General features: G+C 47.2%; 2 protein-coding genes across 2 annotated transcripts; both read right to left on the bottom strand.

Moving 5' to 3' along the window:
- Nucleotides 1-25,627: 25,627 nt before the first annotated feature.
- Nucleotides 25,628-78,045, bottom strand: LOC135825987 (uncharacterized). The gene is made up of 18 exons (XM_065338621.1): nucleotides 77,251-78,045; nucleotides 64,677-64,742; nucleotides 61,602-61,979; nucleotides 56,969-57,310; nucleotides 55,939-56,298; nucleotides 55,260-55,655; nucleotides 54,775-55,095; nucleotides 54,251-54,568; nucleotides 37,687-37,736; nucleotides 35,507-35,698; nucleotides 34,645-34,739; nucleotides 33,624-34,086; nucleotides 32,450-32,501; nucleotides 31,863-31,963; nucleotides 29,559-29,689; nucleotides 28,840-29,117; nucleotides 27,496-27,565; nucleotides 25,628-27,212 (listed from the first exon to the last, which is right to left on the bottom strand). The coding sequence occupies exons 1-18, from the start codon at nucleotides 77,354-77,356 to the stop codon at nucleotides 26,693-26,695; spliced, it is 4,239 nt and encodes a 1,412-aa protein (XP_065194693.1). The 5' UTR covers nucleotides 77,357-78,045; the 3' UTR covers nucleotides 25,628-26,692.
- A 4,289-nt stretch (nucleotides 78,046-82,334) lies between these two features.
- LOC135825863 (uncharacterized) lies at nucleotides 82,335-142,558 on the bottom strand. Its single transcript, XM_065338497.1, has 24 exons — nucleotides 142,465-142,558; nucleotides 139,257-139,454; nucleotides 134,638-134,835; nucleotides 127,800-128,084; nucleotides 116,701-116,889; nucleotides 114,295-114,567; nucleotides 111,176-111,397; nucleotides 110,679-110,867; nucleotides 103,988-104,107; nucleotides 102,989-103,219; nucleotides 101,862-102,320; nucleotides 100,856-101,053; nucleotides 99,977-100,174; nucleotides 95,846-96,091; nucleotides 93,887-93,936; nucleotides 92,916-93,107; nucleotides 92,036-92,130; nucleotides 91,017-91,479; nucleotides 89,851-89,902; nucleotides 88,218-88,318; nucleotides 87,215-87,345; nucleotides 86,532-86,809; nucleotides 83,932-84,001; nucleotides 82,335-83,650 (listed from the first exon to the last, which is right to left on the bottom strand). Exons 4-24 carry the CDS (start codon nucleotides 127,867-127,869, stop codon nucleotides 83,137-83,139), a joined length of 4,341 nt encoding a protein of 1,446 aa, XP_065194569.1. The 5' UTR covers nucleotides 127,870-128,084; nucleotides 134,638-134,835; nucleotides 139,257-139,454; nucleotides 142,465-142,558; the 3' UTR covers nucleotides 82,335-83,136.
- Nucleotides 142,559-144,179: the final 1,621 nt, after the last annotated feature.

The raw sequence follows: 144,179 nt of genomic DNA, 5'->3' as shown, positions 1-144,179 counted from the left end.
TCTCTTTGTGGTCCTTGAGTGTGAGAAATGCGCCTGACTTTGCGAGGACATCCATCTTGTCTGCGACGTCTCGGTCTGTGGCGATTTCTCTGGCCTCCGTGTTTATTTCATTGTAGGCTCCCTCTGGTGCTGATTGGTAGTGCCTAGTCACGTTTTCGGTGAGCAGCTTCTGGTACTTGTCCTTCGGCATTTTGTATAAGTTTCTGGTTTTGTCCGCTGGGATGATCAGCTGCTCACTACCCTTCATGTCCTCGATGTCCTTCCTAAGCGTGTCTTGGAACTCGTTTGTAACCCTCCTGAAGTTGATGTCTCCGACCATTCGCAGCAAATCACCCTCGAACGGTTTTAGTTCATCCAGCTGAGGTGGGCACGTTCTGGTTTTGAATCCAAACTTCTCCGCTGGTTGGGTGCTGTTGTCGTCGCCATGGAGGAAGAAGTGCGCCTTCCAGCGCATCCTCTTGATCAGACTCTCCGTTTTCTCAATCAGCCTAGCCGTATACTAGTCAGGATTATATATTTATATTATATTTATTAAAACATCTCAAGACTCGGTGGAAACACAGGCCAATGTTAAGAGAGTGGGTCATTGCCAACCACGGCGATAAATAAAATTAAGGGGAGGGAAAAATAAAGAGTAGCAAAATGAACAGGAACAACAACTCCGTAAAGAAAGATAATGTCAAATAAAAACAGTGAAAACACAGAGACGCAAAAAGATTTGCGCCTTTGATGTCTTCTCAGTAAGAGTTACAGACGTAGGCGGAAAGATGTGGCCCGTTAGCATCCTGGTATCGCAAGACAGCCAGCTTTTCTTCTTAAAAAAAAAACTTTTTGTTAAGCCTCTTATACGGGCAATCACAGAACATGATTTCGTTGGCCTGACGCAACAACTAAAGAAAATACGGAACTAAGGATACAACCAAAGAAACTGAAGTTAAGTACTGTAAATAGAAAAGTGTTAGAAATAACAACAAGATACAAGTGCAATAAAACCACTAGAGGAAACGCAAAAAGGTAACAAGATTATGTAACCAAAGGCGAGAAGGCGCTAAACGAGGTGTCAACCTACGAATACAACTTCAGTGCAACAACGTGCTCCTTCTGCTTACACAAAGGACTTTCAACTGTTGGACATAACGCGCACGACACAGTGGAGAAAAATGAGAGTCATCATACACACTAAGACAGTCAGGACGAGATAACAAGTGTAGATACACAGCTGACTTCTTACGATCAACACATTCATCCGCCTCATCTCGCTCCTTCCCACCCGACTCCTCCTCGTCCATCTCATCATCCTCTTCCTCGTTCCGCTCGTCATCCTCACGATCATCATCACTACCATCATCTGCCTCTGCCTTTTCTGTACTGTGTCGTGCGCGTTATGTCCAACAGTTGAAAGTCCCTGAGGCAGTTTTTATACGCATTCATAAGCCTGTTTTGTGTAAGCAGAAGGAGCACGTTGTTGCACTGAAGTTGTATTCGTAGGTTGACACTTCGTTTAGCGCCTTCTCGCCTTTGGTTACGTAATCTTGTTACCTTTTTGCGTTTCCTCTAGTGGTTTTATTGCACTTGTATCTTGTTGTTATTTCTAACACTCTTCTATTTACAGTACTTAACTAAAGAAAAGCTAATTATTGCGACAGAGCTTTCGGCCATATTTCCGATTAATCGCATTCCCAACTCGCCACAACCACACGCTCTCAGCCGAACCATACAGACAAGTACAATGTCATGTACTTTCCAGTGGCATCGTTATTCCGCGTAAAATTTGCGTCGTCTGTGTGTTGTGTTCCTTCTCCAATGAGCGCGTACAATAGTCCTTCTCGCTGTTCTCAAATTCACGATTTTAGCAACTTGCATATGCCATTGTTCTATGTGGAAAATGCGCACTTGCGCCATTTCTGCTCTATAAGAATGATCATTCCTTTACACTCCATTATCATCATTATCATCCCCTACTAATGAGCTCCAGCGGGGAGCGAAACAGCTGTCTAGAGGCGTGGAAAAATATTATCTCTCAACGGAAGTGTCCTTGCTGGTGTCTGTATGGTTCGGATGAGAGCGCGTGGTTGTGACGAGTTGGGAATGCAATAAAACTAAAGAAAACCAAAGCAAAACAAACAATTTTTGAAGGAAATGAAACTTTACAATCTGCACACAATGACAACTGCATTTAAGATAGTCTCTGTTGATCAGTCTATATCCGTTTCCCGTGTAAGCTAGTTGCCAACAAGGCGGGCTTGGGCAACAGGAACGTCTGGAGAGGCGTCATCCATCCCCCTATGCTAGGGAAATGGTGAGCACCCCCTCCCCCCCCCGCAGACACATGATATTAGCACGCAGTATCAGTCGGCTTTTCTTGGGGTGCTGTGAGTGGGCTGGCGTGTTAGCATCCACAAATCCATGTTTGCATTTTCCACGCACCGTTATGTTAGTTCTTTGGTTCTATGATCATATCCTTTTTTGGTATGGTATGGTATTGATGTATTTGAACTCGGTATTTGAACTCGGTATCTCAACAGTACAATGTACAACTTGGGAAGATCCCCTTCCTTCTCTCCGCGTGGTCGCGGCTTCTTTTTCAAGTAGGGGTGGAATGTTAGGTTCACGTTCCATGTATGCACGCATTCACACACCAATGACCTCTCCCCCCCCCCCCACACACACGTATGTACACAGGCACTCATACACACATTACTGCATGCACCCTTTCCCATTCCCGCTTCACGACTCGTTCCCCTGGGATGTCCCCAGGTACGCAGACTCTGGCCTGGGCCGCTTTCAGACAAAAGGAGCTGGCGCTTTTCTGCCGCCGATGCGTGCTGGTCGTGGCTTCCGTCCGTCATCGCCATCACCGCACTCGCTGTCTGCGTGATCGAGGACATCTCAGTGGAACGATTCGTGGTGCTCATTTTGGTGAAAAAGTTGGAATCAGGTCCTAAGGTATAATATTTCATCAGTCGATGGCTCAAATAGCACTTACTTGAACAAGATGGCACCGATGGTGCCCAGTGATCGCCACTTACACACCTGATAAAGTCCCGCGTGGTAGATTGTGATTGACCGGTAATGTAGTAACCAGGAACACATTGTACATTCACTGTTTTTAGGTGGCGAGCAATAGATCCACGGTATGTCACTCTTAATCCATCGGTCTGCCTTGGAATAGTGCAATATATTTCTGAAAGGAAACGTACCAAACGCTCTATTCTTACTCACTCACTGTTGTCTCGACTTACAGAGCGACTAACGCTGGAAGATCCACCACAGGAGATTTCGTGGCTGGGTTATGAGGACTTGAGGCAGTATGTGGTGCATTCCCCCATTTTTTTTAATTTCTTTTGACAATGCAACACAATTATTGTGGAAAGGTCACAACAATAAGAGACAAGATCAAAAGGAAAGCTTTACAATAATAATAATAATAAAACGTAGCCTGTAAAAGGTAAAAAGTCACTGAGTACAGTTTAATTCAATATCCATGTCCAGTATTTATAATAAAAATAATCTGCTGCAATTTATAGATTCTCACATGCGAGCAACCTGGGCCTCAGCAACAACCTGGGCCTCAGCAACAACCTGTTCACCAGACTCCGGATGCCGAACCGATAGCTCACGGAAAAGACCCCGTGAACCCCGCAAACACACGATGCATGATCGCAACAGGGCAAATGAGAGACGGCATCTGATGTAAGATATTACGTGGGAGTACTGCTCCTTCCTCCTTTCCACTCTCAATAACGCGATTCGGCGATAGAGTGATGTCGCCGCTCTTCCCATGCCACCACTTGCCGACAGCACAACAGGCATGAACGTCGCATGCTCCACCTCTCTCACTATCTCTTCATAACATCGTCGCTTTTCTTTTTCATGGCGCCGATAGACAGTGGAGTGTGGTGCAGATTGATTTGAGCGTGCATGAGGATTAAAAACCCGTATACCAAGTAAAGTACTCTCAAAACGACTGCCCCACAAACCACTGACCGCTACATCAAGCCGCGCATGCTCCTCCACAATAGCAGTCCTGTATCTCTTTCTCTCTCCAGTATGATAGGTGCATTCTCTCATGAATGCTCTTTGTCAAGAGTTCACACAACTAATGAGGATTTGCGCCTTTTATGTCTTCTCAGTCAGAGTTACAGACGTAGTCGGAAAGACGGGACCAATTACCATGCTGGCATCGCAAGCCAGTCAGCTTTTCCTGGGATACGGTGAGTGGTCTAATCTAGATGGGCCAGTTGCGGGTAATGTAACGCCAGGTATATCAGATATGATAAGGTTCAACATTACTAGCAAAACTGCTAAAACAACTAAACGGATCAGTGGAATCCTTGCCACATTTTAGGCCTGTCAATCAACGCACAACCTAGCGATTTAATTACTATGGGAGGGGTCCATGCTGGTCTCAAACGTGGCACTGATACATTGCAAGCCAAACAGAATGCAAATCACACATCAGTGTACAAAAACATTTCTTCTCAATTTTCAAAGAAGGAAGGGGTACTGGTTCTAGGCCTAGCTGTGGTCCAGAAACTCAATTTTTCAAAACTATTTCAATTAAGTGGGTATAAATGTACGTCGTATTGGTGGCTCTATAAATAGAACTTACGTGAACAAGATGGCACCGGTCGTGTCCATTGACCGCCATTTCCACAAATTATATTCTTCTCCCAGGTAGATTGCGATTGACCGGTAATGTAGTAACCCAGAACACATTTTACATTCACTACTATTCCGTGGAGAACAGTAGATCCAGGGTTGGTCACTCTTAACCCATGAGTCTGCCTTGGAACAGTGCAATGTATGTCTGAAAGGAAACGTACCGAAGGCTATATTCATACTCACTCACTGTTGTCTCGACGTTTAGAGCGACTAACCCTGAAAGATCCACCACAGGGGATTGCGTGGCCAGGTTTTGAGGACTTAAGACAGTATGTTTTGCGTTCTCTCGTGAATGCGCTTTGTCACGAGTTCAAACAACTAATCAGGATTTGCGCCTTTTATGTCTTCTCAGTCAGAGTTACAGACGTAGGCGGAAAGACTACTTGGCATACTGGCATCGCAAGCCAGTCTGCTGCTTTTGAGAAACTGTGAGTGGTCTGATCTAGACGGGCTTGTTGCGGCTGATGTAACGCCAGGCATATCAGATTATGATAAGGTTTAGCATCATTAGGAAAAACAACTAAACGGATCAGTGGAATCCCTGCCGCATCTTAGGCCTGTCAATTAACGCACAAACTAACTATTTTTAAATTACTATGGGAGAAGTCCATGATGGTGTCACATGTGGGACTGATAGATTGCAAGCCATACAGAATGCACGGAGGTGGTACTGGTTCTGGATCTAAATCTAGCTTTGATCAGAATCTCCAGTTTTCAACACCATTTCAATTTAGTGGGTATGCTTCATTTTGGTGTGTCCATAAAATAGAGCACTTACGTGAACAAGATGGCACAGGTGGTGTCCATTGACCGCCATTTCCACAAGTGATCCGCTTCCGCGTGGTATATTGTGATTGACCGGTAATGTAGTAACCAGCATCACATTGTACATTCACTACTATTCCGTAGACAACAGTAGATCCAGAGTCATCACCATCATCATCATCGTCAGTGTAGCTCACTCCAGATACACCAGTCAGTCTTGGAACAGTGCAATTTATTTCTGAAAGGAAACGTACCAAACTCTCATCCTCACTCACTTTTGTCTCGACATATAGATCGACTAAAGTTGAAAGATCCACCACAGGGGATTTATACTCAATCACTCATTATTTTATGTTTTGCAAAAAGTCCAACCCTGCCCTGCTAGTTACGTGGACTTACGGGGGTCGCCATGGCAGATAATAATGGTAAGAAAACGAAAAGTAAGAGAAAAGTCGCGTGATGACTTTCTCGTACGCTAAATACTAGTAGTTGAGCTCAGATCTACTTTTCGCGACGCGACGCGTTTACCGGCTGCATAGAGATGAAGTAGCAGAGAAGACACGCATACGCCTGTACAACGCTATTGTACTGCCGACATTGCTCTACAATTGCGAGACTTGGGCATTATCGTCAACAGCAATGGCCAAGGCAGACGCATTCCACCGGCGTTAAATGAGATCATTACTTGGAATACGACATCCTGACACAATCTCAAACGACGACCTATATCGCAGAACTAAGAGCAACCCTGTATCAGATACAGTTGCATGTAGGCGATTACGAATGACCGGTCATGTGCTACGGATGCTCACGGACACGCCACCGCCATTAGCCATGAGCGGCTACTTTGACAAGGGCAACAAAGCACCTCATGGGTGGCGAAGGTTGACACTGGCCACAAGTCTAGTCGCTCAGCTGAATAAACTGGTTGTACCCATGAAGACCATGGAAGACCTTGCCATTTGCCGACAACAAGCAGCGGGCAAGACAGACCGGAGAAACTTGTGCAGCTCGACACCCAAAGAGACAACAATGTTGTCACTATCAGCAACTACTACACCTTGCTGATGATGCTCAAAAGACAGAAGCGGAAAAACACTGAATTTCTGTTTTGTTTAGTGTTCTCCTACCCGAAATTTGCTACTATTATGTCTCCTTTATTCACTCCTTTCGAAGGCAATACGTCAGTCCCACTGGGAATATAATTCCATGGGTAGGATAGCTAAAGAAAGTGAAAAATATACAAACCTAAAAACCAAATGGGAGAAGAAATAGGGGAAGGAAGAGGAAGAAAGGAAAGAACCTCAATCTGAACTCCAATATCAAAACAATAATAAAGAATGTTCTGCAATAGGCATTCTACAAGTGATAGGGACGTTGAGATCAGTCAAACCTCGAAACTTGGTGAGCCGAATGATGGGGTGAGGGGGTTTATTATGACATTGGGATTCGGAATAGGTAACAGCGTATTACTCTAGAGCCCGCTCTGAAGTAGCAGAAGGGACAAAAGCCGACACCATGACTCAAGTATGTCCTACGCAAATTGTAGCCAAGTGTAAAAGCCTAAACTAGCTAGCGTCAGAGTGCCAAACCAAAGTACATCAACCAGTAAAGGGAGTAACAAAGGAAATATTTTTTATCAGTCTCAAACCGGGTTTTAATATCAATATTCAAGTCCCTTGGCTGTTGAAGATGACAACGCAGCAGATATCCATCGACATGTTCAAAGGAAGGTTCTTAGGATTTTAACCGAACCTTGTATAGCCTCCTGTTGCACAATAGCCAGATTTTCTTCCTGCACAGTCCGAAGGCATTGAGGAGTCTCTCTAACCAAGCCTCCCAGGGCACCAACAATCACAGGTACCACGTCAACCTTGGTGAGGGGCCAAATTCTGGAAATCTCCCGCTTCAAGTCATAATATAAAATTAATTCGAGCGCTTTTCAGCAATTTTCTTGTTAATGTTGTTCTCAAAAGGAACGCTCACGTCTATGATGTGTGCGATGTGGTCTTTGTCATCAACAAGGAGCAGATCGGGCCTGTTTGCTGATAGTTTCAAGTCAGTTGGGACAGAATACTCCCAATAGAGCCGATATCCGACCACTTTTGACCAGTGCATTGAGCTGGATGTCGACTCGTGAAGCACCAGTAGGTACATCCCGTGCTCTACACATTTCGAATTGCACATACTTGACTATCCGGCCGTGCATATCCTCACAAGCGACCAAGCCCCGGCCTCCATCTCACCTCTTCATTCAGAGACTGTTGACTGAGGCTTTGGGGTAGTGAAAACCAGACGCCTTCAAGGTTGATCCTGTCGCTCGATCTGTGTTCTATATTTCAGCCTCGTTCCAATTTACGATTCCATAGCTATTATGTCATGACGGGCAGAGCTTATGTGTTGATGGCCTTGATCATGTTTCTCGCATTCAAACCACTATTCAGAAGCAAATTTAGTCTCTTTTTGTATTCTGCGGTGAGTTGCGTCTTGAGCTGCGGGTGAGGGATCATGGCTGCTTGCACTACTCCAAGGTACTTGTATGTTTTATTGAGTCGTAACGACTCTGCAATAGTCTCATCAACAACCTGGATAGAGCATCCTTCATCTGGTTTTCCGCGCCTGCCGTGCAGCACGGCACTCTTAGTTGGGTTCAGGGTCATGCTGATGTCACCACCAACGTCACACACGGTAGACACAAGGGTTTTCACATCCTTCGTGGATTTCCCGTTGAGTTTAATGTCATACATGTACCATGAGTGATTGATAGTGAACTCTGTATCTCTGCAGCTGACTCTGTAGTCCAAAGGCAATCGATTGAGCTCAAAACTGATGGGGTTTAGCGCCAGGCAAAACAGTAAGGGTCGCATTCGTAATCCAAATCTTTGTAAACGAAAAGAAAATGTCACAGCACTTACACTATTCCAGTAAATTCGCACTCACTCACACCCACTTACACATGCTTGTGCATTATCACACTGCACTTGCTGAATTTCATTTCATTTCTCACCTGTATAGTATTTATTACCTGTGCAAAATTTTAATAAGTTTGTGCTATTTTTTCTTACTATTCTTACTATTCTTGTATCCTTGTTGTTTCACTCCAAGTGTATAAATCCTATTGTAGTTCTAGCACTATCTTTAGTTACGAATTTCATTGATAATTGTGACAAGAAAACGTTCTGGAATACATGTACTTTATTCGTCCCCATGGTTGTGATATGAGTCCGCATTTAGTTATATTCATTGCATTATTAAGAATATTTTCTCCATGTCGCATTATTATTATTATTATTATTATAATTATTGATTTTGTGCCTAGTTATTGCACTTTCTGACTGTATAAGGTATCATGTTACATTGATGGAGAGTTACTCTTAACTCGTATCCATAGTGTCGTTTTCCTTTCTGCATTTATGTTTGGCTCAACATCCGAGTTTTATAATTATTGAGTTTTGAATTAGTTTTGATCTGCCAGTAATCTTCTGATGAGATGGCCACGAAAACGTTAAAGGAACAAGCTTTTATACGTGGAAACTAGTTTTGCTAATGGTTTTTGTACTGAGTGCGCAGCCTACTCTATTCGTTGCGTTAATTATCCATCAGCACTCGGCCGATGGCCGTAGATACTAGTAGGCATCCACCGGGCTAGCATCCAGCAGCCAAAGGTGGGGCCATGCATTATATGAATATTAAATATGATTGTAGGTAAACAACAGAGAGAAACACACAACACTTTTTTTAAATATCGATCATAGGAAACACGAGAGTGTTTGGAGGAAAATAGGACCGAAAGAACTCCACCACCCACAACAGAGCATTACAAATCAAGGACCTTTTCGCAGGATAGCGGCCGAGCCAAGGAGAGCATTCTTTTGCAATTCAGAAACAGAGCAGTAGCTGGTGATACCGATGGTGTCAAGGTATCCTGGCAACTGTTTGGAAACAGTGACCAAAGTCCCAACTACCACAGGAACAACCTGGGTCTCAACTGACCATAGCCGATGGACTTCGCAAGCAAGAAGTTGATACTTGGCACGTTTCTCAACTTCCTTTTCAGCAACGCGTGGGTCACCAGGTACAGCAATGTCAATGGTCAGGGCCTTCTTGGCATGTCCATTAACCAGAACAATATCAGGCCGTCGGTGCGCAATGTAGCGATCGCACCGGATGGTGAAATCACACAGAATCTTGATCTTCGGGTCCTGCGGAGAGATGGTGGCATCTGAAGTATCTCTAGCTTCAAGGCACCCTGTAAGAAAGGCGACAGGCCTGTTGGGTATACCCAAGTAAAATAATAAATACTACTACTACTACTACCAGCACGTTATCCTCGGGCGCAGGATGCTCTTGTACCGTTGCATTGTTCTTGGTATGCTGAAGCACCGGATTACAGTGGTGCTTGTAGTATGTGTCTGCACATGGTATCCAATGTACACGCCAGAGCGACCAGAGAGGCCAACCGATTATGGCGCTCCAAGTAATCCCGTCCAGCGAACTTTGAACACTCGCATAGGATATGGGCAACCGACTCGCCTGCCTTCCCACACATTCGACACAGGGGGCTTCCGCCCTGATGGAAGATGTGGGCCTTCAGCAGGTTTGTAGCCAAGGCCTGGCCTTGTGCCGTGATGATCAGGCTCTCCTTGGTCTTCTTGAGACCAGCCTTTGTCAGCCAACTCGAGATGATTTCGTTGGACAGTTGTTCAGTTTGCCGGACAAACTGTCCATGCAAGGGTTTCTGGGTCCACGCCAGGAGGTGTTCTTTTTGAAGCCGACTCTTCACCACCTGTGAGGAGTCCGCTGGGGCATCCATGTGTGGCCACAGAATGGGCGCAGCCACCTTCAGGAGTTTCTCGTTTGACTGAAGCACATAACGCTGCAGATTGCGTTTCTCCATGGCGACAACATTATGAATACTATACAAACCACGTCCACCCTCCTTGCAACTGACGTACATACGGGTTACATCAGCGCGTGGAGAGGCTCCATGCACAGTCATAGGATTGCGCGTTCTTCAGTCAGCAGATTTCAACTCGTCTTGCGTCCATGCCAAGATACCAGCACTGTTCAAAGTCACAGCCCAGGTGTTGATGGCTGTGATGATGTTGTGGCCGTTTAGAGCTGGACGGAGTACTCGTCGCACACGCCACTTGTACTCATGCAGGATCTTCGTATTCATACTTGAATGGTCCATACCCCCCCCCCCCCCCCACCATCAAGGAATTCGAGGTATATGTACGTTTTTTCTGGTTCTAACGACCTGATAGATGAGCGGTCAGGCACTAGAGTCTACTCAGTGGCTGCATGCTTTTCTGCCTTTAGTACAACGGTTTCGCATTTTGCCACACCGAACTGCATGCCAATGTCTTAACTACAGCCATGAACAGTATGTACAAGAGATCGCAATCCCTTTTCATTCTTTGCATTCAGCTTGACGTCATCCATGTACCATAGATGGTTGAGCTTGGTACGGTTTTGGACCTTGAAGCAGTAGGCTGCGTCAGCCTTTCTCTAAAACCATGATGATCGGTATGAGGCAGGTGACAAACAGCAGCGGGGATAAGGAGTTACCCTGGAAATTCCCACGCTGAATGGCCACCGATCCCAAGTTGTTTGCGCCGTTCCAAAGGTCAACCTTCCACTGAGCCATGCTAACAGTCATCAGTCCTTATTTATTATTATTATTATTATTATTAACTGGTTTGAGGGAAAGAGACATTATTATTATTATTATTGTGTGGATTCCCAGGAAGTGTGAGTTACGAAGTTGAACGGTCTCTGCTGAGATGACGACTACTTCGAAGTACACCATAGCTCAGTGGTTTTTGCAACGGTTGCTTTAAGCGAGGGTCCCTGGTTCGAGTCCTGGTGGTGACAGTCAATTGTTTCTTCAGAATTTTCCGTCTGTGTCTTTCCCTCAAACCAGTGAATATGTTATGACTTGGGGCTCCCCGCGTGCTAGTTTGTACGTGAAGTGTGTGGGTTACAGTAAGGGCTGCGTCCCACCCGCCTGTGTGGACTCAGGAAGTGTGAGTTACGATGTCTGAAGAAAATGTTGAACGCCGAGTCCTGGTAGTGACATTCAATTTTTTATTCAGACTTTTCCCGTTTGTGTCTTTCCCTCAAACCAGTGACTATTTTTTGGCTCGGGGCTCCCGAGGGGCTATTTTCGTTTTGCTCCGCGTGCCATGTGAATAGGCATTTCCTAAATCGGCCCAATTTTTTCCCCTAATCAACTTTTCGATCAGCTAAGAGATTTTCCGAATTCGGCCATATTATTAGCCCCAAGTCAGAATTCGCCTCACAGCAGTACTTCAAGTTACCTGTCCCAGTACAGATGTGCATTTACTTTCACGCTGTAGAGGCACTAAAACATCCATTTTCGGCGTATTCAGCGCGAAAGTTGTCAATCGGCGCAATTATCGGCGATTTCTTGACAGTAATAGGTTTTTTCATTTGACCCGACGAGACCACACGACGCTTGCAGATCACAGCACGAACTTTTCACCAGCCACACTCCACGAAAGCAAGTAGTAGTAGTACTCCTGTGTTGATATGTCACATATACGAGTTAGTTGAGTGTTTACACCTTGCGCCGGTGTTTTCTCTATAAAATAGCATTATTCAGCTAAACCCGTTCATTCAACAACTGCTTCTCCTCTGATGAGTTATATCTCTATGGAACGAAACAAGACTTGTCAGGAATACTACTACTACTTGCTTTCGTGGAATGTGGCTGGTGAACTGTTCGTGCTGTAGTAGTAGTAGTAGTAGTATTTATTATTTGACTAGGGGAGTCCCAACAGGCATGGCCTTGTTACAGGGAACCCTAGGTGAATCTTTGTGAGGTGAGCAAAAGTACCAGCAGATTGTGCCTGACGACAGTTTGGAGGAAGAGTGTTCCACCGACCTGCCGCCAGAAAAGAAACTGAGTACTTGTTGAAGATGGCAACAAAGAATTTTGATTTCGTGACAGCCATTGATTTCGGCGTCCTTTCCTGCTGACCGTTTTCGGAAATGCCTAAAGTCACAGCAGTCACCTTTCGCAGATAATGGCTACAGAAATTGTATTTGCATTCTCGTCGCGTTGTTCTACTATCCTACATGTCACCCTATCTGACCCTACTCTCATTGCCCGCCTCTTCAAAGGATACGTCCTTCCCTCCATCGAGTATGCTTTACCTCTGTAGAACAACAAACTGACCGCAGGGAATATTGACACTTTAGAACGATTGCAAGCACGCGTGGTCAGGCAGCATTTACATAGTCGAAAAGTGCCCATTGCTCATGGCATGGAGAACGTGTTTGAAGCTGCTCAATGGAAAAGTCTTGCGTGGCGGCGGCGGAACATACATTTACATTTCCTCCAACTGTTTTACCATTTCAACCGCCAATACCCGGAAACCCTCAACAATTTCAACATAGTTCTATCCAAGAGTGCACGACGTCCTCACTTTTACCTCCTGCCCACTCACACTGGTCCCTGTTTCCACTCCACTCTACTACGTTCCATGATCACCACGTGGAACTCCCTGCCTACCGAGATTAGGATATCTGAAACCCGTGGTGTATTTAGCCGGCACGTAAAGTCCCATTTCCACAGGGATAGATTCCATCCTCGAGGTTTTCTCATTCCCTGATTACCCCCCTTCTTTATCAGTACCCCTTTCACTTGCTTCTACTCAGACGTCTTAATTAACCTCTTAATATTGTTGCACCCTATTGTACACGTATTGTACACGTATATTTATTCTCGAAGACCCCCTTGATTTAGGCTTCGGAATTTCGGGAATCCCTCAAATAATAATAATAATAATTTAATCAACAACGAAGCATTTTGATTAGGTTGATAGCGTCAACTTCGGATTGCTCAAACTGAGAACAACATAGTGAGCGTTGTACGCGTAGTGTTGGACACAAACTACGCATAACATGTAGCATTGTGGTCCTTTCTCTTTAAATGCAATCCTTGGCTCTCCATCCGAGTCTTGGATAAATTATGATTTAATTATAATACTATTCCAATTGAGCACTTACGGCTTAAGCTCTGTGTTGACACTCCATTGGCTGTCAGCAGCGCAAGAAATGCGGCGATGAAAATAACCCATTTGGCAGATATCACCGGCCAATTGTGGCAAGGTCTCATTTTCGGGAATCACCAAAACGTGGATTTATGGTTAGCTGTCGCTGCCTCTTGTTGGCACGAGAATGGAAATCGCTTTTCTTGAAGAGGCCGGTCGATAGCCAACAGCAATACGAAGATACCTGGTGGCGGTTGTCTCTTGACTCCGTTATAACGGAAAGCAAACGATGACTTGCCTACCTACGTGTACCCAAGACCACATTTGACGTGAGGTAGTTTCAATTCGCAACCCAAAGGAGAGAACTGTCCAGTGAATAGGGAACGGATGACGAGCATCAGATCACTATGTAGTAAAAGAGCTAAGAACCAAATGATACAGAATCAAAGGAGGATTTGATATGTTGTAGAGGACTGGTACAAAGCGTGGAGAAACGAGACCCCTTTCTGCACATACATGTAGATGGCAATTATTATGGGTTGGGAGTTTACAAATGAGCGTGCAATGCTTATAGATGACCCTTTTCACGCAAGGCCAGACCATCTGTGAAAGAATGGGAGCCACATCCGCGCATGAAGTTGCCAACAGCGGTCCCAGGGACCTTCGTTCCAAACGAGGAGTATGCAGAATTTCCAGAATGTGCGCGTCGTTCAGCATATAGTTCACCTACTTCTAGTGTAAGATCGCAAGACGGAGGAAGTTCAGTGATAGATGTCGATTGCTAGACTGGAACGAAAAAGCCCCACGAGAGCAGTGTTGGTGTGAACTTGCTGTTACCACAATGCACTTCTGATCTGAAACGGTAGTCAGGTGACAATCACTGTTTGAGGCCCAGGTAGCGACTAGTGGGAAAATGCGTTCTGCTACAATTCATATTGGCAGATGAAGTGCACTGCTAGCGAAACGATCCGGCAAACATCTAAGTAAGCAGATGGTTTGAACCTTAACTCTACGTGCTTTTCTGTTGAATGCAATGCCCCCCCCCCCTCAAGCCGGTAAAGGCATTTCAACCGCTCACAGTGCACTAACCCTGTGCTCATAGAATGTTCCTGGCACTCTCTATGTGTCGCGTTCTTGATCACCGAATTTTGAATTTTGCAAGGTTTTTTTTTTTTTGCCCTGTACTAGTATTCAATTCATGTCGGGTTCTCCTCTATTTTCTGGTTGGTCATCGGTGGTCAATTACTGAATGAGTAGGAATAGTAATGCGTGTACCTCTAATAGGCTTCGCGACCGATTCGCATTCTCGCTGCTTTCCGAATCTAACAGCTTTTGACGGCACGAGGTTCTCCAACTACCTCAGCATACAAATCCCGAATGCTAGTCATGGCGTTAATAATACCACCTCAAATTATTATGGGTTGCGACAGAGCTCTCGGCCATTGAAGAAAATGTTGAGTCACCTCCACCATTACACTGCGCTCTTCGCCGACTAGACCCTCGTTCCCACAACCATCACCACTGCGAGGACACATTCACCTCAAATTGCTTATACATGCTTTGAGAGGGGTAGGTTGGTGGCGGCTTAAGCCGCCCCCCCCCCATCTGTCCATGGTGGTTTTCGTAAAGAAATGCGGCGAGCAAGCGACTGGTTCCAAATGTCACTATAGGTTGGAGGTGTCCATTGAAATTTCATTTTTCAGGATGCTTATCGTTTCCGAGAGCGGACGCGACGGTCACGAAGGCCAAGCAGCGTGATCTGGCGACGGATGTATTTGTCTCGGAAGGTAACTCATTTCAAAGAGGTTGAGTGCAGAATGGGTGGACTAATTAAGGGATCCTGGCTGAACAAATACGACGAGCAGGTTGCCCTACTTCCGCATTCCCACGTACTACTAAATGGAGATACTAGTGCTGCGAAGTGCAAATGACACTCATCATGACCTCCTCACCCATCAGCACGCACCAGCGCCATGAGAAGGAAAAACGTCGAAACTATGGCCAACGCGTCAGGGATATTGAGCATGCCACCTTCCTGCCATTGGTTTTCTCAGCCAGTGGTGGGAAGGGGAAATCCGTTACCACCTTTTACAAGCGTGTCGCGTCTCTAGTCTCAGAGAAGACGAAGGAGCCGTGCAGCCAGGTCATGTCGTGGATCCGGTACCGGCTGTCTTTCGCCCTGCTGAGATTCAGCATTGCTTTTTTGCGGGGCGCACGGCGGATTCATCCCCTGCCAGCCATGGACACCTCTGTCGTGAGGGTGGTGGCTGAAGCGGCAATCCGTTCCTGAGGCAGTTGTGTTCGGTGTCCAAGGCCGGTTTTGACATGACTGTACTAAGTACATCGTAGTTGTACATTTGGAAGTAAAATTGTTATTATTTACATTAGACTGTGTTTACAGCCATTTATGACATTAGTACTACTAGACTGTCTTCACAGCCATTTTTGCTATTTCGAATTTTTTCACAGCCATTTTGCTCGTTTTTCTTCCGGTGCTGTTGAGGTTGCACTCGTAATAATTATTGTGTTTATTTTGCCCGTACAAGGGGCTTGGTTGCGTTGGAAAATAAATGACCCTCATCGTCAGCGCCCTCAGCGTCACTTATACCTACTCCATGTGCAAAACTGACTCGCGCTGCTGCCTGGTGCTCTGGATCTCGTCCAGACGAAGAGAACTCCGGTTACTATTTTTTTTGTAATACGTACAGGCTCAGTCCCAGTTTCCTTGGAATTCGAAAAGAGTTACAGAACATTAGGACTCGGATGGTGAGCCAATATAGTTATGATGAAGAAAGGAAAACTCTGGTTACGTTGGTGGACAGTTTGTCATAACTGGTAACATTTTGTCCTTTTCCTTTCTTCATGAGAACAGGAACAGGAGGAAGCTGACATTGATCCATTTGCCATCAAGAAATAGAACCAAAGCCTCCAGATACCGGGCGGCAGCAGATATTAGCTCCAATCGGATATCGCCAAACCTTTTTTGGGGCACTAGCTGTGCTAGTACTCTTTAGCAACAATCCGAACTAGCGCACACGCTGCACTGCATAGCTTTCTACTGCATTCAAGACTGACGTCATTCGCTTTGTTTTGCTGCGTAATCACAAAAGGCCACCAGCCTCGTTTCGCTGACAAGAAAAACAAAACTTGCTTGCCCTGTTGTGCTCTACTAGACAACGGATCATGCTCCAGCAGTGTTTCTTTTCCACCACTCCTCCCTACTCGTTCGCCCATATAATATATTTTTAATAGATTCCACCACAAGGTTATAATGATTATGCTTCATGACATTCCTATAATACTTGAAGAATTCTTGATTGAGTTGCATTCTTTTTCAATTGCCTGTACAAGTGCCTGTGCTTGGATTTGCTATGGTAGATTTTCCTTGCTTATTTTCCAGGAGGGCTGGTAGAATTTCTGATTCAGTTGCATTCTTTCGACTTATTGGACTCTCAACACAACACATAATCTGACAACGTGACTATATCCTGTCAGGAATGTTGAGTGAGACTTTTAGATGAGTCCTAGAAATGTGATTGGATTAAGACTTCTAATCTAAGTATTTGCATTTCCTCCATCTTCCAACATACTATTATTGTTTCCATGCGTCCATCGCTCGCACAGATCTTTTGCACGCTCTAAATGACGACAAATTGACTATATCCTTATATCCCCTCCTTTTTGAAAATGTATTTCACCAATAAAATAAGGCTTGGAATTTTTTAAACATGAATGTCGACGGACTTGCCCCTTCTGTTCATGCATTGCCCTGCTCTAGTAATGGTTCATGAATCCGCCCAGTCCACATTCCTTCTCCATTACTCTCCGTTTTTCTCTCCTTTCAGTTGAATCTTCCTCTGGGCTCTGTTTTATTTTCTCTTTTCGTTCGTCCCTCTTTATATTTGTACTTTGTACTGTTGAGGCAACGAACAGGAATAATAAAAATCAAACCAAACCAATCTCTGATTTGAGTCTCTTCAGCCTTTTGTCCTTTTGACACATCGGCCATGATCATTTTCTCCCTGATTCTTAGATAATTATATTTTTCTCCTTCAGTTCTGTTTCTCTCACCAGAGCGTGCTTTCTCATGTTCGTGGATGGTCCGCTCGGTGTTGGAACCACCATGTTTTTATGCCTCTAGTGAAATCTGAGCAATATGTTTTTCAATTCTTACCAACGTCACAATTCTCTGTGCGTTATGTCAATGGTGTTAGATGCAGTGTACGCTGCTCTTCTTCAGTGTGCCTGTCTGTAAGTGACATGTTGGCTACCTGACTGCTTGTGCTGGTACATGGTGGTATGTGTTGTTGTGCATGCGTGCATGCGTGCATGTGTGTGTGTGTGTGTGCATGTGTGTGTGCATGTGTGTGTGTGCATGTGTGTGTGTGTGTGTGTGTGTGTGTGTGTGTGTGTGTGTGTGTGTGTGTGTGTGTGTGTGTGTGTGTGTGTGTTGTACTCCTGGGCGATTTCAACGCCAGAGTAGGGTCACGCGGAACTGGTGATTTTCGGGACAGGTATGACGATAGGCCCCCCTGGGATCAGATCATTGGTGACTTTGGTCTTGGTCAATGTAATCAGGCTGGTGAGGATTTATTGTTGTTCTGCGCGAGGAACTCACTATGCGTTTTGAATACCTGGTTTCGGAAGAAGCTACGCAAGCGTGGAACCTGGACTCATCCTGCCACACGTCAACCACACCTGATTGATTATGTCATTATGCGACAGGATCAGCACGTATACTGTCAGAATGTCTCTGTCATGCGTGGCGCGTCATTTTGGTCTGATCACTACATGGTCCGTGCACGTTTGGCTCTGAGTCGTGGTGCTCCACCGCGCAATGGGCGTACAAGTGGCAGCGGCAACCGGAAGCGTTTTGACGTGAGGAGTCTGCGGAACACTGATGTTTGTACAGCTTTCCAGGATAGTGTTCAGGAGCGTCTGGCCAGGGATTCTGCAGTGCCCAGCGAGTCGGTGGAGTCTATAGATCTAGAGTGGTCTGGCATCCGTGACGCTGTTACGTCTGCTGCCTCTGACATCATTGGTTTTGGTAAACGTGTTCAACCAGACTGGTTCTTGGAGAGCAGCTCGACTCTTGAGCCGCTCATTGATGCCAAGAATACCTGCCATCAAGCGTTGCTGTCAAACGATACAGTTGATACTCGGAAAGCCTTTCGACAGGCACAACGTACAGTGGCAAAGGCTGTGCGGATGGCGAAGGAGAACTGGATATCAGAGGTAGTGCGTGATGCTGAGGAGGCTAAGAAAGATGGGCGCACTCGCTGGAAGTGCATCCGGAAGCTGCAGGAAATTGAGAAGGGCAGAACTTCAAAGCATACATCTGCTGTGCTGGATGAGAACGGCAACTTGATCCAAGATGCGGATGCTGTTCGTGCTCGTTTCGGACGGCACTTTGAGATGGTGTTAAATACGCAGAGCCAATTTGACCAACACACTGTTGACAGCATGCCTGCATTGGATGTTCGTGAACATCTGGACGACGTCCCTAGCATCGAGGAGCTCCAACGTGCACTTCGCCGTATGAAGAATGGCACAGCCAGTGGTCAATCAGGCATTCTGCCAGAGCTGATACGTTGTGGTGGTGAACTGTTGTTTGGTCGCCTCCATGAGTTCATCGTTAGGGTTTGGGAAACTGGATCGGTCCCTGCTGACTGGCGTGATGCAGAGATAGTCCCCATTCCCAAGAAGGGTAACCGGCATAGCTGCGATAACTGGCGTGGCATCAGCTTGCTCGATGTTGTGGGCAAACTGTTTGCTCGCATGCTCCAGGACCGGCTTGAGCCACTCGCTGAAGACTGGCTACCAGAGTCTCAGTGCGGTTTTCGGAAGGGTAGGGGCTGCATCGACATGATCTTTGCTGGCCGCCAAGTACTCGAGAAAGCCATTGAACATCAATCTGATCTGTACGTCTTGTTTGTGGATCTACGCAAGGCGTACGACTCGGTCCCCCGAACAGCGCTTTGGCTGGTCCTGCAGAAACTCGGTGTGCCTCCGCGCATGCTTCAGGTGATCCGGTCTCTTCACGAGGGTATGATGGCGTCTGTTCGCGTGGGTAGTGGTCAGTCTGACAGCTTTGGGGTGGAAAATGGTCTACGCCAGGGTTGCACCCTGGCTCCGATGTTGTTCAACCTCTACTTCTCTGCCGTCCTTGCACACTGGCGCTCAACATCCACAGTGCCTAGTTTCCCGATGAAACATCGTATCGGCCGCAAGTTGGTTGGCGACCGTACTGCCAAGCACAGACTCACAGACTTATCCGTGTCGGAGTCGCTATTTGCAGATGATGCTGCCCTGTATACCACTTCGTACGAGCACATGGAGACGATGGTGAAGGAATTTACGCAGTGTGCGTCAGGCTGGGGCCTGACTGTTAGTGTGCAGAAGACGAAGTTCTTGGCGGTCGGTCCGAGTGTCATCCGTGCTGATATTGTGGTGCCTGGGAGTGCTGGTGACGTGATCGGCGTGGTCAGCGATTTTACCTACCTCGGCAGTACGATCAGCGACGATGGAGAGCTGGATGCCGAAGTCACAACTCGTCTCGCCAAGGCATCAAGGGCGTTTGGTAGCCTCCTCCAACCAATTTTCCGGAACTCGGGTCTGTCGCTTGGAATCCGACGTCAGGTCTACCAGGCCGTGGTCCTTACAGTGCTGCTGTATGGTTCTGAGACATGGACGCTGAAGGCACCCCTCCTGCGCAGGTTGGACACGTTCCATCGACAGTGTGTTCGCACGATCCTGAGTGTTACCCGAGACCAGCAGTGGCAGGAACACCTGTCAAGTGAAGACTTGGCGAAGCGCAGCGGCATGCCAGCCTCGCTGGAGGAGGCCATTCGTGCGAATCGCCTGCGATGGCTTGGTCACCTCGCAAGGATGGACGACACCAGGTTGCCAAAGCAGATCCTGTTTGCGGAGGGCACTAACACGCGGCCCCGCCATGGACCCAAGCGTCGTTGGAGAGATGTGGCAGCTTCAGACCTGCGTGCGACCGGTATCCCGGAGACGCAATGGTACCACCTTGCTCAGGACCGGAGGGACTGGCGCGAACGTAGCCGTCGGAAGCCACCAAGCCAGCCCCAACCAAGAGTGTTCGTCTGTGTCTGCGGCCGCGACTTTCGCCGTCCGAATGATTTATCCCGACACAAGAACTACTGCCTCGCCTAATAGCTATCATCGCCTTCGGCGATGGGCTTTCCAAAGGTCCAAAGGTGTGTGTGTGTGTTTTTGTCCTTGCTTTGGGTGGGGACAGTTTGAGTTTTTTTTTGCTCTCTGTAAGTCTTCCTCTCCTGACTGTTTCTGGACATAGTGAGACAGGCCTGGGCGGCCTGGGGCCTCCCCAGCCGTCCAGGATAACATACTGAGGCGGGAATATCGGCGGCGGACTTGGTCGACGATTTTTGATGTCGACACTCTTGTCGTCGTCCCGTTCTCAGATGCCTTCGCGAGGCGTTGCGAGCCCGCGAGTGGTGACATCTACAGCACAAAGAAAACGACAGCATGGAGTATTCAGCATGGGCTCTTGGAACGTACGCTCTCTGGTTGAGAGTGAGGGCCACATTCAGACGGCTGCCGCGAGTGGAATTGTTGCCGACGATAAAAAAAATTATCAAATTGTACAACATCTGGAACGCTTGGAGATGGACGCCGCTGCTCTTCAAGAGACCCACTGGTTTGGTCAGGAAAACTATCAAGTCCACGGAGCAATGGTCATTGCTTCGGGTCGGCCTGTGCCTGGGGAAGGAGCGCCCAGACGGCGAGGTGAGGGCGTTGCGTTTGTGCTGAGGGGAAATGCGCTTCGGGCCTGGCGCGAAGGAGGTTGTCAACTCGTCGCAGTATCCGCTCGGTTGTTGTCCATACGCTTGAAGTTTGATCTGGCGAGTGGAGAGGTTGAATGGATGTCGCTGGTTACAGCTTATGCGCCAACATTCAACAGTAAGCGCTGTGAAAAGGATGCGTTTTATGACTCTCTGCAAGGAGTACTCAACTCAATACCGTGCACAGATAAATTTGTTCTACTTGGAGATTTCAATGCCAGAGTGGGATCTGGAGAGCCAGGTGATGATTGGAGCGCTGTGCGTGGCTCACATGGCTTGGGCTGCCTGAATTCGTCTGGAGAGGAGCTACTTCAGTTTCTGGCAATGCATCAATGCTGGATCGCGAACACCTGGTTCAGGAAAAAGCAGGAATTGAAAGGCACTTGGCAGCATCCCAGAACTAAACATGTCCATTGTATTGACTTCATCATCACAGCGCAAGGGAGCCGGCACTGGTGCACTGATGCTCAGGTTATTCGCTCGGCAGAATGTGGGAGCGACCATAGTCTTGTTGCCGCCAGGTTTAGGCTCGGCAGGGTCTTGTGGAAACCGCGGAAATCTACAAAGAGAGTACGATTTGCAGTGCATAACCTGCCCGCCGTGGTTTCGACAGATGCTGAGGGAAACCACCGGAGCAAGGTTGACGACTACCAGGAAAACATCAATGCCAAGATTGATGCAGTGGCGGACGCGGAAACGGTAGACGAGAAATGGAATGCGATGCGGGACGTGGTGACGGCGGCGGCTGCGGACACTCTCGGTCATCAGAGGAGACGGCAGCCTGATTGGTTTACGGAAAGCCAGGACGGGCTGCGGCCACTGCTGGACGCACGCAATGCATGCTACCGAACATGGATCACTAGTGACCGGAATCAGGAAGAGTATTCGCGCTACCGTGTTGCGCGCAGGAGGGCTCGCGCTGCCACCCGAGCTGCGAAGAATGATTGGTTTGCTGCCATGGCACAACGTACTGAGAAGGGGCGCTTTGACTCGGCGCGCATTTGGGTCGGTATCAAGACCATGCAGACGGCTCGGCTCGGGCTTGTGGGTGTAACTGCAGTCGCTGTGCGGGACGAGAACGGAAATGTCTGTAATTCACCGGCGGATCAGGGCCGCACATGGCACCGCCACTTCTCCAAGGTTTACAATGTTCCAACCTCGTATGAACCTGCAACTGTTGCCACCATTGAGCAACAGGAAGTGTGTGAAGACCTCGCCGATCCACCTACTCTGGAAGAGCTTAGGCAAGCTGTGCGCCGACTACGGAATGGAAAAGCAGCAGGAGGCTCTGGAATCTTACCGGAACTACTGAAGGCTGGTGGGGATGGCCTCATGATGGCACTACTAGACCTTGTCCAGACAGTGTGGAATGCAGAGCGGGTGCCCCAGGAGTGGGTGGACTGCCAGCTTGTCCCGATACCAAAAAAAGGAAATCTATCCAGCTGTGACAATTGGAGGGGCATCGCTCTTCTGGAGGTGGTAGGAAAGGCTGTTGCTGGCCTCGTCCAGACAAGATTGCAGCGGCTCGCGGAAGACATCCTGCCAGACACGCAGTGTGGATTCCGCAAAGGCAGATCTTGTGCGGACATGATCTTCGCGGTGAGACAAATATCTGAGAAACTATATGAACATCGCTGCTCTGGTTTCATGGTTTTTGTTGATCTACGGAAGGCCTATGATTCCGTCACCCGTAAGTGCATGTGGGAAATTCTCCGGAAGGCGGGCGTACCTGACAAGCTGGTTACCATTATCAGCTCATTTCATACCTCTATGTCTGCAAACCTGTCGATCCCGGGCATCGAGGCCGAGCCTATTGAGGTGCAAAATGGCCTTCGACAAGGTTGTTGTATGGCCCCAGTATTGTTCAATATATTCATGTGGGCAGTATTCCGGCTGTGGCAGCGTGAGGTTGCGGACATACCTGAGATTGGACTTCCCGTCTCCTCTAACTCTGAACCATCTCTCCTTTTCAAACGCCAGAAGACCGACACAATCAACATCCATCGTGACTGTCAATTCGCAGACGATTCGGCACTTATTGCTACAACTCACCATGGTGCCACACTTGCGCTCAGCCGGTTCATGGACGTCGCAACTCGCTTCGGCCTCACCATTAACCTATCAAAAACCAAAGTAATGGCGGTCGGCTTCGGCATTTCTCCGGAGGATCATCGTCCATTGGTGGTTGGCGGGGAAATTGTCGAGAATGTGCATGACTTTCGCTACCTGGGCTCCATCATCCATACTGGTGGCCGCACCGCAGTGGACACTCGGTCCCGAATAGCGTCAGCATCTAGGGCATTCGGAGCATTGCGTCGATCTGTCTTTGGTGATGGCGATCTTTCACTGGCAACGAAGCGAATGGTGTATGATGCATGCGTGGCTTCTCTTCTCCTTTACGGAGCGGAGTGTTGGGTACCACTGAAAAGCGAGCTTGCGGCGCTGTCCGCCTTCCATCTTCGCTGCATTTCCGCAATCTTAGCCCTCGTTAGAAGAGACACCTGGGACTTCCACATCAACAGGAAGACCATTCTGGAGGCCTGGAATCGTCGAGATCCAGTGGATATTACCACACGTGTTCTTCGCCGCCGTCTGGAGTGGCTAGGCCATCTAGCTAGGATGGACGGCGATAGAACTCCGCGCCAGCTCCTGTTTGGTGCGCTCCTTCCGCCGAGGCCGGCTTGCGGTCCTCGGAAACGGTGGCGAGACTCTGTCAGAGCTGACCTCTCCGCAGTGAACATCGACCACACGGAATGGTACGACCTCGCCCAGGAGCGTGGGAAATGGCGCAGTGCGTATTCCGCTCAACCAGTACTGCGATCGGCTCAGCGTGACACTTCTGTGCTCTGCGATGTTTGCCAGCATACTTTCACCCACCAGAAATACAAGAATCGCCACAAGTGCCTGGCCGAGAGGAGGAAGCCCATATCTGAGCAGTCCGGCAGCCGACTATGTAATTCGTGCAGGAGATGGTTCTTGAGTGCTGGCGGGCTAGCTTCGCATAAGTGTCTCTCCAACTCGGCTGCTGAAGTGGCGTCGGTCTCGGCTGTGGCATCGGCAGACTCGGTCCGGAAACAGCGGGTTGCCCTGCCCTGCTGCAGAGCGCATTGTCTCGGCTGCAGTCGCTGCTGCAAGTCATCCCGTGGTTTCGACCTGCATAGCTGTGCTAATTTCCTGTCCAGGAAGTAGAGCGGCGTTTCTGGATCCAATGCTGAACTCAGTGCTGTCGACCCCTGAACAGGGGACACGTGACCATTTGATGGCAGTGTTACCAAGGACCAAGGTGTGTGTGTGTGTGTGTGTGTGTGTTTGTGTGTGTGTGTGTGTCTGTGTGTGTGTGTGTGTGTGTGTGTGTGTGTGTGTGTGTGTGTGTGTGTGTGTGTGTGTGTGTGTGCAGGGATTCACTGGCCAGAAAAAGTCACTTCAAACAGCTGTGTGGTGGATACCAGGCTAAAAATAGTGGCGGTCAATTCATTAGCCTTGCAAGCTGTTGAATGGTGTAATCCCAGCACAAGTTGCTATGTCTAACATAGCTGTTCGTTATCATCGCTTCCGCGATGGGCATGTCTGAGGTCTGAGGTGTGTGCATGTGTGTGTGTGCTGTCTGTGTCATATGCGACCGTGGTGGTCACCGGCCTTGTGAGGTACGGAACGGTGCTGTGTGATTCCACAGCCAGTTGCTATGCCTGGCACAGCTCAACAATGGTTATTCTGCTACTACATGACTGCATGGACTTGACTATGCCTATGGCTTGTCCATGATGATAGCTGCGTCAGTATCAAGGCATTATGTATCCATATCTGCCCATAACTGTCTGCTTTCCGAATGGGGGGGGGGGGATCATTGTATGGGATGGGTAGAGTAAGGGTGTGCACGGGTAGTCGGGTCCCCTGCTACCCGTGAAGACCTCGGGTAGACGGGTACAGAATAGTACCCGAAAGCCCAAAGTCGCAGATGACATCATGTACAGTTCACGTGTACTAATTTATAATACTCCGCATGTCTACCCAGTGTGTAAGGGAAGCGTTGCATTGTGATGTTACCATGGAAACATTACCCGACCGGGTACCCGTGCTGCCCGTGGAAAACTACCCGAACCCGATACCCGACTCAGCACTAGAGTAGAGCATAGGTACCAAGTCTCTCAATGTGTGCTGTGAACGCATCTCCAGTTGGAATTTTAAGAGAGGGCAACCAACGTATCTCTGAGTCACCGATTATGGGGGGGGGGGGAGGGAGGGGGTGGGGGAGCTATCCATGCAATACAAGTACGTTGAAACTACTATTTGCATTATTATTAATGTTTAGCAGCGGAAATGCACCAGACAGGAACAGTTATCAAGTAATGAAATGTAAAACTTTTGATTGGAAACACTCTGATCAGACCCATACAAATACTGTGCTGAAAATACACGAAACGAGACCGAAATGGAACTTGCAGATTAAGCCAAAGCATCATTCAAAAAGAAGTGAAGAAAAGAAATGATTTTTTTGCAGAAATGTATTGAAGCAAAGAAGATCATCATGGATGTTTGGTATTCTTGCGCATGTATGAGAAGTTCAGCTACAACTCTGACACAAAAGGTAACATCGAAATTTTTTTAAATCATTATTATTATTTTTTTACTGAATACCACAGAACCATCAGATGCTGCACAGCGGGGGCGGTGGCATATTAGATGGAAGTGGGGGGGGGGGGCAAAATCATGTCCAAGATAAACAAAAACCCGCTTGGGGAAGGAGGCAAATTAGTTTAGACAATTTAGTTGTGGGAACACGAGGCCGTGTACCTGACATGATAAGGGAATAACATAGATCATACATAGCCAGCCACGAGCTTGTGGCAATTGGCTTTCCCCTGCCGTGAATTGGGCAATTTCGGCTGGAATGAAATATTTTGTTCATTCCAACTTTAGCCGTAAGCGCATAAGATGAAGCACTGGATTGAAAACCCCAGCGGACACATAATGTCATCGTGAGACTTGTCAGGGGAAATTGCTGGAAAACGCAGCTTACTGTGATGCTTTTAAAAGCATAAAGTACCTCCATACACAAAAAATGATTTGTAATTTATTATTACCACTGTACATGTAATGTTTATCCAAGATCAGCTGATTTGTATGACAACATGCAGATTAGCGTCAGGGAGAATTGATGGAGTATTCAGCATACTGTGCTTTAAAGTATAATGGACATCCAAGCACAAAAAAGATATGAAACTTATTGCCGGAGTGCATGTACTGTATATCCAAGATCAGCGGACTGGTATGCCAACATGCAGTCGGAGGCCAAGCAGACGCAGTAACAGTTGTGTAAGTACTTACTGATGTCCCATGACCTGTAAGACCCAGCACTCGATATACTGGACTGGGCTCCGAGCAGTACCAGTGCACACTGCACTGACTGTACTCTCAAACATTGCTACTGGTTGGCTGGGAAAGTGTCGCAGAGCTGCGTCGGCTGAACAGGTACAAACTGCGGATGTGATCCAGGACAAAGGATGTAGGCGTGCTACTGGACCCTTTCCCCTTGGACCCGCGGCGACGCTTTGTGGACAAGGCGGAAGACGCGGTGGACGAGTGAACCGACTTGAGCAGTTCCTGACGAACGTCGGGGGATCGTGCCGTGTGGACGGCGAACATGAGGCAGCCTTGTGTGCTCACGAGCAGAGTAAAGATGTACTGCGTCGCAACAGTGTTATGGATCACAAGCAACACGCCGCTGATCCAAGCCAGGCCAATCACCACCGACATGGATATCACCACGGTAACTAAGTTGATCTCGCGCCCCTGCTTCTGAGAGCTGAGGTTCTTGCGTACGTGGTACAGGTGCTTGGAAATACTGGTCAGCATGATGCAGTTAAACACCAGCATGCCACAGAGCGGTGTTACAACGGTGGTGTAAAATGTACTGTTATCCTTTAGCCAACATCTGCACAGGCATAGAGAGGTAGAAATCATGACTTACACCTTGCCTTCTCCACGTACAGAGTAGTACATACATGTTCATTTAAGGACGCTATAATTCTCAATACAGCATATGTAGCTATTTCGCATGTACATAATGCACACACTCACACATTCACACATACACACACACACACACACACACACGCGTGCACATGCACGCACGCGCACGCACGCACACACACAGTGACACACACACAGTGACACACACACGCAAACAAACACAGAATACTAAGTCCACCACTCACAGCTTTTCCGAGCCGTAGGCGTCAAGTCTTCTTATGCCAGCTGGAAAAGCAACGATGATGAATGGGGTACCTGTGGGGTAAATAATGTATTGGAAAAGAACAGAGTTAGGAATTTCTTAGTTCAATAGTCTAGCCCTTTCTAGTCGTGCTTGGACCAATAGCGACACAATGGCCTAGCATATTCACTAGTCTGTGGCGATGTAGTGTGGGCAGACCGCTGTGCCATTTTCCCTGTGCAAAGTTATATACTTGGGGGGTATTGGCTCTTGATAAACAAATGTACGATCAGGGAGTGAATCTCTCACGCCATCTGCCACCTAGTATCAGGCCAGAGCGCTTCAAACATAATCATTAGTATCATTATTCACAGGGCTGTCGGACACGGTACGGTCACTATGGTACTGAGTGTACCATGTTTGCTCCAGGTACCACTGATCTAGGCTCTATATTTCAAAAACATTCAAGGGGAAGTTAAGGCTAAAATCAAAATTTCACCAGTTGTAGTCTTCGAGGTGCTGAGTCGAATAGTCTTGGTCCGAGAAAGCTGAGACGCTCCCATCCTACTTTAATCCCAATCGAACTCGCGCATTTCCACCGAAACTGGGTGACTGCGCCCTACTAGATGGGGATTTGTATGCAAAATGTCAATGAAAGCGCCATGCCGTTCTTATAAAAGCACGGATGACCGCGATTGGCTCATATGTTGTAGTGTTTTGACCGCTTAGTCAACTGGTTTTGGGCAAAAAAGGCTGCGATGCAGCGTTCCTCCTTTATTCCCAATCGAACATGATTGAACAAGCGGTCACGTGCGCCTGGGTGCCCAAATCACCTGGTCACCACGCCAGCAGGCGACAACTTTCACACCAAGATTCAACTCGAGTGACATGACTGCACTCAAAACGGTCAAACAGGCTAGTAAGTTGTACCCTGCAGGCACGGTGACCAGGTGACTGGTGTACGCAGGAGCACGTGACCGCTTGTTCAACCATGTTCGATTGGGAATAAAGGAGGAACGCTGCATCGCAGCCTTTTCGGACCAAAACCAGTCGACTCAGCGTCCAAAAGACTACAACATATGGGCCAATCGCGGTCACATCGAGAATGGAATCTTTACCTGTGGAAATGGGACTTAACGTGCCGGCTAAATACACCACGGGCTTCAGATATCCTAATCTCGGTAGGCAGGGAGTTCCACGTGGTGATCATGGAATGTAGTAGAGTGGAGAGGAAACAGGGAGCAGTGTGAGTGGGCAGGAGATAAAAGTGAGGACGTCGTGCACTCTTGGATAGAACTATGTTGAAATTATTGAGGGTTTCCAGGTATTGGAGGGTGAACAGACTTACCATAGGCAAGGGCATAGACTAGGCGTACAGTGCGCTGGTCGTGTTTAGTCTTCACGATGATCAGGTACAGATGTACCGCCGCCGCTGCCATCAAGCCGAACACCACGAGCAAGCTGAGGTGCATTACCACGGCCAGAGCGGTGCACAGGCTGTCGTTCTCGGCGCTGAGCACGTTCTCGTCTCGTCCCTGCATCACCAGCAGAACCAGCACGGTATTCAGGATGAGTGCCAGAGATAGCTGCAGTGCTGTCTGCTGGAACGGCTTGGTGCGAAGCTTCCTGCAAGGTGGCAACAGAAACAGTCAGTGCAAGATTCACAAATACCACTTGTGACACAAGTGTATTCTACTGGTGTTACAGAAATCTATGTTCAGAAACCATGACCATCTTTCATTGGAGACCAAGCAGTTTTAGAGATTCATTAATACTGATTCATTCTCGTGAAACTAAAGCTGCACCGGAGTACAAGCTGCACCGGAGAAGATAAGAAGCTGTACCCTGGTTTTTTTGTCCTGACATACAGACATCTTCCCTCTTTTTTCACTGTTAATTTGACCATCGTAGTGTAAATCGGACTTTTTTTGGGGTGAATTACTGGTGTTACAAGTGCGACTTATACTCCCATAAATGCGGTATGTGTAACATACATTTTATAAGGCCCCTGGAGATACGAATTTGACCAAACATGTCATGCAGCATGTCTCTGATTAACTGTCTTACTTGAAGTAGAGGATAATGAAAACGGTGGCCAGAAGGCAGATGATGCTCAGCGCGCTGCCTACGAATGTAATGATCGTCAGGGCTCTGCCTGCGTTGCCATGCCCATCGGATGTGATGACATCATCACGAACCTGCGTGTATATAGTGCATAGTGCATAGTACATAGTGCATAGTACATAGTGCATAGTGCATAGTGAATAGTACATAGTGCATAGTGTATAGTACATAGTGCATAGTGCATAGTACATAGTACATAGTGCATAGTACATAGTGCATAGTGCATAGTACATAGTGCATAGTGCATAGTACATAGTACATAGTACATAGTGCATAGTGCATAGTGCATAGTACATAGTGCATAGTGCATAGTGCATAGTACATAGTGCATAATACATAGTGCATAGTGCATAGTACATAGTGCATAGTGCATAGTGCATAGTGCATAGTGTATAGTACATAGTGCATAGTACATAGTGCATAGTACATAGTGCATAGTGCATAGTGCATAGTACATAGTCATAGTGCATAGTACATAGTGCATAGTGCATAGTGCATAGTACATAGTACATAGTGCATAGTACATAGTGCATAGTGCATAGTGCATAGTGCATAGTGCATAGTGCATAGTGCATAGTGCATAGTGCATAGTGCATAGTACATAGTACATAGTGCATAGTACATAGTGCATAGTGCATAGTGCATAGTACATAGTACATAGTGCATAGTGCATAGTGCATAGTGCATAGTACATAGTGCATAGTGCATAGTGCATAGTGCATAGTGCATAGTGCATAGTGCATAGTGCATAGTACATAGTGCATAGTACATAGTGCATAGTGCATAGTACATAGTGCATAGTACAGTTGTTGCAAGTGAAATCCGACACTTGGCATAAGGGACTGCACCATGTAGTCTGCAGCCCCTGCAGCCCTGCATACGTACAGTACATGTGTTACATACAACTTTATCTGTCTGATGACAAAACTCGTACTCATCACAGTCAAGGTTCAAAAGGTGCTGGCAAAAATGAATGGGGATTGGATACCAATACTCCTTATGTGTATCATGTTTGTGAACTGTGTGTATCTTCTCTGTGACCTTTCGATCTGTTTGTGATGCATACGGCTCTGTAGTACAAACTAGGTGCGGTGCATTACATCATTGGTGTCCATTTGTGGCGCTGTCCCCTATGACAAGTGTCGGATTTCACTTGCCACAACTGTACATAGTACATAGTGCATAGTGCATAGTGCATAGTGCATAGTACATAGTACATAGTGCATAGTGCATAGTGCATAGTGCATAGTGCATAGTGCATAGTACATAGTGCATAGTGCATAGTGCATAGTGCACAGTGCATAGTGCATAGTGCATAGTGCATAGTGCATAGTGCATAGTGCATAGTGCATAGTGCATAGTGCATAATACATAGTGCATAGTGCATAGTGTATAGAGGCAAGAGTATACAAAACCCAGAGTGTGCAGCTCGGATGGGTTGCTGTCGCGGCGAAATTCCTCGATTACATCATCTTAGTGATGTGGTGCATGCAAGCAGGATCCAAGCAGGTCTCTTTCTGCAGAAATGCAGCTCAGTTCTACGCACTACGCCACTTCCCGCCTCAGATCTGCACCAAAACATGATGACTTTTGTGATCGCGGAATTTGGCCATAGAGAAAAAGTTGAACACTGCACACTCTTGGTTTCATGTACACTTGATAGAGGAAAGGTCGACTGGCACACATAATTATACTAGAACAGATCATTTCTACACTGAGCGAACAGGGACACTGCCGAACACCTTGAATGCAGCATTGCCAAACATTCAACATAAAACACAATATAGGAACAGCTGGGGAGTAATTGTTGCAATATACATGTACACTAAAGCGTGCCATAACCGGACACCTTTGGCCTTGGAATGGTGCAGCGGAAACTGTTCTGATATGACATGATTCCATTTTATGCAGGTTCAAAGAACAGCACGTCGGTGTATTAACATGTGTCTGGTCAATACAGGATTCCGCTTGGCACAAGGTCCGGCAAACGGTATTATTATACACGTCTTGACCAGGTGCTGGTTATACAGCTAGTGAGGAGTTAAATTTAGCCTTTTGCAACTGTTTTTAGCTCCCTCTCTTGTCTTTCGCTGTTGCGAACAAGAGAGATACCGAAACGATCTGGACCATTTGTGAGTTGTCTATCCAGTCCTAGCACTGCAGAAGACACAATTGTGCCGCGTTCAGTCTGAACTAACCCAACGGACTATTTCGAGACCAGAAACACAATCAATAGCCACCACTTACGAACAGCAGGGCGAAGTTGGTCAAGTGATCGCATTCGCAGCTTGTCATTCCTGGATTCTTGCCGGACGAGATGGCCCGACAGCCATCCTGCCTCCATGATTCTAAACACAAAGCCAAAGATAACAAGAGAAAATCATCAGTGCAAGGATTTCGACCGACTTACCTTTCCGCAATCCGCATCCTTTCAAGAACTCCGCCAACCGTTTTAAAAGGATCAAGGTGCGGATAGTAGCAAGTAGCAATTACATTTCGCCCCAAATTTGGTGTTAGATGCTCTAATCCGACTGTTGGCTTGTGTGAGTGGTCAAGATTGGGACAGGAACAGTCCCCTACCAAGTTGAAATACTAAGCTTCCATTGCACCAATAATGGAATAAAATACTCTTTCTGCACAGGCAAGGCATTAGCTTTCTTGCACAATACAGTAATCCACTTTTAATGAAATGAGGCCGTACAGTATGCTCACTCTAGGGGTCCTGAAATGGATTGTAACATGCTTCAGCATGTATGGTCATGATCCAATGCAAAGTATGAGGACTGAACTAAACTTTGCAACTTTTCAATTCATATTACTAGCACCTGCCTTACCGGTGTTTTCATGCCAATAGGAACACATAGCGCGGTGCGTGCCGCCTATGTCCTTCATATTGTACGAGTGCACGTACACACACACGCACACACACACACACACACACGCACACACGCACACATGCATAAAAACGTAAGCAAAACACGCAGAGACATCGTAGCCTAGTTATTTTTTCTTGGTTTCATGTGAACCTGTACTAGCTGTAGGCATGTACATTATGGCTAAAAGAAAGTGCCACAAATACACAGGCACACAAACACAAAACTGCTTGTAAGAGAGAGAAATATGCCGAGTCTCCTTCTTCACCAACACGGTCTTACACGGCAATCATTGTGGTCGCCTAGGTGGTGAAGAAGTAGATTGAGGCATGAATAATTGGTGGCAGTGGAGCCTCCGCAATTGAAGAAGAGAAATATGCACAATATCTGCACCTAACCAATACCTGCATTCAACACTAGCTCATTTTTTCCTATGTGGGTTCAAGTAGGAGCAACCATTTTAGATAGATCTACCTGTTGCGAAATTCCGTTCGACTATCATTTACGCATGTTGCTGTATTTGGTTCTTGTCTCGTAGAGTCCAGTGTCTGATGTCATAATATGGTCTAAGTGTACGTGTGAGCATGGTGTGATGTGAGATGTTTATGGTATGTGGTGCATGCAAGAGTACTCGTTGTCAGAGTTTGAGGATCTGCTTCCGTCTGTGCGAGAGTGACTGTCAAGTGATTGCTGTGCATGCGCAGTGCTAGTTTGGTCTGGAAATGAGAGTCATGTGTGATTCGTCCGTGGTCTGGTAATGTGTTCTGTACGTGTTGGTCCCTGATTGGTCGTCACGATCTGTCGTCTCTTTATTACTGCTTGTTCTTTGTTGTTTCGTCGTGTCTTTTCTCGTCGTCGTTTTGGCTCAGTCTGGTATTTTCGTCTTTCTCCTCCTGCGCCCTCGACGTTTGTTGGTAATATAAGAATTGAGACACACAATGAAGAGTTTGCGTTGCTGTGTGGCGGGGGCCAGGGGGAGAAGGCAATAACCCAAACCTATTTTGGTTTCATACCTGCGCATTGTAAATGCCAGACTACAGTTATGCATAGTTTTCTCAGCTGGAGATACGGCACAGTTACTTAAGCGAAATCCTCAAAACAAGTCCAAACCAAACAGATTGAACGACATACTCACTTTATGTGTGAAGTTCAACTGGACCGGGTTGCCAGGTAGGTCCACGTGGTCATGCCCACGAAACTTGACGCTCAGCACAACACTTTGGATAGCCTCTGGTGCTGGAGATCCCGGCTTAAGGTCTTCACCACTGGGACGGAATAGCATAGGAGTCCGATAGGCAATGATCTCCACAGGCGAAGCTTGCCCACAGTCACTTTGGCTTTCCGGATCACTCGTAGGGGATGATCGCATCAGCGGTGGAACACGCACACCTGCCAAGATGCTTGGCTCGCCATTGCTCTCCGATAAAATCGTAAGTGATGAATGATTGTCGTTGCTGGTTTCATCAGAAACGGAGAGCTGAGAGTAAGACTGGCTCGGGCAATGGCAACTCAGAGCTAGGTTTGGAGAAGATACTTGGAATGGCGTGTGGAAAGAGACGGCTGTAGCCTCCATTAACGTTTCCAACGCTATGCGGATTCTGGAAGCAAAGCATTCACAATCACACGTCTACTTGTAACGAGAGAGTTTAGAAGCTCAGAGCCCTACGCTATGATTTTTTGCCTAGCTCATCATGCATGTTATTAGAACTGATGGAACTTTCTCTTTTGCCCCAACTTAGTTGCGGTCTTATAGTGTTTTACGTCGACCATGACGGCTGCAATGCCCAACCACACCACAACGAACTGATCGGCTATATCACTGTATTGCAAAAAAGTTTCCATTCCAACAAACAAGGGGGGGGGGGTGCCAGGTGGTAGCACTGAGCTCCGGAGACGAGGATCATTATGACACGTACTTCGAAGTAGTTGTAATACTCGATTTTCATTCGGAATAAATTCCTCTCTAGCGTGTGCACTGAAGGTAGAAAATGGAGAAAATCAGTGTGATCTCTATCGTACACATTATGATACGCAGGTGTCATACTCCGTTTACGATCGGTATTAATTTCTCTCATGCTTGCGCCCTGAAGGTTGTTACTATCCTAGGAAATGGACACGTACAGTGTGAAATACATGCTTCCCTTAGGTTTGCTTACATGACTGTTGCTTTGGACAGCGGGGCATTGCCTGGAGCGTCTTGAGGAACGTTCTCCATCAGGTTGCTAACGGTTGTGGCGACATTGCGTGTGACCTTGCAGAAGATGTTGTTGTAGAACGGACAGTAAACAGAAACAAGCTGCAATGTAGCTATGGTGTACATAATTGTATTATTACTTTGTCAGCATACGCACTGGCTGTGGTACTGGCACCATGGCATTGACCAGTTGTACGCACGTCACCACTGAGCAGCTAGCTGGCCAGGGGCGTCAACAGTCAAGCCACTGTATGTTATTTTTTTAATTATGGAATGAAGCAAGCTTGTCAGGAGGAACTTCTTGCTGTTGTGGAGTGTTGCTGGTGAACTATTTGTGCTGGTGTCTGCAAGTCGTCAGGACGGGTAAAAGAACCTAACTACTACTGTTGGATGGAGTAAATGAAGACGCCATCAACGAACTTATGCTTTGAGTTGATTGAGAAAGCGTTGGTCTTTGCCTTACTCTATCACAACTACGGTCAACTTCGCTAATAACGACTGCGCGTATTACGACAATTCGCGAATAACGACAAAATTTCCATGCCCAGAGCAAAGTCCAATCTGACTGTATACATGTAATGGGACACTTCGCGAATAAGGACACTTTTCTGATGCCCCGCCCTAGTGTGGTTATACGCAAAGTTGACTGTAGTTCTGGAAGTAACTCCCAGCTCAACTGACTGGAGAGCTAGCAAATTCGACCCATTGTGCTGTGCAGAGATAGAACAGCATTTGTACATAAATGTCCACAGTTGCTGTTATCCGCCGTGGAATAAGATACAGACACTCATCCGTTCTTCAAAAGGAAGTGTTCGCCCACTCACCGTGTTTACAAACTCCGATCCTGATCCATTGCCGACGGACTCAACCTGAGCCTGGATGGATTTATTCACCAGAGACGCGAGGAGTGAGGCGCCGTTAGCAGTCACCAGATCACCTGGCGATGTGGCAGATAACTGCTGCAGCTTTGAAGCAAAACCTCGGACTTCATCTGGACTCACTGCACTGTCAATCGCCTACAAGAAAATGTCGAGGAAAAGCAACATTCGAATATTAGAGTAGAGGCGCACACTGACAGAGTTGGCCATGTATAAAATGAACGCCACAGACATCACCACGCAACTGGTTCGAAATTTTGGTAAATCAACAATACAATCCAGAATCGATTTTCTGAACACGAAACTCACTGCTACAGAAAGATGTTTGGCTTATGTGGTATGCTCGGCCCTAGCCTGGGAAAGAAGCACTACTTGCAGCAAAAAACCTCGACATACTGAAGTTCCACAGTTTGTAAAGGTTTTAGATCAGCTTGTAGGATGCCTGAAGTGGGATTGTAACATCGCGTGTAAGGTGTTTGTCAATACGTTGTATCGCGCCAAACATTGTCTACGTGCTTTTTCAGGAGAGAGAGATAGAGAGAGATAGGGAGAGAGGGAGAGAGAGAGAAATAGACAGAAAAAGAGAGTGAGAGAGAGAAAGAGAGAGAGAAAGAAAGAGAGAGGGAGGGAGAGAGAGAAATAGAGAGAGAGAAATAGAGAGAGAGAGAGACAGAGACAGAGAGAGAGAGAATGAGAGAGACAGAGAGAGAGGCAGAGAGAGAGAGAGAAAGAGATAGATAGAGAGAGAGAGGGAGGGAAAGAGAGCTGAGACAAAGAGAGAAGACAGATAATAATATTATATAATATAATTGTACAAATAATCTACGTGGAGATAGTAATTTTAATATAGCTCGATTTTCTTGTTCCTATCATCAGTGGGAAAAAATACGGAACTAAGGATACAACCAAAGAAACTGAAGTTAAGTACTGTAAATAGATAGGTGTTAGAAATAACGGGGGCTGCGGTGGACCCACCTACACTCGCGCTGGCATCACCAACTCTCACACGAATTGCCACGGCACCCACATTAATCCAGAGACCTCGGAGGGCAACAGCAAACTACTCCACAGATATTTATCCCAGAAACGGCCAAGGACCGCGCGTTGTGGATAATACCAACAGAAGGAAGGTCGAGCAGGATCAGGAGTCAGTGAGTGAAGCGGATCTGGGGGAACAACTCCGCTCACGGGACGAGCAGCTAGCAAATGGGAGACAAGTGGTCTGTACATAAACGGAGGATGAGACGGATGATCAGAGGATGGAAGAGCAATTGGATGATGAAACGGTTGGTGAGGAGACAGAGGACGAGGCAGATGATGGTAGTGATGATTATCGTGTGGATGACGAGCGGAACGAGGAAGAGGATGATGAGATGGACGAGGAGAAGTCGGGTGGGAAGGAGCGAGATGAGGCGGATGAATGTGTGGATCGTAAGAAGTCAGCTGTGTATCAACACTTGTTATCTCGTCCTGACTGTCTTAGTGTGTATGATGACTCTCATTTTTCTGTACTGTGTCGTGCGCGTTATGTCCAAGAGTTGAAAGTCCTTGAGGCAGTTTGTATACGTATTCATAAGCCTGTTTTGTGTAAGCAGAAGGATCACTTTGTTGCACTGAAGTTGTATTCGTAGGTTGACACTTCGTTCAATGCCTTCTCGCCTTTGGTTACGTAATCTTGTTACCTTTTTGCGTTCCATCTAGTGGTTTTATTGCACTTGTATCTTGCTGTTATTTCTAACACCTATCTATTTACAGTACTAAACTTCAGTTTCTTTGGTTTTATCCTTAGTTCCGTATTTTTTCCCACTGATGATAGGAACAAGAAAATGGATTCTGGGTTTTCAATAATATTTTTGTTATAAAAATACACAGTAAATACATGTCAAACAGGTAACTTAGTTGCGTGATGTCTGCGACCTTCATCCTATTCATAGCTTTATTAATATAATTGTGCGATTTGTATAATATATTTACAGGATTCCCTAGAGGCCGTTTTGGCCTATCGAGGGGATCTTCATTCTGTACATATATATAGAGAGAGACAGAGAGGGAGAAGAGGGAAAGAAGAGAGAGAGAAGAGAGGGATAGTTGGTGCCCTTTTACTTGCAATTTGCTGGAACTCTTACCATTTTTAGGGTAGTTACGTTCGAGTCTCGTTGCTTGCCCACTTCCTTCTCTACGAGCAAAGATACGACAAAGATTGAATGTCAGGCTCCTCTGAGTTGTCAATGTTCGCTTGTCCAATTTTGTCTACCTCCACTTTTATGTTGCTGGCCAGTGCTTTGTAGTAAAACTAAAAAACTAAAATAAAAAATAGGACCAGTCAAGGATCACAAGAATTAGTGGAGGTCGATATAGAAGAGTGATAACTCTCCAAATTCACCACTTTAACTCGGGATATATACTTTGCTATACTACCAACTTTAAGTTGGCAGCCTACCCACACATTTCATATGGCATTCAATTGACCGTAACTTTGGTGTTTCTCAATGGATTTGAGTGAAATTTTGACCACACACTCCTGCCACTATGCTGGCCCTCAGGCGACGATTTACAAGTTCTTGTGCCTCACTGACAGGCTTTCCAGGCCGGAAAAACTCCAATTTCCGGCATAGTGCCACGGTGTGCGAGCCACCCAGGAGCCAAACAAATGCATTTACAATTTTTTCCACATTTTCGTGCCCATTTTGTCCTTGCGCGAGACCCAAACCTAAAACAAGTCCAGAAGCAGCCACGGTTGGTGGGTTAGCCCCCCCCCCCCCCCAACGTGGCCCTGGAATCTTTCACAACGGAACGAGTGGGCGTTCTCTCACAGACTCCCACAGACCCAAGTCAATTTTTGAATCTTTTGGTTTAGCACGTGCTACGAGGTCGTACCTTTGATACAACATCCAGTGCTGGGACCTCCACAGCAAGCCGTTTCCACAGCGCTGCACACCAAATCCAGGATACCCTCAGAAACCGGCAAAGACTGCCACTCACGTTCCACTACTGCCTAGTACTGAATCCTACCTGACTTCTTGACACGACTCAAACTTGCCAAAGTCACTAAATCAACGTCAACTACAATAATCAAGCCACATATCTGCAAAGTCACGAGGGTGCTGGCAAAAGTCCTGCAGCCCAATACGTATTTTTTAACGTGATGTTTTGGACTTTTTTGGACTTGGAGCAAAATTCTGCACACTTTCGCGTGTTTCCATGATACGACAAGTTGCGCACGGTCTGCTCAGAATCAAATACAGTGCTGCCAACAAATGACAGCGTGCAACAAAAAATCTTTCCTTGCATGGGCACATTTTCGGCCATAACTCTTGAACGGCTGGTCAGATCGGGACACAATTTTCACGAGAATTTGCAGCTATTCATGCTCTTTCAACTGACGTAGCACTCAATATGAATTTTCAAATTCAATTTTTCAACGAATTTTTGGGTAGTCTGCCACCTTAATAGAGGTTCTTTTCAACTTTCAAGGGACTTAGAAGTTTTCTCCCCAATTGAAAAAGAGAAAAAAATTGAAGAGAAGAAAGAAGTTTGAGGCGGAATCGTACCTGCAACTACTGCAAAACCGGAAAGTCTAACGACCAAAAAGTTTAACGTTTTTGTAATTTTGGCATAATTACGTGCAGAAAGTTTAACGATGGCTATCTGGCCACCCATCTGTATGCCGATCTTTATACAGATATCCAGCGATAACGTTTTTTCAAATAACGAAAAATAATTGGACGTTAAAACGTTAGACTTTGTGACTCGTGAGACTTTCCGGTTTTACATTATAACATTCCCAAGCACCTACATGTACATGCATCTTGACTACCCAGCCACCAGGGTGCTGATGCTGAAGTTGGTTGAAAGATTGATCTTAGGTCTGTAACACGCAATTCTGCCTACACATAATAGTATACTATAGTATACTGGGATACTAAAACAGCTATTTCGGACCAGTAGTTCAGGCCAAGAACGAAGCTAGGTCTAAATAGAATAAACACCTCTGTCTTGTGTTTATGGGAATATAAACACTGTCCATAAAAACCTCGGCTACGACTCGGTTTTTATAGCAGTGTTTATATTCCCATAAACACTGCAACATCGGTGTTTATTCTATACAATATTCCCCGGAAATAACGGCTGCGGATTGGCTGAATCCATGGTTTCCTACCGTACTATGGTATAAGAATAATGTATATTCCCCGGAATTCCGGTGAATATCGTGCTATATGCCCCGGAAATAACGGCTTCTGATTGGCTGAATCCATTCTCTTCTTTTTCTCCTAGAAGTCCAGCGAGTAAGAGTAGGTCAACAGCTAGGTGGGGCCCGCCCTTGCACAAGAGGCGTCCCACAAGGCTCCGTGCTCGGCCCATTGCTATTCTGCATTTACACCCGTGATGCACCACAGTGCTTCCACATGCATTGAATCAACTTTATGCCGATGATATCACACTCTATATCAGGCACAAGTCCATCCAGATCATCAAAACCCAGCTGAGTGATGACCTTGCTGCTCTGGATCGCTACCTAGATCGGAAGGGACAGGTGTTAAACCCGTCCAAGACTCAGTTTGTCCTGCTCCGGCGACCGGGCACGGAGTTGCCACCTGGCACCGCAGTCAACTGCCGGGGCACTTCCATAGTCCCATCTGCTTACGCTCAGTACTTAGGAATGCTGGTTGACGAACATCTGTCTTCTCTCAACCCAAGTGGATGCAGTATGTGCAAATGTCAATAGGAAAGTCGGAGCATTTGTCCATGCAAAGCAGAATATCAGCATTTTTGGCAAACGACTTTTCTATTTATCGATCATTCAGTCCACATTTGAGTTTGGCAGCACTGCATATAATAGTGTGTGAACTATTACTCTCCAAAGGAGAAAATATTTATATAACCGACGAGGAGACAACAGTCGTAAAATTGTAATGAAAAATATCAATTGTGCACTCATAACCATGTATTACTGTTATTCATCACACATATCCGCCGGATGAGTACGTGTGGCCCATGTACCATAGGGACCCACGAATACAAACCAGCATATGTTCCCTCAGCAATACAAGCAAGCAAGCAAGCAAAGATAAATGAGAGCCCAGGCAGCGAAAACAAAACGAAGAGAGATGAGGACATAGGCAACGAAAACAATTCCAAAGCGTAGCCAGGGTTTGAATGTGTGCGTCTGGGTACGACAGTTAATACGGCTCGTGCAGCCGTACAGAGCGCAGCAGCACGAAAGTACAAAAGTGCCACAGCAGCAGCCAAGAGTGTGCAAACACTAAAAAAGAAGATCAGAATAAAGAAAGAAAAGACTAAAGTATTGTCACCACAGGTAGACATTTCCGGCAAGAATGCATGCGTGCACACGAGTAGGCAGGCAAGCATGTCAGGGGTAGGCGTATTATTATGGCCAGGCTAATTAACAGTAATGTTTCGCAATGAATTCCATCGGCATTTATCAAGCGCCACCTTCCGAAGCTGGGCTAGGCCAGGTCGCGACAGAAGCACAAGCCCCAGCTTCTCCCGACAATCCAGTGAGAGTGTAACCGTTTGAAGGTATTCTTGGAAAAGACAATGCTTGCTCAAGGCAACACAACTGATATAGGGCACTTCGTGCCCTAAGGTGATAACGCGAGTGCTGACAGGATAGGGAAAGGTGCAAGATACAGAGCTAGAAGGCAGATAAGGTTAGCGCTAACAGGGAACTGTTGCACCATCCCTCCCTCCTAAGCAAGGCACAGGTGCCTCCAGGGAGTCGAGGAATATGTGGAAAGGGAATAATCAAATGAAATCGTGTCAACCCAACAACGCTCATCTAATTGAAGCACCGTGCAAGGTAACCAAGGACAGTCAGGCGAGTGAAGATAGCGGAAATGGGGAAAATCTAAAACAGGAGGGGAATGGATTGCTTAACACAACAAGGATCAAGTGGGAATTCTCAAGGTACACGTGCAATTGAATTTGAGCGAGTAACATTTCGCGGTAACCATAGTGTCACTTACATGCCCTGGACGCCCTGTAACGCCTCAGAGGAACTATCGGCCTACCGGCCTCGTCCAGCAAGTTCCCCTCTGGCTCCCAGGTGGCTTCGTCGTCTGGGTACCCTTGCCACTTGACAAGGTACTGAGTCTGATGCCTTCGCTGGCGATCGTCAAGAATCTTCTCCACCATGTATCTGGTCTGACCGTGCAAGTCAGTGAACGGTGGCGGGGGTGGCTGCCGCCTGCTGGGAATAGTATTCTGCTCATACCGGCGCAGAGCAGTGACATTGAAGACAGGGTGGCACCGAATAGCGCTGGGTAGATCCAGCAGATAGGCGTTGGGTCCGATCTTCTTGATGATTGGGTAGGGCCCGAACCACTTAGGGCGTAGCTTCTGTGAAGGCTGATCCCGGGCTTCTGCGGTTGTTAGGAAATCCTTGTACACCAGCACCATGTCGCCAACCTTCAGGTTGCTGGGCACCCTTCCCCTGTCTGCATACTGAGCTCGTCTAGCCTGAGCGGCAATCATGGCGTCCTTTGCCAACTTGACGGCATCCGCCCGATCCTGGATCCAGTCTGGGGCACTCCCTCCTCCCCTCCGTGCCAGGAAATCTGGTGGGGACTTGGGATTAAGTCCATAATTTAGATAAAACGGCGTAGAAGTGGAAGACTAATATGAACTATTAATTGCAAATTCGCAAAGAGGCAGAAGCTTGTCCCAATTATCTTGTTTGTGGTTAACAAACGCTCTAAGCACATCCTCAATTACTCTATTCATTCTCTCAGTCTTTCCCATCGGTCTGTGGGTGATTGGCAGTACTAAACGACAAGGTGGTACCTAATTATTGATGAAACAATTCCCGGAAAAATTCAGAAGTAAATCTTGGGTCCCGATCACAAACAATAGTGGAACTCAAACCGTGTAATCTAAACACATTCTGGAGATACAAATCAGCAGAACCCTTAGCGTCAATTTTGGAAGTCGTGGGGACTAAATGGACACATTTTGTAAGCCGGTCAACAAAATTAATGTATAAATTGCATCAAAGCCCTGAGGGGTCTGGGGTAAGCCAACGATAAAGTCCATGGAAATATCTTTCCAGGGGGTGTCTGGTACTGGGAGCGATTGCAGCAAACCGGATCTAGGCAACCCACCCTTAGTGCGCTGACATATGCCGCAAGATTTAACAAATTTCTTCACGTCAAGGCCCATCTTGGGCCAATAGAAGAATTGACGAAGCCGGAAATATGTACGATCCCGTCCCTGATGGCCTGCCGTAACACAGTCGTGGTACTCCTGCAGGAGCTGAAGCCTTACTGCACACTTGGGTACACACAAGCGATTGTTTGGTGCTGCACGGAGGTATGTACCTGGACTCTTCATCCCAATAGTCATGCTATCGGCCCTGGGGCACACCTTCCCAGCCTGGCCATCCGCCGCACTGTTGCCTCGCTTGCCTGCCTGTACAAGCTGCACTACTTGCCTGGTCCTCTGCAGCTGCTCTCTGTGTTGCCACCGCGCCACATCATCTCTACCAACCCCAGAACTCGCAGCGAGCACGGTGCTGTCAGTGGCCATGACCACCAGCTCCAACACCAGCTGCCTGCATCTGCCCCGCTGGCACTGAAGCGCTCGTTCCCACACTGCAGCATCAGCGATTGGAACTCCCTCCCTGCCGCTCTCCTAGCCCAGCCTCCCACAGCAAGAGAATGCAATCATTCAAAACGAATGTTTACCGCCATCTTCGCAGCACAAACTGGCTCTGGGCAGTCGATTCCCTATGAATAGTATGACGCTAAGACAGTTTCTCCCCCACAATCGCTCGTGTTAAGCCTTGGGTTTTTGCATCTTTCTCACCTGTACAGCTCTATCTTTTACTTTTTTCATTGTTTTTGGTGCGTGTTTTTGGCCGTGACGCCGAGACCTCAGGTCGGCAGAGTCATCAATGCCCCACCATCACTGCTGCGTCTCGGTGCAGCGCCTGCTCATTAGTTGTCACGTTTGTCCTAGTCTCCGTACCATTGTCTTTCCTTATTCTTTTCGAGCTGGTTATGTGAACGTAGTAAAAAAAAAAAAAAAAATAGTACCGCTCGTGTAGATTATCAGAGGAATCGCCGCGCAGCCGCTGAATTATTGGGGAAAGCTGCTCGTCATTCTGATATGCTTCCGAAATCATCTCAGCAACACTATCTGGTGTTTCGCTAGGCTTCTGCCGCACGCAGTCCCGTAATGGGCCGTATACCAAGCTCACACTCGACGGAGTCACTCACAACACGAAAGACTTTATGGTTGATTAGAAGTAGAACGCCATGTCACGAACCGACTATTTCGTTCTAAGAAAAACTACAAGCCAAGAAAAACTCTCTGGAAACCAAAAGGCAGCGCAGCCAAACAAAGGTACAGCTAAAAACCTCATGCCGCACGCACAAGAACACAACAACCAAAAAGGCTACACGGTGCCAAGGCTGGCTCAGCGAAACCGACCGCAGCGGAACCTAAATGGTAGCCCGCTGTACAAATTCGATATTACATCAGGCATCAAGGTGCCCCCAAGGGGAGCACATGAAGACAGTAAGATGCCAGGAGATAAAGGTCAAATCACAGAGAACAGACAGCATGACCGCAATGGCAATCAGGAAGAGAAAGCAGATCGCAACTGAACATGACATGAACGTGTAGACTGAACTCCGTGGCATTCTCGCCACGCCATTCTCCCCTTCCTGATGTGTCTACGGAGAGATACATCACCAACACTCGAAGCGGAAAAATGAAAGAAAAAACAGAAAAGATTGCCTGAGTTGCTAGTGCTCAAGCAAACAGAAACAACAAAACAAAAAATAAATAAAAAGATGATAGGCAACGGAACAAGAAATGAAAACAACATGAAAGAACATGTGCGAAGCAAGAGAGAAGCAAGAGAGTGAAAAGACATGACCATACTTCAATGGCGATGGTCCAATGCTGTTGCTACTCAGTAACTCACTGATATGCTTCCAGCGGGCAGATCTTGCTTATTGGGCGACGTAGCGAGGTGTTCTTCACCTTTACGTCCACGACTCGTACCAGCCCGTCACGTCCTGGGTGAACATCGACAACTCGGCCCAGCTGCCACTGACCACGTGGTGTGTCTTTGGCGAGTAGGATAACGACATCACCGACTTGCACGTTGTTGTAGGGTTTCTTCCATTTGGCACGACCACTCAGCATGGGCAGCCATTCTTGCATCCATCTCGCCCAGAAATGTCTGACCAGCTCCTGGACTCGTCTCCAGCGTCTCCTCAGGCTAGCTGCTGGGTCATCACCGGGTACATCAATACTGTGGCTCGTGTCGCCTAGCAGCAAGTCACTTGGAGAGATAGGAGTACAGTCTCTGGCATCTGAAGATACCGTTGTCAAGGGCCGACTGTTGAGTCTGTATTCCACAGGAATCTCAGATATGGCCGATCTGATTTTCTGACTTCAACCTGTAGATACATCTCCGTAACATCACAGCCAATGCAGATCGGATGCCGCCGAAACCTGAGCAGAACAGCCGATAGATCACGTTGTAACTTCGGACCGGTGTGCAGCAGGTCGTTGAGGGCGGTGCCATCATGCTTAGCTGACCCGTCGAACACAATGCGAACTTTCGTCGTACTTTTGTCCAGTCGGACAACCGGGAAGTGTGGAAGGAGCCACGATCCTGCTTCACGTGGGTTTGCATTCACCTTCACCACGTACCCTTTTCTCACGTAACTCTCAATGGTCTCTGCATAGCGCTCTGCAATTTCTGGGACCCGTTTCAGCCTCTTCTGTGTTTGCGCAAGTCTCTTCGCTGCCATGTCGTAATTGTTGGTGGGCCGTGATGCATCTGCCCGCCATGGCATCCCGACACAGTAGCGACCATTGGTGAACGTCATTCGTTTCTTTATCGCTGTCAGGACGTCCAGGTTTTCCGGTGACATGGGGTGTTCTGGGCTGGTCACTTGCTCAATTTCCCAGAACTGTCGCAAAGTCTTATCCACACTCAGGAGGGTCTCGCTGCTGGCGATGATAGCGCTGCAGCAGTGGTTTGTGCCCCCGCCACGGCTAACCCCTGCTCCGACGCAGGTCCATCCGAGAGGTGTGAGACGCGCAATGGGCTCTCCGGCTGGTCCAGACACTTCATACAACGCACGATGAAGCTCGGCATTGTCGACGCCAATGAGCAGCTCGATCCTTTCAGGGGTGGCCGGTTCCGGAAACGGTATATCAGCCAAGTGCTCATAGCCAATCTTCTTGCTACTCCAGTCCGTTAGCTGCAGACGTCCTGTTACCTGGTTGGGAGTTGTGAGTCCGACTACGGTTGTCCGTGATTGACCGTTAATATTGGCGATATCGAACTCCACTTCCATGGATTTGAAAGTGCTCCGCTTTCCATTCAGCATATTGATAGTCATGTCATGCTGCTCACCACTCATTCCTAGCGCTGTGGCAACGTCTTCGTGGATGAAGGTGTTGGTACTTCCGTCGTCCAGAAGCGCATTGACGACGAGCCGCTTACTACCGGACCTGAGAACGACAGGCACAGTGCGTAAACTGGTGTAGCTCGTCTCGGCTGTTGCATTGCTGCATTGCTGGGGGGACTCCCCTTCCGTTGGAGTCTCATGCGCTGTTGCGACGCCACAGTGTCCTTGTTCAGCCTTGGTGTTTGCTTTGTCATAACTCCTTTCCTTGCCATCGGCTCTCGGCTTCTTCCTGATCTCAAAATCTGATCGTGCCAAGCCGTGTAGTAGACGATCATGATTCCGTTGGCAACCATCGACACCACAAGTGCGAGTTCGAGGACACTTGTCGCCTCTGTGCCCTGTTCCCAGGCAGCGATAGCACAGGCTTAATTCCTTTGCTCTTGTCCACCGTTGGCCTGTGTCGTGTCCTTTGAAGGTGGAGCATTCCCAAATGCCATGGCTCCCGCTGCATTCTGGACAAGTGGCGCGAGAGGATATGAAAGAAGTCTCCTCGTCTCGTGCCGTCTGTCCGTCTGCCAAGTGTGTATGAGCGTTGCGCTGCTGCAACGAGCGATGGCTACTTGGCCGGGATGATGCCGACTTCTGGATACCGTCTACTATCTCCGTTGCCGTAGTCTGGAATTCAGCCTCCAGTGTCACCCATTTCAACAATGATAACACATCCTCGGTTTGCTGGTGCTCGTACAACCAACGTTGGTACTGAGCCACCATCTGCTTCGTCAGCTTGCTCAGGAGACGGGAGAAGAATGTGCCGTTCTGTAGCTCCATGTGGCGACCTGCATCTTTGAGGTTCACTACGGCAATCTCGAGCAAATCTGCAAACTTCTCCAGTGCTTGCGGGTTGTAGCGCTGTATCGGCTGGAATGCTTCCAATGTTTCCAGCTGTATAGCCACCTGACGTCGTTGTCCGCCGAATTTTCTTTCAAGCCGCTCCAGGGATATCCTGTATGCCTCTGCGGTGTAGCCAAGCTGCTCTATTGCTCTGAGTGCCTCACCAGTAACATACTGCCGAAGCTGTAGAAGCTTAAGTTGTGGAGAGACAGGTGCAGCGTCAATGCATGCCATAAAGGCGGCCTTCCAGGTCTCGTACATCCGCACATCTCCGCTGAAGGTCGGAACAGCTACTTTCTTCAGCCTTCCAAAGACATCACTGCTGGGCAACCCAGTGCCGTACACAGGTGCTCTGCTGCTTACTGGTTGAGCTGCAGGCCGGAACGCAGGGGCCTGAAAGTTGAGGCTAGCTCCAGGATGTCCTGGAAAAGATCCAACACTCAACACAGACTTGCCTACATGACCACTAGATTTGACCAGAGAAACATGGTCCTTCACAGGTACAGCTTGTCCAGAACTAGGTATGGGTCTAGTCACACTTGAGCTTGTGACAGGTACATGCTGTGCAGTGGTACTAGTAAAAGACGTGATACTAGACTGTACACTGTGACTTGAACTGGGGAGGCTGGTGACAGAATCAGCGGTGTGTGCAGGGGGAAGGCTATTCTCCGTTTGATCAGCTCCTTGCTCACCCGGTTTTGGACTGGTGTTGGTCTCTTCAGCTGCTGTGTCCTTGCTGTCATCAGTACTAAAGCCTCTCGGCGTCCTCCGTGACGGTGATCTTTCCAGTAGCAGTCCAGTCCTGCGATCTGTTTCCATTGTCAGCGCACTCAGTTCACTCTGCATTTGTCGTAAACCGACTCGACTAGTTGATCTACTGCCTTGGCGTAGTCCGAATTCATCCACACCCAGTAAAGGAAACGACTCCCCTCCTTCAAACTGGCTCTGTGCTGCTTGAGCCTGTCCATACTGCTTCGCTCTTGCAGTCCACAACTCTACAAACTCGTCGTATCTGTCAATTGCCGTCTGCACATCGCGATCGACTTCCTCCATTTCCTCCAAAGTCCGTATCACGTTCCTTTTATCGTTTACGAATTCATATTTTCTTTTCAGCTCGGAAAGCACTGCTGTTACTGCTTTCTCACAGCAGCACAGCTCATCGTAAAGGTGTCCTGCACCCACAGCGTCGACCTCATTGTCGCGCATTCCTATCGTCAACCCACGTCGGGTATTCGTTAGATTGCGTTTTAGTTGTATCTTATCACTTTTCAGCTTCATGATCAGGCTCTCCATGCCTTCCGTAGGTTCACCAGAACCAGCGCCATCCTCTCCGGTCGGCTCTGACATCGATGCCGCCGTCACTGTCTCAGTCTCAGCACTATATTCTCCGCATGCACTACTTTTCTCTCGTTCTTCCTCCATGGTTGGAACTATTTTTGAAATCCAACCTCGTAAGTAAATTTCTTCGATCGAAACGTGTATCAACTATCTAACCATCCTCTGCTACCAAATGGTGTTTCGCTAGGCTTCTGCCGCACGCAGTCCCGTAATGGGCCGTATACCAAGCTCACACTCGACGGAGTCACTCACAACACGAAAGACTTTATGGTTGATTAGAAGTAGAACGCCATGTCACGAACCGACTATTTCGTTCTAAGAAAAACTACAAGCCAAGAAAAACTCTCTGGAAACCAAAAGGCAGCGCAGCCAAACAAAGGTACAGCTAAAAACCTCATGCCGCACGCACAAGAACACAACAACCAAAAAGGCTACACGGTGCCAAGGCTGGCTCAGCGAAACCGACCGCAGCGGAACCTAAATGGTAGCCCGCTGTACAAATTCGATATTACATCAGGCATCAAGGTGCCCCCAAGGGGAGCACATGAAGACAGTAAGATGCCAGGAGATAAAGGTCAAATCACAGAGAACAGACAGCATGACCGCAATGGCAATCAGGAAGAGAAAGCAGATCGCAACTGAACATGACATGAACGTGTAGACTGAACTCCGTGGCATTCTCGCCACGCCACTATCACTCAGTTCCAAAGCAAACTCAATCGTATTCAAATGGGGTGCTGGTAGGATGGGTGGGCAATCCTTTTCCTCAACTACATTGCCAATTGCTGACCCGCGCAGATCAGGGCGGCGGGATAACGCATCAGCCATATTTTCCTTGCCGGGTTTGTGATTAACTGTGAAGTCATAGTCTGCAAGAAATTCAACCCATCTAGCTTCGCGCTTAGTGAGATTGGCTTTTGTGCTCAAGTAGACTACGGCCATGCTGTCACTGAACACTTCAAAATGCTGGAATAGATAAATTCTCCAGGATCGCAGTGCAAACACCACCGCCAGGGTTTCGCGTTCTGCAGCAGTGTAAATTCGCTCCGCTTGTGACAGTTTACGACTGGCATATGCTACAGGATGCCAAGCACTATCGCTTTCCCCCTGTTGGAGAAGGACGCCTGCTATTGCAAAATCACTTGTAACCTGGCATGTTTGCCAGTGATCTCCTCTAACGGCCGCGATATAGTAGAGTAGTGCTCAATAAATCTTCTAAAGTAGTTCGCAAAACCAAGGAACTGTCTCACCTCCGTAACTGTCGTCGGTGGCTGCCATTCCCTCACTGCTTTAAGCTTCTTTGGATCTGGAGCGATACATTCACCGTCGATGCGGTGCCCTAGCAACAGAACATCCTTGACACCAAACTCACATTTCGACTGCTTACAGAATAGCTTATTTTTCCGGAGCGTCTCAAGAACTGTCTGGATATGTTCAAGATGATCTTGCCAGGATTTGCTGAGGATCAGAGTATCATCCAGAAACACTACCACAAACCGCGGTAAGTGCGGTTGGAGAATACTGTTCATCAGTGACTGAAACGTGGCAGGGGCGTTAGTTAATCCAAAGCCCATGACCCGGAACTGGAAATGACCGAAGGGAGTATTGATAGCCGTCTTAGGTACATCTTCCTGACGGATTCTAAGCTGATTGTATCCCGAGCGTAAATCCAGCTTACTTAAGTATGAGCTACCTTGAATGGTATCAAACAGGTCATCAATGTTTGGGAGGCAAGCTTTGTTTTTGATGGTGATCCTGTTCAAATTCCGCCAATCACAAACCATGCGCAATGAGCCATCAGACTTTTTAACGAAAAAGACTGGGGCACCGTATGGTGACTTGCTGGGTTCGATGAAGCCCTTGCGGAGGAGTTCCGTGAGCTGGGCTTGCAATTCGTCCATCTCGGGTCTGGGGAGACGGTAGGCAGCCCGTGATGGAGGAACAGCACCCTCCTCAGTCACAATCTCATGGTCGACATCCCTCTCTGGCGGAAGCTCAGTCGGCAGGTCGTCTGGAAAGATGTCCGAGTACCGCCGCAGAAGGTTAGCCAGCTGCTCTTGATGATCTGGGTGTTGTCTGGCGGCTGATGGCTTGCTGTCCTCCTCCTCGTCGTCAGTAGCGTTGACCCGCGCCAGGATTCCCTGCGCGCCTTTCCTCAACTCGCGGCGAGCCTGGGAACCAGATATGAGCATGCTCTCAATTGGCGGCGACTCCTGATGCTCCGTATCACTATTTTGGCCGGAAGGGGGTTTAGCAACGAGCGGCTCTCCGTTCAGTTTGACTTCGTTGGTCTGAAAGTTGATATCCGGATTGTGTCTGGTCAGCCATGGCTTGCCCAGGATAGCATCATAGCGGCTCAACGGAAAAACTGTGAAAGATTGGGTGTCACTGAAGTCTTTCACGATAACCTTTACTGGACCGGTCCTCTGCAGTCCCGATGATGTCGATGAGCCATCAGCCAGGGTTACCTTCAGTGTTTCGTCCTTGCTCTCCGTAACAAGGCCGTTTCTTTGCACGAAAGCTTCCGATTTGAAGTCGTGCGTCGATCCCGAGTCAATAAGCATAATTGCCCGGCGGCCGTTGATCCTGCCCTCAACACGGAGAAGGTCATGCTCCAAAGGAAGCTCCGTGTCCTGTACTGCGAGATCAACATTGCTGACATGGGATTCCTGTTCGGCAACATCTTCCGAATCAGCTTGCAGCGTCGGTTCTTCCAGCTCTAGTACGCTGTAACGGTTGCGTATGTCAACCGGGTAACCGTTGGGTGCTTTCCGCTTGGTCGCCAGCGAGCGCACGCCATTCTTCACTGGCGACCAGCGTTTGGGTGTTAATTGCTGGGACAATCCCGAGCTAGGTGACCTGGCTTCCGACAAGCAAAGCATCCACCCTGCCGACTCAGGTGACGCCTCTCCTCCGGTGTTAGCCTTTAGGGTCGTACGGGCAGACTTCGGTGCTGAATCGGGTTCGGCTGTTGGTCCGCCGTTTGCGCTGACCTGATCGCTTGGCTCAGATCAGTGGGGTGCTCTCGCAGCACCCGGGTCTTGACAGATGGGTGCAGTCCATTTACAAACAGCAGTCGATCTCAGGCACTTGTAGGCTTAGGCGTGAGAACTCGGTGACATAGCTCTCTAAGCTTGAGTGCTGCCTGACAGCGAAGAGATCCAGGCGCACCCGCTCTTGATGATGCAACGGACCGTACACCTTGGCGAGGGCTTCACGCAGCGCTGGCCACGTCGAGAACTCCACACCCGTATCCAACGATGCGATAAGCCATAGCTTGGCGTTGCCGCTCAGGAAGCCCGCTGCGTAATCCACCATCACCGATGAGTCGGTGATTCCCAGTGACCAAATCGCCAGCTCAATGAAGAAAGCCCACTCCTTGAACTGCGAGAGCTTGCCATCGAAGATCGGCGGCTCCTTAGCGTGCCGAGGCTTCCCGGACGAATGAGCGGGCGGCACAGGGAGCGGTTGTTGTCGGTTGCTCAGACGGGCGCTGACTTGGCGACTGGCTTCACGGACCTCGCTGGCCAACCTGAATAGCAACACAGAAAGAACAAGGATCGCCACGACAATGGCGAGCTCCAAGAACACCATGTTAACCATCCTTTGCTACCAGTGTAACCGTTTGAAGGTATTCTTGGAAAAGACAATGCTTGCTCAAAGCAACACAACTGATAAAGGGCACTTCGTGCCCTAAGGTGATAACGCGAGTGCTGAAAGGATAGGGAAAGGTGCAAGATACAGAGCTAGAGGGCAGATAAGGTTAGCGCTAACAGGGAACTGTTTCAGAGAGAATGGTTAGCAGTGTTGTTCTTGGTCTGCATCTCCTTCCCCGCAAGGCACCAGAAGCAGCAAAATCGAGAGCGACCTGTGGCGGTGCCCCTGATGGCATCCGGAGCACATGCCCCAGGAAGCTCCATCGCCTCGCCGCGATCTCCTTGGAGATGGGTTGGGTGCGACAGCCGTTGTAGAGTTATGTGTTTTTGATTATATTTGTACGGAGTAGGGAGTGGAGGTGACGGCGGTGGCAAACGTCCAGAGACGTTCTTAGTGACTCAGTGAGGCCCCAGGTAGCGCAGTTGTAAAGCAAAATGCTTAGAATGTAGCAATTGTACAGCCTCAGCTTCAACGTTAGGGAGATCCCTGATGACTGTAGAAGGCTTTGCATCCGGCCAAATGTCTGCGATGCCAGAACCATTCGGTGTTTGATGTCCTCGGCAGTACCAGCTCTCGATCCAATCTACTTTGCCATCCGCCATTCTTCTTTCCCTCTTTTTTCCAGGTCTGCATCGAGGTAGAAGTGGGTCCGTTCAGTTTTCGCGCCGTTCACCATCAATTGGTGTTCTGGCATTTTCAGCACGCATACGTCATGGGTTTGTTCAAGATTTTGGTCATTTTCATCTAGGAAGTAAAGATCATCTGCGTACTGAAGTTCAGGGATAGACGGTGCTAGGCCTGTACTTTCCCTTCAGAACTGATGTCTCAGCTACTGCAGAACATGTTCAAAGTAGCACGTAAACAGGACAGGGCTCAGGCAATCTCCCTGTGGTGTGCCAATGCCAGATTGAAAGGCGTCTGCAGTCTGTCCGCATTTTCGAACACTGAGCGTTGTGCCCACAAGCAGCGTTGAGACCATGGCTCGAGCATCAGGTACGCCAGGCGCTGCAGTGAGGATTGATTCAAGCAGGCTGGGTAAAGGTATAGTTTAGGGTCTCCAATTATTTTAGTGGGTCAGCATGCTCTACAGAGTCCCAGGCATGCACACTACACATAGCCATAGGCCTTGGCCACAACTGACATCGAATACGATGTGGATGGACAACCACTGGTGTATGCAAAATCACCTTACGATGCGAACGAAGACGGCGCAAAGGACCATGAAAATCGCCTGAGTTTGAAGCTCGGTGATGCCGTGCGTGTCTTGAACACCTCCATGGGCAAGGGATGGTGGTGGGTAGAAGTCGATGGCTAGTCTGGCTACGTTCCATCATCATTCCTTGGCACTGAGGAGGACCTGCGCGGCGCGGAGGAAGCCTCCTGGCAGAACGACGAATATTTTGACTTCTACCCACCACCATCCCTTGCCCATGGAGGTCTTCAAGACACGCACGGCATCACCGAGCTTCAAACTCAGGCGATTTTCATGGTCCTTTGCGCCGTCTTCGTTCGCATCGTAAGGTGATTTTGCATACACCAGTGGTTGTCCATCCACATCGTATTCGATGTCAGTTGTGGCCAAGGCCTATGGCTATGTGTAATGACTATGTGCATGCCTGGGACTCTGTAGAGCATGCCGATCCACTAAAATAATTTGGGACCCTAAACTATACCTTTACCGCGGGCTGTTTCTATGCTGAGTGTCAAAGTCCTTGGAGAGGTCGATGTATAAACAATTAAAATGAAACAATTCCAGAACGTTTTCGTCAACAAATAACACTGAACCAGGAATCGTCAAACAACTTACGACAATCCGGACTGGACACCAAATGCTTGTAGATGGCAGACTTGCTCTTGTCGATGTCGAACTCCTCCTCGTCAGTATCACTCTCATCCTCCACTTCCTGTTTGTTGACAAAAACGTTCTGGAATTGTTTCATTTTAATTGTTTATACATGGTTATGAGTGCACAATTGATATTTTTCATTGCTACTCCAAAGGAGAATTCGAAATAAAAAAAATTTCCCGGCATTTCCAGGCGGTCACTATGGATACATTGACGCGTGCAACGTTTTCCCAGCACCGTGTGAACTGGATCACGGTTTGCAAGTGATTATCTTGGTCACGCACGTGCATGTGCTTGCACGTCGTGTAAATAGCCTATAAATCAACATAATAATGCTTTGTGACATGGAAAATTGTGGGCACAAGCTATGTGATCGAGTCCTCCAACTAAACCAGATTTTGATTTTCATGCCGTGGAATTAAATTTCTGGTTACTACTTTTCAGTTTTGTGCTAGAATGTGCACGTCTGACTACTCAAAATCTTGTCCAGTTGGTAGACTCGATGGCATGACTTGTGCCCACATTTTTTATTTGGCTCATCATCTGAATATGGCTTTGCCTTACCTTTACCTTCTTCTATGGGGTGATAGGCAATCTTTGTTTGCCAGTGTTGGAATCCATCAGGGTCCAGCCAGGACACCGAGCATGTGACATTCCGCGATAGCGCCCGGAGCACGTTGAGCTGTGTGGTGGGCACGAACAGAGTGCTGGACCAGCGCATGCCTGCACTCACCACCTCACTGGCCGTGCTCTTCCAGCACCACTGCACGTCACCACTATCTGCTGCTGGTAGTCGTGCCTCCAAGTAGCAGTGCATGTCCAGACCATCGTCGGTGTGGTTCAGCCGCACGCCTAGAGTGATGTTTGGATCCAAGGAAGGCTCTGCAAGAATGTGCGTAATACCAGCAAGGCATGTGCACGGTCACTCAGTTACTATGAGAGGGTGGCAGGGGATGACTGTAGTTCCCCCATTGCAAGTCGCACCCCGATTATTGTTTTGATACATTTAATTCAGTAGTTATCATGCTCGATTGTAAGTAACACCCCCTTTGTTGGCCCTGAACATAAGGGTAAAAAGGTGCACTAACCCTCCTCTGAAGGTACAAAAGCCACGGCCTCAGTGTCTCCCATTATGCCATTCCAGTCTCTCCACTGAGATCGGCACAGCACGCTGCCCTGGGCCTCGCGAAGGTCGTGTACTTGTTTGTGCGAGAGCTGGAGCAGTGACGATAACCCATAGCTGGTCAGGAGGGGTTGCTCGCTAGCCGATTCTTCAAGTGCACTGCTTCCATTCGTGAACCATTTCCAGGTGACTGGCCAGTAGACTTCATGACTCAACTCACATCGAATCGCTCTGCTCGATAGCCGCTCAACATCAATCGAAACGTTTTCGTGAACTATGAAGGTTTCTGCACAGCAAAAAACAAACAAACAAACAGAGAGGTTGATCACAGCTGATAATATGCCAATCGACTTGGATCATTTTCCAAACAATTTCAAGAATTCATTTTCCCAACTCGACCGTATTGTACGGAAAAAATCATATTGTAAGTGGATGTCACTGTCTTCTCACCTGATTCAAGTGTGATCACCACCTGACTAGGCCCATTGCCGAGAACACGATTGAGAATGCTAAATGTGTAGTTGCCAGCAAGGTGATCACCATCCGACGGTGTTCCCAGCGGTGAGACGAGCTTCCCCGTCACCGTTGCCGTGTACAGGACGCTCTTGCTCACGGTGTACTCCAGAAGGATCGTTGAGTAGTTATCTAGGCGAACGCTGACATTGGATTGTGAGTCTGGGTGGAGACGGTATGTGAAGTCGATTCCATCGCCGATTGGCAGTGTATCTGGCAGCGTCACTTGAATCTCGGGCAGGGGAAAGCCTGTTATGGCCACATCAGCTAGGATCACTGTGGTGTTGATTTCCACTAGAAGCAGTTCCTTGTTGCTGGTAATTGTCTGCGGGTCTGTGAATAGAAGGGAATGGCATGCAAACCAGGAGTAAGACATGCAGAAGAGAACGTTTCATTTACAACACTGCACTTGCCCAGCCTAGTACCAACATCTTAGCAAGCGGGTCACTTGACAGCCATTGTTCTGAAGGGGTGCTCTTTATCAGTTAGCTGGAATTACATGCCTTCTCAGAGTAGCCGTCTGATTTGCCATGTCACGATGCCTTTCTCTACACCTTATTATCGAGGCTCAATAATGAACTTCTACTCATTGTAATGTACTGGTGGCTGTACTTACATAATTGAATCAGCTTCACTGACGCTTGAAATAGGGTGCCGTGCTGTCGCACACGGCAGGCGTACGTGGAGCCGCTGATGCCATCCTCAGGGCCTTGCACGGACACGACAGCGGACTGTGCCAGGCAGTCGGTACATGTTGTGTTACGTACTGCTGCCAGTTCCCGCTGGGTCAGAGACGGCTTGATGGCAGTATTGTCCCGCCATAGTTCAATGTCTGTAGCATTGCCAGCTCGCATGTTGCAAAGCAGCACGGCTGAACTGCCAACGTTGGGTGGAACGAAATATGTTCGCACACCGCCAACCTCTCGTTGGAGCACCTTTGCTGCCGGCAAGAACACTTTCATGTCTGGTCTCGAAACTGAACAGGTGCGTACGCATGCAAATAACACAGAAACACACGAACACACACATGCACACACACACACACACACACACACACACACACACACACACTTACACTCACTCACTTATACACACTCACTTACACACACACACACACACACACACACACACACACACACACAGATGTACACACACACACAAACAAAAGCATGCGTGAATGTCAACACGGAGATCAACGTACATACATTCAGTGATTAGACAGGGGCGGTGGCAAGACAGTCCGAGGTATAACTCATTGGAGGTTGGGCAGTGCTCCAACGAGAGTATTTTTTTGAAGCTCTCATGACCTACTAGCAAGCGCAGTTTAGAGTTTGCATCAGTACTCCGGAACGAATCAAGCAAAACCGGACGTGATGACACGGGAGATGGTGGCTTCTGGTGCATGAGTACGAGTACAGGGCGTGATAGTCAGGCCACAGAATGAAGGCAACTCGCCACACACTGCCCCTTAGACAAAGCTGCACACTAGCAGCACGCCACGCACTGCCACATAGACACAGCTGCATACTCTTCTTTATAAGCTCCTCGGTTCGGACCGCAGCTGGAGAATACGGTAAGTGAGATCGTGAAACCGGCACGTGGAAACAAACAGTCTCTAACGTATATGTATAGCTAGCTCTACTTACCAACGCGAACTTCAACAACTGTATCATGTCTATCCCAAAAGCTTCTTGTTAGGCTGATGAAAATTCTGTAGCGTCCAGAGTCTGCGTCTGTTGTCGACTTAGTTATTGTATGTGCAACTAACAGAACATTTGTTGCTGAGCTTTTCTCATAGTAGATTCCACGGTTTGGATCGTAGTCATTGCCATCGCCGATGAACTTGTCGATTTCAATGCCGTACATGCGTCCTGGTTGGACGTAGAACTTGGCTCTGAGTACCAGTGGAGCGTTCTTCACGGCAAAAACCTGTGCAGTGTCCATAGCATCCATGGTATCCCTCTGCGTCCGTGACATTCTCCAAACTCCTAGACCAGAGCAAACCAGGACACACACTGTACGTGCTTTTAAAGAAATGGACTTTTGTCTATATTGACGCTTTGACAATGATATGACCACTCAGTTGAATAATGGTAATGGTTTGCAAATACATGTACTCAGACACATTCCAATCACCAGATCGCTCCCTGTGATGACCGCTAATTTTTGTTGTTGGCGCAGCAGTGCCTCCGTGACAACATGTTCACATGCACGCACACACATGCGTGTGTATGTGCACGTATGTGCATGTTTGTGCGTGCAAGAACTAGTTGGTTTGTTTAACACCTATCTCGGTGTCTCTCACCAACTAGCAGTATTCAGTATCCGGTGTATCTTTTCATTTTTGTTTTGTTTGTCATTCTCCGCCTGACCGCCACAAGTGAATACTGTGGCCTGTGGGTCGCGTCTCAACACAGCTGACCTGGACTTGAAAGTGCAACTATTATTAAAGGGGCACTCCGGCTTCATTTTCGACGCCGAGTTTTCGATGCCAAGACGAAGGTAAGTCAAAGAGAAGACCCCTCAAACAAGAACGAGTCTCCAAAAGCGATCGAGTCGAGCAGGAAGACGACTTTTGAATTTCGCCGAGCGAGCGCTGATGACGTAATGAGGGATTAGCTTGCCAGTGGAAAAGCATCTGCGCACATACATTTCACATACTTTTTGGCCAATTTTAAATGGAAGAGGAGGTTGTTTTCTATGTTCTCTCAACGTCGTGAGCGATCTCGTCTTCTATACCCTTCCAGGTACCGTGATGGTCCTCGAGAGGAGAATTTATCTCCAGCAAAGCGTTGTTGATCCGCTAAATTCGTCTCGAGACATATTCAACCAGTGCAGTGCTGATAAATGTAGAATATTGTATCTGTGATAATTGTCGACGATGGGGAGAGAGGTTGATAGCCGCTGTCGCAGGGAAAGTAAAGCTGCTGGAAGTAACGACGGGGAGCTTGTTAGCATCACGTGAGCATCCAGACTTCAAATTAGCTAGACGGAATCGGGGAGTACTGACTATTTGTCTCGTCCTCAGTTTAGTGAATTTTATGACCAGAAATTATTCGATCAGGATCCCTTCAACAAGATGTGTAGTGTAGTACAGGTGATTTCTGAACTTGACGATATGGAGACGGACCAGTAGACCTATCAACAACGTGTACCTGCAGGAAATTCACCCAAGGCTATTGCTATCCTCTTCAGTGGCTGTTGTTTTTTAGTAAAAATATGTTCACTTCTCTCAACATACTCCTGCATGGCAGCAAGAAGGTGCGCTATGGAATCCAACGCCACAATCTTCGCCCAGCTGTGGATGAAGCATGGTCAAGTCATGGCAGTACATATACTTGAAACAGATGAGAAATTGAAGTTCATTTGTGATGGGAAGTTTGACAGCTTCAGTGACCGGGTCAAGCGTTGTCTTTTGCAGTGGCATAAATTGCTGAAGAATCCGAGATAGTCTTGGAATTATGCTCATGGATACTACCAGAAATAATGGTGGCATGAACCATTGTGGAATAGGACAGCTCATGGAGAATACTGGAATAGCTCAAGTATCTCTAGGTGATTGTAAATCCTGTTCTGGCTGATAGCTTCGGCCTGCTGCTCCCGTCAATGTACAAGGCTGGTAACATGCATTTCTGTTTTAAGTTGTAAGCGATGGCAATCGTTAGAAATAGGTCGGGAGTTGTCAGAGTGCTCCAGTATTATGAGTTGTTTGAACTTGTTTCAGTCGACTTGATTCTAGACAGTAGTCGAAGGAGTACTATGAAGTATACACCAGACGTAGTCCGTAAGGTATCTCGTGAGAATTCTGTCGGTACACATCAGGTATCAGCTTGCAAAGATGGCTCCTCTCTGTTTCTTGAAAGCCTGTCTAGGTGGACTGTGGCTCCAGCGATTCCCTTCTCAGAGCAGATACCATACCCAATACGGTCAATGCATATTGGACAGACCTGTGTGCACAACAGAAATAGTGGAGAGAAATCTCTCAGGTCATAAACACATCAGTGAAATTTGAACTGCCGCTGTTTGTGGCCATCAGTATAAACCTATCGACTATAAGAGTAATGTGCAAAAAAACTCTGTAACTACAGCTATGGCCATGGAGTTATAAAGCATCTAACTTAGGGAACTGCCAATTCTAGTCTGAGTTGCGTTCGAGGCCTGCAATTCATGATGGCTATCGTATGTTGCATTGACCAGAGATCATATAAAACTTCCAAATGCCACATTGAAACACGCACCACTTTCGAGTACTTTGGTATCCCCACCAAATGGGCATTCGTTCCCGGGGTGACAGGCGTCACCATTCGTTATGCCTGGATCAGATTTCATTGACCCCAACTGTCATGAAGGATCATTTTTACATTGACTGGATTTCAGTGCAAGTTGTAGAACTGCAGAATCAATTTTGTTGTATTTGGACAACCATTTCTCTACAAACGCTCTATTTGGAAAATAGAATTTTTTTATAAAATGCATATCCAAATTCCACATCTACCCAAATCGGAATACTTGATCATGTATTCAGTACTACACGGAACGTTTAGAAAACGCCAGGGAAAAGGAATTTGCTAACGAGAACTCCAGGCCAGGGTACTAGCATACGAACAAAACAAGATGAAAACTCACCAGTATTCTTGTAGTTGTAGTAATTCATGTCGGTGTAATATTCACGATAAGCAACGAGGCACCCTCCGATTTGGTCAAGCTGCTTTGAAGTCTGGTTGTTCAGGTGATACAACCGGGCTCCCCGTTGTTACTTCCAGCAGCTTCACTCTCCCTGCGACAGCGGCTATCAGCCTCTCTCTCCATTGTCGACAATTATCACAGATTCAACATTCTTCATTTATTAGCACTGCACTGGGTGAATATGTCTCGAGACGAATTTAGCGGATCAACAACGCTTTGCTGGAGATAAATTCTCCTCTCGAGGACCTTCAGGGTACCTGGAAGGGTAAAGAAGACGGGATCGCTAACGACGTTGAAAGAACATAGAAAACAACCTCCTCTTCGATTGAAAATTGGCCAAAAAGTGTGTGAAATGTATGTGCGCAGGTGCATTTCCACTTTCCGTCTTCTGGAGACTCGTTCTTGTTCGAGGAGTCTTCTCTTTCACCAACCTTCGTTTTGGCATCGAAAACTCGGCGTCGAAAATGAAGCCGGAGTGCCCCTTTAACATTCACAACACCATACTCAATAGCAGCGAAACGGCTAAAGAGGGAGTACGAGTGGAGCGGAGTGTTAGAGCACGCGGACGGCCAGTGTCATTGTGGAGTCGCGACTTGCAGCTGTTCGGCTTGTTAGTCACCCGGAGCTCCGTCAACGCGGGCATGGAGCTAATGCGAGCGCGTGGCCGAGGTTGCGCTGACTGGTTGGCGGCGGCTAGCCGAGCTCGACGACTTGTATACGGCCTCAGTAACGGAGCTGCCACCCAACACCTGAAACGCAACGGCTGCAGAATCTTGGAATGTTCGAGTCTGCCTTGTTCGTTCTGCCAATGTGTCATGCAAGTAATGTCTTCTCCCTGAATGTTCGGAACGTTTTTGCAAATTGTCTGTACATGTGAAAATGGGTTGGCCATCTTTTGTAGCTTTCCACTACGTGGTTCGCGGCTGTAGTTTTTATGGTGGGAGATCTGCGCCAAGCCAATGCTGGATTGTTCAATAGTAGACGCTCTGCAGAGCCTGGGAGCCATTGCCCATGACAGACCAGCATGGCGAGATCTATGCATGAGGGTCTGTGCATTGTGATATTCCGACAGATCCTGAAACAGTCAAACTCAGGAAATAGCACTATCATTATCACTCAGGCTGCAATATTCATATTATGGACATATTCATAAATGACATATCTTCAATACCCATGAGCTACATTGTATATAATATATATGATATAAGTATCATAATTATTATTATCATCGTTCTAGCTCATTTTTTCCCCTGTCATAGTCCTGTTTATCATGTTCAGCATAAGCGAAGTTGTGGATCATGCTTGCATGGTTGACTCCAACGCGTACATGCAGGTGATGATGATACTCAATAGCGAGGACGTTTGTTCTTGGATAGATGTTCCATACCCTCCAGACAGCCGTTTCGCTCATTAAGAGCTCCTCAGTGGAGTTAGATAACGAATGAATAGTAGATAAAGGAATGAGTATATAATTTTATAGGGCCGAGTTTGTCGCTGCTTCTGAGTTATATATTATTATTAGGACATTAGAGGCCACAGAGTCGAAATTTGAACTTGCAATTTATTGTATTATAGTATGTATTCCACACATACCTTCTGGAACACTGTACGGCAACATGCTGATGACAGTAACACTAGCCGTGGCCTTGCCATAGTCCACGGAGCACTGCAACGTGCCTATGCGGACCGGTACCGAACACAGGACCCTTCTGGTTGGCAGCGTGTCATTCGCTGGATCGCTGCAGCCTCCCAGGGTGCAATTGCAGCTCTCGAGTATCTCGGCCGGTGCTGAATGGCTGCAGTTCTGTGGTGTCCCGTCCAGGGTGGCGATCAAGCTGTAGCCGTGCCCAGACACAACGCTACAGAACACTGACGCGCGAGTGGCCGGGCGCACTAGCAGCACTCCATGACTGGGTAGCCATGCGGTGTGTTGGTGTGGGGAAACGATGATACTCATCCTCGGCCGGTGAACTGTACGGGGGGGGGGGGAGTGCAATCACAGGAAAAAAACTCTGATAGGTTCAACAATTAGTTAAGATATGATTATAGTCTGTTTCAAAAAGATTAGCAATCAGGTTTGGTCTTAAAAAGTATGAAGATAAGGGAAAATTGGACAACGAAGTACATAAAAGGGCTGGTTAGGGCACGGCAAATTGTTCTGTGAAGGTTTCGGAACAATTGGACCGGCCGTTAAGGAGTTAGAATTTCGGCCAGGTTTCCGGCCTTTTCCCATGGTTTACAATTTGCCCTGGAAGCCAGTATCGATTTTTCTATCAAAACCCACGATTTATCTTTTCCTTTATGGCCTTGTGGTTATGGATGCTGTCTGCTGACCATGAAGTTGCGATTTCAAATCCCAACCTATCTTCAACTCACACTTTTTTTCATTGTTTTTTTGGTGATCAAGCAGACTTGTTGTTCACGGTTGTTGTTGTTGGAGCTCCCGCTTCCTCTCGAACTGACTGACACTTGACTGGCTCACGCCATGTGAACACACCCTCAACACTGAAACGGTGTGAGTGAATACGGAAGTCATTGCGCTGTAGCTACGTGTTGAATACACCGGCACATCGATCGATCGATTTCTTTTTGAGAATTATTTTAGTATTTCAAGATCGCCAATTTATTTGAATTTAGAAGTCAACGCCATCTTCTATCAGCTTCCACAGGCGTCTGCTTTTCTCAAAATGTTGTCGAAGTCATACGGATAGCTTCGCCAAGTCTTGGGAATGAGTCTGTGTCGATGTCGTTTTCGTCACATGGTGAGAGTAAATTGCATCGCAGCTCAAAGAAACTATTTGGTCACAAAACATATTGGGACCCATGCCGCTCGTCAGCCTTGGCATTTACTACACTTTCGACATATCCTCTCTGACTCCAGTCCATATTCGATACGAGGAAGAACTCGTTTGTTGTGAACCAGACGTCCACGACTGTACCGGCATCGACCTGAGTGAGTTGTCATTTTTCATGCTTTCGCGCGGAATATTTCTTCGAGTTCACAGTGAGTTTTTGCAGGCAGCGCTCGAGCGCTCATACGGTAAGGGCCGTTTCACACGAGGTATACATGGCTTTTCACGAATGGGCGTTCTAGGCACAGTACACAGCGCGTGATTTCACACGAGTGTCGCAACATGCTTTTCAAGCAGCAGTTGCCATGGCAGCTTTGACCTGCCTCGCACAGAAGTCGTAAAATACGGAATCCGCACGCGAACGCGGGAGTTTTGAACACAAAATAATAATAATAATTATTATTAGTTTGGCAAGGAGATGTTCTCTCCCTGATTCTCGTTTTCTTTGATCGCCACAAGGAGAGAAAGATGAACGGACGAGAGAGGTTGCAAAGAATGGCGAGGCGTAGAAGGACTGCATTGCCCTCGCTTGTTCAAAGTGTAATTTCAAGTTTTTCTCTGGATTCAACCATCCTGAGCGGAACGCAGCATTGAGTTTCTCGGCGATCTCCCTTTCCCTCACAATACGCTTCACCATCTGGCCACTTTTTGACTTTTGATAGTCGGCCCACAACTCAATAAGTCTAGCCTCCAGGTCATCAGAGAATATTTGGCGAGGCATTGTCCGAAACGGAAGGCACAACCAGCAACTAGCAATGAAAGCAAACAGAAGCAAAAAAAGCAAACACGACGACAGATCACAATGCAAGGAAAACGAAGTTTGTCAGTAGAACGCTGGGTATATCCTGCTTTCTACACCCCTCCTGGTCTTGCTGAAAACGTACACGATGCGTTTCACATTTCGCGCCAAAAGTGCTCCATCTCCTAGGGAACATAACCGGAAACGTGACATGTACGCGATTTTGTACCTCGTGTGAAACGGCCCTAAGACGGCAAACTCCCCGGGCGTTCACCAGGATTGCTAAACTTTTTGAACCTGACTGTAATCATTCTGCACAACATCACTGCCTGTTATATTGGTCATACTGAACCACCTTGTTCTCCCCGATAGAAAATGAAAGCATGCCTGCCGATCTGTTTTACTGTCTCACTTCACATGCAGGTGTTAGAACTTGATGACAAACACGGATTTCTGCTGCAGGTCTCACATGCTCTCTCGGTTGCGTTAATGGTTTGCAGGACACGGGTACGATGGAGGTGTGCGAAGTACAGAGAGTGGTTCAGAACATGGGTAGCATGAAGGTTTGCAAAGAATGGAGTGCAGAGCATGAGCAGGACAGAGGGGAGGTGTGCAAGGTAGATGTACGTATTACAATGCAGAACACAGGTGTGGGTGGGGGGGGGGGGGGAGAGAGGCGGGCTACAATGCACAGAATAGGGTGCTGGACATCATGGGTGGGGTAGAGTGCGCAATGCACTGAACAGGTAAGATGTGTGCTATGCATCATGCCAATGTATACAGGCAATGCGACGGTTTCCGAGCCTGATCACTGGCAGATCGAGCACCAGTATTTCAAGGGATGCAAGTATTGCACAAGCAAGTGTAACATGTTCTCTACGGGAATGGCTCACCTTCTTGAAATACAAAAAGGAAGGAATAGTACATAAAAAACCAGTTTTGTGTGGGTGAGTTATCGGTGTGGCCATGATAACTACACAGTCATACGGTACACAGTTATTGATGAGACTTTCCAGACCCACCAAGGCACCCCGATGCTTGCTAAGAATTTAGTAAGAAACCTATAGCCGTACTCACTGTGTGCCATCTTCACATGTAATACACGTGCTGTACAATTGGAATGGGCTGTGTTCTTCACATGATCTGGAGAAAGAAACCAGAAAGAACCGTTAACAAATCTGCATGCGATTTGAGCATTTTACCTAAGTTTAAGGGAACAGAAGGCTGCTATTCACTTTGGTACAGCTTGCGCCTCGGAAACCCCAAAGCTGCAGACAGGGCTAGCTGTCTCCGCCAGTGGAGCTTGCTCAGTGCAGGTATGCTCTGCAGAGGATAATAGCTGATAGCTGTGCTGAGAAGAAGCTAAGGAGTTCAAGATTCAGCTTCTTCGTCCTAAGTAATCTCACCATTTTCGTCATGCATCTCCTTGCAGTACTCTCTTTTGTTTCTCTCCTTAGTATTTAATTTTCCGTGGTTGGCTACCACCCAACTTCTAATAAATATTGGCAGTCTTACGACGAGCCAGGAGATGTTGAATAAATAAATAAATCTCACTCTGGTAACACTGATCTTGCTCAAATAATTACGGAGGAAGTCCTGCAAAGCATGAATCAACCCAGGGCAAAGAATATTCTAATTTTTCTGCTACCCAGTAACTACTATTGGTTTGGAACTAAGAAGAGAAAATATTCAGCTCCAGATCTAACTTACACCTGCCCAAGCCAGGAGCCAGAACATATTGCATTGTTTACAGTCAATTTTGCATATAACGACACTCGGCGGGGCATCAGAAAAGTGTCCTTATTCGCGAAGTGTCCGTATACCCGCAGTCTCATTATAATTATGTATTACAGTTAAAATCAGAAAGGAAAAGGACATATGGAAACGAGTTAAGAGTAACTCTCCACCACTGTAACTAGATACTATTATTATACAGTTTGAACCTTCCAAGTTGGAAGGCTGTCGGTTAGCGCTGCGGAGATGTGTTGAAGCTAGGTGTCAGGACGTCGAATGGCTCAGTACTCTGTCAGTTTTGTGCCTAGTTGTTGCACTTTCTGACTGTATAAATGTAGGACTCGGTGAGCAGTCGCGTCTCGATGACCGATCACGATCCCCGTGACCAATCAAACAGTCACAAATCCCCGAAGAGCAGTCATAAAGTCACACACCAGTTTGAATCCCGATGACCAGTCAGAAACAGCCGCGACTTTCTCCGTGAACGGTCACAGGATCCCCGTCAAAATATTACGACTCAACTGTAGGCATTCACGCGATCAGCATACTTTTTTTCCTTCACAGGTTAGAAGTGAGCGAGAAAGATTTCGATCAACTCTCGATCTCCCCGTAGTTTACTTGTAGCTCGAGCCTGGTGTGTGGGCTCCTCTCCAAAACGAAGGGCGGTCGAAAATCTTGCAGGCTTCAGATATAATCTCTTTTGAGAGGACGTTCTGGCTAGTAGATTGTGCTATTCATCATATTTGAAGAACAAACTTCGTCGTTCAGAAAAGCTATTTCGGAATATTTTCAGTCACGTAATTTTTTTGCATGCCGATCTTGCTAGAACGGAGACTGACTTCAACTGATCCAGCATACAAGCAGCACTCGCTTTGTGTTTTTGGAGAGGATGGGTGACAAGATTACGGAGTCAGAAGTGGACATCGTCGACGATGCAGAGACGAAAATATAATGAAGATGGAAATGAAAATATGTTCATCTCCAAGAAGGTACTGACTACTAAGTACATCAAGCACCTTCGTGTGTGTAGCTCTGTCTTTCTTGTGGAAGACTCCACAGAAAGACAATGTCCAGCTTGTTGAAACTGAAACTGCCTCTCAGTTGAAATCGTTCAGGGAAGACATCTATTCAAGACATCATCGATCCATTCTCAAGAACCATCGCAAGAAATTAAATCAAGTCATGTTAGCGATAAGAATGGCGAACTAGACCAGAGAAGTGCGAGTGTCTTGTTTTGACTGCAGGAAACTGTATTTCAATATTGTGGCTCAACGTAGTGCTTACGCAGTTTACTGCTTCGAACACATCTTCATTCCTACTCCCAAAATAACTCTGTAAAATTTATTGATGTAACATTATGGTACATTGTCTTTCTCGTTGTGCTGCTATAACGTGTATTATAAGTACATGCATACGAGTACTGTGTACCGTTTACTGTCTCCTTGTCAGTGTTTTTGGGTGATCCTCCACACCTTCATTTGTCCATTACGTATTTTCCTTTTAATTATGAATTTTATAGAAATATTCACTCGTTACAACTTCTTGTGATTGCTGGTGCGAATGTAGCCTGCGATGCCTGCTTGTTAGTGAGAGTGCACCAGACATGTATCGATATGTATGTCTGACGAGATGTTCTTGAACTGGCATGCTGCTTTGACAAGAACTTTGGTTAGATAAGGTTTAGAATTGGTTGCTCAATGGCCTGTAGGAATTAATCATGTTTGCGATCAGTATCACCAAGAGTACGGTTCTTCCGTTTACGCATCTCTTCTTGGCCTGTGGATTGGTTGAAAAAGAGATAAAATAAGTTCTACCTCCGTAACTTTGTCCGCAAGGTCACGTGACTCTAGCCGGTAGTCCCGCTGCCTATTTGTGTGTGTGTGTGTGTGTGTGTGTGCGCGCGCGTGTGTGAGTGTGTATGTGTGTGTGTTTGTGTGTGTGTGAGTAAGTGTGCACGCGCATGTGTGTGTGTGTTTGTATGCATGCGTGAGAAAGAGAATGTATCATAATGTGTGTGTAAGAGGGAGAGAGTGAGAGAGAGAGAGAGAGAGGGAGAGAGAGAAAGAGAATGTGTGTGTGTGTGTTTGTGTGTGGATGTGTGTGTGTGTGTGTGTGATTTAGAGAATGAATGTGTGTGTGTGAGAGAGAGATTTAGAGAATGAGTGTGTGTGTGCGTGTGTGTGTGTGTGCGCGCGCGCGCGTTTACGCACGTGTGAGTGTATCTGAGAAAAGGGAGAGAGTGTGGGTGTATGTGCATGTAATGGTGTGGGCATGTGTGGATTTGGCATTTAAGTCCCCAGCTCTATTCTCTGTCATTCAGGCTGGAACTGCTGCTGCATGGCCCCAAGTCTGAAGACTTGGCAACTTCACGCCTGCACCTGACTCTTGCGCTATGATACGCATCGCCTATGATACCCCTCAGAATTTTCCACCTTACTCCCCCTTATGTTCAGGCTGCCCGTTTAGGAGCCATCAGTTGCCTGACGATTGTAGTAATACGTGAAACTCAGAGTTGTGACAAAGCTTCCAATCTCTCTTGTAATACAGAAGTACCTATATTCTGCCTGTGACTACTCACAGAGAAAGAGTGGTTGCAACTGTACATTCCGCATGTAACTGTTCGCATGGAGTTATAGTGGTCACAACTGTATTCTGTGACCGCTCATAGGGAATTATAGTTTCCACAACAAATCCTGCAGTACGAAGCACTTTGCGAGCAGTCACGAACTGTGTACTTTACACATGTACATGTATGATGATTTGTGACTGGTCATGGGGCATTGTGACTGGTAAACTAATTTGTGACTGGTCATGGGGGGTTTGTGACTGTTTGATTGGTCACGGGGACCGTGATTGGTGAAGGGGCCTTGACTGGTCACTGAGTCCTACATATACTTCAGTGGTATCTAGTTACAGTGGCGGAGAGTTACTCTTAACTCGTTTTCATATGTCCTTTTCCTTTCTACTTTTATTATTGGCTCCATACCCGAGTATTACAGTTAGATGGGACTTTGCTCTGGGTATAGAAATTCTGTCGTTATTCGCGAATTGGCGTTATATTCGCAGTCGTTATTAGCCAAGTTGACTGTATATGTCAAACTTATGTTCACAGCCTTGAGCCCATCAGACATGTATCTTTGAGCAAACTACACATAACAATAGCCATGTGGTTATATTGAAGCAGCAGTAGTGCCACAGACCTTACCATACTAAGGCAACATTGCCTGTTGGGAAATCCCTAACAAAATAAGAAAAAATAATAATAATAATAATAATAATACAAATTGATGCAACATTTCAATGTGTTTAGATTTGTAGGTGTGTTATTCCATAATCGATTTTTTATTCCCGTAGCTATGCAGAAGACGTTACTTCAGTAACGTCTGGCGCTAGCCAAGGTCCACACAGCTTTAATTTGGTGTGTGTTTGTTTGTTTGTGTCACGACTGGCGCTATCCCGTATCCGTCCCGTACCGTACCGTACCGTACCATCAAACACAGATGCCCACACACAGCTGACCGCAATATTCAAATAGGGCTTTCAAACGCAAGATCATAACGTGAAGCAACTTGGAAGAATGAGTATGAATAAGTGTATGGGGGAATTCATGTAGGGCGATAGTGCGGGTTCGAATCCCGGGTTATGCCTGAAAAAAAATAGGAGAATTGAAAAAATTATAACATCCCTATGCTTTTTTGCCTAGGTCCTCAAGGCGGTAGACGGTGTCGTATTGCCCTCGACCGTACCTGTCCCGTACCTGTCCCGTACCGTACCATCAAAGACGGCTGGCCACAATGCATATTCAAATAGGGCTTTCAAATACAAGATCATAACGTGAAGCAACTTTGAAGAATTAGTATGTATGCGAAGTGTATCGGGGATGCATGCAGGGCGAAAGTGTGGGTTCGAATCCCAGGTTATGTCTTAAAAAAAGGAGAAATTTATAAGAATTTATAACATCGCTATGTTGTTTTGTCTAGGTCGTCAAGGCAAAAAAGCATAGCGTAGGGCCCTGTGCTTCCAAGCTCTCTCGTTTGGTATTTGTTTGTTTGTTTGTTTGTGTCACGCCTGGCTCTATCCCGTATCTGTCCGGTACCGTACCGTACCATCAAACACAGCTTGCCACAAATAGCTGGCCACAATATTTGCTTGCTCCCGTATCTGTCCCGTACCGTACCGTACCATCAAATGTTGTGGAAGTGAAAGTAGGGTGCGGTTTGACATTTTGTGCTCCGAGGATTAGCCTCGAGGTGCGTCTCTCTACAAAACTACCCCTCCCCATTATTGCTTAGAACTAATAGAAGAGACCAACAGTACCAATGGCGACAAACGAAGGCATGGACCTGGCTTTGGTTGGCTATGAGGAGCTCATCAAGATCGGCGAGCAAATGTCTGTGGATAAAGCCTCGAGCCTCTCCCGGCCGGATCTGGTGAGCGAGCTGAGGAAGCGTGGAGTGGGCGTGTTGGCGCAGAGTTCGCTACCCACATCGGAGCTCCAACTTGCAATTGTAAGCCTTACTGACTCAATTAGCTGCATGTCACAGGAAATTGTCTCCTTGAGACAGGATAGAGCCGACAAAATCCTGAGTCTGGAATTAGAAGTGCAACAACTCAGGCGGGAAGTTCAGGGGCTCCAACAACCACAAATCTGTGTACACCCTCTCGTACAGGAAGCACAGAAAAATTTGGCAATGTCCGGTGGGAAGTTGTACAGCACCGTCGTAGGAGACTTGAATCCCCCACGTGCACGCACCCATATTTCCTCTGGTCCTATGCAGTACACACAGGGTAGTACGGGTTCTAGTACTCACCATATGACCCCCGCTCACACCACCTCCAGCCATTTGTCGCAGCCTGTTTTGTCAATGCATGGCACCAGACCACACCCACCTGAGCAATCCAACCCAGGGTCGAGTGCTGCAGGTGCAGAGTGGTCGGAAGTCACACGCCGTAGGGTTACGTTACGCTACGTGAAACCACAGCCCAGCATCATTGTTATCTTGTGTGTGTGTGTATGTGTGTATGCGTGAGTCAACAGCTTTGATAAAGTTATTGTTTTACCCCTCTTGTTTTCTCATCATTGTGTTGCTTTTAAGTTTTAATCTTGCCCAGGGCAGCCGACCCGCGTGTGCTAACAGGGCCTGAACGTACAAAGAAGCTTGTTCTGTACGTTGGAAATGTCAGTCCGGGTTGCAGGGCAGAGTCAATAACAGCGTGGTGCAAGGCCCGCCAAGTTGACGTACTGAACTGTTCGATTTCAGAAAACACGTACCTGGGTACTGGCCATGCTCGCGTAACCGTGGCAGCATCGGACGAGGACAAAGTTCTCGACTCCAAATTCTGGCCGGCCACCATCCAGCACACAGTGCGAAAGTGGCGCTTTGCTGATGCCCAAGGTAACAAGTCGTCTTCTACTTCGCGGCGAGGCAGTCATGATCAATCCTGAACTGTCATGCTAACAAACCAACATACACAACGATGCAGCAACAACGACTAAATCCCAACGCCCCTGTATTCACCCCACGATCGAAACTAGCCCACCTGCTCTACCCCGCTCAGCCCTCCTCTGGCCGACCCGCACACATTGCATGGCCAGCGCTAAATCCATCAGCGTTCCCTTTTTTCCCTAAATCGCAGCGTGATTTAACCCTAGTATCTCTGAATTGTCGCTCTGTTGTCAACAAGTTGTCTGAGCTCTGCGTTATTGCCGAATGTGCTAAGCCTGACATAATCTGCCTAACAGAGACGTGGCTCTGTCCCTCGAACCCGCTCTCACTGTCAGGCTATATCTGCATCCGCAGAGATCGACCTCCGGAAGACAATCGGTCAGCACATTGTAGCCGTGGGTATGGGGGTGTTGCCGTACTTGTCCGTTCGGACTCCTTTCCGTACGTCTCCCCTCATGCCGACCTTCAACGCCCTCGCTGCGAGTCTGTGTGGCTTGAACTTGGCTCCCCCTCTACTCAATCTCAGAATCCCATCCTACTATGCTGCATGTATCGACCACCCTCACAGAGCACAATGCAATTGTCGTACTTTTGTGACATGTTTGTTGAGGCATTACAGTCAGTCTGTTTAGATTCTTATGATCTGTTAGTGACTGGCGATTTCAACGCCCACAACTCAAGCTGGTGTCCCACCGATTCTACCTCGAAGGCTGGTGATCTCCTTAGCACAGTATTTGCTGCTCTTGGGCTCCACCAGATGGTTGACGTCCCCACTCATTCCTCGCCTAATGGTTCTGTTTCGTGTCTGGACTTGGTGATCACCAACCGACCACGCCTCGTGCGCTCAATTGATCAAGCACCTCTCTTGGGTATGTCTGACCATATACAGATTGTTTGCACTTTATGTTACGCCCCTATTTCGAACTACTTCCCCAACTCTTCCACTGGTCCTCCCTCTTCACTGTATTGCTTCAAACAAGTACCTTCGCACCTTTGGCAATTAATCAACGCTGATTTAGCTGGCTACAACTGGTCCTCTCTGAACTCGTACACTGATGTTAATGACGCACTTCATCACTTTGACTGTGAGCTCCAGTCCGCCTTCCGTCGTCACCTCACCTCATTCGGAGCCACCCACACTGTGACATCTCCACGACCCCGCATGGGATCTCCACCATGGGTTACTGCTGAGCTCAGGTCTGCTGTAAAACGCAAGCGTGATCTATATAGTGTGTACAAAAAATATCCCACAGCAGTAAATCATGCAGCTTATAACCGACAAAGGAATGCTGTTAAGCACCTGTCTCGGCAAGCACATCGTCAATATATACGCTCCATCCAAGCATCACTAACGTCACCGAATCGACCTACACTCTTTCAGTTTGTGCGAGCACAGCGGCACACTTCCGGCCGTGTCATGCCCCAAACGATGATAGCATCCGACGGTACGGTCGCCACGTCCCCCAAGAGCATAGCTGATGTTCTGAACACTCAGTTCACCTCATTTGGGCTACCTGATGATCCTTCGTGGCGCATCCCCCCTTTGTCCCAGTCGACTTTCATATCTGTTCCGTTCCGTACAATCACTGTCACTACGTTTCAAGTTCGGAAATATCTGAAGCGCCTGAAATGTGGAAAGTCTCCCGGCTCAGATGGGATCCCGAATGAAGTGCTGCAGTCTCTTGCACGATCAATAGCCTATCCTCTCGCCATTATTTTAATATGTCATTTCGAACTGGTACTACATTCCCACAGGATTGGAAATCCGCCATCGTGACACCGCTTTACAAGAATAAAGGCTCCCGTGCTTGCCCGGCAAACTACCGCCCAATCTCTCTGCTGCGCACAGTTTCTAAACTTTGTGAGCGTATTGTATTCGATTCCCTCTACCTACACATCGCTCCGGCTCTCTCACCAGCTCAGTCGGGATTCTGGCGTGGTGACTCAACTCAATACCAGGTGACTCGACTTGTCCAAGACATAGCAACAAAGAGGAACTGTGGGGAGCACGTGGGAATGGTGTTTTTCGACTTGGCTAAGGCATTTGACACCGTTTGGCATCGTGGCTTACTTGCCAAGTTGGAGGTCACCTTCCGGGTGGAGGATGCTGCCTTGCGTTGGATATTCTCGTATCTGTCTGCTCGTTCTCAGGCTGTTCGCTTGTCCTATTTCTTGTCTGATCCCCTCCCTGTAACGTCTGGAGTGCCCCAAGGTTCCATTCTGGGTCCTTTGTTATTCTTGCTTTACGTTAATGACCTACCTTCAGTTGTCCCCGATGTTAGTTTGTATGCGGATGACACTGGCCTTATCTGTTCTGATTCCTCCCCTGCACAATTACTCCTTACCATGCAGCATCGCATCAACAGCACTGTCATGTGGATGCAAACGTGGAAACTCCAGCCCAATTTAGACAAGACAGAAGCCATGTATATTTCTTCATCCCCTCCTGATCAACCATTATACTTCCCTGACTCGACTATGCCTATCCGTGTTGTTACTCAGCACAAACATCTAGGTGTGATGTTTGACTGCAAACTCTCTTGGGATGCACATGTCAACTGTGTATGCAAGCGAACCAGTTCAGCATTAGGGGTACTACAACCACATTGCACTCATTTGCCCATTCAGTGTAAATTATTATTTTATCAGTGCTATATTCTCCCTATATTCGACTATTGCGATACCGCTTGGTGTGGCCTTTCTGACACAACTCTGAACCAATTAGAAGTCCACCATAGATTTATACTTTAATTTCTTTACAACAAGGATCGATGTTTTCCTTCGGATGCCCTTTATCGACTTGCACACACTTCTCCTCTCTCCGTTCGTCATAAGCACCATCTCTGTACACTGGTTCATAAAATATTTCTTCATAAAACCCCTTCACACATGATGAAGTACAATTGGTTTTCGACAAGCTCAACCCGTAACGCGCTCATCCTGCCTCTTGTTAAGTCAGCCCAGTATCTAAAGTCCCCTTTGTTTTACGGCTACTCTCATTGGTTATCATTACCATACGGTCTGAAAACTTGTTCTTCTATTGGTCAGTTTAAAGATCTACTATCACAACTGAACTAGACGCAATAATTATCATCGAAGAACATTCTCGAAAACCTGGGTGATGCACGAATTTTGATAGTGCTCACTTCCGTTAATCGTTTTTCTTTGTAATTTTCCATTCATTTTCTGCTTTAATTAATATTTGCTTTGTTTTCCTAGCTTACTATTTCCGTGGCTGGATCAACGCCCTTGTCTCAGGGGATTCTGTCCCTGCATTAGCTATGCTTGTCACATGCTATGAGATTGTGTCTAATACTAATAACAATAATAACACAGCTGGCCACAAACAGCTGACCACGTCGTATTATGTATACGACTTCCTGATGTATAGGGAAATTTTCTGGAAAGAAATAGGGAGACGTCAAGGAGGACATGCTATTAGAATGGACGTTAGTTGCCGAATACTAGTAGGTGATAGGATGCGTCAGCAAAAACATACTTTGGCAGAGAGATCCCGTCGACTCCAGAACAATAAGCGTGAACGGGCGAGTCAGCGCCGGTCACAGGAAACGTCGGAAGAGAGATCCCGTTGACTCCAGAACGCCCGTGATCGGCAGAGTCAGCGCCGGTCCCAGGAAACGTCAGGACAGACATTACGTCGACTCCGTAATGCCCGTGATCGGTAGAGTCAGCGCCGGTCCCAGGAAACGTCAGGACAGACATCCCGTCGACTCCAGAACGCCCGGGATCGGCAGAGTCAGCGCCGGGCCGCCGGTCCCGTAGCTATGCAGAAGACGTTACTTCAGTAACTCATTGAAACGTTATTCCAATAAAATGATGTAGCTAATCAAAGAAAAAACACATTTCCATCAGTTCTAACAACATGTACGATGAGCTAGCTAGGCAACAAAGCATAGCGTAGGGCCCTGAGCTTCCAAGCTCTCTCGTTGTGATCATAGGTTTTGCTTTCTTCTCTACTTACTTGAACCATGCACGTCTGTGATAGTTCATGTACGAGTATAATCATGGTCCTGCAATAGAGCCACAGCTGTACTTGATGTATGCAAGTAAACTTGTCGATACGGTTCAAAAATTCAATGTTAGTACCCTTCAGTGTGTTCCCAACTCACGGCTTCAGGAATGGCTGCTAGCAGGGAAAGGCACCAGGAAACCGCTGAAAACGTCACAAAGGAATGGGAAGAGAGGTGCACTGGAGCTATTGTTACTAGCCATGTTGTTATCTTTTGAGTGTGTTTACCAAGCTGTTGTTCAGTCACAGAACAATGGATTTATTCCTAGTCTATATTTCTACACCTGTGCATAAGAAGTAAGCACACACGCATTTTAGAGGCTTATTCATACATGTAGCTGGTGGAAAATGAGTGTTGGCTGGACGAAGAGTACAATGGCACCCTACATTGCGTTTGGTTGTGTATGGTTGGCAGCACGAAGCTATTTGTGGATAATATGTGCAGAATCAGGGCACAAACACTCCCTGACTCATCAATGTCATCTGCCACTAAGCCAACAACTATTACTTTTTGTATGTGCATTCACACCACACACTCATTACTATCACTAGACAGAAACACACACACACAAACACACGCACACACACAAACACACACACACACACACACACACACACATACACACACACACACACACACACACACACACACACACACACACACACACACAAAAGGGTCACTACACGCGAACATAGAGAGAGAGTGTGTGTCCGCAGATGGTTCAGTGTGTCCCCTCTTGAGCTGTCAGCTGGCCACTTATGCCACCCCAATCTGGAGCCTCACCCTAACTACTGCACTGCTATACAGTATGTTTGATGTCCTGCAGGCCAAGGACGTAAGGTATGTAAACGGTTACTAAGATCAGCCACGATAGAATTTGACAGATATGAATCAAAAGATAGTTTAAATAGTATGTGTAACTTAGAATCCCTCCATTTCAGACGTACCCTCATCGCTATTACAATTCTTTTCAATTACATCCACTTTCAACCTCATATCTTATCTCTTTTTGATATCAATATTTCTCGTAGTGAACGCAGACCGAACAAGCTTGTTTTCAACTCTCATGGGAAATTTTCATCTTCCCTTTTCTTACATAAAATCGGCAAATTATGGAATTGCCTTCCACCCAATATTACCGCTATAGATTCTGTTTCAGAATTTCGGACACAATTTCGCGCTCATTATAAACAGCATATATTTGCCTGCACAATCGCTTCACTAGTATATAAATCAATGATCATTTTCACTGTTAGGAGATCCCCCGATAGGCTATGCCTTTGGGAAATCCTTTAAATATTAAATATAAAAATCTACTTCCAGGATATCAGAGAAAGCGCACCCAGCCTCCAGAGCGTGAAAAGTGCGCCAAAGTCAGGGTCACTCGAGCGTGTTACTTGACAGAAGAAGAAGACCGGAACGAATCATGAAGCTCAAGAGGGGAGATTCCTCTTCCCCGAATTCAATCCCTTCATGCAATCAAGACTGCCTATCATGGAGGACATAGCTGTTCATTCACCCTCCAAAGTGAGTACACACCGGGCTGGTGGCTACGAATAATGTTGCCTATCCGTCCTTAGTTCCACTTATTAGTCGAATACCAAAGCACTTCAACTTACTCATTCACGTCCAAGAGCCGTACTCCACCACTTCCAGACCATCTGAAAATTCGAAAACCTTCTCCATTCGGAACACACACGGGTAATGGTGAAATTATCAGGGAATGGTCCGTCTTGTTTGTACTTGTATTGAAGTGTCGTATTTTGCTCTTGTTAGGACAAGATCATGGCTATACTTTCAACAGCACCAAAACGTCTTTTGATGCGGTGCTAAATTCGACAGTTGTCGCCTGTGTTCCTCACCTAAGGTTCAGAGTCCCTGGAAGTGTGATATTCCGCTCTAGGGTGATACTCCGCTCTAGGGTGATACTCCGCTCTAGGGTGATACTCCGCTCTAGGGTGACACTCCGCTCTAGGGTGATATTCCGCTCTAGGGTGATACTCCGCTCTAGGGTGATACTCCGCTCTAGGGTGATACTCCGCTCTAGGGTGATACTCCGCTCTAGGGTGATATTCCGCTCTAGGGTGATACTCCGCTCTAGGGTGATACTCCGCTATAGGATGATACTCCGCTCTAGGGTGATACTCCGCTCTAGGGTGATACTCCGCTCTAGGGTGATACTCCGCTCTAGGGTGATACTCCGCTCTAGGGTGATACTCCGCTCTAGGGTGATACTCCGCTCTAGGGTGATACTCCGCTCTAGGGTGATACTCCGCTCTAGGGTGATATTCCGCTCTATGGTGATACTCCGCTCTAGGGTGATACTCCGCTCTAGGGTGATTTCTACACATTCCGATTACATGTAGTTGCATGGTACATTGAGCCATGATATTCACGCTAACACCTGCATGGCAAAATCATAATCGTCCGACAACTCACCTTCGCCTTGGTTGTCGTTTCGCGGAGCTAGCGACCAAGCCTGTCCAGCAAGCAGCAATACTCCAAGAAAGGCGAACTGCCATCGAAGAGGTCGAGCCCCAATCATTGTCTCTTGCGGTTCTGGCAGGGCTCTATTCTCTAGACGTGTCCAACAAGTCGGTTCAACCTCGCTGCGCTGAAGTGCGGGCAACAAGTTGACATGCAGAACCTCCGCCGGCCTAGCACGCCCGTCTGCAACAACAGCGCGAAAGCGGAAAACGCGCCAAAGGCGGTATAGCAGACAGGTCGGAATCGCGTTACAGCTCCCACACTCACTCGGCCAGCACCGTCTCCGAACGAAAGCCCCGCGGGAGTTTCTACCGCGTCTCGACCAAGTCAACCATCCGAAGTTTTGTCACCTGCAGAAGTAGAGCAGCGAGCTCTGCTCTTTCATGAATCCAATTCTAGCCAACCAACCAACCAACCAACCAACCAATACGCTTTCCCGATACTGTAGACTGCAGGTAACTGACCGCTGCCTAGCGCCTCCCTGTCCGACTCTGACGGCGTATGATTACATTGTGTAAGTGGTTTGTGCGTGCATCTACAGTATACAGTATGCGGTCGTGTACTGCTAAGCCAACATAAACTTTAAAGTGCCAAGCAAAGTTATGACAAACCACTCTGCCTGAGCACAATGCCACGGTCACATTATTGATTGCTACTTGCTTCATGCCATCCGGTCATCCACCACATTCATCAACGCTATACTATAGCAGGGCACGCAGACGACAAGTAAAATAACGATACTTCCAAGGGCATGCATTTCTACGTGTAGATCTAAGTAATAATAAGTCATGTGCTTCTTGTGTTTTTTTGGTATCAGCCTCTTGTCCGGGCAAGTGTGCTTCTTGTGTTGAGGTACGTCTATGCGTACATAACAGTATTATGTACATGATGTTGCTCGCTGTCTCCTTCCAGTTCCACCTTCTTGTGGCGGGAGGGCATCAAGGCAAAGGCTGCCAGTAGCAGTAGTACGTGCACTGCTATTGCCACTGGATAACGAATTCCCGGCCGAGCAGACGTGAACAGACGGAACGTCGCCCAAATACGGGTGCAGGTGTCAGGAAGCATACCCATACCCATGACGGTCGTTGTCTGTCCAGACGATATTGCATCACCATTCTAGCTTGGCCCTGCGGCGCTGTACATTGTAGTGCTGTATAGACAGGTGTTCATGTATCATCAGACTGCGCAGACTAGCTCTATATGGAAGGTTCGGCTTCGGTTGAGCGTTTTTGAGCTCTGATCGATTGATATTTCTTTGCTGTATATTGGAGGAATTTCTTCGAGTTTTCGACTTTTACAGTGCACTAGGGCATACTGCGCCTACGAACGGAGTTGTTCGGGGAGTTTACTCTCCCATAGCATGAAGGACTTGCTGGAGGTCTTGGAATCTCGTTGTTTTCCTCGATATTTCTTTTTACGGAATCACTTTCCCTCTCGAATCACCATGGAGTTGTGACTCTGCATTCGGATTCAGCCCGTGTAATGGTCACAGGTGCCACGGCGGTGTCCAGACCGTACACGCGTGATGGGAGACGATGTCGATATCCAATCTGTATGGGCGCAGGAAGCGTCAAGACGTGAACTAGACGCGCTGCGCAGCCGTGTAGGCCAGCGGGAGCGAGCGAAGGGAAACAACGGACAGGTGGGGTGCTGTCGCTGCGCTGCAAACGGTGACCTGTACAGAGACTGTAGATGCCGCGGCCTCAAGCAGCCCTGTACAAACTGCAGGCCAATGATGGGTGGGAAATGTCGCAATCCGCATCCACGAGCTGATGATAGAGGTCTTGTGCCGATGGCGGCGCACTCCAATTCACCAAGCGACTGTACCACAGTGGTTCATGGTTCCTTGGGAGGTGCTGTCTCCAGCTTGGCACAGCGGCTGGGTATTCCCGCTTGCCCAGTGTCGGTTCTACCTGGACATGAACCAGTGTCGGGCGATCCCATTCTCTCTTCTGCTGGCCGGCTGGATAGGAGCCTCGATGCACGGTCTTTACCGGTGGCTGACAATGGTAAAGTGGACAATACTAGAAATGACAAACAAATTGAACCCTTTAAAACTGGAGCTGATACCAACTTACCTGAAGGACAGGAAGCGGTTGATCCGCATTCCGCTGTCGACACTTTAGCTCCAGTATGCTCGGCCGACGTGTATGACACTGGGTCCTTGCCTGGGGGACTTGTGCATGGTAATTCGGTACCAGCCACAAGTGACTTACACTCTGCTTCCCGGGAGACCAGGGGGCACACGTCTGGGGATGCTGTTGAAGTGAATACCGCTATGTCGAACTTGCGTGTGCAGGGCTCAGCTGATGTCCGGACCGGCTTGGATCTGCCCGAGCCGGAACCAATAGCTAGCTCCGACCCGTCGTTCAGGCTTGGTGATCTGTCCACAGTGGAGACAGCTGAAGCCAAAGAGGCTGCAAAAAACAAAATTTAATGTGTTCACTTTCGCCCGAATGCTTTCTCTGTGCCGTCTGGAAATATTGGAAGACGATTTATCACTACCTTGACATCATTCTATTCCTGCTTCGGAGATGGGGGATCGTATGAAATGATCGCACTCAAGACTGCAGCCGTCTACCAGATGCTAATGCTGCAGAAGCCGGACTGTGACAATAATAAATATGGTAAAATACTTGAGCGCCGCATGGACCAGTGGTCCAAGGGAGATTTTGCAGAGCTGCAACAGGAAGCGGACACCATACAGATCTCTCTTCTATCGTCCAAGGACAAACATAAACGTGATCCAATGGGTCCGTCGGTTGACCCTGCCAGGCGTGTTGCAGATCATGTCACCGCGGGAAAAGTGGGCAAGGCGCTCCGTGGCTTGACAGGCGGTGATGGTGGAGGCGTGCATCGGTTGGACGATGAGATTGACGGACGCACTGTCTGGGATATCCTGAAAGACACACATCCACCCGCAGAGCCGATGAGCGAGGACGCCGTTATTGGTGAATATCAACCTGCTCCACCTCATCCGATCTATTTCAGCAGCCTTGGACGTCAGTGGATTAAGTGTGCAGCGCTCAGTACGCAGGGTACTGCGGGGCCGAGTGGTGTTGACGCTGAGAACTAGAGGCATTTTTGCGCTAGTTTCTCTGACGCCTCCCAGGGCCTTTGCGATGCACTAGCATCGTGTGCAAGGCGTTTAGCCTCCACGTATGTGCAATCAGCATCTTTTCGGCTTTCACTGCGTGCAGATTGATAGCGTTGGCCAAGCAACCCGGTGTCCGACGGATTGGAATAGGTGAGGTCGCTCGACGCATTATAAGCAAGGCCATCCTCTCCGTCGTCGGCCAAGCCGTTCAGGAGGCGGTTGGGTGTATACAGCTGTGCGCTGGCCAAGATTGCGGTATAGAGGCGGGAATACATGCGAGGCAGCAGGCCTTTGAGCTGGGTGACACCGAAGGAATTCTGATGGCGGATGCAAGTAATGCGTTCAACAGACTGAATCGACAGACCTGCTTAAGAAATGTTCGGAACTTGTGTCCATCACTTGCTACCGTTCTAATTAACACTTACCGTGATCCAGCTCATCTCTACGTGGACGGTGAAAGTATCCTGTCGCAAGAAGGGACAACACAGGGTGATCCCCTTGGAATGTACATGCACGCATTGGGAATGATGCCCTTGATACCTTTGGCGGATGAGGCGGGTGCGGGTCAGTCATGGTTCGCGGGCGATTCATCCGCTGCTGCTCGTCTTCGCAGGCTCCATCTATGGTGGGACATAATGGACAAGAGAGGACCGGCATATGGATATTACGTAAACCCAAAGAAATCGGTCCTAGTCGTCAAGGAAAGGTGTTACCGGGAGGTGACTGAATTGTTTCCAGACACTGGTGTTAAAATAACGGACGAGGGATCACGATATCTTGGCGCAGCAATCGGAAGGGACAGCTTTCTTCACAGCTATATCAAAACAAAGGTGGACGAATGGATGGGAGAACTGAAGAAGCTAGCAGCATTTGCGCAAACCCAGCCGCAGGCTGCGTATTCTGCGTATGTGACGGGCCTCAGGGATGGGATAGATGGGCGTTCCACAGTCGTGCCATGAAGGTACCCGAGCCGATGTTCCAACCGCTGAAGGACATTGTGAAATCTGAACTAATTCCCGCCTTAACTTGCCGTGCACCCCCAGGCGACACCCTCCGACGACTTATGGCTTTGCCGTGTCGTCTGGGTGGGCTCGGTTTGATTAACCCTGTGTCCCTATGCCAGCAATACGAATCGTCGTTTTGGATGACCTACCCTCTGTCTCGGAGAATCTTGTCAAGGGATGGCTCCATCGGTGACTCGGTAGTATTAATCAGGTGGGCCAAGAGAGACGCCAGGGCATCTTCTCGACGTCATGAGAAACTGGAATTCGACGCGATATCGGGCAGTGCGTCGGAGTCGCTACGACATGTCATTGACGTCGCGTGGGAGAAAGGGTCGTCGAGCTGGCTGACGTGCCAACCGCTTAAGAAGTATCATTTTAATTTATCAAAGGGAGCCTGAGTTCTGGGACGGACTCTGCCTCCGTTACGGATGGACGCCGACCAGGGTACCGTCACACTGCTCTTGTGGCCAAGAGGCAACTGTCGCGCATTCCCCGTCGTGCCCCTATGGAGGGTTTCCCTCCATTAGACACAATGGCATTCGGGACGTCACGGCCCGCTTACTGGATGAGGTGTGTACCAGTGTGTCCATCAAGCCCTTGCTGCAACCGCTGACGGGGGAGCGTCTTCGCTACCGGACCACGAATGTGGACGACCGTGCCCGGTTGGATGTCGCTACCAATGGTTTGTTGGGCAGTCGTTTTGAGCGTACACTTATTGATATACGGGTTTTTAACCCTCACTCGCCCTCAAATCGATCTGCACCACATACTATTGTGTATCAGCGACACGAAAAGGAAAAGATAAGGCACTATGAGGAGCGGGTGAGGCAGGTTGAGCAAGCCTCCTTTGTTCCCGCGGTCGTGTCAGCCAGTGGCGGAATGGGTCCAGCGCCAACAGCACTGTATGAACGCATTGCTCATCTGTTGGCTGAGAAGAGGGGTGAGCACTATTCTCATGTTATGGCATTAGTTAGATGCAGGATTTCCTTCAGCCTTTTGAAATCCTGTATCATGTGCATTCCTTAAGACAAGGCATCATTCAAAAAGAAGTGAAGAAAAGAAATGATTTTTTTGCAGAAATGTATTGAAACAAAGAAGATCATCATGGATGTTTGGTATTCTTGCGCATGAACGAGAAGTGCAGCTACAACTCTGAGACAAAAGGTAACATCGAAAATTAAAAAAATCCAAGATAAACAAAAACCCGCTGGGGAAGGAGGCACTTTAGTTTAGGCAATTTAGTTGTGGGAACATGAGGCCGTGTACCTGACGTGATAAGGGCATAACATAGATCATACATAGACAGTCACAAGATTGTGGCAATCGGCTTTCCCCCTGCCGTGAATTGGGCCATTCAGGCTAGAATGAAATATTTTGTTCACTCCAACTTTAGCCGTAAACGCATAAGATGAAGCACTGGATTGAAAACCCCAAAGGGCACATAATGTCATGGTGAGACTTGTCAGGGGAAATTGCTGGAATATTCAGCTTACTGTGATGCTTTTAAAGTATAATGTACACCCAAGCACAAAAAAAGATAAGAAATTTATTGCTGAAGTGCATGTACTGTATATCCAAGATCAGCTGACTGGTATGCCAACATGCAGTCAGAGGCCAAGCAGACGTAGTAACAGTTATGTAAGTACTTACTGATGTCTCATGACCTGTAAGACCCAGGACTGGATATACTGGACTGGACTTCGAGCAGTACCAGTGCACACTGCACTGACTATGCTCTCAAACACTGCTACTGGTTGGCTGGGAAAGTGTCGCGGAGCTGCGTCGGCTGAACAGAGACAAGCTGCGGATGTGATCCAGGACAAAAGAGGTGGGCGTGCTACCATTCCCCTTGGACCCGCGGCGACGCTTTGTTGACAAGGCGGAAGACGCGGTGGACGAGTGAACCGACTTGAGCAGTTCCTGACGAACATCGGGGGATGGTGCCGTGTGTACGGCGAACATGAGGCAGCCTTGTGTGCTCACGAGCAGATTAAAGATGTACTGCGTCGCAACAGTGTTATGGATCACAAGCAACACGCCGCTGATCCAAGCCAGGCCAATCACCACCGACATGGATATCACCACGGTAACTAAGTTGATCTCGCGCCCCTGCTTCTGAGAGCTGAGGTTCTTGCGTACGTAGTACAGGTGCTTGGCAATACTGGTCAGCATGATGCAGTTAAACACCAGCATGCCACAGAGCGGTGTTACGACGGTGGTGTAAAATGTACTTGCATCCTTTAGCCAACATCTGCACAGGCATAGAAAGGTAGAAATCATGACTTACACCTTGCCTTCTCCACGTACAGAGTAGTACATACATGTTCATTTAAGGACGCTATAATTCTCAATACAGCATATGTAGCTATTTCGCATGTACATAATGCACACACTCACACATTCACACACACACACACACACACACACAAACACGTGCACATGCACGCACGCGCACGCACGCACACACACAGTGACACACACACAGTGACACACACACGCAAACAAACACAGAATACTAAGTCCACCACTCACAGCTTTTCCGAGCCGTAGGCGTCAAGTCTTGTTATGCCGGCTGGAAAAGCAACGATGATGAATGGGGTACCTGTGGGGTAAATAACGTATTGGAAAAGAACAGAGTTAGGAATTTCTTAGTTCAATAGTCTAGCCCTTTCTAGTCGTGCTTGGACCGATAGCGACACAATGGCCTAGCATATTCGCTAGTCTGTGGCGATGTAGTGTGGGCAGACCGCTGTGCCATATTCCCTGTGCAGAGATATATACTTCGGAGGTATTGGCTCTTGATAAACAAATGTACGATCAGGGAGTGAATCTCTCACGCCATCTGCCATCTAGTATCAGGCCAGAGCGCTTCAAACATAATTATTAGTATCATTATTCACAGGGGTGTCAGACACGGTACGGTCACTACGGTACTGAGTGTACCATGTTTGCTCCAGATACCACTGATCTAGGCTCTATATGAGCCCGAGCGCGCTAAAACATGACCACAGCTTTTTTTGAAAAAGTCGAGATAATCGTGATTTGAATTCCGCGGCAAAAAATACGAAGTGCAGTGCAACGCGATCCCCGGAGTTGCTGTTGTTGTTCTCCTTGGTCGACTGGACTGTTCCGGATGCAATTCTCTGTTGCAAGTGAGTTTATTTGTTAGAGTTTGTATTCCACGTTGCGCTGAGTCGCCTAAAACTGATCGTCCTCAATGTATCGACAGAAGAGCCTAGTAGTAGTAATGTACTGCGGAGCGGAAGAAGACGACATCATCGCACTCCATGCGCAGGATAAAATATTTTGGGGATTCGAGTCGGAAACAGAAGGAAGACGATGATGGATACAGCGACGAGTCATTTGAGGGCGACACTTTCATCGAGCGTAAAAAGAATTGATGCTGGTAGTCCCACGATCTGCAGTGACGAGGAATTCTACTCTGATGACAACCTGGCAAGCGATTGGCATCGACACTGACTTGGGAGGTGAGTCGGCCGATGATTTGGCCAGAATGGACATCGCTGCACATATCCGGGACAATGCCAGTATTGGTTGCAAGTGCAAAAACAATCACTGGACTCTGCTGCTCCCTCAACTTGCTCAAGTCGATAATTTAAGTACCCTTATGCGGAACATCGCTAGCATGAGCAGTATGCAGCGAAAGCAGTACTCTCTGGCGAGCGGAGAAAACCGTGTGCAGATGGGCTTTGGTGTGGGGAATATGAGTGCGACGTCTAGTATGTTGACGAACAATGTGTGCAGCAGTGTATACTGTATATCTGAAAGTACAGGTGGAGTGTGATGGAGAGGACATGGAGTGCCAACTTCTTCGGCCATCTCACAGATGTTGACCGTGTTTTCGCTGGCGGTTCTCCAGTGGTGCTCCAAACAGGAGGTATTTCGGACACCCAGCTCAGCTGCCTATAGACAATTTAGATGTGGCTGAGTACCTGTCAGCTCATGCTATAAGACCCTGGACAGAGGAACTGACCCGGAAAGGATGAACCAAGGGGCATATCAATTGTGTGCAAAAATGACAATCCCATTGCTGTACATAGAATTTCACCATTTCAACAGTGCTGCATATAATACCATTGTAGCAACACTTAGACATTTCGGATCAATCCAAAACTTTCAGACAGTGAACATTAGGTGTGTTAGATCATTTTTGAACAAAAAACTGAAAATCGAATTTTTGGTCTGTGGTCATATTTTGGCGTGCTCTGGCTCATATTTCAAAAATATTCAAGGGGAAGTTAAGGCTAAAATCAAAATTTCACCAGTTGTAATCTTCGGGGTGCTGAGTCGAATAGTCTTGGTCCGAGAAAGCTGAGACGCTCCCATCCTACTGTAATCCCAATCGAACTCGCGCATTTCCACCGAAACTGAGTGACTGCGCCCTACTAGATGGGGATTTGTATGCAAAATGTCACTGAAAGCGCCATGCCGTTCTTATAAAAGCACGGATGACCGCGATTGGCTCATATGTTGTAGTCTTTTGACCGCTGAGTCAACTGGTTTTGGGCCGAAAAGGCTGCGATGCAGCGTTCCTCCTTTATTTCCAATCGAACATGGTTGAACAAGTGGTCACGTGCGCCTGGGTGCCCAAATCACCTGGTCACCACGCCAGCAGGCGACAACTTTCACACCAAGATTCAACTCGAGTGACATGACTGCACTCAAAACGGTCAAACAGGCTAGTAAGTTGTACCCTGCAGGCACGGTGACCAGGTGACTGGTGTACGCATTAGCACGTGACCGCTTGTTCAACCATGTTCGATTGGGAATAAAGGAGGAACACTGCATCGCAGCCTTTTCGGACCAAAACCAGTCGACTCAGCGTCCAAAAGACTACAACATGTGGGCCAATCGCGATCACATCCAGGATGGAATCTTTACCTGTGGAAATGGGACTTAACATGCCGGCTAAATACACCACGGGCTTCAGATATCCTAATCTTGGTTGGCAGGGAGTTCCACGTGGTGATCATGGAATGTAGTAGAGTGGAGAGGAAACAGGGAGCAGTGTGAGTGGGCAGGAGGTAAAAGTGAGGACGTCGTGCACTCTTGGATAGAACTATGTTGAAATTATTGAGGGTTTCCAGGTATTGGAGGGTGAACAGACTTACCATAGGCAAGGGCATAGACTAGGCGTACGGTGCGCTGGTCGTGTTTAGTCCTCACAATGATCAGGTACAGGTGTACCGCCGCCGCTGCCATCAAGCCGAACACCATGAGCAAGCTGAGGTGCATTAGCACGGCCAGAGCGGTGCACAGGCTGTCGTTCTCGGCGCTGAGCACGTTCTCGTCTCGTCCCTGTATCACCAGCAGAACCAGCACGGTGTTGAGGATGAGTGCCAGAGATAGCTGCAGTGCTGTCTGCTGGAACGGCTTGGTGCGAAGCTTCCTGCAAGGTGGCAACAGAAACAGTCAGTGCAAGATTCACAAATACCACTTGTGACACAAGTGTATTCTACTGGTGTTACAGAATACTAAGCAGTTTTAGAGATTCATTAAAACTGATTCATTCTCGTGAAACTAAAGCTGCACCGGAATACAAGCTGCACCGGAGAAGATAAGAAGCTGTACCCTGGTTTTTTTGTCCTGACATACAGACATTTCCCCTCTTTTTTCACCGTTAATTTGACCATCGTAGTGTAAATCGGACTTTTCTTGGGGTGAATTACTGGTGTTACAAGTGCGACTTATACTCCCAAAAATGCGGTATGTGTAACATACATTTTATAAGGCCCCTGGAGATACGAATTTGACCAAACATGTCATGCAGCATGTCTCTGATTTACTGTCTTACTTGAAGTAGAGGATAATAACAACGGTGGCCAGAAGGCAGATGATGCTCAGCGCGCTGCCTACGTATGTAATGATCACCAGGGCTCTGCCTGCGTTGCCATGCCCGTCGGATGTGATGACATCATCACGAACCTGCGTGTACATAATGCATAGTGCATAGTGTATACGAAACCAAGAGGGTGCAGCTCGGATGGGTTGCTGTCGCGGCGAAATTCCTCGATTACATCATCTTAGTGATGTGGTGCATGCAAAAAAGCGCAAGCAGGATCCAAGCAGGTCTCTTTCTGCAGAAATGCAGCTCAGTTCTACGCACTACGCCGCTTCCCGCCTCAGACCCGCACCAAAACATGATGTTATCGCGGAATTTGGCCAACGAGAAAAAGTTCAAAGCTGCACACTCTTGGTTTCATGTACTCTTGATGGAGGAAAAGTTCGACTGGCACATATAATTATACAAGAACAGATCATTTCTACACTGAGCGAACGCGGAAACTGCCGAACACCTTGAATGCAGCATTGCCAAACATTCCACATAAAACACAATAATAGCTGGGAGTAATTGTTGCAATATACATGTACACTAAAGCGTGCCATAACCGGACACCTTTGGCCTTGGAATGATGCAGCGGAAACTGTCCTGATATGACATGATTCCCTTTTTATGCAGGTTCAAGGTACAGCACGTCGGTGTATTAACATGTGTCTGGTCAATACAGGATTCCGCTTAGCACAAGGTCCGGCAAACGGTATTATAATACACGCCTTGCCCATGTGATGGTTATACAGCTAGTGAGGAGTTGTATTTAGCCTCTTGCAACTGTTTTAGCTCCCTCTCTTGCCTTTCGCCGTTGCGAACAAGAGAGATACGGAAACGATCTGGACCATTTGTGAGTTGTTTATCCAGTCCTAGCACTGCAGAACAGAGATTATTGTGCGGCGTTCAGTCTGAACTAACCCAACGGACTATTTCGAGACCAGAAACACAATCAATAGCCACCACTTACGAACAGCAGGGCGAAGTTGGTCAAGTGATCGCATTCGCAACTTGTCATTCCTGGATTTTTGCCGGAAGAGATGGCCCGACAGCCATCCTGCCTCCATGATTCTAAACAAAAAGCCAAAGATAACAAGAAAAATCAACAGTGCAAGGATTTCGACCGACAGACCTTTCCGCAATCCGCATCCTTTCAACAACTCCGCCAACCGTTTTAAAAGGATCAAGGTGCGGATAGTAGCAAGTAGCAATTGCATTTCGCCCCAAATTTGGTGTTAGATGCTCTAATCCTACTTTATACCATGGTACGGTACGCAGGGCCTGTTTTCAGCCAATCAGCGCTCGTCCAGCCATGGTTATACTGGCCAGTATAAATCCCACGGGATTTATATTGAATATAAATTTATATTGAATATAAATCCCGGTGCATGGTACGTATATTGAATATAAATCCCGGTGCACGGTACGTACGCTAGGGCACTGCCACCGTACAAGTTCACTGCCTAAAAGGCAGTGAGCTTGTACGACGGCAGAACTCCAGCGCACGGACCATTCACAACACACACAACATAGTACACCACATGCACGTGTACACTCCACACAGATCGGCATTACTGACGAGGAACAGTACACAATGGAAAAGAAGAATGACCTGGAATTCGTCTACCGAGTATTCTATTATACATACTGAAACTGAGGGTAAAGAACGTCAAAATTAATAACCACGAAGTATCCCAAATGGATCAGCAATGTACATTGTACTTCGAATAGTTGAAGATCATCAACAGACTGTCTCCTTCGTAGCTAGGTTTATGATACAGAGTGTACTTCAAATTCACCTTAACCGATTGGAAAACGCTAGAATGGATTGAAATGTGATACAGTGATACAAAACAGTGTATGCAAATGCATCTACTTGCAAGTACCGTAAGCAAAACTGATTCTAAGATGGCGCATGTGAAAATCAGCACTATACCATAATCAGGATAATAGTAACACTTACTCCCAAAGAGTCCAAACTGTACTGTAGTCTAACTAGTGACGGTTGTTTGATTCAACGACAGCTCCAGCACCCCGAGCAATTCAGTTGACTTCCGCATCGCTCACGAGACAATATGCTACAATATGCACCGGAACTGAAAGTAAATATTATGCCAAACATCCATGGGGCCATTGGGTAATCTCCTTCGGACCTGGAAATGTGTAGGGGTACCTGGCATAAGTAGGATATGACCCTCGTAGTCGGGTTATACCGTACCCTCATATAAATCCCTCCTGCTATCGCAGTCGGGATTTATATTCAGCCGGTATAACCCTCTGATTCGGGTTATAGTATCCTCTACGTAGGCTGGTGTGAGTGGTCAAGATTGGGACAGGAACAGCCACCTACCAAGTTGAAATACTAAGCTTCCATGGCACCAATAATGGAATAAAAATACTCTTTCTGCACAGGCAAGGCACTAGCTTTTCTTGCACAATACAGTAGTACACTTTTAATGAAATGAGGCCGTACAGTATGTTTGCTCTAGGGGTCCTGAAATGGATTGCAACATGCTTCAGCATGTATGGTCATGATCCAATGCAAAGTATGAGGACTGAACTCAACTTTGCAACTTTTCAATTCATACTAGCACCTGCCTTACCGGTGTTTTCGTGCCAATAGGAACACAGAGCGCGGTGCGTGCCGCCTATGTCCTTCATATTGTACGAGTGAACGTACACACACGTACACACACGTACACACACACGCACACATGCATGCGCGCACATGCATAGAAACGTAAGCAAAACACGCAGAGACATCGTGGCCTAGTGATTTTGTCTTGGTTTCATGTGAACCTGTAGGTATGTACATATGGCTAAAAGCAAGTGCCACAAATACACAGGCACACAAACACCAAACTGGTTGTAAGAGAGAGAAATATGCCGAATCTCCTTCTTCACCAACACGGTCTTACACGGCAATCATTGTGGACGCGGTGGTGGTGAAGAAGTAGATTGAGGCATTAGTAATTGGTGGCAGTGGAGCCTCCGCAATTGAAGAAGAAAAGTTTGAACAATAACTGCACCTAACCAATACCTGCATTCAACACTAGCTCATTTTATCCTATGTGGGTTCAAGTAGGAGCAACCATTTTCGATAGATCTACCTGTTGCCAAATTCCGTTCGATTATCATTTACGCATGTTGCTGTATTTGGTTCTTGTCTCGTAGAGTCCAGTGTCTGATGTCATAATATGGTCTAAGTGTACGTGCGAGCATGGTGTGATGTGTGACGTTTATGGTATGTGGTGCATGCAAGAGTACGAGTTGTCAGTGTCTGAGGATCTGCTTCCGTCTGTGCGAGAGTGACTGTCAAGTGATTGCTGTACATGCGCAGTGCTAGTTTGGTCTGGGAATGAGAGTCATGCGTGATTCGTCCGTGGTCTGGTCATGTGTTCTTTACGTGTTGGTCCCTGAATGGTCGTCACGATCTGTCGTCTCTTTATTACTGCTTGTTCTTTGTTGTTTCGTCGTGTCTTTTCTCGTCGTCGTTTTGGCTCAGTCTAGTCTTTTCGTCTTTCTCCTCTTGCGCCCTCGTCGTTTGTTGTTAATATAAGAATTGAGCACACAATGTAGATTTTGCGTTGCTGTGTGGCGGGGGCCAGGGGAGAAGGCAATAACCCAAACCTATTTTGGTTTCATACCTGCGCATTGTAAATGCCAGACTATAGTTATGCATTGTTTTCTCAGCTGGAGATACGGCAGAGTTACTTTAGCGAAATCCTCAAAACAAGTCCAAACCAAACAGATTGAAGAACATACTCACTTTATGTGTGAAGTTCAACTGGACCGGGTTGCCAAGTAGGTCCACGTGGTCATGCCCACGAAACTTGACGCTCAGCACAACACTTTGGATAGCCTCTGGTGCTGGAGATCCTGGCTTCAGGTCTTCACCACTGGGACGGAATAGCATAGGAGTCCGATAGGCAATGATCTCCACAGGCGAAGCTTGACCACACTCACTTTGGCTTTCCGGATCACTCGTAGGGGATGATCGCATCAGCGGTGGAACATGCACACCTGCCAAGATGCTTGGCTCGCCATTGCTCCCCGATAAAATCGTAAGTGATGAATGATTGTCGTTGCTGGTTTCATCAGAAACAGAGAGCTGAGAGTAGGACTGGCTCGGGCAATGGCAACTCAGAGCTAGGTTTGGAGAAGATACTTGGAATGGCGTGTGAAAAGAGACGGCTGTAGCCTCCATTAAGGTTTCCAACGCTATGCGGATTCTGGAAGCAAAGCATTCACAATCACACGTCTACTTGTAACGAGAGAGTTTGGAAGCTCGGAGCCCTACGCTATGCTTTTTTGCCTAGCTCATCATGCATGTTATTAGAACTGATGGAACTTGATCTTTGGCCCCAACTTAGTTGCGTTCTTATAGTGTTGTACGTCGACCATGACGGCTGCAATGCCCAACCACACCACAACGAACTGATCGGCTATAGCAATGTATGGCAAAACGTTTCCATTCCAACAAACAAGGGGGGGGGGTGCCAGGTGGTAGCACTGAGCTCTGGAGACGAGGATCATTATGATACGTACTTCGAAGGAGTTGTAATACTCGGTTTTCATTCGGAATAAATTCCTCTCTAGCGTGTGCACTGAAGGTAGAAAATGGAGATAATCAGTGTGATATCTATCGTACACATTATGATACGCAGGTGTCATACTCCGTTTCCGATCGGTATTAATTTCTCTCAAGCTTGCGCCCTGAATGTTGTTACTATCCTAGAAAATGGACACGTACAGTGTGAAATCCATGCTTCCCCTGGGATAGCTTACGTTGCTGTTGCCTTGGACAGGGTGACATTGCCTGGAGCGTCTTGAGGAACGTTCTCCATCAGGTTGCTAACGGTTGTGGCGACATTGCGTGTGACCTTGCAGAAGATGTTGTTATAGAACGCACAGTAAACAGAAACTAGCTGCAATGTAGCTATGGTGTACATAATTGTATTATTGCTTTGTCAGCATACGCACTGGCTGTGGTACTGGCAACATGGCATTGACCGGTTGTACGCACGTCACCACTGAGCAGCTAGCTGGCCAGGGGCGTCGACAGTCAAGCTACTGTATGTTATTTTTTTATTATGGAATGAAGCAAGCTTGTCATGAGGAACTACTCGCTGTCGTGGAGTGTTGCTGGTGAACTATTCGTGCTGGTGTCTGCAAGTTGTCAGGACTGGAAAAAGAACCTAAAATTTATACTACTGTTGGATGGAGTAAATGAAGACGCCATCAACGAACTTATGCTTTGAGTTGATTGAGAAAGCGTTGGTCTTTGCCTTACTCTATCACAACTACACCCAACTTCGCTAATAACCACTGCAGGTATTACGACAATTCGCGAATAACGACAAAATTTCCATGCCCAGAGCAAAGTCCCATCTGACTGTATACATGTAATGGGACTTCGAGTAAAAGGAAAATTCGCGAATAAGGACACTTTTCTGATGCCCCGCCGAGTGTGGTTATACGCAAAGTTGACTGTAGTTCTGGAAGTAACTCCCAGCTCAACTGACTGGAGAGCTAGCAAATTCGACCCATTGTGCTGTGCAGAGATAGAACAGCATTTGTACATAAATGTCCACAGTTGCTGTTATCCGCCGTGGAATAAGATACAGACACTCATCCGTTCTTCAAAAGGAAGTGTTCGCCCACTCACCGTGTTTACAAACTCCGATCCTGATCCATTGCCGGCGGACTCCACCTGAGCCCGGATGGATTTATTCACCAGAGACGCGAGGAGTGAGGCGCCGTTAGCAGTCACCAGATCACCTGGCGATGTGGCAGATAACTGCTGTAGCTTTGTAGCAAACCCTCGGACTTCATCTTGACTCACTGCACTGTCAATCGCCTGCAAGAAAATGTCGAGGAAAAGCAACATTCGAATATTAGGGTAGAGGCGCACACTGACAGAGTTGGCCATGTATAAAATGAAGGCCGCAGACATCACCACGCAACTGGTTCGAAATTTTGGTAAATCAACAATACAATCCAGAATCGATTTTCTGAACACGAAACTCACTGCTACAGAAAGTTGTTTGGCTTGTGTGGTACGCTCGGCCCTAGCCTGGGAAAGAACTTGCATACTTGCAGCAAAGCACCTCGACATACTGAAGTTCCACAGTTTGTTAAGGTTTTAGATCAGCTTGTAGGATGCCTGAAGTGGGATTGTGACATCGCGTGTAAGGTGTTTGTCAATATGTTGTATCGCGCCAAATAACTTCTACGTGTTTTTTCAGGAGAGAGAGATAGGGAGAGAGAGAGAGAGAGACAGAGAGAAAGAGAGAGAGAGACAGAGAGACAGAGAGAGGCAGAGAGACAGAGAGACAGCGAGACAGAGAGACAGCGAGACATAGAGACAGAGAGACAGAGAGACAGATAGACAGAGAGACAGACACAGAGAGAGAGAGAGAGAGAGAGAAAGCGAGAAAGAGAGAGGAGAGATAGTATATATATTGTGTAATCTGTATATTTTATTTACTGGATTCCCCAGAGGCCGTTCAGGCCTATCGAGGGGTTCTCCATATTGTACATAATAGAGAGAGACAGAGAAGGAGAAGAGGGCGAGAAGAGAGCGAGAAGAGTGGGATAGATGGTGCCCTTTTCCTTGCAAATTACTAGAACTCTTACCATTTTTAGGGTAGTGACGTTTGAGTCTTGTTGCTTGCCCACTTCCTTCTCTACGAGCAAAGATACGACAAAGATTGAAGAAGTAAAGACAAAAATGATCACCACTTCGGCACAGAAGCCAACTAGCCATCGGTTATCATGGTAATCGCCTGGTAAATAGTTTTCTCAAACACAAACGTGAATTTCAACCACATCCATGAGCAAGACTAGCTTTTGGTGCCGCACAAGAAGCATTTGCGAAATTCTCAACATGTTCTTTCATTCCGTCCTCTGTGGATACAGGGAGAAAAGAAACTAACGCGTAGACTGACGTTGAGAGAGAACGTAAACTCTAAAGGTAATAATAGCAGCGGTGAAAATAGTAGGAATGCACCCAAAATTTATCCGGAAAGTGTTGATTCACTGGTTTGGAGGAAAGAGGGAAAGTGTTGATTCTGCAACATTATAGACAACACGCACGCTATAATATTCACACCTGAGTGATGTACATGTCCGTGTGAAGATGTAGATCTACTAGGTAAGCGTAGACATGACATTCATTTCTTGTATTGTGATGAGAATATTACTACTAGTATGGAGAACAAACTGATCAAAATAGAAGGTGTTGGTGTCCTCCTTGTCAGTCTCCATGTATACATTTTCCGTGTTGCTCTCTCGCTATCCCTCTCCAATACTGCTGCCGTTATCACCTTTACCTGGCATATCAATTATATTCTTACTCATTAGTTTCTTTTTTCTGCCTGGATCCACAGGAAAACAAGGTGATTAAGGAAAGTGTTTTTAGAAATGTCGTTGTAAGGAGGCTTTTTTTAAGCCAGCTCCGTTCCTCAGTTAGACTGCAAACAGGCTTTCGGCTGTGGACTTAGACTATGTACATGACTGTACAGTCCTAGCCACAGAAATCCGACCTCATGAACACAATAGCGCCGAGAGCTACGTGGCCCTAGCATAACAAACACCACTCTGCTCACTTGAGCACGGCGCTACTTTATGCATGGGGTCGGATTTCTCCGCACAGAGTGTAATGGTGCGGTTCAGTTTGGAAGCAATAATTATATCAAGCTCTGTTGGTCTGTGTTTCTGGGCAACGGATGCAGTGTAGCATCAGTACATTGCGCACTGCAAATGATGGTCAAAAAGGGAAGTGGAGGGGAGAGGGGGAATCTTACTTCAGGGCAGTCTACCTACAACACAAAGTGCATATGACTTTCAACTTGCACAGCCTTTGAAACCCTGGTAGTGGCCGTGGTACAGATACGAGGGGACGTAGATGGCATGAAATCGGCCAATAGGGGTCTTGAAAAATAAATCTAGCCGAGTTGATCCTGAATAACCTGTTACGAGAACCCTTACCAGTACAGTTAAGGAGAGAAGCAGTCCAGTCAGGTGACCATCTTCACTCTCATTGCATGTAGATACAGTTACGTAAGTATCCTTTCCCTGCCCAGTCACGTGATACCCAGCATCACATGTCAATGTGATATTGGAGAATGGCTTGGCAGAACCTAGTGGTGACGATTCGTCTGGACTGTTGTCGGTGAGCAGAGCTGCTGGTTTCGTCACGTGTAGTCGCCCGTGACCTACACCATCGCGCTTTAATGCTTTTAAAGTCTTCTCGTTTCCCTGTTTCGTGTACTTGTCCAACAATTTTCGATCATTAATACCGGCCCACATCACCCGTATCATAATTCGAATAGTGATTACTCGGAATGGTGTTTCCACCACCGACCCGAAGCCCAGTGCAATCATGTATTAATAGATCGTAGACAGAATATTACTTTTCGTGAAGGGCATGCTATGGTTAAGATGGTGTTGTTCCTTTCTTGCATCTATTCTCTGCGCCCTGCGATGTACGTGTAGTATGCTTTTCGGAGGAGATCCATAGTGTGTGCGTGGGGGGGGGGGGGGTACACACCATAGCACAGCGCCACAACTTATTGTCTTTGTACACATCCTTACCTCCAATGCAGCTCAAATTCTGGGATGACCATGTGCCGTTTTCCCCGCACTCTACCCACAAGCCAGCTCTTGGGTCGTAGTCCTCAGGGAAAGGCTCACTCTTGCAGTGAAAATTGACGATGCCCAGATACCTACCCACTGTGATATGCAGTGTTGAGCCTTTGAAGTAGTGATCGGTGTTGCTGCGTATAGTGATGTTACCGGATTGAACGTTGTATATGGGAGGTAGAGCAGGACATATGATTGCTGCAGGAACAGAAGGCCAGAAAATGACATGTGGAATCATATGGATTCTTTATCATTCATTTCTCTGTCCACCCTGCACTCACTCGTTGCGCACACATCCGCACACTCACTCATGTGTGTACACCACTATTGAACACGTGAACATTGCCAGTGGGGGCCACCACAGCAAAGTGGGGGCCACCATAGCACAGCGCCCCAACTTATTGTCTTTGCACACAATTCCGTGGTCATGACTATCCAGAACCATTGCCTAGTCTAACAAAAACTCCAGCTACGTACAACCAGAAAAACTACGCCCGACCATTATGCATCCGCACACTCTAGAATAATCAAATCACTAGAATAATCAAATCACTAGAATAATCAAATCACTAGAATAATCAAATCAATAGAATAATCAAATCACTAGAATAATCAAATCACTAGAATAATCAAATCCCTAGAATAATCAAATCACTAGAATAATCAAATCACTAGAATAATCAAATCACTAGAATATTCAAATCACTAGAATAATCAAATCACTAGAATAATCAAATCACTAGAATAATCAAATCACTAGAATAATCAAATCACTAGAATAATCAAATCACTAGAATAATCAAATCACTAGAATATTCAAATCACTAGAATAATCAAATCACTAGAATAATCAAATCACTAGAATAATCAAATCACTAGAATAATCAAATCACTAGAATAATCAAATCACTAGAATAATCAAATCACTAGAATAATCAAAGCGATGATATAAAAAAAATTACAGTCATGATGATTATTGGGGTGGGTGGGTGGGCATTCTCACTCAACGCTCCGCACAAAGACAAAAGAGGCCGACCCTGCACTCGTCACATCCTTTTATCCCACACCGTGCTCCCTCATACCCGTTCCCGGGTGGACAGAGAACACTACTTCTCTGCTAATTCTTATACTGTGACGTCAACCAAAGAGAAGTGACATATCCTGAGTAAGAGCCGTTGCACAGGGAATGCAACCATCTGATGGATGATGTATTACGTAATTATGACGTTTCAGTGATGTAATGATGATGCACGCGTGACGGGTAACCAGCATAATGGCTCTATACTTGATGATGGAAAATCATGTCACATCGGTACATGAATGGACTCAGATGTAGAGCCAAGGTTTAATTTATACAAAAGAGAAAGACCAAGGAACTACAAGTTACGCTATACTGTCCACTAACATCCAAGATGTGCTAGAGCTGTTAGCCAGTTAGTTGTAGAACGTCAGTGCTGTCGGTCGGTGTCGTGCAATGTTATCGCATGACCTGATTGGTTTGTAACAGGTGAAGTTAGTGGGCAGTATAGCGTAACTTGTAGTTCCTCGGTCCTTCTCTTTTGTGTAAATTAAACATCGGTACATGTTGGCACTTTTGCAGCCGGGAATGGAGTTGCATGGGCATGGTGGGTTGATGTGAGACCACAGTAGGACGACGAAGGTATTATGCTATATCACTTCATGTCTTGTATGTTGTATACTGAAACATTCCACGTCCTGACACGTAGCTTCAACACATCTCCTTAGCGCTAACCAACAGCCTTCCAAATCGGAAGGTTCAAGGTTAAGGAGAGATCAAAAATGGGAATTTATGCGCAACGAGAACGAGCAGAAGCTACAGTCCCAACGGAACAAAGAATGTCGATTGTTACTGGACGATGACGAGACTAGTAAGATACTTGACAAAGCGGTCTTACTACAATTCGAAGCACCAAAGCAGCACACCACCCAACTTGGGTGGCTCAGAAATATCAAGGATAAATATACAGATGGGGGAAGCTTTGTGGACAAGAATTGTACAAGCAGAACGCCAAACTCTTACACAAAAAGACGCTACCCTCAATGAATTCTTCATTTCACAGAGCACGCTGTCCGTGGGCAATGCGGATAAGTGTGGGGAATGCGGATGAGCAAACTCCAGCCATTAATACCACCACTGCCATCCTCAGCCCCTTCTAAACCAAGAACATATGCAATAACATGTTATTTATAAAGACAGGACAAGTGAATAATTAGTCAGTCCATTGTTCATGATGATCTCCGACGGTTACGTCGGCAAGCGAGCCTCCGCCACTGCCAAAGCAGCGTGGGCTCCGCACGAGGGTGCAAATTTCAAACCAAAATTTAAACGCCTACAACCGCGAATGCACATGATACAGGATTTCAGAAGGCTGAAGGAAATCCTGCATCTAACAAATGCCATAACATGAGAGTAATGCTCACCCCTCTTCTCCGCCAACAGATGAGCAATTCGTTTGTACAGTGCTGTTGATGCTGGACCCATTCCACCACTGGCTGACATGACCGCCGGAACAAAGAAGGCTTGCTCAACCTGCCTCACCCGCTCCTCATAGTGCCTTCTCTTTTCTTTTTCATGTCGCTGATACACAATAGTATGTGGTGCAGATCGATTTGAGCGTGAGTGAGGATTAAAAACCCGTATATCAATAAGTGTACGCTCAAAACGACTGCCCCACAAACCATTGGCAGCGTCATCCAACCGGGCACGGTCTTCCACATTTGCGGTCCGGTAGCGAAGACGCTCCCCCGTCAGCGGTTGCAGCAAGGGCTCGATGGACACACTGGTGCACACCTCGTCCAGCAGCCGGGCCGTGACGTCCCGAATACCATTGTGTCTAATGGAGGGAAACCCTCCATAGGGGCACGACAGGGAATGCGCGACAGTTGCCTCTTGGCCGCAAGAGCAGTGTGACGGTACCCTGGCCGGTGTCCATCCGTAACGGAGGCAGAGTCCGTCCCAAAACTCTCCCTTTGTTAAATTAAAATGATATTTCTTAAGTGGACGGCACGTAAGCCAGCTCGACGACCCTTTCTCCTTCGCGACGTCAATGACATGTCGTAGCGACTCCGACGCACTGCCCGATATCGCGTCGAATTCCAGTTTCTGATGACGTCGAGAAGATGCCTTGGCATCTCTCTTGGCCGATCTGATTAACACTACCGAGTCACCGATGGAGCCATCCCCTGACAAGATTCTCCGAGACAAAGGGTTGGTCATCCGAACCGACGAGTCGTATTGTTGGCATAGGGACACAGGGTTAATCAAACCGAGCCCACCCAGACGACACGGCAAAGCCATAAGCCGTCGGAGGGTGTCGCCTCTGGGTGCACGGCAAGTTAAGGCGGGAATCAGTTCAGACTTCACAATGTCCTCCAGCGGTTGGAACATGGGTTCGGGTACCTTCATGGTACGACAGAGGAACGCCCATCTACCCCTGAGGCCCGTCACATACGCAGAATACGCAGCCTGCGGCTGGGTTTGTGCAAATACTGCTAGCTTCTTCAGTTCCCCCATCCATTCGTCCACCTTTGTTTTGATATAGCTCAGCCCCTTCTACAAATCTCTGCTTCTCAAGCTGAGGTCGAAGGACTCCTTCGCGGAGTTTACAGCTTCTATAACCTATCATCCTAACCGGAGAAATCTCCCAGTATATAATGTACTCTTGATTGTATACTATGGTCGTACTGGCTCCATCCCTTATCTCCTAAGCTACTACCCCTCCCTCACCCCTCCCTCCCGATGCGTCTGCCCACTGTATTGGCAAAATTGAAAAAACAACTAAAAGGACCAGTGGAATCCCTGCCGCATTTAAAGCTTGATAATCAACGCTCAAACTAGCGCCTTAACCACTATAGGAGAAGTCCATGCTGGTCTCATATGTGGGACTGATACATTGCAAGCCAAACAGAATGCAATTTACATATCAGTGTACAAATCATTTCATCTCCATGAACGTAGGTGGTACTGGTCCCCAACCTAGCGGTGCTGACGAAAATCAATTTGAAAACTATTTCAATTTTGTAGGTATGTGTCATATTGGTGGGTCCATAAATAGCACTTACGTGAACAAGATGGCACAGATGGTGTCCATTGACCGCCATTTCCACAAGTGATATGCTTCTGCGTGGTAGATTGTGGTTGACCGGTAATGTAGTAACCAGTAACACATTGTACATTCACTACTATTCCGTGGAGAACAGTAGATCCAGGGTTGGTCACTCCTAACCCACCAGTCTGCCTTGGAACAGAGCAATGTATTTCTGAAAGGAAATGTACCAAACGCTCTATTCTTACTCGCTCACTGTTGTCTCGACGTACAGAGCGACTAACGCTGAAAGATCCACCACACGTGATTGCTCGGCCGGGTTTTGAGGACTTTAGACAGTAATTGTGCATTCTCTCATGAATCCGCTTTGTCACGAGTTCACACAACAAATCAGGATTTGCGCCTTTTAAGTCTTCTCAGTCGGAGTTACAGACGTACAAGTAGGCGGAAAGACGGGGCCAGCTAGCATGCTGGTATGGCAAGACAGTCAGCTTTTCTTGGGATAGTGTGAGTGGTCTGATCTAGAGGGACGTGTTGCGGTTGATGCAACGCCAGGCATATCAGATATGATAAGGCTGAGCAAGTTATATAGCAACATTGTTTGTTAACAAACGGACCAATGGGATCCCTGCCGCATTTTAGGCTTGTCATTCAACGCACAAACTAGCGCCTTAAATACTATGGGAGAAGTCCATGCTGGTCTTAGACGTGGGACTGATACATTGCAAGCGAAACAGAATGCAATTCACACATCAGTGTACAAAAACATTCCCTCCCAAAGAAGGTAGATGGTACTTGTTCCAGACCTAGCTGTGCTCCAGAAAATCAGGTTTGAAAACTATTTCAATTTAATGGGTATGTGTCATATTGGTGGGTCCATAAATATAGCACTTACGTGAACAAGATGGCACAGATGGTGTCCATTGGCCGCCATTTCCACAAGTGACATGCTTCTGCGTGGTAGATTGTGATTGACCGGTAATGTAGTAACCAGTAACACATTGTACATTCACTGCTATTCCGGGGAGAACAGTAGCTCCAGTGTTGGTCACTCTTAATCCACCAGTCTGCCTTGGAACAGTGCAAAGTATTTCTGAAAGGAAACGTACCCAACGCTATATTCATACTCACTCACTGTTGTCTCGACGTTTAGAGCGACTAACGTTGAAAGACCCACCACAGGGGTGCGTGGCCTTGTTTTGAGGACGTTAGAATGCGCTTTGCCACGAGTTCACACAACTAATCAGGTATTGCGCCTTTTATGTCTTCTCAGTCGGAGTTACAGAGGTAAGCGGAAAGCCAGAATGCACTTAGCATGCTGGCATCGCAAGCCAGTCTGCTGCTCTTGAGAGACTGTGAGTGGTCTGATCTAGAGGGGCTTGTCGTGGCTGATGTAAGTTAGAATTGTGTGCAAGAATGCTCATTTATACCAACATTTCCATGCACTTTGGGGCTAAAATCGATATTCGAGGGGATGTGCTGGGAACGAGAATGCAAAATGTCAATTTCCACGAAAATGTAGCTGTTCATAGGTCAGGAAATGATGTGTGTTGCGGATAGCGTGTAAATAAGCTTTCAGGCGCAGGCGAAGTTGTTACGACTTCGGTGGGAGCTGCAGAAGATGTTGGCTGCTCCTACAGTTGGAGCTCATGCTTCCTGGACAAGTAGTAATTCAAGATCGCAGGTTATAAAATGAAAGGCCGTAATCCCGTATGATATAGCACTTACGGGTTTGGAACTAAACGAAACAAAAGTGTAAAGCACTACCTGTTGTAGCTCTACGATGAGTGGATAATGTTACCATGGAAATTGTTGAAACACGTATCTGATAGAAAGCTATCTTTCTACTTCGAAGTAAGACAATGAGAGAATTTCAATACTCAAATTCTCATTATATGTACCTGCCAAAGGAACGACAAGAGGAACTGGTAGCGTGTAACCATCCGCCGCAATGACATCATCCATGACGGAATTATCTCTCTTGTTTCTTGGCCTCCGTTGCACATCATGACCGTTGGAACTGTTGCCTTCGGGTACAGTCAGAATGTCGAGAGTGCTGTTCCTGTGTACGCGAAAGAGCTGGAACTCATATTGCTGGCCCTGATTTAGCGATACAGTGAAGCTGTTATTGGCGTTCAGCGCACTTTCATCCCATGAGCAGTTTGCATAAACATGCGGCTTTCGATAGCAGTTTAGCTGGAATGGACGATAGTTAGCACGGTGCTCGATGCCTTCACCTTCAACAGTCTCTAACGTCTTCCAAGGCAGTGTGATGAAATGAATGGTGACGTTTTCTCTTTCAGGTTGGAATGTGACAAAGTTCAGAGGTGTCTCTGTGACGTTCCGCACCCATTTGGATTCTGAAAGAAGAGAAAGGCAGTCCAGACTATTAAAATGTATATGCAAGCGCAGTACACATTCCAGAAACATTATAGTTATGGTAAATTGAAAAGTTTCTTGCTAGTTAAAAGAATTCACGGTTCGCGTTAGACTCGGCTTCAGCCGAGTTTTTCGCATCCGTAGGGACGCCACCACCCTCTTTGGGACAAGCCGCGGAGGCAGCTCCTTAAGCGGAGGGAGGTGAGTGGATCAGACCCACCACAAAGTGGTGAAAGACCGAAAATCCCATTCGCTGCATCGATACGTGCTGGTTACTAAGGAAGAAAAACGTTAACATTGGGTCATGCCTCATTCACAAGGCAAGAGGCGAGCAACTTTGCATCAAGGGCTTTTGCATTTTACTACCTCCTTTCTTCAATCGGAAAAGACAATAAGTATGAGATATATGTGTGGCCAACCACAATAAAATAAATCAAGGCATATCTGAAAGAAGAGAAACACACAATAAAATATCATGAGAGAGAGGCGGAAAGCAAATTGATGTTATGAATGATGATTCAATCTCTCCATCCCATAACCTCATCCCAAGACGTAGGGTTCTTTTTTCCAATGCATAGACGGTATCAATGAGGATCTCACCGTTTGATGATTGCAATGCAGTAAATAGGCCGTTGCGCAGTGCACTTACCAGAAGTGTTTACATCCTGGAAGAGCACCGTTGGCACCTTTCTCTCTGCAGTCTCTTTTGGATATGCAATCAAGGCAAATGGCTCGTCTTCCTCATTCTCCCTGATCACTGTACTCCTGTTGATATTTGTGTAGATATTCGTAGCATTCCAGGGGCTCGATGAGTCGGGTTTTCCGAAGATCACGACAGCGCTGATGGACTCTGCGGATGATAGTTCCAGTTTCGGATTGCCTGGAAGATTGAATAAGAAGAATACATTTCACTTGCAAGAGATCTGTGCCATTTTCAGTTTAGGCCACAGAATGACTCATGTGTTGTAGGAAGGAAGGTAGCCTTCCCCAAAATATCACGGTTCGCTTGAGACTCAGTTAGACTGCGTCTTCAGCACATGGGAGGCGAGTAGATCAGCCCACCAGCCAGTGGTGAAAAATCGAAAATCCAATTCGCAGCATCCATATTTCCCTGGTGCCAGGGCACGAGTGCCAACAACTGTGGGCCGTAGCACGACTGGAAATAATCCATCCGCTTCCAAGCAGGACTTGAACCTAGTAGATCTACCCTGTGTTTCTCAATCATGGCCTTAGACCTATGCCTGCCCGCCTTCACAAGCCTAGAGTCAATTCACAGGTCGTGGTCGAAATTGAAGAGATTATGACCAATGTGCCAGGAACATTCATTTACATGTGTTTTTTCTTTGGTACCTGATATGCTTGATGAGCTGTGCCGAAAAAATGGTAATTGCGTACTCAAGTAATAAACAAGTTGACCTTAGGAAATTGACTTCAGCTGATTTCTTATTCGTCAATTTTCTACTTTCACGAAAATGTTTATTGCAACAATTCCATGCTCATCTACATGTGTACATGTATTTCTTCATCTACACGTATTTCACCGTCTGTTCAGTTGATTATGAAATCTATACGAATAACCAGCAATAACGATGACATTTAGGCCGCCACTAGCCTACACAACACGTCAAGCCATTACCCCAACACTTACAGATTGTGTGCCCATTTCCAACATATCCTGGGTTGCATGTGCAGCTGAATGATCCTATGGTGTTGGTGCAGTTTGCATGCTGATGACACGTGTGATTGCTGTTGGCACATTCATTATAGTCTGCATCAGAGAGAAAAAATCAACACGAAGAGTATGAGATTATTCCGCCTTGTAGAATAAAGGCAAACACTGGATTTTCACATTCGTTAGGGTAACATGTATTGTCTTAGCTGTGTGGCGATCATGTTATTATTTATTATTATGATTTATATGGAACGTCCCCCTTCATTGTGTGCAGACATCAATGCACACGTCGCCACTTCTTCCGCCTCACCCATTTTGACTGTTTACATGGGTAAACAGCAACAAAACTGTGAGTTTTCGCTCAAAGTAATGGTGTATGACAATTATTAATATTATTGTACGCACGTCCGCGTTTACGTCAACAGTAAGTCCACGTATTCGCATGTGCCAGAAGACAGGCAGAGTGGGCAGAGAGGAAAACAAAAAATAAAAGTAAAAAGACAGCAGGCGATAGGCACATAACTCATGTTCGATGATAGGTGCTCAATGCACGGGATCTATTCGAAAGATCAAAAAATAAAACAAGAATAACAGACAACGACGATAGGTTTGTAACTCATGGTCGATGGTAAGTGCTAAATGCACGGGGTCTGTACAATGCCTTTGTCCCATCCGTTAGTTACTGCGTACATCCTGGCACAGCCCGCGCCACGCTGCCTATTTAGTTGCAGGCTCAAACCTCGGCGAGGATGCTGCGCATTACTTGTGTTTGTTTGTTTGTTGTTTGTATCTATTTTGATTCGCAAGTTCAAACGGGCATAGAACCCAATAACATGAAAGCGAATATGCTACTGTTCCGTCCGGAAATGACCCGTTCCAAGGTTTGGTGGACTTGTTTGAAGAATATTTCGGTGGAAAGCGCAGTAAACCTTCCCGCCTGGACGCCCTTTTTGCTGTGGCTCAGCACGATGGCGAGTCAATCCAGGCATATCGCCACCGGATCCAGAAAGAATGCGTGCGTGCGACCTGACAACCAGCACCACAGTGGAGAAGGGTTTAAACGCAGTAGCTGTCCACCTGTTCGCCCGTGGGCTGATGTCGCCTTACACGAGACAGAAAGTGCTGGAGAGCGGCGAAGACACCCTCGCAAAAGTAGCAGAGAGTGCCCAGGCAATACCTTTGGCCACAGCAACTGTGGGTGAGCAGCAGTCTGGGTCAAACATTGCTCATGGAGGTTCCTCAGCAGAGGTTTCGTTTGCCTCAGGAATGCAGCACCGTCGACCTGCAGCACCCAGACCAGCACAACTATGTGACTACTGTGGGGAACAGCATCCACCAGGTAAACGATTCTGTCCTGATACCAAATCAACCTGTGGAAACTGTCATAAGAAGGGCCATTTTACAAGAGTATGTCGGAGCAGCCGCGCCGTGCAGCATACCGAATCAGTAGCGTCGTCCCGTAACATGACACGCCAGATGCCACCACCCGCAGGAACAGAACCCTGTGGCTGGATGGACAGCCAGTATGGCGACGTGTTTAGTGTCAGAGCGGGGAAGACTGGGTTTGTCCTGCCACTCCGCCCGATTCTACTGGATTATGCACACCAGTTGCACATGTGTGTGGACAGCGGGAGCACAGTGTCTATTCTGCCCCTGTCCCAGTTGCCTGCTGGCCAAGACCTGGGCTCACCATCCACGCGGATTCGGCCTATTGGTAGCCAGGAAGTACAACCCGTGGGAGTGTTCGAGGGACGGCTCAGCTACCGTGGTTATGAGTGTGTGGAACTAATCCACGTCATCGATGACAGCCGTTACCATGTCGTATCCCTCCTCGGTGAAGGTGCCAGCATTGCACTCGGCCTTCTGGAAAGTTCAGACACCAGGCCAGATGTGTGCCACGTCTCGTCAGTGCCCGGTATGCCCGCCGCGTCCATGGAGCCCACGGATGCCCTGGCTGCAATGAAGGGTCCGGTAGCCGTAACGCTGGACGAAGATTCGACGCCTGTGCAACAGACCGCTCGGCGAGTCGCTGCAGCTCTCTTGCGGTCACTTCGCCAGCAAGTCGACAAGTGGGTAGCGCAGGGCGTAGTTGAGAGAGTGGAGACAGTCAATGACAACGACTTCATCTCACCGCTAACGCCAGCACCGAAAGCCGACAAGACGATCAGGTGGTGTGTTGATCTGCGATGGGCAGCTAAGTTGTTGTTGTTGTTGTTGTTTATTTATTTTACATCGCATAGCAAACGGGCAGTTCTGCCCAATATTATGAAAGCGATGACAACCAGTAAGAAGAGTCAGAAATGAAGAGAAAATAAATGAAAATAAAAATACGAAAACGGAAGTAGCAATGAGGGGAGGCAGGGTCAAGACGAGCAGAAAAAAATGGATCTCAAATTTACAAGTCGGGTCATCGTAGCATGATTCTATCGAGTCTCATCAGCAGGTTACGAAAGCCATTACATTTAACCGAAGTAGAATACGCGTAGCATGCGTTTGAATTCACGGACAGATACTATGGACTTCATGCAGTCAGGCAGGCCATTCCAGAGTCGGCAGCTGGCTAGAAGCGGTCGGCATGCGCCAGAAGCACTGTGGGCCAGGGGGAGGGGAAGGTTGCGTCCCAATTGACCTCGAGTGGTCATGCCTGTCGGCGGGCCTTGCAATACAATTCGGGACGACAACAGCTCACTGACGATTCCAGAACGGATTCTAAATGTCAGGAGTCGGAGCTTGCATTCCCCTCGTTCCAGCACTGGGCAGACACCCAGCCTGGTGTACAGGGGAAGAGTGTGGGCCAATGGGTGCTCATCGGCCACGCAACGGATGCAACGTTTATCCAGTTTGGCTACTGTGTTCCGCTGCTCAGCGGACAGTCCTGGGAGAAACGCATTCGACGCATATAGAATATCCGGTATGACAAGGGCAGAGTAATACAGCATCGCCTGCCGCACTGTTAGGCAGTGCCGGATCTGGCGGAGGATCCGCAGCTTCATAGCCGTGCGTCGGACGATAGAGGTGACTTGCGGTGACCAGCGAAGATTTTCGTCCAGAGTGACTCCGAGGTAGCGAGCCGTACTGGTCTGGGCAAGAGGCGTGCCAGTGCAAGTAATGTGGAGGTCGAGGTGTGCCTGCCGTCCAGCTTTGATTGCAAGTACTTGCGTCTTTCCGGTGTTGAGGATAAGCCCTTTGGCATCGAGTAGCCTGGCGACAGCCGACACTGCTGCGGAAAGGGTGATGTTGATGGCGTGAGCGCTAGCGTGGCTCAGGTACAGCATGATGTCGTCCGCGAACATTAGTGTACGCACCGGGTCAGCTACTGATGCGACACATCTCGTGTAGATCGCGAATAATATCGGACCAAGCACGCTTCCCTGGGGGACACCGCACGTGCAAGCTGTTTCCTCTGAGCGTGTACCGTTGGCAGTGACCACACACTGGCGTCGTGCGCTGAGGTAGTCCGCAAACCAGTCCAGTGCCGTAGAGGAGACACCAAGTTCGAAGAGATCCTGGAGCAAGGTCTGATGTTGGACCTTGTCGAAAGCTTTGCTCATATCAATGAGCACCACGCCGGTATGCAGGTGCTGGTCTGCGGCTTCGTAAAATTGATCCACAGCCAACAAGACTGCGTCCTCTGTGGAGTGGTGGGCTCGGTAAGCGAATTGCTCGGCAGGAAGGAGGTCATGTTCGGTTAGGAGCACACAGAGCCTTTTATGCACAATCCTTTCCAGGATCTTTGAAACAACCGGGAGCAAAGATATAGGGCGGTAGTTCTTAGCAGTTTCGGGGTCTCCTGCCTTGAAAATGGGGCGAATATGGGCCAATTTCAGCATCATCGGAACCTTTCCCATGGCCAGTGACGCGTTCATCAAGATAGTCAGTGACGGGGCCAGGACCCGAGCGCAGTGTCGCAACACATAGCAGGGAATTCCGTCGCTACCCGTGGCCTTCCTCTCGTCTACCTTCAGTAGGAGAGCAAGCACTTCTTCGCATGTGGCTGGTTCGAAGCGGTTCAACCCATCTGCTATACCCGGTCCCTCAGGTTGGGATAGGACATCAGGTCGCTGCGGATCGCTGACAACTGAACTGAATTGGGCATTGAGGGCAGACGCAGTGAGCCGAGTAGGAGTTGACGATTTCTTCCGACCTAAGTCAGCTAAGTCTACGTCTACGACGACAGCCAGGCCTGGAAGGAAGCCGTAATTCGTCGCTGACTGTGTCTTTTTCCAAAAAGGGGAGAAATGTAGCAGCCCTGCTACCATGACTTGTGCATGTGTTGGATCATGATATGCATGTGTTTGTATGGTGATGTCCACAAATCAACGCTGTACAGTGTGCTATATTTGAACTCTGCTGTGACTTGGATTAGTAGATCCGCGCGGAACTCTGCACGCGCTGGATCTGGGCCCGTGGTTGTTTTTAGGAGCCGGAGATGCTCGGTTGTGTTTTGTTCCTCTGGAGTACGAGTTGTTTCCTTTGTAATTTGAATAATGTATGTAGCCCGAACCGAGTCCGCTGTTACAATGACATTCGTCAAATTCTCTGCTTGGGTAATTCCGGAGAACACAGTCCCAAGCGAGCATCGGACTGGAACTGTTGATGGATGTGTACCATTGCCACTTTGGTTTATGTTAGCATTTTGCAGAGGTTGACTTATACATGTAACGCCTGGAGAGATCGGACAGAACGAGTAGTCTGGTAACAATTTGTTTTCAACCAGTAGCAAATCAATAAGGGAAAGTCTGCATCGGAGATGCCCACAACGGTTATGGGGCAACTAGTAATATATCCCATAATGTTGGCAGGGAGAGCCAGGTTAAGTACATAATCACAAGTAAATCTGGCTCTACAACGCGGTCATAAACCTTGTTTAAGAATGGGTATCTCAATTAGCAAGTTTATAGCGGACTTGCCCCGAGTCAACTAACAGTGAGAGGTGATGTGTACCTCCCATAAAATGATATCCCCTCCAGTAACATGTAATGCTGCAACCGCTAGTAAAACAACACAAAATCTGATGTGCCATGCGTGATAAACCTTAGTAATAGGAGTATTTATTATTTTACTTGGATATACCCAACAGGCATGGCCTTCTTACAGGGTGCCCAAGGAGAAATTGTGAGCCCGTAGCGCGAAAAGCAGGCAAGCTACGCTGGGATCGTATGATAGCGGGTAGTGCATTAATTAAAGCGGTTAGGACGAAGAAATGAGAGACTGTAGAGGCCTGGCTGGGAAATGACTGGGAGGAGAAAGAGACTACTGGATGTTTGGCATCTGGTTTGGGGTGTAGTGTGGGTAGCAACATTGTGTGTCGTGAAGATTTGGGAGATGAGGGGACTGCCAAGGGAACTGATGCCCCGAAAAGTAAAAATGAAAAGCTTAATAGTGAGGCGTAGACTGAGTTACCTTAGACACCTCGCATCAGGGAACGCTACACGTTGACGCTATAGGCTGATATGCACACCAAACAAAGATTTCTATGTATCGATTCGTACATCAAGTTTCATCTTTCCATCATAAGCTCAAGTACATCAGCATAAAATATAATCTCATTCCCATAGATCCGCCATCCTAGATTGTACTGTATACATATTTCCCTACGGCGGTCTCTATGTTACATTCTACTTCATATAATCACAGAGCCTTCAAGAAATGCTTCTGCACGGGACAATGCGAATGAAATATGCTTCACAAGACAAGCATTATATGACTAGCTCTAGGCTTAGATTATCATTGGTGAAAATGACAAATGCCACATATTTATTATTACAGCGTGCGATAGAGCTGTCGGCCATTGAAGAAAATGTTGAGTCACCTCCACCATTACACTGCGCTCTTAGCCGACTAGACCCTCCTGCACACAACCATCACCACTGCGAGGACACTTCCGTAGACGATATTGATAACTCTCTCCTTGACGAGCTATGTGTAGTAGCGAAACAGCTGTCAGAAGGAGTTAGCAACATTGTCTACGGAAGGGCCCTCGCAGCGGTGATGGTTGTGTGCAGGAGGGTCTAGTCGGCTAAGACAAGAGCGAAGTGTAATGCTGGAGGCGACTCAACATTGCCTATAAATTGATTGTATGTCTCCAAATCCATGACGCAGAGGTGGATGCGGATGACACATACTGGCACGTATCTAGTGGTAACCTTATTGGACCGAGAAAGGACTTTTTACTGTGAACACATTCTCACAAGACGCATGTTATTTTTTGCTGCTTATACTTCACTCAGTGCCGCAATCTCTTACATACTGGTAACAGTGCTGCCTATGAATATACCCCATGTCTACAACTCCATGGAAACATGATTTCAGGATTACATCATCTATCACCATGTCATCCACAGCGGGAAATAAACCTCCCATCTTGCATGCAGGCGTGAAGTTGGGCCCATACGTGATGTAGAAGACAAAGAGTGTTGCCAAAGCTACCCATGAAAATTAAACTCTACCAGAAGGTTTATACTCTCGATAAAGTATCCTTCAAATGGTCTTTTTTCGAGGTATTCTCCCGGTGTTTCAGAACAGCGTTTGACCTTACAATATCAGGGTATGACACTGTCAAATCATGTGAAACTGTGGAAAAGGGTTTTACCTCTTTCAGTGTGGCTTACACATATCATTTTCATTGTCTTCAACATACATGTATGTATATAATGTACTATCTCACCTTCACAGTAGCCCTCTGACCACTGGAGGTTTTCTTGACATGTAATGGTGCCATTCTGGGTGTTCTCAGATGTGCTCTGTGACCAATAGTAACCGAACATGCACTCCACAGTTGCATTGCTTCCAATAGTGATGTTCGTATATTCTATCCCAACAGCATTGGTAATGTTTGGCCTTCCACACGATATTGCTGTGAAAGAAGATGTGCGGGTAAAAGAACACAATGGCGATAACATCGTTGATAGGGAGTTGGAAATTCGGTAAGGGTTTACGAATCGGGACCATCACATTACGGAAACATGCATGTAGAAGCAGCAGAAGAAGATCAAAAGTGGGCTACATTTGTGCTGAGGAAACACAAGCTGTGCGATAGTTAACTGAAAGAAATGTTCCGCTGTTAAAGAAATGTTTATTGTGATCACAGATTGTGCGTTGGGCTAGTAGTATGAAGGATTATGTTTGCATTCATAACAAAAATAATGTCTAAAAAATACTCACGTTCGCATCTAATGTCCCCTGTTTTGTGTGACCATTTTCCACTAGTTTCGCACTTCACTCCCATGATTGTGACATTGCTTTCTTGCCCAGTGATGTGATATCCGGGGTTGCATTCGTAGTTTATGGCACCACTGCGAAAGGCATATCTGTAGTACTCCTTGCGTGGAAACAGCGATGTGTTTCCATTGAAGTGCGATGTAGATGGTACAGGGCATTCTACAGCTGTATCATAGCACCAAGAGACAAACAATGGATGAGCAAGTAAATGCATTGCAACGGAAGCTGTACTATTTCATGAAGTTAAAGTTATATCTATCTTGTAGACCAATGTGACTGATCCAAGTTCGAGGTCGAGCTTCCTGGCGGCTGACTGACACTTGTCTGACTCGACACTGGTCTCTTGGAAACATGAAAAATGCCGGACCGGCCATTTGCCAACCCTGCAAGAAGGCACTACTCCTCGCTCAGTACACAGTGTGTCAGTGAATGCACGCCTCGCCAGAAGTGCCTGAGAAGACTAATGAATATTTTCCTCCAAGATCCTTTCATTGTGCAGTGCTCGCCCAGCGACAACATCACTGCGGATAGGAACGTTCAGTGACACACCGGTTTCATAACGACAAACACCTTCAAAGCACCAGTTCACAACACCGTCACTTCCGACTATCGTGTGGCACACTCGCAACATCGACCACAATTACTAAAATGTTCCAACTTTGGGGGTAATGTATATCCTTCAAGCATGTGAGCTCTAGCTTCTTGCCCGTCAACTGATGGACTCACGACTGGCGCGTCACAAATGCCGGGCCATCCACTCAGGAACCCTGCAAGACCCCAAACCATCGTATGTTCCACATCCTGGGTCCAATTGGTCTCCTTAAAATCCTCGAGACCATGGGCCTTTTGGCAGTTCCTATCTACCTACATGAATATTTGAAATGTTTGGAGTACTTTGGGCCCACCACTGAGACAACACGAGAAGGACACCCGCCTATAGCAGTACTTCTGGGCCAAGAAGGATGAAGGGAAGTCATGCAGCATTCAATGAGCGGTACACCGCGGAGCAGTGGCCTACAGTAACAAAAGCAAAAGGTGCAACCTGTGCCTGGCAGAAAAAATGGCACCCGCGCAAGCACACAAGCACCTCTCTCTCAAGAGAGGAGTAAGCTTGTGTCAAAGTGTCGCCACGAGAACAAGTACTACAGTAAGTATCGTTTATAAAGTGATCGGATATAATGATATACCGGTTATAGTGATAGAACACGTCAAAATCAAAATCAAATCAGAAAAAATACAGCTAAAATATCACTATATACACTATTATCGGCTATACCGATATATCGCTTATTGTGATGGACTTCAGGAAGCAAACCATATCAAATGTACAGGAAAATATCGTACCTTCGGAGCTTCAAACCACCCACAGCCATCACCTAATTAAGTAAGATACAACCAGGTCCAGTGGTTATCACCTTCCACCACTGCTGTCATTCGCACTTTTCGATTTGCCCCATGATGCAGTCATTTACGCTTTGCACTGCCGCCAATCACAACTTTTAGATTTGCGCCGTGATGCAGACATTTACACTTTTCTTTGTGGATATATAAACCAGTACTGATCCAGATTTACTTATTATCGTTTTCTGATGATCGCTTAGTGCGTGAAACTCAGAGTTAAAAAACGTTCTCTGTCGTCATATTGTTAGTATGGCCATAATTATATATTTGGAACTCGGATGGTGAGCCATGATTAAATGTAGAAACTCTTAACTCTTAACTCGTATCCATTTTGTCTTTTTCCTTTCTATAATTATTATATGAGCCCCGGCCAGCGAAAACCAGCACTTGTGTACTTGATATCAATCATCAAAATGTGACGTCAAAGTTTGGGACGCGCAGTGAGCTGGCTTTTGAAGATTCTTTTTCGATCGAGTGGGTGTCTTTGTTGTCAAAGGAGTTTCAAGTTTCTTCAAAATGTCTCTGGTCAATTGATTTTAGCGCTAGGTGAGAGCTCGTCACACGGAGGTTTAGTTTAGACACAGCGATGGCGACAGGTGTCGCGACAAAGGCTTAGGTCCAGAGTTGTCAGCGTGAGACTCCCTGTACGAAGCGGCGCTGAAAGTTAGTTCGCGATCGGAAATATTTCGTTGGTGGCGATCTCGCTGAGTTTGTCCAGCAGTGGCGAGTCTCATATGCATAGCAATGAAGAGCCCTCATAAAATCGATACTGGATACTGGTGGCGACGATAGTCAGTGCTGGAGTAATAGCGACTGCGAGGAGAAGCTGAATGTCGACCCGCTGAGCGATCCGTATTTCTACATCGACAACAATGATGTTGCAGACACTGATGGAGGGCTTCTCACGGCGCAAAACAGAGCGTAGTATTATCAGTACTCTACCTTGCCAGACGACGCCAAGCTGGCTGCTGCCTGTGCTGAGAAAGGGGATCCCTAAAATCTCAAACCGGCTGAACGCTTTGGGGCAACATCTTCACGTGCTACAAAACGCGAGTATTCGCTCATATCATTGAAATACAATTATGCTGAAATCATGGTCTGAGTGAAAGTGTGCAAGAGAGTGGATGTCTCTGGTATTGGTGAGTACATCTATCAGTATGGCAAGCTTTGGGACAACACTCAAACTGCCAGCACAGAGGTCCCTGAACACAATTTGGAAGGCCAGCCACCAATCATCGTTATGCACTCTGGTGTTGTAAAGAAGGTAGTGATGTATACGGAATATCGTCACACTTCTGAACTACTCATGCCTGCAGCACCAAGAGGGCAAGCCTGACTTGCATTCTATTTACTTACATGTACCTGTTCCACATCACAATCAGAAACTGTAGGATCAACTTGCATGGAGTCACTAGGCATGGATGCGGCGCCAACTGTACTGAATCTTGACCTGTGTGACTTCAAACCATATTTTCCATGCTTTCGCTTATCAGATTGCCACCAAACTTGATAACTTGAATGATTAATAGTGTAGAAACAATTTCGAGGGAAAAAATAATTTTTGAAAAAATTACAAATGTTCAGGTTTCTGCTGGCTGGGGCTCATATAATATAATTATTGCAATTTTAGATGATAGGCCAGAGGAAGAATCCGAGCTTACCTGAACAAGATGGGATTGGTTTCGACCATCGTCCGTCAACTCTGCACTGTACCGTCTCTTGTGTCTTCATCTGCCTTGTTGAGTTGGTTACATAATAGCCAGCTGAACATGTAAAGGTCAGACTGTCTCCAAATGGAACACGAGCGGAATAGTTCCAGATCCAACGTACTTGAGAGTATGACCATAATTGCAGCCAATGAGTGTAAGAACTGCGAACTGTTCCGTGCTTGATGCTCCTGCGCCCGTCTGTGAAAGTTGCTCGGCAAACCACCCCTGGAATATAAAAAATGGAAACACTCGAAGAATCAAAATCCCCGTAAATAATACCATTGAAAGTAAGTAAATGATCGCGTCCGATCCCGAAGGGAACTCACGGTGGGTTGTGAGGGGATACGTCTCACAACCACTGGTACAAGTTATTTTACTTGGGTATACCCAACAGGAATGTCCAAGGAGAAATTGTGAGCAGCTAGCGCGAAAAGCAGGCAAGGTACGCTGGGATCGTATGATAGCGGGTAGTGCATTAAAGCGGTTAGCACCAAGAAATGAGAGACTGTAGAGGCCTGGCTGGGAAATGAATGGGGGGAGAAGGAGACTACTGGATGTTTGGCCTCTGGTTTGGGAGGCAGTGTGGGCAGCATCATTTCAGGTCGTGAAGATTTGGGAGAGGAGGGGACTGCCAAGGGACCTGATGCCCCGAAAAGTAAGAATGAAAAGCTTTTAAAAGAGTGAGGCTGAGGCGTAGGCTGAGTTACCTTTGACACTTCGCATCAGGAAATGCTACACGTTGACGCTATAGGGTGATATGCACACCAAACAAAGATTTCTGGGTATCGATTCGCACTCATCAAGTTTCATCTTTCCTTCATAAGCCTATAGGGTGATATGCACACCAAACAAAGATTTCTGGGTATCGATTCGCACTCATCAAGTTTCATCTTTCCTTCATAAGCCAAAGTACATCGTCAGACAATATAATCTCATTCCCAAGAACCCGCCATCCTAGATTGTAATGTATACATACATATTTCCCTACGGCGGTCTCTGTGTTACATTCTACTTCATATAATCACAGAGCCTGAAAGAAATACCTCTGCACAAGGCAATGCAAAAGAAAAATGCTTCACAAGTCAAGAATTAATTAAATGAATAGCTCCAGGCGTAGATTATCATTGGTGAAAATGACAGATGCCTAAGAATTATTATTACAGCGTGCGACAGAGCTCTCGGCCATTGAAGAAAATGGTGAGTCACCTCCCTGCGCTCTTATCCGACTAGACCCTCCTGCACACAACCATTACCACTGAGAGGACACTTCCGTGGACGATGTTGATGACATCTTCCTTGATGAGCTATGCATTAGCGAAACAGCTGTCTGAAGGAGTTATCAATATCGTCTACGGAAGTGTCCTCGCAGTGGTGATAGTTGTGTGCAGAAGGGTCTAGTCGGCTATTAGCGCAGTGTACTGGTGGAGTTGACTGAACATTGCCTATAAATTGATTGGAATATCTCCAAATCCATGAAGCAGTGGTGGATGCGGACGACACAATCTTACTGGCAAGTATCTAGTGGTAATCCTATTGGACAAAGAAAGGACTTTGTACTGTGAACATTATCATTAGACGCATGTTGTTTTTGCTGCTCATACTTCACTCAGTGCCGCAATCTCTTCCAGGAAACCTACTGGCGACAGTGCTGCCTATGAATATACCCCATGTCAACAACCAGGCAGGCACAGTGGGTTGGTCAAAGACCATGATTGAGATACGAGAGGTACCTGGTTCAAGTCCTGCCTGGGAGCGGTTTTCCAGCCGTGCTGCTACCCACAGTCAACTGGGAACTTGTGGCAAGGCACAAGGGGTACATGGATGCAGCTAATGGGGTCGCTTTCGGCACTTGTGCCAGTGGTTGTGAGACTTACCCACTCACCCCCACCGTTAGGCGCTGCATCTGCCGCTAGGGTTTATCGGGTGTTAGCGGCCGTCGTGAGTTCCCTTCGGGAACGGATACGATAATTTACTTTTTTTTACTTTACAACTCCATGGAAACATGTTTTCAGGATGCCATCATCTATCACCATGTCATCCACAGCGAGAAATAAACCTCCCATCTTGCATGCAAGCGTGAAGTTGGGCCCATAGGTGACGTAGAAGTGTTGCCAAAGCTACTCATAAAAATTAAACTCTACCGGAAGGGTTATACTCTCGATGAAGCATCCTTCAAATGGTATTTTTTCGGGGAATTCTCTCGATGTTTCGGAACAGGTTCTGACCTTATAACATCAGGGTATTACAACGGCAAAGCATGTGAAACTGTTGACAAGGGTTTACCTCTTTCAGTGTGGCTTACACATATCATTTTCATTGTCTTCAACATACATGTATGTATATAATGTACTATCTCACCTTCACAGTAGCCCTCTGACCACTGGAGGTTTTCTTGACATGTAATGGTGCCATTATGGGTGGTCTCAGATGTGCTGTGTGACCAATAGTAACCGAACATGCACTCCACAGTTGCATTGCTTCCAAAGGTGATGTTCGTGTATTGTATCCAAGCAGCATTGGTAATATTTGGCTTTCCACACGATATTGCTGTGAAAGAAGATATGTTGGGAAAAGAACACAAAGGTGATTACATCGTTGAGAGGGAGTTGGAAATTTGGTAATAGTTCACAAATCGGGATCAGCACATCGCAAAACCACGCATGTAGAAGCAGCAGGAGAAGATCAAATTCACATTCGTTACTTGTAGTACTCCCTATTTTGATTTATCTAGATCCTCTATTTGGTGAATTCCTCATTTATCTTTTTTCCTCTTAATCTTTCTCCGATACATACGATACTAAGGACAGAAACACACTTCAGGCTCTTTGTCTACATCTTGAGAGATTAGAAGCGGTGGTGAGGCTTCCTGCAGCTTTATTCGTAGCAAAAGGCTTCAGAGCAGACCCCTCTTTCCCGCATTCACTCAGCAATGTCGAACTCCATTATCAATCAGTTAGACACGTAGTGCAATAAATATATTCACTGAACAATGGACATATCTGACAAGTGTTTACAACGGTAGAGTTCTATTTATTAATATTATTACAATAGCGAGATTTCCCAGATTGCCTAGAGTGTTCAACACCACAAGGATGGAGCATTACCACAAAAGGCAGAAGAGAACAGAGACAGCCGGCTAGGTCATTGTTGTAACGCTGCGTTTCATGCACATAGCAAAGCTAAGACAATCCTCAGACAACTGATAACCTGTACATCATCTGGGGCCAAATTTATACCCAGGCAGGTAGCTACAACGGGGTGCGCAAAGTGAGTGATGCGCGAAAAAGCACGAAAAATCAGGTGGCATAGCGCGCAAAGGTGGCAAAAGCGCGATATTACTGTGATATTTCAAGTGATACGTTAGTTAGGGAGACATGGTGCGGATGGTGTCGGTTATTACATGGGAGGAGAGAAAAGGAGGGAGAGAAGGAGGGGTGACAGTCAAGTAACACGTTAGTTACAGTGACGGCGGGCAGGGAGGCAGGCCCTGGCCTGGGCCTGGTGGCGGCAGGCAGGTGCCGTCGGCGGCAAGCAGGTGACTAAGTGACGACAGTGCCGTAGCGCGAGAGGTAGAACTTGTTCTGGTGTCGACATTTTGATACAAGTACTAATTCTGTTTTTTTTTGTTGAGGAGCGTGGCTGCGTCAGCGCGGATGATTTTGACCTTCTCCGCTAAGCACAGGCCGCATCTTTTTGAGATGTTGCTGTAGGTTTTTGCTCTGTCGACGATGGACCATCTGATGTCGTACTCTTCACCCAGGTCCTGCAGTGCCCACAGGTGCTTCGACAGCTGCGTGCTTTTGCGGTACTTTTCGTATCTCATAGTCGTGAGGTGGTTGCTATAGCGCGTCTTGAACGGTGTCTCGCAAAGGCCGAAGTACCGCCTCTCGTCACCTGAGCTCCGGGCCGTGACGTTCGCTTGATAGACCACCCTTTCCTGCAAACACCGGCTGTCCAGACGGCAAGAGGGTTTAGCTCGGCAGTTGCATTCCTCTGCTGGTTTTCGCACGTCGGCCGGGACCAGCACTTTCTGGTTGTGCCCCTTGATTATGCAGGCCATGTTGGGCATACACGAGTAGCTGACCTTGACCGTATTTTTGTTGAACATTTTACAAAGAGGTGACGATGCCGGGAAGTGCTTTCGAACCAGCGATACTGGCCGATACTGGATACTGGCCGATACTGGTAGACACGGAATTGCTGAATGGCGGGTTGTACTAAATTATGTTTCTCTTTCTTTCTCGGCTCTTCTTTGCCTGGCCGCCGTTGTTGAATGTTAGTGCGGCCTGGAATCCGCTGGCTGATAGTGCTTCCCTGTAGGCCGGTGCAGCATTGCTGAAGGCCTCTTGGTCACACGAAATGCTCGACACTCGCTTGTGGATCATTGCCGGCAATTTCTGTATGATTGTCGGCGGTTGGTTCGACTCGGTGTTGATGTATCTCGGTGCGTTGTTCGGTTTTCGGTACGGCTCGTAGCGGCCACTTGCGACGTTGAAGGTAACGTCAAGGAAGTTGACCGTTTTCTGTTTTGTGCTGATCGTGATTCTTAACCCGGAGTCTCTGAACAGCTTCGTGTCTGCCTCGTGTCCCGTCCTGTTCTTGAATACTGCAAGGCCATGGTCACGGTACAGGTCTGTGCTGGCGGGGCCGAACATATCTGCAAGACGCTTCAGCAGGAACGCCCCTACCAGTTGGCACACTTCCGCGCCATCATAGCTCCCCATGGTGACGTCGAATAAGCCTACTCTGTCCTTCTTGGCCCATACCTTGTCACCTGGGAATAATAAGGATTTTCTGGCATGCATGATCGTATCGACGTGACGCTGGGGAATGGCGCTGAACTGAGTTGCAAACTCGAGCGACGCTTTGAGGAGCTGCTCTGAGATCGATGTGAAATGAGGCGAAAGAATTTTGTTCTTTATCCTCGATGTTTTTGAACCAGTTTATCACCTCAGCCGAGTTCTTCCACAAATTAGTGTTGGTGTGGCACTGCACTGCTCGGACGATCTTGTCCAGAATACTCTTGCTAATGATTCCCGTCTCCGTCTTGGCAGGGTTAATTAATCGACACGGGAGGGCGCGGGTGAAGTTCTCCTTATGATCTTTAAGGGTCAGAAATGCACCAGCCTTGCCGACTACGTCCATTCTGTCACCGAGCCCCCGGTCAGCGGCTATTCCTCTTGCCTCCATGTTTATCTCGCCGTAAGCTCCTTCCGGCGCTGACGCATAGTGCTTCGTCACATTCTCGGTGGGCAGCTTTCGGCACTTGTCCTTTAGCATTTGGTATAAGTTCCTGGTCTTGCCTGCTGGTATAATCAAGTGCTCGGTGCTCTTCATATCCTGGATATCTTTCTGGAGAGTTTCTTGGAACTAGTTCGTGGTCCTCCGTAATGTTATGTCTTCCAATACCTTCAGCAGGTCGTCTTCGAACTGCTTTAGCTCCTCAACCTGTGGCGAGCAGTTTCTGCTCTTGAACCCAAACTTGTCCGATTGCTGTTCGGCGTTGCTTTGGCCCTGAAGGAAGAAATGCGCCTTCCAGCGCGTTCTTTTTATCACGCTCTCTGTCTTCTCGATCAGCCTCCGCATGTACTCGTAGTTGGTCGGAATTGGTATGTTCTTTAGCGAGTATCCCAAGTCAAACCGCGTCGGTTGGTCCATTCTCTTGCGGCGGCTAGGCAAAGAAGACCCTCTTGCCCTCTGGACGGCCGGTGTTTGCAGGAAAGGGTGGTCTATCAAGCGAACGTCACGGCCCGGAGCTCAGGTGACAAAAGGCGGTACTTCGGGCTTTGCGAGACACCGTTCAAGATGCGCTATAGCAATCACCTCACGACTATGAGATACGAAAACTACCGCAAAAGCATGCAGCTGTCGAAGCACCTGTGGACACTGCAGGACCTGGGTGAAAAGTACGACATCAGATGGTCCATCGTCGACAGAGCAAAAACCTACAGCAACATCTCAAAAAGATGCGGCCTGTGCTTAGCAGAGAAGGTCAAAATCATCCACGCTGACGCAGCCACGCTCCTCAACAAAAAATCAGAATTAGTATCAAAATGTCGACACCAGAATAAGTTCTACCTCTCGCGCTACGGCACTGTCGTCACTTAATCACCTGCTTGCCGCCGCCGGCACCTGCCTGCCGCCTCCGGCTCCTGCCTGCCGCCACCAGGCCAGGGCCTGCCTGCCTGCCCGCCGTCACTGTAACTAACGTGTTACTTGACTGTCACCCCTCCTTCTCTCCCTCCTTTTCTCACCTCCCATGTAATAACCGACACCATCCGTACCACGTATCACTTGAAATTTTATTTTATGTTCTTATTTTACGAGAAACCACGAAACTCGAGAACAGAATACTGCATGATAGAGGTGGTTGCAGACGCAACTGTGGTGGTGAAACTGGAGCATCTCCGCCGACCTGAGGTCTCGGCTCAGCGACACTTCAGTGCACCAACAACTGGGGAGGATTAGGCACAGGGAGGGGAGGGGGGGGGGTACATTTATATAGAGGAAGGAAAAACGGAAAGATGATACATGTGATAGAGGAAGAAAAATAAAAAATAAAAAATACGAAGTAGTGGTTGCGACTTCGGCGATGATTTGTAAGAAATCGATGGACTTCTCGTGTGCTCTGGACGGCAGTCGTGAGTCAGTCAAGTGTCAAGTAAAGTCGGCGGAATAGCGCGAGCTCCGGTGTGGGGAGCAAACCCTTTCTTAATAAAAAATAATACTAATAAAAAATTAAAAAATTAAAAGGGGGGAGCCAGGGTGCAAGCAGAGAGGATGTTCAGGGAGTGTTCAGAGGGCATCTGTGGCTGAGCGCCAGTCTCGGCTTCGAAGAGACTTGTAGGCGCCTTCCTTGAATGCCTGCATTCCCTTCTGCGTGGGAAGGTTGCGTAGCAGGGCAGATGGAAGACGATTCCAGTCTTGGATCGTGGCATGGGGGAATGATCGGAGAGCACTATTACGGGCTCCGGCGGGCAGTGTCGGTGCTAGTTGGTGCTGGTGCTGGTTCTCTTGCTGGTGGCGAGTGGAGCGCCGGTGCTGGTTATCAACTGCCCTCGGTGGTGTCATGATGGTCAGGATTGGGGGACCGTCGATCCAATGCAGCTTGTACAGGAATGTGAGTGCTGCGACTTGACGCCGAACAGTGAGGCTTGGGAGGTATGACCCTGGGCCGATGAGGTTTAGGGCTCGGTGCTGTACCCGGTCCAGCTGGTTCAGGATAGACTGGGACGCACCCAACCATGAAAGTGGGCAGTACTCAAGTACTGGGCGGACGAAGCCGCGATACACGGCATACTTGGCCTTGCTGTCGAGAATGGGCAGGGCCTTCCTCATGAAGCTAAGACGTTGGTGACCACAGACTGCAACCTGTCGAATGTGGGAGCGAAAGGAGAGGCTCCGATCAAAAAGCACTCCGAGCAACTTCAGCTCCTCCACTTCCTCTATGGCCAATCCATTGAAAGTGGCTGGAGGAATCGGCCAGGGTTGACGGTGATGCGAAATTGTCAAGACTTGCGACTTTGTCGGCTCGAATGCGATCTTCCAGCTCTGGCCCCATTCAGCTAAGGCATCCACAGCAGTCTGGAGCTGCGCTAGGCCAACTGGGAGAGCGGTCAGGGACGGGATGCACTGATAAAGCATGGTGTCATCTGCATATATGGCGAGTTGGGTTGTGGCTGGGAGGTGGTCCTCCATGTCATTGACATATAGGAGGAACAGAGTGGGGCCCAGTATGCTCCCTTGCGGCACACCTGAGCTGATTCGGAATTTAGGTGAGGTTTGTCCACTCACAACGGCCTGGATTCGTCTATCCGCCAGGTAGCTGTGGAGGCACTTGAGGAGGTTCCCGGATACTCCGTAAGCGTTTGCCTTGTGAAGGACACCTGCGTGGGAGACTTTATCGAAGGTCCCCGCAATGTCGACGGCAACAATGCGTACAGCACCGCCAGCAGCTCCTATCTTGCTCCATTGGTGGTGTAGTCCTGTTAGGAGATCAGCAGGTCCTAACCCTCGACGAAAACCGAACTGGTGGTTTGAGAGTATATTATTTCGTTCGAGAAAGTTGATGAGAGCACGGTTAACAACTGCTTCCATTGTCTTGGAGATGAGCGACAGGAGGGAAATGGGCCGATAGTTCGATGGGGCTGACTTTGACCGTTTCTTATGGACTGCGACGACATTTACCACTTTCCAAGACTGTGGTTGTGTCCCCGACGTCATGCACCGGCGGAAGAGCAAGCATAGTGGCACTGCAAGGTGCTCAGCGTTGGCTTTGAGGACTCTGCTCGGAACTGCATCAGGGCCTGCCGCTTTCGAAGGATCAAGGGCCCTCAGCAATTTACGGACCTCAGCAGGGCGGAAGCGAATACTTAGGAAATGTCACACTGATGTCGCGCTTTTGCCACCTGCCTTTTCGCGCTATGTCACCTGCTTTTTCGCGCTTCACTCACTTTGCGCCCCCCGTTGTAGCTACCTGCCTGGGTATAAATTTGGACCCAGATAATGTAGAGGTTATCAGTAGTCTGAGGATTGCCTTAGCTTTGCTATGTGCATGAAACGCAGCGTTACAACAATGACCTAGCCGGCTGTATCTATTCTCTTCTGCCTTTGTATTACTATTATTCTGAACAAAAATTGAGCATATTTATGAGAAGTGGGCTACATTTCTGCTTAGGGACACAAGCTGTAGGATAGTTAACTGAAAGAAATGTTCTGGGTTTAAAGACATGTTTATTGTTATCACAGATTTTGCGTTGGGCTAGTAGGATGAAAGATTATGTTTGCATTCATAACAAAAATACTGGCGCCTGATTGACTGATTGGATGTCACCGGATCGTCAACGAATCTTCACTGGAATCGACGCCCATCTTCTCGAACGACCACTGGACTTTTACCACCTGACACAGCACATACACATACTGCAGTACTTTGCACATACACTTGTCATAGATCGCCTTTAGCATTTCCACACTTGAAAGTGTTCTTGTACGTGATGTGATAGTCTTATCTTCTTTCTTCTGTTTTGGTCACCTTACAGGTGATGATTGTAAACTTTAGTGGTAGTGTTAGTTTTCTTGTCTTCTTGCCAAATTGTGTCTGTGTGTATGTGTGAGTTTTCTCTTCTTTCGTGCTGTTTACGTCACCTTACAACTGGTGATTGTTTAGTTTGCTGGCCTTGCCAATTTTGTCGATGTGTTAGTTCTAGAACATTCATCTGCCTGCATTAATCGTTTTTATATTTCGTGTTTTTGCCTCCCCTTCCTCAATGCCCTGATGATACCCAATGGGTGAAATATTGGCAAAGTTATTTACACTGTATTTATCTATATGGTGCAGCTGAGAGCCTGTTGCCAGAATGGCGGTATTTTCAAGAACAAAAATACTATCTAAAAAATACTCATGTTCCCATCTAATGTCCCCTGTTTTGTGTGACCATTCTCCACTAGTTTTGCACTTCACTTCCAAGATCGTGACATTGCTTTCTTGCCCAGTGATGTGATATCCTGGGTTGCATTCGAAGTTTGTGGCACCACTGCGAAATGCATATCTGTAGGACTGCTTGCGTGGAAACAGCGATGTGTTTCCATTGAAGTGCGATGTAGATGGTACAGGGCATTCTACAGCTGTATCATAGCACCAAGAGTCAAACAATGGATGAGCAAGTAAATACATTGCAACGGAAGGTGAACTACTTCATGAAGTTATGTTATATATATATATATCTTATTGAATGTGGCTGATCTAAACGTTCGAGTTCGAGCTTCCTGGCGGCTGACCGACACTTGTCTGACTCGACACTGGTCTCTGGGAAACAAACAAATGCACAACCGTCCATATGCCAACCCTGCAAGAAGACACTACTCCTCGCTCAGTTCACAGTGTGTCAGTGACTTCACGCCTCACCAGGAGTGCCTGAGAAGACGAATGAATACTTTCCTCCAGGACTCTTTCATTGGGCAGTGCTCTCCCAGCGACAACATCACTGGGGATGTCAACGTTCAGTGACACACCGGTTCTATCTCGACAAACACCTTCAAAGTACCAGTTCACAACACCGTCACTTCCGACAATCGTGTTGCACACTCGCAACATCGACCACAATCACTAAAATGTTCCAACTTTGGGGGTAATGTATATCCTTCAAACATGCGAGCTCTAGCTTCTTGCCTGTCAACTGATGGACTCACGACTGGCGCGTCAAAATGCTGGTCCATCCACTCTGGAACCCTGCAAGACTCTATGGAAGTGTGGCCTATAGCACATCCCTCTAAGCTTTTGCTCTAGGGAAACTCCAACGAGTTCAGAACCATGCCATCCGCGCTGTGTTCAGCCTACCACCCACATATTCGGTAAGCCACCAAAGGGAGAGCATATCCCTCCGCAAAATCGAGGAGACACAACACCACCGACTCCTCGATCTCATCTGGCGCGGCCTGAACGGCCAATGTAATGCAGCGGTTTCAAAGCAGCTGACGCCCGCAACCACGGCCATAACTCGACATCAAGCCAACGCCGGGCTCATTCTCCCACTGGCCAGGACGAATACAGGCACTCGCCGACCGTTCTTCCGTGGACCTGCGCTGTGGAACACTCTGCCAGCCAGTGTACGTTCCTGCAAAGCCGTGGCCGATTTCGCAGCAGCCGTGTACCCGTACACTCTCAGGCCATAAACGTTTTTAAAGAAGAGAAACAGTGACATGCACACACACACACACACACACACGCACACACACACGGCCAGTATGTATAGGCATAATAACGAACGGTCTTTTTCTGTTAGCTGTGTTTGTCCAATTATTATTATTATTACTTGCATGTACGCGTTGGAGTCAACCATGCAAGCATGATCCACAACTTCGCTTATGCTGAACATGATAAACAGGACTATGACAGGGGAAAAAATGAGCTAGAACGATGATAATAATAATTATGATACTTATATTATTATATACAATGTAGCTCATGGGTATTGAAGATATGTCATTTATGAATATGTCCATAATATGAATATTGCAGCCTGAGTGATAATGATAGTGCTATTTCCTGAGTTTGACTGTTTCAGGATCTGTGGGAATATCACAATGCACAGACCCTCATGCATAGATCTCGCCATGCTGGTCTGTCATGGGCAATGGCTCCCAGGCTCTGCAGAGCGTCTACTATTGAACAATCCAGCATTGGCTTGGCGCAGATCTCCCACCATAAAAACTACAGCCGCGAACCACGTAGTGGAAAGCTACAAAAGATGGCCAACCCATTTTCACATGTACAGACAATTTGCAAAAACGTTCCGAACATTCAGGGAGAAGACATTACTTGCATGACACATTGGCAGAACGAACAAGGCAGACTCGAACATTCCAAGATTCTGCAGCCGTTGCGTTTCAGGTGTTGGGTGGCAGCTCCGTTACTGAGGCCGTATAAGTCGTCGAGCTCGGCTAGCCGCCGCCAACTAGTCAGCGCAACCTCGGCCACGCGCTCGCATTAGCTCCATGCCCGCGTTGACGGAGCTCCGGGTGACCAACAAGCCGAACAGCTGCAAGTCGCGACTCCACAATGACACTGGCCGTCCGCGTGCTCTAACACTCCGCTCCACTCGTACTCCCTCTTTAGCCGTTTCGCTGCTCGTCAAGCCCTGCAGGTAACTTGATTTCTTGAAGGGTACAGACGTCTATGCCGTAGAAAGAGAGGTACCGACACAAGCCAGTTCCTCTTGACGGCCGACATGAGGCCCCGCACATTGAAAATTCCGACAGCAAATTTTTCTTTTCCTCCGTAAAGCGTTCGTTCATCAGCTCGTACCATTGATTCCCGTCGCATCGTCCCGTCACTAATGTCCAATGAAAACTGCTCCCCAGTTGCGCGAGGAGACTACATTTCCTCCGGTGAGCGAGGAAGAAGAGCGGAGTTACCCAACTCAACCAAACTAAAAAACTGTCCAAAAAAACTGTCAAAAAAAAAAAAAACTGTCCAATACATGAGATAAAACGTCTTTCTTGTTTTTTTTTATGTAGCCTCTTCCAGCATGGTAAACGACAGTACCATGGCCTTTTCAGAATTTCATTGTACATATTTGTAGTACCTCCCGGGATCAGTATTTCCACTTGAAATAATATCCACCCCAATGCCTCATTCTTAGCATTCTTTTATTCGCTTCCATGTAATTGGGCTGATTGCCCGTTTGGTATTGCGAATTCAAATAAAAAACAACAACAACAAACTCCAAACATCGTGTATTACACATCCTTGGTCCCAATGGTCTGCTTAAAACCTCGAGACCATGGGCCTTTTGGAAGTTCCTATCTACCTACATTTATATTTGAAATGTTTGGAGTACTTTGGGCCCACCACTGAGACAACACGAGAAGGACACCCGCCTATCGCTGTACGTCTGGGCCAAGAAGGATGAAGGGAAGGCATGAAGCATTCAATGAGCGGTACACCGCAGAGCAATGGCCTACAGCAACAACAACAAAAGGTGCAATCAGTGCAATTGGCAATCGCGCAAGCACACAAGCACCTCTCTCTCAAGAGAGGAGTAAGCTTGTGTCAAAGTGTCGCCACGAGAATATGTAGCACCTTCGGAACTTCAAACCACCCACAGCCATCACCTAATTAAGTAAGAGACCACCAGGTCCAGTGGTTGTCACTTTCCACCACTGCTGTCATTCGCACTTTTCGATTTGCCCCTTGCTGCAGTCATTTACGCTTTGCACTGCCGCCATTCACAACTTTTGGATTTTCACCGTGATGCAGCCATTTACACTTTTCTTTGTGGGTATATATGTAACCGTTAGGACTCTGCCACAGTCAGGGCTCTCATAGCAGTCAGTGCCCCTAATACCAGTCATACAGTCATAAATCCTCTAATACCAGTCACGAGTCACAAACAAGTCACACACACTGGGAAAGCCAAAAACAAATGATCAACTTTGATGTATGACATGGGCAGGTTGCCATTTGAAAGTATGGACAACGAACGCGTTCAAAAGTATGCTTTTCAGAATACATGCATGTATGGCGTGCAAGTAGTACTGCTTTATGTGTCCAATTATTAAAAATTAATTAGACACATAAATCAGTATTACTTGCAGTACTACTTCAGACTCTGTGCACGCATGATCGCAAAGAGGGCAAGTCGCGGCATTCTGTGAGTGGTTTGTGGGCACCACAACTGGTTTCTCAAAAGACGCAAACTGTGTGTGGTGTGTGAGTGGTTTTGACTGTATGACTGACTTTGGGGGCGGTGACTGCTACGCGGCACGTGACTGCTGCCTGAGTCCTACATATAAACCAACACTGATCCAGATTTACTCATTACCGTCGGCTGATGATCGCTTAGTGCGTGAAACTCAGAGTTAAAACACTTTCTCTGTCCTCTTATTGTTAGTATGGTAATTATAAATGTTTTGCAATTTTAGATTATTAGGCCAGAGGAAAAATCCGAGCTTACCTGAACAAGATGGGATTGGTTTCGACCATTGTCCGTCAACTCTGCACTGCACAGTCTCTTGTGTCTTCATCTGGCTTGTTGAGTTTGTTACATAATAGCCAGCTGAACATGTAAAGGTCACACTGTCTGCAAATGGAACACGGGCAAAATAGTTGCTGATCCAACGTCTTTCAGAGGATGACCATTTTTGTGAGGTACGAAGCAACCAACGAGTGTAAGAACTGCGGACTGTTCCGTGCTTGATACTTTTGCGCCCGTCTGTGAAAGGTGCTAGGCAAACCACTCCTGGAATATACAAAATGGAAACATTCGAAGAATAAAAATAGCCGTAAATAACACCATTGAAAAGTAAGTAAATGATCGTGTCCGATCCCGAAGGGAACTCACGACACCAGCTAACACCTGGTAAACCCTAGTGGCAGGTGCAGCGCCTGTCGGAGGGTTGTGAGGGGATGCGTCTCACAACCACTGGCACAAATGCCGAGAAACCTCTTTAGCCACATCCATGTACCCCTTGTGCCCGACCAAACCCTTTCCCAAAGATGCTGTTATGAACCCTTTGAGATTCTCTAAATTGTCAGGATCGAACGACCACACGGCGCGAGGACAACTCTTTTCTCTTCCAAGGTATATTTCACTTCATCGAATAATTAATAACTAACACTAAGGCTGTGTTTACATGAAGCGTTTCAACCCGGGTTGAGTTCGACCCGGGTCAGATTTCAACCCGCCATGTGCACAAAGTGAATGGCGCGTTTACATGACGCATTGCGCTTGACCCGGGTTGAAATTTCGCCCCGGGTTGATTTCAACCCTCCCCCCAAGGGGAGGGTTGAAATCAACCCGGGTCAAGAAAATCGTACAAACGTACTTCTGTGCGTATCTCGCGCCAGGTTTGAACAGCACTGCAGATGCAAATTTCGCGCGAACGGATTCACGTGACCATACAGGACTGTAGAAGTGGACTTTTGGCGGCATATCAGTATTTGACCCGGGTCAACTGTCTTCATGTAAACGCTCACCTCTTTTGTCTATCGTACAGACTTTCAACCCGGGCTGAACTCCACCCGGGTTGAAATTTCTCATGTAAACACAGCCTAATAACACCAGCTATTTATAGCATGCAAAAACAGCGTACATGCAAAAACATACGCATATAAAACGGGACATGACAGCGTATACAGCAAAACACACACAGCGCATATATTTATATTATTATTTATTCTTCTTTTACTAGGGAATTCCCAACAGGCGTCAGCTCCTTTTTACAGGGAACCCTAGGTATAATTTGATGGATGAGCGAAATTCAGCTGGTGAACTAGACATGCGGCAAGCCGGTGGAAGTGTATTCCACCTGGCAGCGCCCAAATAAGAAATTGCACTAAAGCCATATCGGGTGTTAGCGGGGGGCAGAACAAGAGCAGCAGAGACTTGGCCACGGGTGGTGGCTGCAGTGCGAGCACCATGGGCGCGCAAGGTAAAGCGGTCTCGCAGAAGAGGACTAGCAAGTCCATTCAGGCAGCGGTAAAAAAATACATAGGTTTTGAAGTTGAGGCGTTTCTCAAGGGCGTACAAGTTAGTATGACTGTATAGAAGAGTGGTGGGAGTCATTCTATCCAACGAAAATATTCTCTTTAATGCTACGCGGCTGGCAGTAAGAAGCTTGTCATATAGGGTTTGTGATAAGCAATGAATATATGCAGTGCTGCCAAACTCAAATGTGGACTGAATGATCGATAAATAGAAAAGTCGTTTGGCAAAAATGCTGATATTCTGCTTTGCATGGACAAATGCTCCGACCTTCCTATTGACAGTTGCACATACTGCATCCACTTGGGTTGAGAAAGACAGATAGCGTATGCCATGCAGCAACATCAGCGGTACGGCGGAGTCGAGATACAACATTGCAACGAATACAATGCCATAAGCGCGAAGCAGGGAGTCGTAAAATACCGGGAGGCGACACGCCACACATTTCACGATCCGAGGATTGCCGCACTCGACCCGCGAAATTTGAAGCGTGATTGAAACGTCGTCGTCATCTTCTTTTTATCAATTGTTTTTGGTATGCTTCGAGGCCTATTCTGGATCTCCAGAGCGAAAGCTGGTTGTTTCTGATACGTACCACGCATTACCTTAGGTTGAGCCGTGGCTTTTAATTTTTTTTGGGAAGTTCACTGCTTTGGAGACGACGGAATGTCAAGGTAAGTTATTCACGAAATGTACTCAAATTTGAATTGAGTAAGTGCGAATGACAGCCTGTTTTCGGAATAGTTCTCCACTAAACACACAATGCCCATGGCCCCTTCGTGTTGTCCAAGTTCCATTCTCGGTTTGTGTGAAGTTTCGAGATGAAGATCGATGATGAACTCACCTTTCCATGGAAGGGAAGTAAAGTAGCATATCAAACAGAATCCATGCAGCATTTGATGCCACTATCCTCATTCTTCTGCATTCAAAGTGTTTCACATTATGGTCCATGAACTACACACAATATTTGTCATTTCTTAACTGTTCATAGCTGTTCATACTTGAAGTAACTGTGTTCTGAACACATTGCCTTCAGGAAACGTAAGGCCGAGTCGACTGACCGACTGAGCAAAGTTCTTTGCGACGAAAGTCACACTATCGGCAAATGCACTCAAGGCGAATACCCTGTATACTGCTTGATCCACGTATCACAGAAGCATACACACACACGCACGCACACACATACCATGCATAAGCCCGTCGCAAGAGAAGAACGCAAGTCTGCAAATGCACTGGATGTGCACCCACAGATTTTCTCTTATAGCAACGATAGCGAACAAGATCTGAATGAGACAGATCAAGACTTGCACCAGATAACTGTATAATCCACACAACTGGCAAAGCCATGTGAATCGACCACCAATGCACAACACACATACACCTTTGGACTTTTGGATGCCCATTGCTCCGTGCAATGATAGCATCAGGAGTTGCAGTAATTCCTGTGGCGAGTTAGATCATTGGGCCGACGCTGAAGTCCCTGCCACAGCCGCAAATGAACACTCTAGGCTTTGGCACAGCCGCACACATACACACACACACACACACACACACACACACACACACACACACACACATACACACACATGCATGCTCGTGCAACATTCACATGTCACTGCTTCAGTTGTTTTTAGCTGAGTCATATTGTGTCTTATACAGATCTTCACTTTGGGAAAAGCTGTTGAGATGCTGGAGAGCACTTGTTGCCATGCTTGCGAAATGCCAGCACTATTGCATGCCTTCAGCTGGGCACACTTCCTGGCGTAGCAGATTTCCAAAACCTGATGCCTTGTGTAACTGTGTCCTGATAACATGCAGGAATGACTCCATCGCCTCAGTAACACTCGCCTGTCTCATTGTCAGCAGTTCGCAAATTCCATGGATTATTTCACCTTCCATAGGCCTGTACACTATGGTGGCACTGCCACTCTTACATGGATCTGCACATAGGCAAAGCAAGGGTTGAGGGCGGAGGTTTACATACAATGTCAACAATTTACATACATGTACTAGGTAAACACGTAATTTTCAGGACATGAATAAAAATCCTGTCACAGGTTCAACACTGTCACATGTCATAGTGAACAGACAATGCACCGTGGGCAGACTCCCATTTTTCGGGTGAGTTTGGGGCGCTTAGTTTGCTACAGATTATACATTCGTGTTCACAAAGACAAGACGATACCAAAAAATGCAGACGAGAGAATCTCACCAGTAGTCCACAGCTGAACATCTCCACAACTCAGGTCACCAAGTGGATACGTGGCGTCATCTACATCTTCCACGGTGGACTCATCACTTTGGCAGGCATCTCTGTCAAGCTCCATCATCCTTTACCCCGTCAAGGCACAAACTTAGAATCACCAAATCAACTGCTGACACTCGGACGATTCCTTGGGAGCAGGATTATTTTTTTGATTTTTGGGACCAAACAGCGAACGCGTCCTTTGTGCATGACCTGCGCCGCTTTGACCTCATGGGGATTCTATATTTTCCCTCAGCACTCGTGCCCGAGCTGAGTCAATCATCCGACGCGGTTGTGCATCTCGTGTCGCCTCCCGGTATTTTACGACTCCCTGGCGCGAAGGCCTTTCCCACTTGAGAACTGGAGGTTTGTAAGGGCCTGGTCAGACTGCGGCAAATTTTGGTTGCCTGACGAAAAAAGAACAACTTCCAGAATTTGAATCGCGATCACACTACATATGTGGGGAGAATGAAAATTCAAATTTCATTTCAAGCGTCAAGTGGTAATCTCCACGAACGACGTCAAATTCCTTCGCCTTGGGGATCGCCAACACCTTCAGTGCAATCCTTGCAACCATCCTTATGAGTTTTGTTGTTGTCCGTGGCCAATTCGCTCCTCGATATCGAGATGAAAAATCAGTGATTATCAGCGTCAAATCCTGTTTGGAGCGGAAAAGCGTGGTCCATTCTTGCTTTTTTTGGAGCGTCAACTCTTGCTTTTGCCGCTCTGGCGGCAAGTTACTATGGAGATTCGGATTATAATCCCAGGATTATTTCGTTTTTGCCGCAGTCTGACCAGGCCCTAACAGATGGCATACTTTTTCGAAACTTATGCTTTTCTCAAAAAACAAGTGCAAGTTGCTGAAATCCTTTCCATATTCTCAGGAAAAGGTCCAAAGTTGCTAACATTGCAACTTAGAATGGGAGGGTTCTTGTGCGTACAAATGATGCCAAAACCACCAAAAAAGTAGCAGAAATGGCAGAAGTGCAGCGACATCAAACTCTCTAAGTATATTCTTATTGTTATTATTATAAATTCAACATCTCCTGGCTCGTCAGAAGACTGCCAATATACATGAGAAGTAGGGTGGTAGCCAACCACTGCGAACTGAATAATAAGGAGAGAAACAAAAAGAGTACTGCAAGATGAGGCATGACGAAAATGGTGAGATTATTTAGGACGAAGAAGCTGAAGCTTGAATTCCTTAATGACTGTGCATGCTTTAAGGCTAGTTGGCAGGGAAGACCAGAGAGTGCACGCAGAGAAGATAAGAGATTTCAGAAACAGGGAGGTATTGGCACGGGGTAATGAGAAGGAATGACGTGTTGATCTGGTGGACGCAAACCAGTTATACTTAGCAAAGTGTTTGGGAGCCAGGTCTAATAAGATCATGTGTACAAGGATGCAAAGATGTTGCTGGTGTCGCTCTAAGAGGGGAGATACTGAAGCTAAACTGTAGAGACGTTGGGAGGAAAATGTTTGATTTTTACGAAACAGGATTTTTAGAAGCAGACGCTGGTGTATTTCCAGAGTTTGAACAAGGGCCTGACACAGAGGTAGAATATACGACGTAAAGAACAATTTTCGGCAATGGTCATTTAAATGGTGGCCCGCCCCTTCCTGTTGTGACTATGGACAGCTTTACGCAGTGCAAATAGCCTATTGCACGCACCTTCCATCATTAAGTGGTAATGTACATAATGTTACTACCGTTGATCTATTGTGTCTCTGAAATGAGGTTGACCCAGGCACCTCTCGTATCGCAATAGTGGTCTTTGAACAACCCACTGTGACTGCCTGGTTAATAATACCATTGATTGTTTCATAATGCCATCATGAAACAATGACATGAAACATTGTATATTTTGATTCAGGAACTCATTTTGCCTGATCATTAGCGAGTCGTTATCACGTAGTGCAAAATGGAAACCGTATCACACTATAGGACCAAAAAGGGGCTGCTGTGCACGCCTTATTGACCACAATCGCAAAAAGCGCACATATGGTGATTGTGCTGTGAGACGGATAATAATGATGCCAAAATCATGGCAGTTCAAGTGCAGATGAATCATCTCTTCACAATGTAAAACCGACTCCGTAAACAACCCCACAGCCTCGTCTGTCTACTTCCATATACTGCCTCATGAAGCACCTAACCACGGCTACAAAACAACGAATATCCGAACTCGTGAGCCAAGCACCTCCTGCAACAATACCAGCACAAAAAGCCGCTACCCTCAATGAATTCTTCATTTCACAGAGCACGCTGTCCGTGGGCTATGCGGATAAGCAAACTCCATCCATCAACACCACCCCTGCCATCCTGAGCCCCTTCTAGAAATCTCTACTTCTCAAGCTGAGGTCGAAGCACTTCTTATTATATTTTATATATTATTATTTATTCTTCTTTTACTAGGGAATTCCCAACAGGCGTCAGCGCCTTTTTACAGGGAACCCTAGGTATAATTTGATGGATGAGCGAAATTCAGCTGGTGAACTTCTTCGCGGAGTTGTCACCACCAAGAGTCCAGGGTTCCACTCTACACCAAAACTGCATACTAAAAGAAGCAACGTAAGTGCTGGCACCGTCGTTACCGTCCCTCATTAACCTATCATTCCAACCCGGAGAAATCCCCCAGTATATAATGTACTCTTCATTGTGTACTATGGTCGCACTGGCTCTATCCCTTATCTCCTAAGCTACCATCCCTCCCTCACCCCTCCCTCCCGGTGCGTCTGCCCAGTGTATTGGCAAAATTGCTAAAACAACTAAACGGAGCAGTGGAATCCCTGCCGCATTTAAAGCCTGTTAATCAGCACACAAACTAGCGCCTTTATTACTATGGGAGAAGTCCATGCTGGTGTCACATGTGGGGTTGATATATTGCAAGCCAAACAGAATGCAATTCACATGTCAGTGTACAAAAAACATTCCATCTCAAAGAACGTAGGTGGTACTGGTTCTAGACGTAGCTGCGCTCCAGAAACTCAATTTCTCAAAACTACTTGTATGTCAATTTAGTGGATTTGCGTCGTATTGGCGGGTCCATAAATAGCACTTACTTGAACAAGATGGCACAGGTGATGTCCATTGACCGCCATTTCCACAAGTGATATTCTTATGCGAGGTAGATTGTGATTGACCGGTAATGTAGTAACCAGCATCACATTGTACATTCACTGTTATTCCGCGGAGAACAGTAGTTCCAGGGTAGACCACTCTTAATCGAAGAATGTGATGTGGAACAGTGCAATATATCTCTGAAAGGAAATGTACCAAACGCTATTATTAATACACACACACTGTCGTCTCTACGTATAGAGCGACTGCCATTGAAATCATAGGGGATTGCGTGGACGGCTTTTGAGGACTTTAGACAGTATGTTATGCATTCTCTCATGGATGCGCTTTGTCAGGAGTTCACACAACTTGTCAGGATTTGTCTTCTCAGTCAAGGTTAAGGTCAAGGTCAAGGTAGGCGGAAAGACGTGGCCCGTTAGCATGCTGGTATCGCAAGACAGCCAGCTTTTCTTCTTTTTATAAACTTTTTTGTTAAGCCTCTTATACGGGCAACCACAGAACACGATTTCACTGGCCTGACGCAACAACTAAAGAAAAGCTAAATATTGCGACAGAGCTTTCGGCCATATTTCCGATTTTTCGCATTCCCAACTCGTCACAACAACACGCTCTCAGCCGAACCATACAGACAAGTACATGTACTTTCCAGTGGCATCATTATTCCGCGTAAGATTTGCGTCACCTGTGTGGTGTGTTACTCCACCAATGAGGGCGTACAATAGTCCTTCTCGCTGTTCTCACATTCACGATTTTAGCAGCTTGCATATGCCATTGTTCTATGTGGAAAATGCGCACTTACACCATTTCTGCTGTACAAGAATGATCATTCCTTTACACTCCATTATCATCCCCTACTGATGAGCTCCAGCAGGGAGCGAAACAGCTGTCTAGAGGCGTGAAAAAATATTATCTCCCAACGGAAGAGTCCTTGCTGGTGTCGGTATGGTTCGGCTGACAGCGCGTGCTTGTGACGAGTTGGGAATGAAAAACAAACAAACAAAAAAACAAACAAAAAAAACAACAATATGTTTAAGGAAATGAAACTTTACCATCTGCACACAATGACAACTGCAGTTAAGATAGTCTCTGTTGATCAGTCTGTATCCGTTACCCATATAGGCTAGTTGCCATCAAGGCGGGCATGGGCGACAGGAACATCTGGAGAGGCGTCATCCATCCCCCTATGCTAGGGAAATGGTAAGCGGGCCACCCGCAGACACATGATAATAGCACGCAGTATCAGTCAGCTTTTCTTGGGGTGCTGTGAGTGGGCTGGCGTGTTAGCATCCATAGATCGCACTGCCATGTTTGCATTTTCCATGCACCGTTATGTTAGTTCTTTGGTTCTATTGGCATATCTTTTTTTGGTATGGTATGGTATTTCCAATACAAGCCTATCTGTGCTCGCGTGTAAGCAGCAGTCATCGGAGTTTGAGACCACAATCGGCACCCCACAGGGCGACTGCCTATCTCCAGTTCTTTTTGTCATTTACTTGGAATCAGCGCTACGTGATCTCAGGGCCACTTTACCTCCCAGGCCGCCAGCTGATGAACTCTTGCCTGGGGAAGTTATCTATGCAGATGATACGGATTTTCTGAGCAGCTCGCGGACATGGTTGGACAGTATCAGCCCGAGCATGAATGAGGTCCTCAGAGAAGGGGATCGTCTAGCGGAAGTCTGGAGAAAGACACGTAAGCTTGGGTCACTTCTGGGTAATGAACAAGACGTGACGAGCAAGAAGCAGCTCGCAACAGTAGCTTTCAGGTCACTCTCTGTTGTCTGGTGTCGACGAGCGTTTATTAGTGAGAAGCTGCGCTTGAGGCTCTATCAGGCGTTTGCCGTACCAGTACTGACCTACAACGGCGGAACATGGGGCCTGACGGTGGCTTTGGAGCAGAGTCTCTATTCCTTCCACCGTCAGCAACTGCGATCACTCCTTGGCATTAGTTGGCCTCAGAAGATCACGAATGTCTCTTTGTACGCCAGGTGCAAAGCTGAGCCAATCACCAACATTCTCAAGCGTCTGCGGTGGCAACTCTTAGGTCACATTCTTTGCTTGCCGGAGGACACCCCAGCATCACTGGCAACGGCGGCGCACGATGAGAAGGCCTGGCGAGGACGCCCACGTGTCACATTTGTCACGAAGCTGTTGGAAGACCTGGCGAAAACGAATAATGGAGGGCTTGCGTCACTTGGTGACTTGCAGCGCCTCCGGATCCTTGCAAGTGACCGTGCAGGGTGATAATAATCTTTATTAAAGGATCTCCCAGAGGCGATGGCCTGTCGAGGGGATCTCCTGATGCAAATCATGCAATAGAAATAAACAGTGAGGAAAACTACACGTGTTACAGTATATGCTACATAAATTAGCAATAAACACAGGGCTGGGTTGTTAAAAAATAAAACAATTAATTTAAATGTCAAGGGATATACCACTACAGTCTAATTTAAACCTTTTCACGTGCAAGCGATATTGCTGCTGAAATTTAGAAAGTGAATCTTGGGATGTCAGCCTTGGTGGAAGGCAGTTCCACAGCTTTCCGATCTTATGCAGAAAGAGAGAGGAAGAGATGCGGCCATGAGAATTGAAAATCAGTTTGTTTGGTCGGCGTGCGCTAGAAGAGATATTGATGTCAAAGCGGGATAGATAATCTGGGTGCCAATGGATATACTTGAACAAAACGGTGATGGAAATGTAAGTGCGTCGGAAGTGAAGGGATTCCAAATTCCACAGCCTATTTAAATTATTCTTCGATTCATAGCGATCAAAATCAATCTTCGCAGACCGCAGCAGGCATCTGCAGATCTTTGCTTGTAAAATGTCAATCGATTCTAGCTGGCTAGCAGTAAGTCTGAAGCACCAGACAGGGATAGCGTACTCTACTGTGGGTCGTACATATGACTTGTAGAGTAGGGCAATATGTGCATGCGATAGATGACGGCCCATAAAGCATAACAAATTTACACGTTGGCGAAACTTTTTGAACACAGTAGTGAAATGGTCTTGGAATTTAAGATTAGTGCTGATCTCAACGCCTAGATGGATTACGGTACTTTTAACATTGAGTGGTACGTTGTCCATTTGGACAGACGAAGAGGGTGGAGGAGCATAGTTGGAGAACATGGTGGTCTTGGCCGCAGAAAACTCCCCGTGAATGCCTCTAGCCCAGCGCTGGCAGCTTGTTAAATCCAACTGGAAATTGGCCAGATTCTCACCAACAGGTAAACCGATGTTATGAGTGTTGAGCAGTGTAACATCATCAGCAAATAGATAAGGGGCGCTGTGGGTCAATGTGTCGGGAAGGGTATTGATGTAGATTAAAAACAGCAGGGGTGCAAGATGTGGGCCTTGAGGGACACCACAATTCAAAAGATATTGGGGAGAGATCGTCTCCTTAATCTTGACAGCTATCGTTCTCTGATTGAGGTAGCATTCAAACCATTTCACTGAGTTTCGAGTCATAAAAGTACTCAGCCTCTCAATCAGGGTTGGATGATGAACCTTATCGAAGGCTTTCCTGAAGTCAAGAAATGCACAATCATATCTGTTGTGTTTGTCCGAGACACGAGCCATCTGGTGAGTAAGCAGGATAAGTTGGTCCGTTGCTGATCGCTGTGGAACATATGCAAATTGGGACGGTGATATTAATTTGTTGCGATGCAGGAAGCTGCTGAGACTCAGTGCTATCCGGTATTCGAAAAGGCGACTGACGGGATGCAGCAGTGAAATAGGACGATAATTTGTTGGTGAAGAGGCACTTCCTTTGCCTTTATATAATGGGGTAACAGAGGCCGATTTCCAGGAATTGGGGAAGCACGAAGTAGATAAGCTTAAGTTAAACAGGAATGAGAGGGATTCACACAGTAAATCTGCCATTGAGCGTAGTATCGGTATCATGTAATTTGCTGAGGTGGATTTTCGGGGGGATAGGTGTGTTAGGTCGAGAGGACTCTGTGCTGTCGTATGTTCCTCTTGACTGGATTACACAGAACAGATATATATGATGTTTTTTTGATTTATGTTTTTGGCAGAGCATTCTATTTCCGGCATATGCGAATATGTGGGTTGCCATTGTGCGGCTGACATTGCCGCGGAAATGCAGATAATAATAATGTATAATGGTATTGATCTATTTGAATTTGGTATCTCAACAGTACAATGTACAACTTGGGAAGATCCCCTTCCTTCTCTCCGCGTGGTCGCGGCTTCTTTTTCAAGTAGGGGTGGAATGTTAGGTTCACGTATCCATGTGTGCACGCACTCACCCACCAATGACCTCTTCCCCCCCCCTCACGTATGCACACAGGCACTCATACACACATTACTGCATGCGTCCTTTCCCATTCCCGCTTCACGAATCGTTCCCCTGGGATGTCCCCAAGTACGCAGACTCTGGTCTGCGCCGCTGTCAGACGAAAGGTGCTAGCGCTTCTCTGCCGCCGATGCGTGCAGGTCGTCGCTTCCGTCCGTCATCGCCATCACCGCGCTGGCCGTCTGCGTGATGGAGTGGAACGATTCGTGGTGCTGATTTTGGTGAAAAAGTTGAAATCACTTCCTAAGGTATAATTTCTTCAGTCGATGGCTCAAATAGCACTTACGTGAACAAGATGGCACAGATGGTGTCCATTTACCGCCATTTCCACACGTGATGTCCTTCCGCGGGGTAGATTGTGATTGACCGGTAATGTAGTAACCAGCATCACATTGTACATTCACTACTATTCCGTAGTGAACAGTAGATCCAGGGTTGGTCACTCTTAATCCACCAGTCTGCCTTGGAACGGTGCAATGTATGTCTGAAAGGAAACGTACAGAACGCTTTGTTCATACTCACTCACAGTTGTCTAGAGGTTTAGAGCGAATAACGCTGAAAGTTCCATCCCAAGTGATTGCGTGACCGGGTTTTGAGGACTGTAGACAGTAGGTGGTGCATTCTCACATGAATGCGCTTTGTCACAAGTTCACACAACTAATCAGGATTTGCGCCATTTATGTCAACGCCAGGCATATCAGATATGATAAGGTTCAGCATTATTAGCAAAACTGCTAAAACAACTAAACGGACCAGTGGAATCCCTGCCACATTTTTGGCCTGTCAATTAACGCACAAACTAGCGATATAATTACTCTGGGAGAAGTCCATGCTGGTCTCACATGTGGGACTGATACATTGCAAACCGAACAGAATGCAATTCACACATCTGTGCGCCAAAACATTCCATCTCAAAGAACGTAGGTGGTACTGGTTCTAGACCAAGCTGTGCTCCAGAAACTGAATAATTCAAAACTATTTCAATGTAGTGGGTATACGTCGTATTGGTGGGTCCATAAATAGCATTTAAGTGAACAGTGCTAAGAGACCTCAAAATCAGGAGAGAGTTGTGAATGTCGAGCGTGCCTTTGCACCTTTGGATGCTTTCGGCCATATTTCCGATTTTTCGCATTCCCAACTCGTCACAACAACACGCTCTCAGCCGAACCATACAGACAAGTACATGTACTTTCCAGTGGCATCATTATTCCGCGTAAGATTTGCTTCGCCTGTGTAGTGTGTTCCTCCACCAATGAGGGCGTACAATAGTCCTTTTCGCTGTTCTCACATTCACGATTTTAGCAGCTTGCATATGCCATTGTTCTACGTTGAAAACGCGCACTTGCGCCATTTCTGCTGTACAAGAATGATCATTCCTTTACACTCCATTATCATCCCCTACTGATGAGCTCCAGCAGGGAGCGAAACAGCTGTCTAGAGGCGTGGAAACATATTATCTCCCAACGGAAGAGTCCTTGCTGGTGTCGGTATGGTTCGGCTGACAGCGCGTGCTTGTGACGAGTTGGGAATGAAATAAAACTAAAAAAAGCAAAACAGAACAAACAATATGTTTAAGGAAATGAAACTTTACCATCTGCACAAGGACAACTGCAGTCAAGATAGTCTCTGTTGATCAGTCTGTATCCGTTACCCATGTAAGCTAGTTGCCATCAAGGCGGGCATGGGCGACAGGAACACCTGGAGAGGCGTCATCCATCCCCCTATGCTAGGGAAATGGTAAGCAGGCCACCCGCAGACACATGATAATAGCACGCAGTATCAGTCAGCTTTTCTTGGGGTGCTGTGAGTGGGCTGGCGTGTTAGCATCCATAGATCGCACTGCCATGTTTGCATTTTCCATGCACCGTTATCTTAGTTCTTTGGTTCTATTGGCATATCTTTTTTTGGTATGGTATGGTATTTCCAATACAAGCCTATCTGTGCTCGCGTGTAAGCAGCAGTCATCGGAGTTTGAGATCACAATCGGCACCCCACAGGGCGACTGCCTATCTCCAGTTCTTTTTGTCATTTACTTGGAATCAGCGCTACGTGATCTCAGGGCCACTTTACCTCCCAGGCCGCCAGCTGATGAACTCTTGCCTGGGGAAGTTATCTATGCAGATGATACGGATTTTCTGAGCAGCTCGCGGACATGGTTGGACAGTATCAGCCCGAGCATAAATGAGGTCCCCAGAGAATGTCATCTCAAAGTGAACGAAGAGAAAATAGAGCAAACAACACTACGCAGAGAAGGGGATCGTCTAGCGGAAGTCTGGAGAAAGACACGTAAGCTTAGGTCACTTCTGGGTTATGAACAAGACGTGACCAGAAGGAAGCAGCTCGCAACAGCAGCTTTCAGGTCACTCTTTGTTGTCTGGTGTCGACGAGAGTTTATTAGTGAGAAGCTGCGCTTGAGGCTCTATCAGGCGTTTGCCATACCAGTACTGACCTACAACGGCGGAACATGGGGCCTGACGGTGGCTTTGGAGCAGAGTCTCAATTCCTTCCACCATCAGCAACTGGGATCACTCCTTAGCGTTAGGTGGCCTCAGAAGATCACGAATGTCTCTCTGTACGCCTGGTGCAAAGCTGAGCCAATCACCAACATTCTCAAGCGTCTGCAGTGGCAACTCTTGGTCACATTCTACGCTTGCCGGAGGACACCCCAGCATCACTGGCAACGGCGGCGTATGTTGAGAAGACCCGGCGAGGACGCCCACGTGTCACAATTGTCACGAAGCTGTAGGAAGACCTGGCGAAAACGAATAATGGAAGGCTTGTGTCACTTGGTGACTTTCAGCGCCTCCGGATCCTGGCAAGTGACCGTGCAGGGTGGAGAGGACTCTGTGCCGTCGTATGTTCCTCTTGACTGGATTACACAGAACAGATATATGATGTCATTTGATTTATGTTTTTGGCAGAGCATTCTATTTCGGGCATATGCGAATATGTGGGTTGCCATTGTGCGGCTGACATTGCCGCGGAAATGCAGATAATAATAATGGTATTGATCTATTTGAATTCGGTATCTCAACAGTACAATGTACAACTTGGGAAGATCCCCTTCCTTCTCTCCGCGTGGTCGCGGCTTCTTTTTCAAGTAGGGGTGGAATGTTAGGTTCATGTATTTATGTGTGCACGCACTCACCCACCAATGACCTCCCCCCCCCCCCCCCACACGTATGTACACAGGCACTCATACACACATTACCGCATGCACACTTTCCCATTCCCGCTTCACGAACCGTTCCCCTGGGATGTCCCCAAGTACGCAGACTCTGGTCTGCGCCGCTGTCAGACGAAAGGTGCTAGGGCTTTTCTGCCGCCGATGCGTGCGGGTCGTCGCTTCCGTCCGTCATTGACATGACTGCGCTGGCCGTCTGCGTGATGGAGGACATCTCAGTGGAACGAATTGTGGTGCTGATTTTGGTGAAAAAGTTGAAATCAGGTCCTGAGGTATAATTTCATCAGTCGATGGCTCAAATAGCACTTACGTGAACAAGATGGCACAGATGGTGTCCATTGACTGCCATTTCCACACGTGATATTCTTCCGCGGGGTAGATTGTGATTGTCCGGTAATGTAGTAACCAGCATCACATTGTACATTCAATACCTTTCCGTAGTGAACAGTAGATCCAGGGTTGGGCACTCTTAATCCACGAGTCTGCCTTGGAACAGTGCAATGTATGTCTGAAAGGAAACGTAACGAACGCTATATTCATACTCACTCACAGTTGTTTGAAGGTTAAGAGCGAATAACTCTGAAAGTTCCAACCCAAGGGATTGCGTGACCGGGTTTTGAGGAGTTACGGCAGTTTGTGGTGCATTCTCACATGAATGCTCTTTGTCACAAGTTCACACAACTAATCAGGATTTACGCCTTTTATGTCTACTCGGTAAGAGTTACAGACGTAGGAGGAAAGACGGGACCAATTAGCATGCTGGTATCGCAAACAGGTCTGCTGCTCTTGAGAGACTGTGCGTGCTCTGATCTAGAGGGGCTTGTTGCGGCTGATGTAACGCCAGGCATATCAGATATGATAAGGTTCAGCATTATTAGCAAAACTGCTAAAACAACTAAACGGATCAGTGGAATCCCTGCCACATTTTTTGCCTGTCAATCAACGCACAAACTAGCGATTTAATTACTTTGGGAGAAGTCCATGATGGTTTCACATGTGGTACTGATTATATTGCAAGCCAAGCAGAATGCAATTCACACATCTGTGCGCCAAAACATTCCATCTGAAAGAACGTAGGTGGTACTGGTTCTAGACCTAGCTGTGCTCCAGAAACTGAATAATTCAAAACTATTTCAATGTAGTGGGTATACGTCGTATTGGTGGGTCTATAAATAGCACTTTAGTGAACAGTGCTAAGAGACCCCAATATCAGGAGAGAGTTGTGAATGCCGAGCGTGCCTTTGCACCTTTGGTGTTTTCCGTGAATGGAGCAGCTGCGCTGGCATCCACGGCCTTCCTCAGGCGCCTTTGCCTGCTCACGTCTCAATCTTCGGGAGGTAGCCATTCGTCGTTGATGGGATATTATCGCTGTTGGGTGTCTTTCGCGCTGCTACGTTCCGCTGTATTGTGTGTCCGGGGTGCTCGGTCGGCCCAGCACCGTCCAGTTCACATGCTTCGTGAGTTGGCGATGGTGGAGGGCCAGGTTCCCCTCCCGTGATTACTGCTGCACCGAGCTTGTTTTGTGTGAAAGTATATTATATTATTCTTATTTTTATAAAGTTGATTGTTCCTTCTAGAAAAAAACTTATATACTGCTCTCTAGGCCAAACCATCACCAGGGATACAAACTTACAGAGACACTTTGTTTCCAGGGCGATAAACACCTCGTGAAGCTCCAGGTAGCAGCGTGAATCAGAGGGAGTGGTGCTTTCTTGTAGGTTACCATCCCTCGTCAGTAGTTTTGAGGGCAGTTAGCTTTTTCGAGCTCCGTAGTTTTGGCAGGTTTTGTAGTAGCCAGCCGGCAGCAGGCCGGTCTGGAGAAGGGTATGTACTAGATTGTTAAACACATGTAGGTAGTAGTTAGTTAGAGAAGCGTATACGTGTGTAGTATGGCTGCAAATATGTCTGCAAAAGGTAGTTCTAGCCTAAGCCGCGGTTCAGACACCCCTACCGCTTTGGAGTCACGTCGGAGGAAGGCAATCACCCCTCCCGCTGCCCTGGGCACAGCTACAGGAGGTTCGTACA

This window comes from Sycon ciliatum, chromosome 10, assembly GCF_964019385.1.
Source record: "Sycon ciliatum chromosome 10, ocSycCili1.1, whole genome shotgun sequence".
Lineage (NCBI taxonomy): Eukaryota > Metazoa > Porifera > Calcarea > Leucosolenida > Sycettidae > Sycon > Sycon ciliatum.
The sequence above is the reverse complement of the archived record's forward strand: the minus strand, read 5'-3'. Positions and strand labels throughout refer to the sequence as shown.

Bases quoted from the DNA above. Each gene is read 5' to 3' on its own strand.
- LOC135825987 (XM_065338621.1), bottom strand. From the start codon at position 77,356: ATGATTGGGGCTCGACCTCTTCGATGGCAGTTCGCCTTTCTTGGAGTA. The intron at 61,980-64,676 runs GTGAGTACGGCT...CCCCCCGTACAG, and splicing joins ACATGTGAAGATGGCACACA to TTCACCGGCCGAGGATGAGT. The intron at 54,569-54,774 runs GTTAGTGCACCT...ACATTCTTGCAG, and splicing joins TTTTGTACCTTCAGAGGAGG to AGCCTTCCTTGGATCCAAAC.
- LOC135825863 (XM_065338497.1), bottom strand. From the start codon at position 127,869: ATGAAGACACAAGAGACTGTGCAGTGCAGAGTTGACGGACAATGGTCG. The intron at 104,108-110,678 runs GTGAGATAGTAC...TCTCTGATGCAG, and splicing joins GTCAGAGGGCTACTGTGAAG to ACTATAATGAATGTGCCAAC. The intron at 102,321-102,988 runs GTAAGTGCACTG...CTCTTCTTTCAG, and splicing joins CCAGGATGTAAACACTTCTG to AATCCAAATGGGTGCGGAAC.